The sequence below is a fragment of the Salvelinus fontinalis genome, chromosome 24 (assembly GCF_029448725.1).
Source record: "Salvelinus fontinalis isolate EN_2023a chromosome 24, ASM2944872v1, whole genome shotgun sequence".
NCBI classification, from domain to species: domain Eukaryota; kingdom Metazoa; phylum Chordata; class Actinopteri; order Salmoniformes; family Salmonidae; genus Salvelinus; species Salvelinus fontinalis.
The window spans coordinates 7,699,894-7,844,072 of record NC_074688.1 but is presented as its reverse complement, the minus strand read 5'-3'; the positions used below and the strand labels follow the sequence as shown (position 1 = coordinate 7,844,072).

General features: G+C 44.0%; 5 protein-coding genes and 2 pseudogenes across 7 annotated transcripts in view; 5 read left to right on the top strand and 2 right to left on the bottom strand.

Moving 5' to 3' along the window:
• Positions 1-4,466: 4,466 nt before the first annotated feature.
• Positions 4,467-5,402, top strand: LOC129822632 (olfactory receptor 52E4-like). Its single transcript, XM_055880995.1, has one exon. It carries the CDS (start codon positions 4,467-4,469, stop codon positions 5,400-5,402), a length of 936 nt encoding a protein of 311 aa, XP_055736970.1.
• Positions 5,403-40,189: 34,787 nt separating this feature from the next.
• LOC129821665 (neuronal acetylcholine receptor subunit alpha-9-like) lies at positions 40,190-44,091 on the bottom strand (annotated as a pseudogene).
• A 7,317-nt stretch (positions 44,092-51,408) lies between these two features.
• LOC129821664 (post-GPI attachment to proteins factor 2-like) lies at positions 51,409-58,957 on the top strand (annotated as a pseudogene).
• Positions 58,958-60,473: 1,516 nt separating this feature from the next.
• Positions 60,474-63,250, bottom strand: LOC129821869 (rho-related GTP-binding protein RhoG-like). Its single transcript, XM_055879579.1, has 2 exons — positions 62,813-63,250; positions 60,474-61,701 (listed from the first exon to the last, which is right to left on the bottom strand). The coding sequence occupies exon 2, from the start codon at positions 61,673-61,675 to the stop codon at positions 61,100-61,102; it is 576 nt and encodes a 191-aa protein (XP_055735554.1). The 5' UTR covers positions 61,676-61,701; positions 62,813-63,250; the 3' UTR covers positions 60,474-61,099.
• Positions 63,251-64,944: 1,694 nt separating this feature from the next.
• Positions 64,945-110,631, top strand: LOC129821868 (stromal interaction molecule 1-like). 3 transcript variants are annotated; one of them, XM_055879578.1, is made up of 13 exons: positions 64,945-65,497; positions 66,105-66,228; positions 74,384-74,514; positions 76,271-76,385; positions 78,306-78,414; positions 79,734-79,849; positions 89,690-89,867; positions 96,286-96,463; positions 98,314-98,481; positions 100,250-100,350; positions 100,470-100,702; positions 107,172-107,235; positions 108,193-110,631. In XM_055879578.1, exons 2-13 carry the CDS (start codon positions 66,117-66,119, stop codon positions 108,725-108,727), a joined length of 2,040 nt encoding a protein of 679 aa, XP_055735553.1. In that variant the 5' UTR covers positions 64,945-65,497; positions 66,105-66,116; the 3' UTR covers positions 108,728-110,631. The 3 variants fall into 3 exon arrangements, with proteins under 3 accessions (XP_055735553.1, XP_055735552.1, XP_055735551.1); XM_055879577.1 differs by having other exon boundaries at positions 107,172-107,295; XM_055879576.1 differs by having other exon boundaries at positions 107,172-107,559.
• A 647-nt stretch (positions 110,632-111,278) lies between these two features.
• On the top strand, positions 111,279-120,197 carry LOC129821867 (protein sel-1 homolog 3). The gene is made up of 23 exons (XM_055879575.1): positions 111,279-111,338; positions 111,465-111,939; positions 112,209-112,335; positions 112,445-112,566; positions 112,660-112,775; positions 112,877-112,938; positions 113,229-113,361; positions 113,444-113,579; positions 113,677-113,817; positions 113,953-114,164; positions 114,293-114,472; positions 114,583-114,702; positions 114,789-114,929; positions 115,039-115,101; positions 115,200-115,373; positions 115,487-115,614; positions 115,704-115,787; positions 115,878-115,968; positions 117,471-117,558; positions 117,655-117,764; positions 117,900-118,027; positions 119,619-119,724; positions 119,817-120,197. Exons 1-23 carry the CDS (start codon positions 111,285-111,287, stop codon positions 119,913-119,915), a joined length of 3,090 nt encoding a protein of 1,029 aa, XP_055735550.1. The 5' UTR covers positions 111,279-111,284; the 3' UTR covers positions 119,916-120,197.
• A 20,220-nt stretch (positions 120,198-140,417) lies between these two features.
• LOC129821866 (roundabout homolog 2-like) overlaps positions 140,418-144,179 on the top strand; it is a 365,995-nt gene continuing 362,233 nt past the window's right edge. The window contains exon 1 of the mRNA XM_055879573.1: positions 140,418-140,543. Coding sequence (XP_055735548.1) covers positions 140,429-140,543 — 115 coding nt within the window. The 5' untranslated portion in view covers positions 140,418-140,428. The remainder of the gene's footprint in view (positions 140,544-144,179) is intronic.

Genomic DNA, 144,179 nt, shown 5'->3' with positions numbered 1-144,179 from the left:
AACAAACACATTACCAAACATTTTGAATCTCACCGTACTTTCTCCGCTATGCAATCTGGTTTCAGAGCTGGTCATGGGTGCACGCTCAAGGTCCTAAACGATATCATAACCGCCATCGATAAGAGACATTACTGTGCAGCCGTATTCATCAACCTGGCTAAGGCTTTCGACTCTGTCAATCACAACATTCTTATTGGCAGACTCAACAGCTTTGGTCTCTCAAATGATTGCCTCGCTTAGTTCACCAACTACTTCTCCGATAGAGTTCAGTGGGTCAAATCAGAGGGCCTGTTGTCCGGACCTCTGGCAGTCGCTATGGGGGTGCCATAGGGTTCAATTCTCGGGCCGACTCTCTTCTCTGTATTTATTTCACCTTTATTTAACCAGGTAGGCAAATTGAGAACACGTTCTCATTTACAATTGCGACCTGGCCAAGATAAAGCAAAGCAGTTCGACACATACAACAACACATAGTTACACATGGAGTAAAACAAACATACAGTCAATAATACCGTGAAAAATAAGTCTATATACAATATGAGCAAGTGAGGTGAGATAAGGGAGGTGAAGGCAAACAAAATATATATATAAATAAATAAAAAATATAAAAAGGCCATGGTGGCGAAGTAAATACAATATAGCAAGTAAAAAAAACACTGGAATGGTTGGTTTGCAGTGGAAGAAGGTGCAAAGTAGAGATAGAAATAATGGGGTGCAAAGGAGCAAAATAAATAAATACAGTAGGTAAAGAGGTAGTTGTTTGGGCTAAATTATAGATGGGCTATGTACAGGTGCAGTAATCTATGAGCTGCTCTGAAAGCTGGTGCTTAAAGCTAGTGAGGGAGATAAGTGTTTCAAGTTTCAGAGATTTTTGTAGTTCGTTCCAGTCATTGGCAGCAGAGAACTGTAAGGAGAGGCGGCCAAAGGAAGAATTGGTTTTGGGGGTGACCAGAGAGATATACCTGCTGGAGCGCGTGCTAAGGGTGGGCGTTGCTATGGTGACCAGCGAGCTGAGATAAGGGGGGACTTTACCTAGCAGGGTCTTGTAGATGACCTGGAGCCAGTGGGTTTGGCGACGAGTGTGAAGCGAGGGCCAGCCAACAAGAGCGTACAGGTCGCAGTGGTGGGTAGTATATGGGGCTTTGATGACAAAACGGATGGCACTGTGATAGACTGCATCCAATTTATTGAGTACGGTTTTGGAGGCTATTTTGTAAATGACATCACCGAAGTCGAGGATTGGTAGGATGGTCAGTTTTACAAGGGTATGTTTGGCAGCATGAGTGAAGGATGCTTTGTTGCGGAATAGGAAGCCGATTCTAGATTTAACTTTGGATTGGAGATGCTTGATGTGAGTCTGGAAGGAGAGTTTACAGTCTAACCAGACACCTAGGTATTTGTAGTTGTCCACATATTCTAAGTCAGAGCCGTCCAGAATAGTGATGTTGGACAGGCGGGCAGGTGCAGGCAGCGATCGGTTGAAGAGCATGCATTTAGTTTTACTTGTATTTAAGAGCAATTGGAGGCCACGGAAGGAGAGTTGTATGGCATTGAAGCTCGCCTGGAGGGTTGTTAACACAGTGTCAAAAGAAGGGCCAGAAGTATACAGAATAGTGTCGTCTGCGTAGAGGTGGATCAGAGACTCACCAGCAGCAAGAGCGACATCATTGATGTATACAGAGAAGAGAGTCGGTCCAAGAATTGAACCCTGTGGCACCCCCATAGAGACTGCCAGAGGTCCGGACAACAGACCCTCCGATTTGACACACTGAACTCGATCAGAGAAGTAGTTGGTGAACCAGGCGAGGCAATCATTAGAGAAACCAAGGCTGTCGAGTCTGCCGATGAGGATGTGGTGATTGACAGAGTCAAAAGCCTTGGCCAGGTCAATGAATATGGCTGCACAGTATTGTTTCCTATCGATAGCGGTTAAGATATCGTTCATGACCTTGAGCGTGGCTGAGGTGCACCCATGACCAGCTCTGAAACCAGATTGCATAGCGGAGAAGGTATGGTGGGATTCGAGATGGTCGGTAATCTGTTTGTTGACTTGGCTTTCGAAGACCTTAGAAAGGCAGGGTAGGATAGATATAGGTCTGTAGCTGTTTGGGTCTAGTGTGTCTCCCCCTTTGAAGAGGGGGATAACCGCAGCTGCTTTCCAATCTTTGGGAATCTCAGACGACACGAAAGAGAGGTTGAAAAGGCTGGTAATAGGGGTGGCAACAATTTCAGCAGATAGTTTTAGAAAGAAAGGGTCCAGATTATCTAGCCCGGCTGATTTGTAAGGGTCCAGATTTTGCAGCTCTTTCAGAACATCAGCTGACTGTATTTGGGAGAAAGAGAAGTGGGGAAGGCTTGGGCGAGTAGCAGAGGGGAGGGCAGTGCTGTTGACCGGGGTAGGGGTAGCCAGGTGGAAAGCATGGCCAGCCGTAGAAAAATGCTTATTGAAATTCTCAATTATAGTGGATTTGTCGGTGGAGACAGTATTTCCTATTTTCAGTGCAGTTGGAAGCTGGGAGGAGGTGTTCTTATTCTCCATGGACTTTACAGTGTCCCAGAACTTTTTTGAGTTTGTGTTGCAGGAAGCAAATTTCTGCTTGAAAAAGCTAGCCTTGGCTTTTCTAACTGCCTGTGTATACTGGTTTCTAGCTTCCCTGAAAAGTTGCATATCACGGGGGCTGTTCGATGATGTCTCTCTTGCTGCTGGTGATTCTTTGATCCACCTCTATGCAGACGACAACATTCTACATACCTCTGGCCCTTCTTTGGACACTGTGTTATCTAACCTCCAGGCGAGCTTCAATTCCATACAACTCTCCTTACGTGCCCTCCAAATGCTCTTAAATGCAAGTAAAACTAAATGCTCTTCAACCGATCGCTGCCCGAACCTGCCCGCCCGTCCAGCATCACTACTCTGGACGGGTCTGACTTAGAATATGTGGACAACTACAAATACCTAGGTATCTGGTTAGACTGTAAACTCTCCTTCCAGACTCATTAAAGATTAAAGATCTCCAATCCAAAATTAAATCTAGAATTGGCGTCCTATTTCGCAACAAAGCATCATTCACTCATGCTGCCAAACATACCCACGTAAAACTGACCATCCTACCGATCCTCGACTTCAGCGATGTCATTTATAATACAGCCTCCAACACTCTACTCAACAAACTTGATGCAGTCTAACACAGTGCCATCCGTTTTGTCACCAATGCCACATATACTACCCACCACTGCGACCTGTATGATCTCGTTGGCTGGCCCTCGCTTCATACTCGTCGCCAAACCCACTGGCTCCAGGTCATCTACAAGTTTCTGCTAGAGAAAGCCCCGCCTTATCTCAGCTCACTGGTCACCATAGCAGCACCCACCCGTAGCACGCACTCCAGCAGGTATATCTCACTGGTCACCCCCAAAGCCAATTCTTCCTTTGGCCGCCTCTCCTTCCAGTTCTCTGCTGCCAATGACTGGAACGAACTGCAAAAATCTCTTTCTACTTCACAATAACATCACTTACAGTTGACCGGGGCAGCTCTAGCATGGCAGAATTTTAAGAACTGACTTGTTGGAAAGGTGGCATCCGATGACGGTGCCTCGTTGAAAGTCACTGAGCTTAGTAGTAAGACCATTCTACTGTCAATGTTTGTCTATGGAGATTGCATGGATGTGTGCTCTATTTTATACACCTGTCAGCTATGGGTGTGGCTGATATAGCCAAATCCACTAATTTGAAGGGGTGTCCACGTACGTTATATATAGTGTAGCACAAAAAGACCAGCTAGTCTAGTACCAAAACTGGTTGTACTGTCTATCCAAGTCCTATGTGGAGTAATTGTCACGGCAACCAGCCATGTTGGCCTGCTTGGTATGTAGACGGCACAAACAGATCCAGGACCAGGCTAACAAACACCTACAGAATATCATTCAAAACCTAGTTGCCAGATGGCTTCCATTAGTGGTCGCTCACACAATATTTTAAACATTTTAAATGTATAACAATTTCCTTCTCAAGAGTAGTTGTCATAACAATCTGCCTAGCTATAGCTCTTGAGACTATGACATGAAAATCCACATGTGACCATTTGACTTACCTCATCATTGTTGACATAAAATGAAGGATGATAAATAATGGGGGAGTGTTTTAGATAAAAAGGATCTGGCCGATACCTGTGGCAGGATTCATACCCTCTTCAGCAAGGTACAAGTGTGGCTTTTGAGGACTGCCTGTATACAGGTTTTCCTCTTGACTGACTACAGCTGTTAATGCTGCGGTATTCTTACTCACTCTGTCAAATGTGTTTATATGGGGTATTCAAAATTCCTAGCAGCAGATTTTAAAAAAGAGGATACAAACAGCATGTGTAGTTTAACTTCATTTAAAACTTGTATTTACAATTATAACAAATGATCATTTTTATTTATATTTCTGTCCTTTTTTTACAGGTTTGCACTGCATTGCTAACAGGATGGACGACAACATGTCATTACCAAGCCATATCCTTCACATTCAGGGTTTTCAATTGCCACAGACATTCATGTATCCAATTTTTTTCTCCTTGCTGTTTGTCTATCTCGCCCTCCTTGTGTCTAACATTGGAGTCCTGGTCGCCATCATCACAGAGAGAAGCTTGCACCAACCAATGTATATCCTCTTCTGTAACCTGTCTGTAAATGATCTGATTGGCAACACTGTCTTGTTGCCTCGCCTCATGGCTGATATTGTTTCAACTGAGAGGTTTATCACGTACAGCCAATGTGTTGCTCAGGCCTTTTTCAGTCACACGTTTGGATCAGCCTCACATATGATACTGATCATTATGGCTTTTGACAGGTATGTGGCCATATGTTACCCATTAAGGTACACGTCCATAATGACAACCAAAACTTTAGTTATGTTGTCTGTGTCTGCTTGGGGGGCTTCCCTTGTGTTAGTGTCTGTCCTCCTGGGTCTCACCATAAGGCTTTCCCGCTGCAGTTCAATCATTCAGAATGCTTATTGTGACAATGCATCATTGTTCAAGCTATCCTGTGAGAACGTTTCAATCAACAACATTTATGGACTCTTTTTCACTGTGCTGCTCTTTACTTCCTCAATGGGAAGCATCGCTGTCACTTATTTCAGGATTGCTGTGATTTGCTGGACCAAGAAAAGCAAGGAGCTGAACAACAGAGCGTTGCAGACCTGTGCAAGCCACCTGGTACTGTATCTCATTATGCTGTGGAGTGGGTTTCTAACCATCATACTGCATCGCTTTCCAGACTATCCATATCTGAGAAAACTGGCTTACGTTCTATTTCATGTCGTCCCTGCTAATTTGAATCCAATTATCTACGGCTTGCAAACAAAGTCATTGAAGCAGAAAATTATACAAATACTCAGCCGGAAAGTTACACACTCATAATACAGATATTTGTTTTGCACTTTGTAAGTAATATTGACAGGCTTGTTGATTCTTCTGGTATCCCCAAAACCCTAAAACAAAATGGATTAGAATTCACCACATACCATTCTTAAAAGTGATGTTTAAGGTACATTTCAAAAATGTTCTCCATATTCATAATCTCCAGCACCATCCCAACATCAACATATGTTAAAATGACACCTTTCTATGTTTTGTAGTCAAAAGGACAGAGGAAGATAAGTGTTTCCGATGACATCGAGTGTGTTTCGTGATTTTAACCAATTATGTGCAGGCAATGAACAGGCAATGTTTGTGAGTACATTGCAATATTTCCCTTTAAAGGTTATGTCTTTCCATTTACACATTTTGATGTTGGAGATTATGAATATGAAGTAGAAAAATTGTGAAATCACCCTTTAAAGGTGATGTTCTGTAAGATATTAGGAAGTATGAATGAGGGAACTGTAAAGGTGCCGAAGACCACACATTGGTTAACAGGCTTTCCTGTCTGTGCCTAGTCATTACCTGACTGCCAGTCAAAATTGTATCTCACTCTAGTGTCTGTTAGCTGAAAATTCAGAGGGACGTCTGAGATGCTCAATTCCAAGATTTAAGGTCTGCAATAGTGCTGGTTTTCAGGTGAATTGAGAGATTGTCCTTGATGGCCAGAGATTCCAGTCACCTGTAGCTGATTCACTCTATAGAGTCAACCTGTAACTAATTCACTCTATAGAGTCACCCTGTACCTGATTCACTCTATAGAGCCAACCTGTAACTAATTCACTCTATATAGCCGACCTGTAGCTGATTCACTCTATAGAGCCAACCTGTAGCTGATTCACTCTATAGAGCCGACCTGTACCTGATTCACTCTATAGAGTCAACCTGTAGCTGATTCACTCTATAGAGTCAACCTGTAGCTGATTCACTCTATAGAGTCAACCTGTACCTGATTCGCTTTATAGAGTCAACCTGTAGCTGACTCACTCTATAGAGCCAACCTGTACCTGATTCACTCTATAGAGCCGACCTGTAGCTGATTCGCTCTATAGAGCCGACCTGTAGCTGATTCACTCTATAGAGTCGACCTGTAGCTGATTCACTCTATAGAGCCAACCTGTACCTGATTCACTCTATAGAGCCAACCTGTACCTGATTCACTCTTTAGAGCCGACCTGTACCTGATTCACTCTATAGAGCCGACCTGTACCTGATTCACTCTATAGAACCGACCTGTACCTGATTCACTCTATATAGCCAACCCGTAGCTGATTCACTCTATAGAGCCGACCTGTACCTGATTCACTCTATAGAGCCAACCTGTAGCTGATTCACTCTATAGAGCCAACCTGTAGCTGATTCACTCTATAGAGCCAACCTGTACCTGATTCACTCTATAGAGCCAACCTGTACCTGATTCACTCTATAGAGCCAACCTGTAACTAATTCACTCTATATAGCCGACCTGTAGCTGATTCACTCTATATAGCCAACCTGTAGCTGATTCAATCTATAGAGCCGACCTGTACCTGATTCACTCTATAGAGCCAACCTGTAGCTGATTCACTCTATAGAGCCAACCTGTAGCTGATTTACTCTATATAGCCAACCTGTACCTGATTCACTCTATAGAGCCAACCTGTAACTAATTCACTCTATATAGCCGACCTGTAGCTGATTCACTCTATATAGCCAACCTGTAGCTGATTCAATCTATAGAGTCGACCTGTACCTGATTCACTCTATAGAGCCAACCTGTACCTGATTCAATCGATACAGCCAACCTGAAGCATATCAGATATTATTATGAGTAACCAGCTCAGCGCAGTACAGTTCAACTCGGCTCAGTTTGACTATCGTGTGAATAGGAAACTGGTGCCCCAGGTCTGAATCAGTTCCTAGTTAGAGGGTAGAATGAAAAACAGCCTGGAATTGAGACAGTAAAGAGATATACACTGAGTGTACCAACATTTGTACTGGCATAGACTGATCAGGTGAATCCAGGAGAAACTATGATCCCTTATTAATGTCAATTGTTAAATCCACTTCAATCAGTGTAGATGAAGGGGGGGAGACAGGTTAAAGAAGGATTTTTAAGCCTTTAGACAATTTAGACATGGATTATGTATGTGTGCCATTCAGAGGATGAATGGGAAAGACAAAAGATTTAAGTGCCTTTGACCAGTAGTAGGTGCCAGGTACACCGGTATAAGTGTTTCAAGAATTGCAACGCTGCTGAGGTTTTCACACTCAAAAGTTTCCTGTGTGTATCAAGAATGGTCAACCACCCAACGGACAGTCAGCCAACTTGACACAACTGTGGGAAGCATTGGAGTCACCATGGGCCAGCATCCCTGTGGAACTTCGACACCTTGTAGAGTACATGCCCCGATAGTGGGGTGGGGGGATCACTGTAAATAAAGACAAAAAAATGTTAAATAAACTGATATTAAAGAAGCAAGGTATTCACAGCTCGGGAGTCTGAATGTGAACTCAAATGTGCATAACCGGTCTAAGCATGGGCAACACTTTGGCAAAAGATGTGCATAACCGGTCTAAGCATGGGCAACACTCTGGCAAAAGATGTGCATAACCGGTCTAAGCATGGGCAACACTCTGGCAAAAGATGTGCATAACCGGTCTAAGCATGGGCAACACTCTGGCAAAAGATGTGCATAACCGGTCTAAGCATGGGCAACACTCTGGCAAAAGCATTATACTGTCATAGAAATATGTGCTATTTAGGACATTTTAACTGGCATCATGCAGAAATGTGCTCTTTTTTAAAACACAACATTTTATGAAAAAGTAGACATTTAAATGATTTGAATCATAATAAACAATAAGCATCAACTTGTTATGACATTATTGCTATTCTCTATATACTTGTCTAGAAAAGTATATATCATAGGCAAAATATAACGTTTTTTAAATTACATTCATTTTATTTAGTCAATGCAATAAGATAGGATACTGTAAATGTTACCAGAAAACATTTGTCCTCTTTGCTGGCAAAGGAGACAGATAATATTGAATAAAATATTTCACAATCTCTTATAGATATCATTGTGACCTTGGCTGTGGCTAATTGAAATGACCATTGAACAGCAGGAAATATCCCAGATTGCCTTCAACTGATCCAAGGCCTTTTCCCTCTGAAACAGTTCCTACAGTCCTTCTGGTGCGCCCTCTCACAGTAGCAGAGCCAGGCAATTGACATTCATGTCTGTCTGTTAACTGATAACATCACAAGAGGGACATACAGTGAGCTCCAAAAGTATTGGGACAGTGACAAATGTTTTGTTGTTTTGGCTCGGTACTCCAGCACTTTGAATATCAAATGATACAATGACTATGATGTTAAAGTGCTGACCGCCAGCTTTACTTTAAGTGTGTTTTCATCCACATTGGGTGAACCGTTTAGAAATGACAGTACTTTTTGTACATAGTTCCCACAATTTAAGGGACCAAAAGTCCTGGGAAAAATGTACTTATGTGTATCAAAGTAGTCAAACGTTTACAGTAGTATTTGTTCCAATATTCATAGTAGGCAATGACTACATCAAGCTTGTGACTCTACAAATTTGTTGGATGCATTTTCTGTTTATTTTGGTTGTTTCAGATAATATTTTTAATAAGAATATAATATTCTTCTAAACACTTCGACATTAATGTGGATGCTACTGTACCAGGATTATGGATCATCCTGAAAGAATCGTGAATAATGATGAGTGAGAAAGTTACAGATGCACAAATATCAAATATGCACAAGTATACAGAAGATAGCCCTATTTGGTAAAACACCAAGTCCATATTATGGCAAGAACAGCTCAAATAAGCAAAGAGAATGACAGTCCATCATTACTTTGAGCCATGAAGGTCAGTCAATACGATATATTTCTAGCACTTTGAAAGTTTCTTCAAGTGCAGCCACAAGAACCGTCAAGTACTATGATGAAACTGGCTCTCATGAGGACCGCCACAGGAATGGAAGACCCAGAGTTACCCAGCAGGAGAGGATAAATTCATTAGAGTTACCAGCCTCAGAAATTGCAGCCCAAATAAATGCTTCACAGAATTCAAGTAACAGTGTCACGGTTTTCTTCCATGAAGGAGAGGACCAAAATGCAGCGCGGCTAGTGTTCAACATGTTTAATTAGACGAATAAACGGTAACACTAATACAAGTAACAAAATAACAAATGTGAAAACCGAGACAGCCCTATCTGGTGCAGACAAAACACAGAGACAGGAAATAATCACCCACAAAATCCCAACACAAAACAAGCCTCCTATATATGATTCTCAATCAGGGACAACGATTGACAGCTGCCTCTGATTGAGAACCATATTAGGCTGGACACAGAAACAGACAAACTAGACACACAACATAGAATTCCCACCCAGCTCACGTCCTGACCAACACTAAACAAGCAAAACACATAAGAACTCTGGTCAGGACGTTGCAAACAGACACATCTCAACATCAACTGTTCAGAGGGGACTGTGTGAATCAGGCCTTCATGGTCAAATTGCTGCAAAGAAACCACTGCCAATAAGACGAGACACGTGCTTTGGCCAAGAAACACGAGCAATGGACATTAGACTGGTGGAAATTTGTCCTTTGGTCTGGAGTCCAAATTTGAGATTTTTGGTTCCAACCGCTGTTGTCTTTGTGAGATGCGGTGTGGGTGAACGGATTATCTCCGCTGTGTTTTACCCAATGTGAAGCATGGAGGAGGAGGTGTTATGGTGTGGGTGTGCTTTACTGGTGACACTGTCTGTGATTCATTTAGAATTCAAGGCACACTTAACCAGCATGGCTACCTCAGCATTATGCAGTGATACGCCATCCCATCTGGCTTGGGCTTAGTGGGACAATCATTTGTTTTTCAACAGGACAATGACCCAACACACCTCCAGGCTGTTTGAGGGCTATTTGAACAAGAAGGAGAGTGATGGAGTGCTGCATCAGATGACCTGGCCTCCACAATCCCAAGGAATCCAAGGAAAAGCAGCCAACAAGTGATCAGTATATGTGGGAACTCCTGGTTGAGAGAATGCCAAGAGTGTGCCATCTGTAATCAAGGCAAAGGGTGGCTATTAGAAGAATCTCAGATATATTTTTTGTTTAACACTTTTTTGATTACTACGTACATGATTCCATATGTGTTATTTAATAGTTTTGATGTCTTCACTATTATTTTACAATGTAGAAAATAGTAAAACTAAAGACAAACCCTTGAATGAGTAGTTGTTCTAAAACTTTTGACTAGTAGTGTACATTTTGCCCGACACCCAAAAGTACTCATTACATTTTGAATGCTTGGCAGGACAGAAAAATGGTCCAATTCACGCACTTATCAAGAGAACATCCCTGGTCATCCCTATTGCCTCAGATCTGTCAGATTCACTAAACACACATGTTTCATTTGTAAAGTACGTCTGTGTTTTTAGACTTTGCCCCTTGATATCCATAAAAAAAAACAAGGAAATGGTGCCGTCTGGTTTGCTTAATATAGGGAATTTGAAATGATTTATTCTTTTACTTTTGATACTTAAGAATATTTTTGCAATTACATTTCATTTTGATATTTAAGTATATTTAAAACCAAGTACTTTTAGACTTTTCTCAAGTAGTATTTTACTGGGTGACTTTATTTTTACTTGAGTCATTTTCTATTAACGTATGTTTACTTTTAATCAAGTATGTGTCACGTTCCTGACCTATTTCTGTTAGTTTGTTGTATGTGTTAGTTGGTCAGGACGTGAGTTTGGGTGGGCATTCTATGTTTTCTGTTTCTATGTTGGTTTAAGGGTTGCCTGGTATGGCTCTTAATTAGAGGCAGGTGTTTGGCGTTCCTCTAATTGAGAGTCATATTTAGGTAGGTTGTTTCACTGTGTTTGTTGTGGGTGGTTGTCTCCTGTGTCAGTGTTTGTCGCACCATACGGGACTGTTCGGTTTATTTTGTACATCGTCATTTTGTGTAGTCTATTTTCCCTGTTCGTGCGTTCTTCGTGTTTAATGTAAGTTTGTCGTCCAGGTCTGTCTACTACGTTTGTTGTTTTGTTAGTTTATAGTGAAGTTCGTGTTTTCGTCTTTTCTTTAAATAAATTATGTATTCACAACCCGCTGCGCCTTGGTTCAATCACTACTCCTCCTCTTCGGTTGTAGAGGAGGAGGAGAACCATTACAGAACCACCCACCAATTCAGAATCAAGCAGCGGTGTACTCGGAGGAAGGGACAGCGCAAGAAGGAGGAATGGACTTGGGAGGATGTTTTGGACGGGAAAGGTTGCTACACATGGGAGGAGATCCTGGCTGGAAGGGATCGCCTCCCATGGGAACAGCTGGAGGCACTGAGGAGAGCAAAGGCAATCGGAGAAGGGAACCGGCGTTATGAGCGGTCGTGTCTAGCACGGAAGCCCGAAAAGCCCGTGAGTACTAACCAAAAATGTATTGGCGGGAGTACTGGCAGACACCGTGTTACGCAGTAGAGCGCACGGTGTCTCCTGTACGTGTTCATAGCCCGGTGCGGGTTATTCCACCTCCCCGCACTGCTAGGGCTAGATTGAGTATTGTGCCGGCTCTACATATCTGGCCACCAGTACGTCTCCTCGGGCCGGCTTATATGGCATCAGCCTTACGCATGGTGTTCCCGGTTCGCCTTCATAGCCCGGTGCGGGTTATTCCACCTCCCCGCACTGGGCGGGCGACGGGGAGCATTCAACCAGGTAAGGTTGGGCAGGCTCGGTGCTCAAGGGAACCAGTACGCCTGCACGGTCCGGTATATCCGGCGCCACCTCCCCGCCCCAGCCCAGTACCACCAGTGCCTACACCACGCACCAGGCTTCCAGTGCGTTTTCAGAGCCCTGTTCCTCCTCCACGCACTCTCTCTATGGTGCGTGTCTCCAGCCCAGTGCCTCCAGTTCCGGCACCACGCACTGAGCCACCTGTGCGTCTCCAGAGCCCTGTACACACTGTTCCTTCTCCCCGTACTCGTGCTGATGTGCGTGCACTCAGCCCGGTGCCACCAGTGCCGGTACCACGCACCAGACAAATAGTACGCTTTGAGAGTCCAGTGTGCCCTGTCCCTGCTCCCCGCACTAGGCTTGAAGTGCGTGTCTCCAGTCCGGTGCCTCCAGTTCCGGCACCACGCACCAGGCCTACAGTGCGTATCAGCCGGCCAGAGTCTGCCGTCTGCCCAACGGCGTCTGAACTGTCCGTCTGCCAAGCGCCGCATGAACTGCCCGTCTGCCATGAGCCTACAGAGCCTTCTGCCAGACAGGAGCAGCCAAAGCCTTCCGCCAGACAGGATAAGTCTGAGCCATCCGTCTCCGCAGCGCCATCTGAGCCATCCGTCTCCGCAGCGCCATCTGAGCCATCCGTCTCCGCAGCGCCATCTGAGCCATCCGTCTCCCCAGCGCCATCTGAGCCATCCGTCTCCCCAGCGCCATCTGAGCCATCCGTCTCCCCAGCGCCATCTGAGCCATCCGTCTCCCCAGCGCCGTCTGAGCCGTCCGTCTGTCCCGAGCCATTAGAGCCGCCCGTCTGTCCCGAGCCGTCAGAGCCGTTAGTCAGTCAGGAGCCGCTAGAGCCATTCGTCAGTCAGGATCCGCCAGAGCCGCCAACCAGACAGGATCTGCCAGAGCCGCCAACCAGACAGGATCTGCCAGAGCCGCCAACCAGACAGGATCTGCCAGAGCCGCCAACCAGACAGGATCTGCCAGAGCCGTCAGTGAGCCATGAGCGTCCAGAGCCGTCAGCGAGCCATGAGCGTCCAGAGCCGTCAGCCAGCCATGAGCGTCCAGAGCCGTCAGCCAGCCATGAGCGTCCAGAGCCGTCAGCCAGCCATGAGCGTCCAGAGCCGTCAGCCAGCCATGAGCGTCCAGAGCCGTCAGCCAGCCATGAGCGTCCAGAGCCGTCAGCCAGCCATGAGCGTCCAGAGTCGTCAGCCAGTCCAGAGCTTTCCCTCAGCCCAGAGCGGCTATTTATCCAGAACTGCCCCTCAGTCCAGAGCTGTCTCTCTGTCCGGAGCTGCCTTTCAGTCCGGAGTTGCCCCTCTATCCTGAGCTACCTCTCTATCCTGAGCTACCTCTCTATCCTGAGCTACCTCTCTATCCTGAGCTATCCCTCTGTCCTGAGCTGTCCCTCTATCCGGGTGCTGCCCCTTGTGTCGATGTTACCCAAAAGTTTTAGTGGGTTTAATATGAGGGTGGTCATTTGTAGGGGGCGATGTAAGCTGGGATTGACTATGGTGGGGTGGGGACCTCGCCCTGAGCCTGATCAGATGCCCACCCAGACCCTCCCCTAGACTTTGTGCTGGTGCGCCCGGAGTTCGCACCTTATGGGGGGGGTTATGTCACGTTCCTGACCTATTTCTGTTAGTTTGTTGTATGTGTTAGTTGGTCAGGACGTGAGTTTGGGTGGGCATTCTATGTTTTCTGTTTCTATGTTGGTTTAAGGGTTGCCTGGTATGGCTCTTAATTAGAGGCAGGTGTTTGGCGTTCCTCTAATTGAGAGTCATATTTAGGTAGGTTGTTTCACTGTGTTTGTTGTGGGTGGTTGTCTCCTGTGTCAGTGTTTGTCGCACCATACAGGACTGTTCGGTTTGTTTTGTACATCGTCATTTTGTGTTGTCTATTTTCCCTGTTCATGCGTTCTTCGTGTTTAATGTAAGTTCGTCGTCCAGGTCTGTCTACTCCGTTTGTTGTTTTGTTAGTTTATAGTGAAGTTCGTGTTTTCGTGTTTTCTTTAAATAAATTATGTATTCACAACCCGCTGCGCCTTGGTTCAATCACTACTCCTCCTCTTCGGTTGTAGAGGAGGAGGAGAACCGTTACAGTATGACAATAGGGTACTTTTGTATATAGATTATGTTCTTCTACTTAGTATATTTAATCACTGCATGAATAATGTATAATTTAATATTAAATCACAGTGTGTTGGACCACAGTGTATTGAAGGGTCTCTGTGTTCTGATTAAACCAATTAGAGCTGGTGTTGTAGGTCCCAATTATGAGCTTGTGCCAGACAACATAATAAAAAGGTCCCAAAGTGACTCCTGTGTTTTCTGTCTAATTAAAAAGCTTCCTGAAAAGGATTACAGAGGAAGAGCGGGTGAAGAGTTGTTATATAAATTCCCACATTATGCAGCTCTTCCTCAATCCCAGAGATGCGGGTCTGGTGAGATGACCAACACAATGACAAGTAAGTGAGAACTTCAGTGCTTTCTATGACATGAAAATTGTTTGTGTTTTCTAATTTTCCAATTGGAAAAATCTAATGATACAAGAGCTGTTTAAGGAACAAGAAGAACGGCAGCCATATTTAACATCTTATATTTCTCTTTCAGGTGAACAAAATTCCGTTCCCAATATTTAAATAGGAATAACTCACCATCTGATTCATTTTAAAATATATTGTCAACAGTGGCTGGTGAATTGGAGGATGCTAACAATTTTCTGGTTCCTTTAGAACGTCCTGTTAAATGTTTTTAAAATGCAATGACAACAAAATGTATAGCTACAATTGATATCCTATTTGAGTCGATGTATTAACCCTAACATAATCCATTCAACCTTTGCAGCTATTCTTTCTCCCATGACCATTTGTTTTGTCTCTGTTTGTTAAATGTATATTTATTTATTTTATTCTCAGTTGTGTGAATCAATGTTTTTTTCTAAGTGGGATGCTTTGGATGAGCCAACTCTGCCCTCACCCCATTGAAATGTAAAATGGTTATGGTAAGGGTTAGGGTTGGGGTTAGGTAAGGGTTTGTGTAATGGTCAGGGTAAGGGGTCAGGATTTAGGGTAGGGTCGTCCCAAGGAACCCACTTAGCATCTAGCGAGGCTCTATGATTACCTGTGGCAACTTTAGACAACCATGCCCTTGTCTGGATCAACCTTACTCTAAACCTCCCTTTGAAATGTGCTCAATGCTCATCACACTGTTGTTTGATGTTTGGTTTGGTTTCTAATAGTGAATCTTGATTTAAATGAACATCAACAGTGTAGCCTAGTGGTTCAAATACCTGATACCAAATACCTTACTAGATATCCCCCCTCCATTGTCAGCTGATTCCATACAAATCTTTGCTTTTGAGTTTTCAGTGTTGTCTATTGGTGAAACGTCTTTACCTGAACAGTGAACAACTATCAAACTAACTCTTATTTCATCCTCAGCCTTAAAAGTATTTTGTTTCATTCTATTATGATGTAACTTCTGTATCACTTGGATTTCAAAAAGGTCCTGCTATATGTTTGTGTGAGTGCGTGTGTGTGTGTGAAAATACTGCATGCAGATGTTGTACCTATTCATAATAAGGTCATAACAACTATACTGCTTAACAATGTACTCCTTGTCGTTACACTGTGCCTGACTATATGCTTACTATGTAAATATAAACCAGCATGTGTTTTAGACAGTACTTCGTGGATACATGTTTTTACATGAAAATCTCATTCTTCTCATGATGTTTTTCAGATGTTTCTCAACCACTGGAGTTCAACGTGAGCCTGTTTTCAGATTTCCTGATACATGGAGGGGAGCTAGGTCTCAAGGAGATCTACACAGACTTGGCCATCTTTCTTCTTGTGGTATACATCATGGTCCTCATCGGCAACGCCCTGATCATCACTCTGGTGTTGCTCGACTCCAAACTTCACACACCAATGTATATTTTCCTCTGTAATCTGTCTCTCACAGATATAGTGATCACCACCAGCGTTCTACCTAAAATGATATCAGTGTGTTTGTGGAATGATGTGTCCATTTCATTTGCAGGTTGCTTCTTGCAGATGTATACCTATTTGACATTCCAAATTTCAGAAGGATTTCTCCTATGTGCAATGGCCTACGACCGCTATGTTGCTATCTGCAATCCTTTACGCTACAACAGCATCATGACAATCAAAGTGTGTGTGATCCTGGCCTCAACAGCATGGGCTTTGGGGATAATTCTTCCAGCATTGAATGTCATTCTTGCATCACAACTACCTTTCTGTAGTAATCAGATAATGTATTGGTTTTGTGATTATCCTCCGATTGTTACATTGTCTTGTTTGGACACAACACTGTTGATAGATCTAGCCCTCGCATGTGCTTTATTTGTGATGTATGTTCCATTCACTGTCATAATTTGGTCATATTGTAAAATCATCAAATCTGTTTGCAAAATTGCCACATCTGAAGGACGGAAAAAAGCTTTCTCTACCTGCTCCTCTCATCTCATTGTTGTCCTTACCTTCTACATTGCTCATTCATGTGTCTACATCAGTGCTAAATCATATCATATTCATCCCAATGTTCTCATCTTGATATCTATTGTCAACTGTATTTTAACTCCTCTTGTGAACCCACTTGTTTACAGTTTCAGAAACAAACAGATAAAGGATTCTGTCCTGAAACTCTTGTTCGCCAATAAAGTTATTCCATAACGCATCGGGTTTGGATTTTATTACTTAAAGGTCCAAAACAGCCGTTCTTTTTCATACTTTAAAAAATAAATCTCTAAATCAAATCATTTCTGGTACACAACAGCTGCACAACAGCTGCACAGCTGCATTATCACTAAGACAATGGGGTCTATCGGCTACAGCAGCATTATCACTAAGAGAATGTGGTCTATCGGCTACAGCTGCATTATCACTAAGGCAATGGGATCTATCAGCTACAGCTGCATTATCACTAAGAGAATGTGGTCTATCGGCTACAGCTGCATTATCAGTAAGGGAATGGGGTCTATCGGCTACAGCTGCATTATCACTAAGACAATGGGGTCTATCGGCTACAGCAGCATTATCACTAAGAGAATGTGGTCTATCGGCTACAGCAGCAGTATCACTAAGAGAATGTGGTCTATCGGCTACAGCTGCATTATCACTAAGAGAATGGAGTATCGGTTTTCAATAAAAATTGTAAAAAATCTTAGCAATAAGCAATTTCTCAAGCAATACTTTTGCTAGGACAGTCTGGGAGTGGTCTGAGTTGGGAGGGAAAAACTGAAAACTATCTGTTATTGGCAGAAAGGTTTGGAACTCTTTCTTATTGGTCTATTAACAAATTTACCAGGCAGGCCAAAACTCCATCTCACCAGAACAGACTGAAATTTCAGGCAGTCTTTTAAAAAATGTCTCATACTAAAAGGGCATTATCAATTTCACAGTATTATTCCAACCTCACAGTGTGGAAATATGTATATGTAACGAATATCCTCCTCCTCTTCAACCGAAAAGGAGGAGTATTGAGGGAACCAAGGCGCAGCGGATTGTGAAGACATAATTTATTTAAGACACGACAAAAATAACAAACACGACGTAGACAGAAAACGAACTATACTTGAATAAACTACAAAACAAATAAACGATGAAAACAGACCTAGAAACGAACTTACATATAACTTGAAGAACGCACGAACAGGTACACGACTACAAACAAACGCTACAGTCCCATGTGGCGTAACATCACACAGACACAGGAGACAACCACCCACAAACAAACAGTGTGAATGCCCTACCTAAATATGACTCTTGATTAGAGGAAAATGCAAACCACCTGCCTCTAATCAAGAGCCATACCAGGCAAACCAAAACCAACATAGAAACGAATAACATAGACTGCCCACCCAAAACACATGCCCTGACCAAAACACATAAAAACTAACATAAATAGGTCAGGACTGTTACAGTACCCCCCCCCCAAGGTGCGAACGCCGGGCGCACCAGCACAAAGTCCAGGGGAGGGTCCGGGTGGGCAGTTGACCACGGTGGTGGCTCCGGTTCAGGACGCTGTCCCCGCACCACCATAGTCACTCCCCTCTTCTTTCTACCCCTTCCACTGACCACCCAAACATTAGCTTCCCCTAAATAAACAGCTAGCACCGGGACAAAGGGCAGCACCGGGACAAGGGGTAGCACCGGGACAAGGGGCAGCACCAGAACAAGGGGCAGCACCAGGATAAGGACCATCACTGGAATAAGGGGCAGCACCGGGACAAGGGGCAGCACCGGGACAAGGGGCAGCACCGGGACAAGGGGCAGCACCGGGACAAGGGGCAGCACCGGGACAAGGGGCAGATCCCGGCTGAAGGACTCTGGCAGGTCCTGTTTGGACGGCTCTGGCAGGTCCATGCTGGCTGACGGCTCTCGACGCTCATGGCAGACTGACGGCTCTCGACGCTCATGGCAGGCTGACGGCTCTGGCTGCTCATGGCTCACTGACGGCTCTGGCTGCTCATGGCTCTCTGACGGCTCTGGCTGCTCATGGCTCGCTGGCGGCTCTGGCAGATCCTGTCTGGTTGGCGGCTCTGGCAGATCCTGTCTGGTTGGCGGCTCTGGCAGATCCCGTCTGGTTGGCGGCTCTGGCAGATCCTGTCTGGTTGGCGGCTCTGGCAGATCCTGTCTGGTTGGCGGCTCTGGCAGATCCTGTCTGTCTGACGGCTCTAGCGGCTCCTGTCTGGCTGATGGCTCTAGCGGCTCCTGTCTGGCTGACGGCTCTGTAGGCACATGGCAGACGGGCGGCTTTGCAGGCTCATGGCAGACGGGCGGCTTTGCAGGCTCCTGGCAGACGGATGGCTCAGATGGCGCTGGGGAGACGGATGGCTCAGATGGCGCTGGGGAGACGGATGGCTCAGATGGCGCTGGGGCGACGGATGGCTCAGATGGCGCTGGAGAGACGGATGGCTCAGATGGCGCTGGGGAGACGGATGGCTCAGATGGCGCTGGGGAGACGGATGGCTCTGGCCGGATATGGCGCACTGTAGACCTGGTGCGTGGTGCCGGAACTGGAGGCACCGTGCTAATGACAAGCACCTTCCTACTAGTGCGGGGAGCAGGGACAGGGCACACTGTATTCACAAAGCCTACTCTATCCCTGATGCGTGGTACCGGCACTGGTGACGCCGGGCTGAGGACAAGCACATCAGGATTAGTAGGGGGAGAATATACAGTGTGTACAGGGCTCTGGAGACGCACTGGTAGCTTAGTGCGTGGGGCCGGAACTGGAGGCACCGGGCTAAATACACGCACCACAGGGAGAGTGCGTGGAGGAGGAACAGGGCTCAGGATACGCACTGGTAGCCTAGTGCATAGTGTAGACACTGTAGGTACTAGGCTGGGGCGGGGAGGTGGTGCCGGAAATACCGGACCGTGGAGGCGTACTGGCACTCTTGAGCATTGAACCTGCCCAACCTTACCTGGTTGAATGCTCCCGGTTGCCCGACCAGTGCGGGGAGGTGGAATAACCCGCACCGGCCTATGTAGGCGAACCTGGGAAACCATGCGTAAGGCAGGTGCCATGTATGCCGGCCCGAGGAGACGCACTGGAGACCAGACGCGTTGAGCCGGCCTCATGACACCTGGCTCAATGCCCAATCTAGCCCTCCCAGTGCGGGGAGGTGGAATAACCCGCACTGGGCTATGCACTCGTACAGGAGACACCGTGCGCTCTACTGCGTAACACGGCGCCTGCCCGTACTCCCGCTCTCCACGGTAAGCCTGGGAAGTGGGCGCAGGTCTCCTACCTGCCCTTGGCCCACTACCCTTTAGCCCCCCCCCAAGAAATTTTTGGGAGTTACTCACGGGCTTTTTCGGCTTCCGTGCCAGACGCGTTCCCTCATAGCTCCGGTTCCTCTCTCCGGTAGCCTCCGCTCTCCTCAGTGCCTCCAGCTGTTCCCATGGGAGGCGATCTCTACCAGCTAGGATCTCCTCCCATGTGTAGACACCCTTTCCATCCAGAACATCGTCCCATGTCCATTGCTCCTTCTTTTCCTGTCCCTTTCTCCTTTGACTCCGCTGCTTGGCTCTGGAGAGGTGGGTGGTTCTGTAACGAATATCCTCCTCCTCTTCAACCGAAAAGGAGGAGTATTGAGGGAACCAAGGCGCAGCGGATTGTGAAGACATAATTTATTTAAGACACGACAAAAATAACAAACACGACGTAGACAGAAAACGAACTATACTTGAATAAACTACAAAACAAATAAACGATGAAAACAGACCTAGACACGAACTTACATATAACTTGAAGAACGCACGAACAGGTACACGACTACAAACAAACGCTACAGTCCCATGTGGCGTAACATCACACAGACACAGGAGACAACCACCCACAAACAAACAGTGTGAATGCCCTACCTAAATATGACTCTTGATTAGAGGAAAATGCAAACCACCTGCCTCTAATCAAGAGCCATACCAGGCAAACCAAAACCAACATAGAAACGAATAACATAGACTGCCCACCCAAAACACATGCCCTGACCAAAACACATAAAAACTAACATAAATAGGTCAGGACTGTTACAGTATACAACACAGGTAAATCACATTTCTGTCTGCACTGGGCCTTTAACAATCAATTAGCAAGTTTTTACATATATACACTTGTTCTTTCACCTTTATTTAAATAGGCAATTCAGTTACGAACAAATTCTTATTTACAATGATAGCCTACTGGGGAACAGTGTGTTAACTGCCTTGTTCAAGAGCAGAATAACACATTTTTACCATGTCAGCTTGGAGTTTCAATCCAGCAACCTTTCAGTTACTGGCCAAACACTATGACCACTATGCTACCTGCTGCCCCTTTATAACTATACTCAAATATGATTATGTTACTTTGAAATGGTAAAAGGTTACACAGCGAGGAAAAACCCATGTCTATACATTCCGGGTTGATATTGGCTGGAGCTTCCAGATTTTAAAACTATCACACACATTTAAGTTCCATTGAGGTGTACAACTCCTTGCTGGCAACACAAGGCTGTTTGCTGCATATCAGCATTTGCAGTGAACACCTAGCTAGCCGGTGGAGTTTGTGAAGAGTTTGTTGAGCATCTACCCATGCATATAAACATTTTAAAGGATCAAAATGATGTGTTGGATATAATTAATCAGAAACGATTTGCCCCAGTCATAAGCCTACATAATGATGCAACATGGGAAGGGAAGTACAGAATATAGTAGTAGTTATTATTATCCATTTTAGCTCTGCTCTCGTTTGCCATGAATTCCATGCACGTATTACCAATCAATGCATGCTTGGGAGTTATTAGGCCTACTGTTGTGTTTAACCCTGATTGGCTGGAATAATCCCAGGAAACCAACTATGTTCTGTACTAGGAGAGAGTCTGCAGTTAGAGGAGGTGTTTGGAAGCCCCTGGGAACTGCAGGAGCGCCACAACATAGACAGGACAACAGAAACACAACACTTGGTCTCTAAGTCCACATGATGACCTGTACATTGAGATAAACTAGTCACATTGTCAAGTCACTATCAGATTGATATGTTATTCTGTGAATGCAGTCTTGTTAATGTAATTCATTTTGCAAACTGTATTAAGCATCATTGTTTTGTGCACACTACACAGACGGTAAGTGTTACTGTATGGTGGGCAGGCATGTCCAATCATTGGTGTTATTGGGCTAATTCAATACCAGATTCATCAATTCATCATTTGCATCAATGGCTATTCAAAATTGTTGATATTAAATGTAGTGTTTACAATAGAGATTAATGATTCATGCTTGTTTTGCTTTTTTGTGTGTCTTTTCACAGAAACAGTCCAAATAATATCCAAATCTGGAGTGTCGAAAGCATAAATGCCCTGAACACATCTTTCACGATTTAGAAAGTAAGTGTCTCATAAAAAATAAGATTGTCTCATACCAAATGAGATAACTATTTATGTCTTTCTCGAGAAAATGCTGATATTGTGCACCTTTGTAAAATGATCTTCCTTGACCACCAGGTGACTCGCCTTCAAGCCAATGTGACTGTTGTGACTGACTTCCTCTTTGTTGTGGGTGAGAGGGCTGAACATCTTCTACCCAGAGCTGGCCATCTTCCTATTGGTGGTCTACCTGATGATCCTGATTGGAAAGCTCATCATACTTACCCTGGTGGCAACAGACCCCAAGCTGCAGTCTGCCATGTACATTTTCCTCAGCAACCTGGCCCTCACAGACACTATGATATCAACCAGTGTTTTCGCTAAGATCATGGCAGTGTGTTTGTGGAATGACATAACCATCTCTAAGCGTGTTTCATCCAGTTGTATGTGTCATTTGAAACCATTGAGAGGAAGCTGCTGTGTGTCATAGCCTATAACCACTACGTCGCCAGCTGCATTATCACTAAGAGAATGGGGTCTATCGGCTACAGCTGCATTATCACTAAGAGAATGGGGTTTATCAGCTACACCTGCATTATCACGAAGAGAATGGGGTCTATCGGCTACAGCTGCATTATCACTAAGACAATGGGGTCTATCGGCTACAGCAGCATTATCACTAAGAGAATGTGGTCTATCGGCTACAGCAGCATTATCTCTAAGAGAATGTGGTCTATCGGCTACAGCAGCATTATCTCTAAGAGAATGTGGTCTACCGACTACAGCTGCATTATCACTAAGAGAATGGGGTCTTTCGACTACATCAGCATTATCACTAAGATAATGTGGTCTATCAGCTATAGCAGCATTATCATTAAGAGAATTCTGTCAATTGGGTACAGCAGCATTATCACTAAGACAATTGGGTCTATCGGCTACAGCTGCATTATCACTAAGACAATGGGGTCTTTCGACTACAGCAGCATTATCACTAAGATGATGTGGTCTATCGGCTACAGCAGCATTATCATTAAGAGAATTTGGTCAATTGGATACAGCAGCATTATCACTAAGAGGATGGGATCTATCGGCTACAGCTGCATTATCACTAAGACAATGGGGTCTATCAGCTACAGCTACATTAACACTAAGATAATGTGGTCTATCGGCTACAGCTGCATTATCACTAAGAGAATGGGGTCTTTCGGCTACAGCAGCATTATCATTAAGAGAATGTGGTCAATTGGCTACAGCAGCATTATCACAAAGAGAATGGGGTCTATCGGCTACATCTGCATTATCACTAAGACAATGGGGTCTATCGGCTACAGCTGCATTATCACTAAGACAATGGGGTCTATCGGCTACAGCAGCATTATCACTAAGAGAATGTGGTCTATCGGCTACAGCTGCATTATCAGTAAGGGAATGGGGTCTATCGGCTACAGCTGCATTATCACTAAGACAATGGGGTCTATCGGCTACAGCAGCATTATCACTAAGAGAATGTGGTCTATCGGCTACAGCAGCAGTATCACTAAGAGAATGTGGTCTATCGGCTACAGCTGCATTATCACTAAGAGAATGGAGTCTTTCGGCTACAGCTTCATTATCACTAAGACAATGGGGTCTATCGGCTACAGCTGCATTATCACTAAGAGAATGTGGTCTATCGGCTACAGCAGCAATATCACAGAGAGAATGTGGTCTATCGGCTACAGCTGCATTATCACTAAGAGAATGGAGTCTTTCGGCTACAGCTTCATTATCACTAAGACAATGGGGTCTATCAGCTACAACAGCATTATCACTAAGAGAATGTGGTCTATCGGCTACAGCTGCATTATAACTAAGAGAATGGGGTCTATCGACTACAGCTGCATTATCACTAAGAGAATGGGGTCTTTCGACTACAGCAGCATTATCACTAAGATAATGTGGTCTATCTGCTATAGCAGCATTATCATTAAGAGGATTTGGTAAATTGGCTACAGCAGCATTATCACTAAGGGAATGGGGTCTATCGGCTACAGCTGCATTATCACTAAGACAATGGGGTCTTTCGACTACAGCATAATTAAATATTTCTCTGTGGAGAGAGGTGAGATCAGTAGGGAATACAAGTTGGCACAACAAAGCAACACACATGACATACAGTTCAGGATCAGAACATACAGTTCAGGATCAGACATACAGTTCAGGATCAGGACATACAGTTCAGGATCAGACATACAGTTCAGGATCAGAACATACAGTTCAGGATCAGACATACAGTTCAGGATCAGGACATACAGTTCAGGATCAGACATACAGTTCAGGATCAGACATACAGTTCAGGATCAGACATACAGTTCAGGATCAGTACATACAGTTCAGGATCAGGACATACAGTTCAGGATCAGACATACAGTTCAGGATCAGACACACAGTTCAGGATCAGACACACAGTTCAGGATCAGACATACAGTTCAGGATCAGACATACATTTCAGGATCAGACATACAGTTCAGGATCAGACATACAGTTCAGGATCAGGACATACAGTTCAGGATCAGACATACAGTTCAGGATCAGACATACAGTTCAGGATCAGTATATACAGTTCAGGATCAGGACATACAGTTCAGGACCAGACATACAGTTCAGGATCAGACACACAGTTCAGGATCAGACACACAGTTCAGGATCAGACATACAGTTCAGGATCAGACATACAGTTCAGGATCAGACATACAGTTCAGGATCAGACATACAGTTCAGGATCAGGACATACAGTTCAGGATCAGGACATACAGTTCAGGATCAGACATACAGTTCAGGATCAGACATACAGTTCAGGATCAGTACATACAGTTCAGGATCAGGACATACAGTTCAGGATCCGACATACAGTTCAGGATCAGACATACAGTTCAGGATCAGACATACAGTTCAGGATCAGTACATACAGTTCAGGATCAGGACATACAGTTCAGGATCAGACATACAGTTCAGGATCCGACATACAGTTCAGGATCAGACATACAGTTCAGGATCAGACATACAGTTCAGGATCAGAACATACAGTTCAGGATCAGGACACACAGTTCAGGATCGGGACACACAGTTCAGGATCAGACATACAGTTCAGGATCAGACATACAGTTCAGGATCAGACATACAGTTCAGGATCAGGACATACAGTTCAGGATCAGACATACAGTTAAGGATCAGGACATAGAGCTCAGGATCAGACATACAGTTCAGGATCAGGACATACAGTTCAGGATCAGGACATACAGTTCAGGATCAGACATACAGTTCAGGATCAGGACATACAGTTCAGGATCGGGACATACAGTACAGGGTCAGGACATACAGTTCAGGATCAGACATAAAGTTCAGGATCAGACATACAGTTCAGGATCAGGACATATAGTTCAGGATCAGACATACAGTTCAGGATCAGGACATACAGTTCAGGATCAGACATACAGTTCAGGATCAGACATACAGTTCAGGATCAGACATACAGTTCAGGATCAGGACATACAGTTCAGGATCGGGACATACAGTTCAGGATCAGACATACAGTTCAGGATCAGACATACAGTTCAGGATCAGACATACAGTTCAGGATCAGGACATACAGTTCAGGATCAGGACATACAGTTCAGGATCAGACATACAGTTCAGGATCAGACATACAGTTCAGGATCAGACATACAGTTCAGGATCAGGACATACAGTTCAGGATCGGGACATACAGTTCAGGATCAGACATACAGTTCAGGATCAGACATACAGTTCAGGATCAGACATACAGTTCAGGATCAGGACATACAGTTCAGGATCAGGACATACAGTTCAGGATCGGGACATACAGTTCAGGATCAGACATACAGTTCAGGATCAGGATATACAGTTCAGGATCAGACATACAGTTCAGGATCAGACATACAGTTCAGGATCAGGACATACAGTTCAGGATCAGACATACAGTTCAGGATCAGACATACAGTTCAGGATCAGGACATACAGTTCAGGATGCATTTTCTGTTTATTTTGGTTGTTTCAGATAATATTTTTAATAAGAATATAATATTCTTCTAAACACTTCGACATTAATGTGGATGCTACTGTACCAGGATTATGGATCATCCTGAATGAATCGTGAATAATGATGAGTGACAAAGTTACAGATGCACAAATATCAAATATGCACAAGTATACAGAAGATAGCCCTATTTGGTAAAACACCAAGTCCATATTATGGCAAGAACAGCTCAAATAAGCAAAGAGAATGACATTCCATCATTACTTTGAGCCATGAAGGTCAGTCAATACGATATATTTCTAGCACTTTGAAAGTTTCTTCATGTGCAGCCACAAGAACCGTCAAGTACTATGATGAAACTGGCTCTCATGAGGACCGCCACAGGAATGGAAGACCCAGAGTTACCCAGCAGGAGAGGATAAATTCATTAGAGTTACCAGCCTCAGAAATTGCAGCCCAAATAAATGCTTCACAGAATTCAAGTAACAGTGTCACGGTTTTCTTCCATAGGTGAAGGAGAGGACCAAAATGCAGCGAGGCTAGTGTTCAACATGTTTAATTAGACGAATAAACGGTAACACTAATACAAGTAACAAAATAACAAATGTGAAAACCGAGACAGCCCTATCTGGTGCAGACAAAACACAGAGACAGGAAATAATCACCCACAAAATCCCAACACAAAACAAGCCTCCTATATATGATTCTCAATCAGGGACAATGATTGACAGCTGCCTCTGATTGAGAACCATATTATGCTGGACACAGAAACAGACAAACTAGACACACAACATAGAATTCCCACCCAGCTCACGTCCTGACCAACACTAAACAAGCAAAACACATAAGAACTCTGGTCAGGACGTTACAGTACCCCCATCCTGAGGTGCGGACTCCGAACGCACCCCTAAAACTCAAGAGGAGGGTCTGGGTGGGCATCTGTCCACGGTGGCGGCTCCGGCGCAGGACGAGGACACCACTCTACCACTGTCTTTGTCCCTCTCCTTACCGTCCTTTGAGTGGCGACCCTCGCCCCCAACCTTGGTCTAGGAACCTTCACCAAGGCCCCCCCTAGATAGAGGAGATAGCTCAGGACAGAGAGGTAGCTCAAGACAGAGGTAGCTCAAGACAGAGAGGTAGCTCAAGACAGAGAGGTAGCTCAAGACAGAGAGGTAGCTCAAGACAGAGAGGTAGCTCAAGACAGAGAGGTAGCTCACGACAGAGGGGCAGCTCCGGACTGAAAAGCAGCTTCGGACAGAGAGGCAGCTCCGGACTGAATGGCAGGTCGGACTGAGTGGCAGCTCCGGACTGAGTGGCAGCTCCGGACTGAGTGGCAGCTCCGGACTGAGTGGCAGCTCCGGATTGAGTGGCAGCTCCGGACTGAGTGGCAGCTCCGGACTGAGTGGCAGCTCCGGACTGGAGGGCAGCTCATGACTGGAGGGCAGCTCCGGACTGAGTGGCAGCTCCGGACTGAGTGGCAGCTCATGACTGGAGGGCGGCTCATGACTGGAGGGCGGCTCATGACTGGAGGGCGGCTCATGACTGGAAAGCGGCTCATGACTGGAAGGCGGCTCATGACTGGAAGGCGGCTCATGACTGGAGGGCGGCTCATGACTGGAGGGCGGCTCATGACTGGAGGGCGGCTCATGACTGGCTGGCGGCTCTGGCAGCTCCTGACTGGCTGGCGGCTCTGGCAGCTCCTGACTGGCTGGCGGCTCTGGCAGCTCCTGACTGGCTGGCGGCTCTTGCAGCTCCTGACTGGCTGGCGGCTCTAGCAGCTCCTGACTGGCTGGCGGGTCTGGCAGCTCCTGACTGACGGACGGCTCCTGACAGACGGACGGCTCTAGCGCCTCCTGACTGACGGACGGCTCTAATGGCTCGGGACAGACGGGCGGCTCTAACAGCTCGGGACAGACGGATGGCTCAGACGGCGCTGGGCAGACGGATGGCTCAGACGGCACTGGGCAGACGGATGGCTCAGACGGCACTGGGCAGACGGATCGCTCAGACGGCACTGGGCAGACGGATCGCTCAGACGGCACTGGGCAGACGGATGGCTCAGACGGCACTGGGCAGACGGATGGCTCAGACGGCACTGGGCAGATGGATGGCTCAGACGGCGCTGGGCAGACGGATGGCTCAGACGGCGCTGGGCAGACGGATAGCTCAGACGGCGCTGGGCAGACGGATAGCTCAGACGGCGCTGGGCAGACGGATAGCTCAGACGGCGCTGGGCAGACGAGCAGTGCAGGCGGCGTTGGGCAGACGGCTGACTCTGACCTGCTGAGGCGCACAGTAAGCCTGGTGCGTGGTACCGGAACTGGAGGTATTGGGCTGGAGACACGCACCATAGGAAGAGTGCGTGGAGGAGGAACAGAGTTCTGGAGACGCACAGGAAGCCTGGTGCTTGGTGTAGGCACTGGTGGTACTGGGCTGGGGCAGGAAGGTGGCGCCGGATATATACCGGACCGTGAAGGAGTACACAAGCTCGTGAGCACCGAGCCTACCCAACCTTACCTGGTTGAATGGTCCCCGTAGCCCTGCCAGTGCGGCGAGGTGGAATAGCCCGCACTGGGCTATGCTGGCGAACCGGGGACACCATTTGTAAGGCTGGTGCCATGTACACCAGCCCGAGGAGACGTACTGGAGGCCAGATATGTTGAGCCGGCTTCATGGCACTTGGCTCAATGCTCACTCTAGCCCGGCTAGTGCGGGGAGGTGGAATAACCCGCACCGGGCTAAGCACACGTACAGGAAACTCCGTGCGCTCTTCCGCACAACACGGTGCCTGCCCGTATTCTCGCTCTCCACGGTAAGCCCGGGAAGTTGGCGCAGGTCTCCTACCTGACTTCGCCACACTCCCCTTTACCCCCCCCCCCCCCCCCCCCCCCTCCCCAAGAAATTTTGGGGTGAGCCTCTCGGGCTTCCAGCCGCTCTGCCTTGCTAGCGCCTCATAATGCCGCCTCTCCGCTTTTGCTGCCTCCAGCTCCGCTTTGGGGCGGCGACACTCCTCTGGCTCTGCCCAGGGTCCTTTTCCGTACAGAATTTCCTCCCATGTCCATTCCTCCAAGGAAACCGCTGCTGCTTTCGCTGCTGCCCGTTGCCACGCTGCTTGGTCCGGGTTTGGTGGGTGATTCTGTTACGGTTTTCTTCCATAGGTGAAAGAGAGGACCAAAATGCAGCGCGGCTAGTGTTCAACATGTTTAATTAGACGAATAAACGGTAACACTAATACAAGTAACAAAATAACAAATGTGAAAACCGAGACAGCCCTATCTGGTGCAGACAAAACACAGAGACAGGAAATAATCACCCACAAAATCCCAACACAAAACAAGCCTCCTATATATGATTCTCAATCAGGGACAACGATTGACAGCTGCCTCTGATTGAGAACCATATTAGGCTGGACACAGAAACAGACAAACTAGACACACAACATAGAATTCCCACCCAGCTCACGTCCTGACCAACACTAAACAAGCAAAACACATAAGAACTCTGGTCAGGACGTTGCAAGCAGACACATCTCAACATCAACTGTTCAGAGGGGACTGTGTGAATCAGGCCTTCATGGTCAAATTGCTGCAAAGAAACCACTGCCAATAAGACGAGACACGTGCTTTGGCCAAGAAACACGAGCAATGGACATTAGACTGGTGGAAATTTGTCCTTTGGTCTGGAGTCCAAATTTGAGATTTTTGGTTCCAACCGCTGTTGTCTTTGTGAGATGCGGTGTGGGTGAACGGATGATCTCCGCTGTGTTTTTCCCAATGTAAAGCATGTAGGAGGAGGTGTTATGGTGTGGGTGTGCTTTACTGGTGACACTGTCTGTGATTCATTTAGAATTCAAGGCACACTTAACCAGCATGGCTACCTCAGCATTATGCAGTGATACGCCATCCCATCTGGCTTGGGCTTAGTGGGACAATCATTTGTTTTTTAACAGGACAATGACCCAACACACCTCCAGGCTGTTTGAGGGCTATTTGAACAAGAAGGAGAGTGATGGAGTCCTGCATCAGATGACCTGGCCTCCACAATCCCCCGACCTCAACCAAATTGATATGGTTTGGGAGTCGGACCGCAGAGTGAAGGAAAAGCAGCCAACAAGTGATCAGTATATGTGGGAACTCCTGGTTGAGAGAATGCCAAGAGTGTGCCATCTGTAATCAAGGCAAAGGGTGGCTATTTGAAGAATCTCAGATATATTTTTTGTTTAACACTTTTTTGATTACTACGTACATGATTTCATGTGTTATTTCATAGTTTTGATGTCTTCACTATTATTTTACAATGTAGAAAATAGTAAAACTAAAGACAAACCCTTGAATGAGTAGTTGTTCTAAAACTTTTGACTAGTAGTGTACATTTTCCCCGACACCCAAAAGTACTCATTAAATTTTGAATGCTTGGCAGGACAGAAAAATGGTCCAATTCACGCACTTATCAAGAGAACATCCCTGGTCATCCCTATTGCCTCAGATCTGTCAGATTCACTAAACACACATGTTTCATTTGTAAAGTACGTCTGTGTTTTTAGACTTTGCCCCTTGATATCCATAAAAAAAAACAAGGAAATGGTGCGTCTGGTTTGCTTAATATAGGGAATTTGAAATGATTTATTCTTTTACGTTTGATACTTAAGAATATTTTTGCAATTACATTTCATTTAGATATTTAAGTATATTTAAAACCAAGTACTTTTAGACTTTTCTCAAGTAGTATTTTACTGGGTGACTTTATTTTTACTTGAGTCATTTTCTATTAACGTATGTTTACTTTTAATCAAGTATGACAATAGGGTATTTTTTCCACCACTGGTATATAGATTATGTTCTTCTACTTAGTATATTTAATCACTGCATGAATAATGTATAATTTAATATTAAATCACAGTGTGTTGGACCACAGTGTATTGAAGGGTCTCTGTGTTCTGATTAAACCAATTAGAGCTGGTGTTGTAGGTCCCAATTATGAGCTTGTGCCAGACAACATAATAAAAAGGTCCCAAAGTGACTCCTGTGTTTTCTGTCTAATTAAAAAGCTTCCTGAAAAGGATTACAGAGGAAGAGCGGGTGAAGAGTTGTTATATAAATTCCCACATTATTCAGCTCTTCCTCAATCCCAGAGATGCGGGTCTGGTGAGATGACCAACACAATGACAAGTAAGTGAGAACTTCAGTGCTTTCTATGACATGAACATTGTTTGTGTTTTCTAATTTTCCAATTGGAAAAATCTAATGATACAAGAGCTGTTTAAGGAACAAGAAGAACGGCAGCCATATTTAACATCTTATATTTCTCTTTCAGGTGAACAAAATTCCGTTCCCAAAATTTAAATAGGAATAACTCACCATCTGATTCATTTTAAAATATATTGTCAACAGTGGCTGGTGAATTGGAGGATGCTAACAATTTTCTGGTTCCTTTAGAACGTCCTGTTAAATGTTTTTAAAATGCAAAGACAACAAAATGTATAGCTACAATTGATATCCTATTTGAGTCGATGTATTAACCCTAACATAATCCATTCAACCTTTGCAGCTATTCTTTCTCCCATGACCATTTGTTTTGTCTCTGTTTGTTAAATGTATATTTATTTATTTTATTCTCAGTTGTGTGAATCAATGTTTTTTTCTAAGTGGGATGCTTTGGATGAGCCAACTCTGCCCTCACCCCATTGAAATGTAAAATGGTTATGGTAAGGGTTAGGGTTGGGGTTAGGTAAGGGTTTGTGTAATGGTCAGGGTAAGGGGTCAGGATTTAGGGTAGGGTCGTCCCAAGGAACCCACTTAGCATCTAGCGAGGCTCTATGATTACCTGTGGCAACTTTAGACAACCATGCCCTTGTCTGGATCAACCTTACTCTAAACCTCCCTTTGAAATGTGCTCAATGCTCATCACACTGTTGTTTGATGTTTGGTTTGGTTTCTAATAGTGAATCTTGATTTAAATGAACATCAACAGTGTAGCCTAGTGGTTCAAATACCTGAACCGGCAAAACAGTTCATCAGCAACTGCTCCCTGTGCGCCAATTATGTTGATTAAGGCAGCCTCTTTGTGCCAGCGTGGTTGGGTTAAATGCGTAAGACACACCTCTTTGATCCAGCGTGGTTGGGTTAAATGCGGAAGACACACCTCTTTGATCCAGCGTGGTTGGGTTAAATGCGGAAGACACATTTTGGTTGAACGCACTACGTTGTGCAACTGTGCAACTGTGCAATTGACTAGATATCCCCCCTCCATTGTCAGCTGATTCCATACAAATCTTTGCTTTTGAGTTTTCAGTGTTGTCTATTGGTGAAACGTCTTTACCTGAACAGTGAACAACTATCAAACTAACTCTTATTTCATCCTCAGCCTTAAAAGTATTTTGTTTCATTCTATTATGATGTAACTTCTGTATCACTTGGATTTCAAAAAGGTCCTGCTATATGTTTGTGTGAGTGCGTGTGTGTGTGTGAAAATACTGCATGCAGATGTTGTACCTATTCATAATAAGGTCATAACAACTATACTGCTTAACAATGTACTCCTTGTCGTTACACTGTGCCTGACTATATGCTTACTATGTAAATATAAACCAGTATGTGTTTTAGACAGTACTTCGTGGATACATGTTTTTACATAAATCTCATTCGTCTCATGATGTTTTTCAGATGTTTCTCAACCACTGGAGTTCAACGTGAGCCTGTTTTCAGATTTCCTGATACATGGAGGGGAGCTAGGTCTCAAGGAGATCTACACAGACTTGGCCATCTTTCTTCTTGTGGTATACATCATGGTCCTCATCGGCAACGCCCTGATCATCACTCTGGTGTTGCTCGACTCCAAACTTCACACACCAATGTATATTTTCCTCTGTAATCTGTCTCTCACAGATATAGTGATCACCACCAGCGTTCTACCTAAAATGATATCAGTGTGTTTGTGGAATGATGTGTCCATTTCATTTGCAGGTTGCTTCTTGCAGATGTATACCTATTTGACATTCCAAACTGCAGAGGGATTTCTCCTATGTGCAATGGCCTACGACCGCTATGTTGCTATCTGCAATCCTTTACGCTACAACAGCATCATGACAATCAAAGTGTGTGTGATCCTGGCCTCAACAGCATGGGCTTTGGGGATAATTCTTCCAGCATTGAATGTCATTCTTGCATCACAACTACCTTTCTGTAGTAATCAGATAATGTATTGGTTTTGTGATTATCCTCCGATTGTTACATTGTCTTGTTTAGACACAACACTGTTGATAGATCTAGCCCTCGCATGTGCTTTATTTGTGATGTATGTTCCATTCACTGTCATAATTTGGTCATATTGTAAAATCATCAAATCTGTTTGCAAAATTGCCACATCTGAAGGACGGAAAAAAGCTTTCTCTACCTGCTCCTCTCATCTCATTGTTGTCCTTACCTTCTACATTGCTCATTCATGTGTCTACATCAGTGCTAAATCATATCATATTCATCCCAATGTTCTCATCTTGATATCTATTGTCAACTGTATTTTAACTCCTCTTGTGAACCCACTTGTTTACAGTTTCAGAAACAAACAGATAAAGGATTCTGTCCTGAAACTCTTGTTCGCCAATAAAGTTATTCCATAACGCACCGGGTTTGGATTTTATTACTTAAAGGTCCAAAACAGCCGTTCTTTTTCATACTTTAAAAAAGAAATCTCTAAATCAAATCATTTCTGGGTAACAATTAAGTACCTTACTGTGATTGTTTTCAATAAAAATTGTAAAAAATCTTAGCAATAAGCAATTTCTCAAGCAATACTTTTGCTAGAACAGTCTGGGAGTGGTCTGAGTTGGGAGGGAAAAACTGAAAACTAGCTGTTATTGGCAGAAAGGTTTGGAACTCTCTTTCTTATTGGTCTATTAACAAATTTACCAGGCAGGCCAAAACTCCATCTCACCAGAACAGACTGAAATTTCAGGCAGTCTTTAAAAAAATGTCTCATATTAAAAGGGCATTATCAATTTCACAGTATTATTCCAACCTCACAGTGTGGAAATATGTATACAACACAGGTAAATCACATTTCTGTCTGCACTGGGCCTTTAACAATCAATTAGCAAGTTTTTACATATATACACTTGTTCTTTCACCTTTATTTAAATAGGCAATTCAGTTAAGAACAAATTCTTATTTACAATGATAGCCTACTGGGGAACAGTGTGTTAACTGCCTTGTTCAAGGGCAGAATAACACATTTTTACCATGTCAGCTTGGGGTTTCAATCCAGCAACCTTTCAGTTACTGGCCAAACACTATGACCACTATGCTACCTGCTGCCCCTTTATAACTATACTCAAATATGATTATGTTACTTTGAAATGGTAAAAGGTTACACAGCGAGGAAAAACCCATGTCTATACATTCCGGGTTGATATTGGCTGGAGCTTCCAGATTTTAAAACTATCACACACATTTAAGTTCCATTGAGGTGTACAACTCCTTGCTGGCAACACAAGGCTGTTTGCTGCATATCAGCATTTGCAGTGAACACCTAGCTAGCCGGTGGAGTTTGTGAAGAGTTTGTTGAGCATCTACCCATGCATATAAACATTTTAAAGGATCAAAATGATGTGTTGGATATAATTAATCAGAAACGATTTGCCCCAGTCATAAGCCTACATAATGATGCAACATGGGAAGGGAAGTACAGAATATAGTAGTAGTTATTATTATCCATTTTAGCTCTGCTCTCGTTTGCCATGAATTCCATGCACGTATTACCAATCAATGCATGCTTGGGAGTTATTAGGCCTACTGTTGTGTTTAACCCTGATTGGCTGGAATAATCCCAGGAAACCAACTATGTTCTGTACTAGGAGAGAGTCTGCAGTTAGAGGAGGTGTTTGGAAGCCCCTGGGAACTGCAGGAGCGCCACAACATAGACAGGACAACAGAAACACAACACTTGGTCTCTAAGTCCACATGATGACCTGTACATTGAGATAAACTAGTCACATTGTCAAGTCACTATCAGATTGATATGTTATTCTGTGAATGCAGTCTTGTTAATGTAATTCATTTTGCAAACTGTATTAAGCATCATTGCTTTGTGCACACTACACAGACGGTAAGTGTTACTGTATGGTGGGCAGGCATGTCCAATCATTGGTGTTATTGGGCTAATTCAATACCAGATTCATCAATTCATCATTTGCATCAATGGCTATTCAAAATTGTTGATATTAAATGTAGTGTTTACAATAGAGATTAATGATTCATGCTTGTTTTGCTTTTTTGTGTGTCTTTTCACAGAAACAGTCCAAATAATATCCAAATCTGGAGTGTCGAAAGCATAAATGCCCTGAACACATCTTTCACGATGTAGAAAGTAAGTGTCTCATAAAAAATAAGATTGTCTCATACCAAATGAGATAACTATTTATGTCTTTCTCGAGCAAATGCTGATATTGTGCACCTTTGTAAAATGATCTTCCTTGACCACCAGGTGACTCGCCTTCAAGCCAATGTGACTGTTGTGACTGACTTCCTCTTTGTTGTGGGTGAGAGGGCTGAACATCTTCTACCCAGAGCTGGCCATCTTCCTATTGGTGGTCTACCTGATGATCCTGATTGGAAAGCTCATCATACTTACCCTGGTGGCAACAGACCCCAAGCTGCAGTCTGCCATGTACATTTTCCTCAGCAACCTGGCCCTCACAGACACTATGATATCAACCAGTGTTTTCGCTAAGATCATGGCAGTGTGTTTGTGGAATGACATAACCATCTCTAAGCGTGTTTCATCCAGTTGTATGTGTCATTTGAAACCATTGAGAGGGAGCTGCTGTGTGTCATAGCCTATAACCACTACGTCGCCAGCTGCATTATCACTAAGAGAATGGGGTCTATCGGCTACAGCTGCATTATCACTAAGAGAATGGGGTTTATCAGCTACACCTGCATTATCACGAAGAGAATGGGGTCTATCGGCTACAGCTGCATTATCACTAAGACAATGGGGTCTATCGGCTACAGCAGCATTATCACTAAGAGAATGTGGTCTATCGGCTACAGCAGCATTATCTCTAAGAGAATGTGGTCTACCGACTACAGCTGCATTATCACTAAGAGAATGGGGTCTTTCGACTACATCAGCATTATCACTAAGATAATGTGGTCTATCAGCTATAGCAGCATTATCATTAAGAGAATTCTGTCAATTGGGTACAGCAGCATTATCACTAAGACAATTGGGTCTATCGGCTACAGCTGCATTATCACTAAGACAATGGGGTCTTTCGACTACAGCAGCATTATCACTAAGATGATGTGGTCTATCGGCTACAGCAGCATTATCATTAAGAGAATTTGGTCAATTGGCTACAGCAGCATTATCACTAAGAGAATGGGATCTATCGGCTACAGCTGCATTATCACTAAGACAATGGGGTCTATCAGCTACAGCTGCATTAACACTAAGATAATGTGGTCTATCGGCTACAGCTGCATTATCACTAAGAGAATGGGGTCTTTCGGCTACAGCAGCATTATCATTAAGAGAATGTGGTCAATTGGCTACAGCAGCATTATCACAAAGAGAATGGGGTCTATCGGCTACATCTGCATTATCACTAAGACAATGGGGTCTATCGGCTACAGCTGCATTATCACTAAGACAATGGGGTCTATCGGCTACAGCAGCATTATCACTAAGAGAATGTGGTCTATCGGCTACAGCTGCATTATCACTAAGAGAATGGGGTATATCGGCTACAGCTGCATTATCACTAAGGCAATGGGGTCTATCAGCTACAGCTGCATTATCACTAAGAGAATGTGGTCTATCGGCTACAGCTGCATTATCAGTAAGGGAATGGGGTCTATTGGCTACAGCTGCATTATCACTAAGACAATGGGGTCTATCGGCTACAGCAGCAGTATCACTAAGAGAATGTGGTCTATCGGCTACAGCTGCATTATCACTAAGAGAATGGAGTCTTTCGGCTACAGCTTCATTATCACTAAGACAATGGGGTCTATCGGCTACAGCTGCATTATCACTAAGAGAATGTGGTCTATCGGCTACAACAGCATTATCACTAAGAGAATGTGGTCTATCGGCTACAGCTGCATTATCACTAAGAGAATGGGGTCTATCGACTACAGCTGCATTATCACTAAGAGAATGGGGTCTTTCGACTACAGCAGCATTATCACTAAGATAATGTGGTCTATCTGCTATAGCAGCATTATCGTTAAGAGAATTTGGTAAATTGGCTACAGCAGCATTATCACTAAGGGAATGGGGTCTATCGGCTACAGCTGCATTATCACTAAGACAATGGGTTCTTTCGACTACAGCATAAGTAAATATTTCTCTGTGGAGAGAGGTGAGATCAGTAGGGAATACAAGTTGGCACAACAAAGCAACACACATGACATACAGTTCAGGATCAGACATACAGTTCAGGATCAGGACATACAGTTCAGGATCAGACATACAGTTCAGGATCAGACATACAGTTCAGGATCAGACATACAGTTCAGGATCAGACATACAGTTCAGGATCAGGACATACAGTTCAGGGTCAGATATACAGTTCAGGATCAGACATACAGTTAAGGATCAGGACATACAGTTAAGGATCAGACATACAGTTCAGGATCAGACATACAGTTCAGGATCAGACATACAGTTCAGGATCAGGACATACAGTTCAGGATCAGACATACAGTTCAGGATCAGACATACATTTCAGGATCAGACATACAGTTCAGGATCAGACATACAGTTCAGGATTAGGACATACAGTTCAGGATCAGGACATACAGTTCAGGATCAGACATTCAGTTCGGGATCAGACATACAGTTCAGGATCAGTACATACAGTTCAGGATCAGGACATACAGTTCAGGATCAGACATACAGTTCAGGATCCGACATACAGTTCAGGATCAGGACATACAGTTCAGGATCAGACATAAAGTTCAGGATCAGTACATACAGTTCAGGATCAGGACATACAGTTCAGGATCAGGACATACAGTTCAGGATCCGACATACAGTTCAGGATCAGACATGCAGTTCAGGATCAGACATACAGTTCAGGATCAGACATACAGTTCAGGATCAGACATACAGTTCAGGATCAGACATACAGTTCAGGATCAGGACATACAGATCAGGATCGGGACATACATTTCAGGATCAGACATACAGTTCAGGATCAGGACATACAGTTCAGGATCAGACATACAGTTCAGGATCAGGACATACAGTTCAGGATCAGGACATACAGTTCAGGATCAGGACATACAGTTCAGGATCAGGACATACAGTTCAGGATCAGACATACAGTTCAGGATCAGAACATACAGTTCAGGATCAGGACATACAGTTCAGGATCAGACATACAGTTCAGGATCAGACATACAGTTCAGGATCAGACATACAGTTCAGGATCAGACATACAGTTCAGGATCAGACATACAGTTCAGGATCAGAACATACAGTTCAGGATCAGGACATACAGTTCAGGATCAGACGTACAGTTCAGGATCAGACATACAGTTCAGGATCAGGACATACAGTTCAGGATCAGACATACAGTTCAGGATCAGAACATATAGTTCAGGATCAGAACATACAGTTCAGGATCAGGACATACAGTTCAGGATCAGGATATACAGTTCAGGATCAGACATACAGTTCAGGATCAGACATACAGTTCAGGATCAGAACGTACAGTTCAGGATCAGAACGTACAGTTCAGGATCAGGATATACAGTTCAGGATCAGGACATACAGTTCAGGATCAGAACGTACAGTTCAGGATCAGGATATACAGTTCAGGATCAGGACATACAGTTCAGGATCAGACATACAGTTCAGGATCAGAACGTACAGTTCAGGATCAGAACGTACAGTTCAGGATCAGGACATACAGTTCAGGATCAGACATACAGTTCAGGATCAGAACGTACAGTTCAGGATCAGAACGTACAGTTCAGGATCAGAACGTACAGTTCAGGATCAGGACATACAGTTCAGGATCAGGATATACAGTTCAGGATCAGAACATACAGTTCAGGATCAGAACATACAGTTCCGGATCAGACATACAGTTCAGGATCAGTTCATACAGTTCAGGATCAGGACATACAGTTCAGGATCAGAACATACAGTTCAGGATCAGTTCATACAGTTCAGGATCAGGACATACAGTTCAGGATCAGACATACAGTTCAGGATCAGGACATACAGTTCAGGATCAGGACATACAGTTCAGGATCAGAACATACAGTTCAGGATCAGGATATACAGTTCAGGATCAGGACATACAGTTCAGGATCAGAACATACAGTTCAGGATCAGAACATACAGTTCAGGATCAGGACATACAGTTCAGGATCAGGACATACAGTTCAGGATCAGAACATACAGTTCAGGATCAGGACATACAGTTCAGGATCAGACATACAGTTCAGGATCAGTACATACAGTTCAGGATCAGACATACAGTTCAGGATCAGGACATACAGTTCAGGATCAGAACATACAGTTCAGGATCAGTTCATACAGTTCAGGATCAGGACATACAGTTCAGGATCAGTTCATACAGTTCAGGATCAGGACATACAGTTCAATCCACCGTAAACAGGGAATAAAGCCTGGTTTACGAAACAACTAACACTTAAAGGGATAAACTTTGTTTCACTTAACAATATCAAATGCATGTTAAAGTTAAATTGTCCCTTTTAGTATGGCAGACAGACACTGGATCATGTACTGTGAGATATTGTGATGCTGTAAAATTGCTCAAATTAAGATCCGACATCTGTATGACAACTAAATTGTAAAAGTAAACAATAACGACATCTCTAGGTAACATACAAACATGAAAAAGGTTTGGAATATCAAAAAATGTAATAAAACTGGTGAAGTCTTTATGAAATCCTTGTGTTCAGATTAGGCCCTCATGTATAAAAATGTGGGATGTGGAAACTGATCATTACATACTTATTGCACATGTCGCTTTACCTGTTCTCTCATTTTGGTTATACGCAAAAGGTGTAAAACAGAAAACATTTCAGGTAATACCTCCTTAATTTCAACATATTTTCTCCTGTTCCTTACCTAATGAACACAGCCCAGGTCTGAAGTTAGATGGCTTTCACCATGATGAGCAGGCTCATGGAAAACACCATGAAGAAAAAGATCCACATGAAGAATCGGTCCAACATTTTCGCCACCTTCTTCCACTCCCCAGTCCTTTTCGCTGTGGCCCTCGTATCTCTGTAACAGTTGACAGTGTACTCAATATTTCGGAGGAACTGCTGCTGCTTCAGGTTCACTGGTTGTTACACACCTCCTCTCTGGCTCTACTCTGCTGCTTCAGGTTCACTGGGTCTTACACACCTCCTCTCTCCCTCTACTCTGCTGCTTCAGGTTCACTGGGTCTTACACACCTCCTCTCTCGCTCTACTCTGCTGCTTCAGGTTCACTGGCCGTTACTGTTATGAATTTTATGAATAATGACTAAATTATGTATACATTTAATGTAGAATTATAACTAACAGAATTCTACCCTGTCACTGTATGATTGTATGAAATTTATTAGAATCATACATCTAAATCTGATGTGTGTAGTTTTAGTCAGAACTAGTACAAGGACTTTTTGTTCCTTTTAGTATGTAAGCAGGGTGCAAGTGTGAGACAATGTATTAGATAAGAGGAGCTATCGACAGACAAGCTCTACTACTGTGTTCCTTTCAGGACATTCTGCCCCCACCCAGGGAGGGGAGAGAGGAGCTATCGACAGACAAGCTCTACTACTGTGTTCCTTACAGGACATTCTGTCCTCACCCAGGGAGGGGAGAGAGGAGCTATCGACAGACAAGCTGTACTACTGTGTTCCTTTCAGGACATTCTGTCCTCACCCAGGGAGGGGAGAGAGGAGCTATCGACAGACAAGCTCTACTACTGTGTTCCTTACAGGACATTCTGTCCCCACCCAGGGAGGGGAGAGAGGAGCTATCGACAGACAAGCTCTACTACTGTGTTCCTTACAGGACATTCTGTCCCCACCCAGGGAGGGGAGAGAGGAGCTATCGACAGACAAGCTGTACTACTGTGTTCCTTACAGGACATTCTGTCCCCACCCAGGGAGGGGACAGAGGAGCTTTCGACAGACAAGCTCTACTACTGTGTTCCTTACAGGACATTCTGTCCTCACCAAGGGAGGGGAGAGAGGAGCTATCGACAGACAAGCTGTACTACTGTGTTCCTTTCAGGACATTCTGTCCTCACCCAGGGAGGGGAGAGAGGAGCTATCGACAGACAAGCTCTACTACTGTGTTCCTTACAGGACATTCTGTCCCCACCCAGGGAGGGGAGAGAGGAGCTATCGACAGACAAGCTGTACTACTGTGTTCCTTACAGGACATTCTGTCCCCACCCAGGGAGGGGAGAGAGGAGCTATCGACAGACAAGCTGTACTACTGTGTTCCTTTCAGGACATTCTGTCCTCACCCAGGGAGGGGAGAGAGGAGCTATCGACAGACAAGCTCTACTACTGTGTTCCTTACAGGACATTCTGTCCCCACCCAGGGAGGGGAGAGAGGAGCTATCGACAGACAAGCTGTACTACTGTGTTCCTTACAGGACATTCTGTCCCCACCCAGGGAGGGGAGAGAGGAGCTATCGACAGACAAGCTCTACTACTGTGTTCCTTACAGGACATTCTTTCCCCACCCAGGGAGGGGAGAGAGGAGCTATCGACAGACAAGCTGTACTACTGTGTTCCTTACAGGACATTCTGTCCCCACCCAGGGAGGGGAGAGAGGAGCTATCGACAGACAAGCTCTACTACTGTGTTCCTTACAGGACATTCTGTCCCCACCCAGGGAGGGGAGAGAGGAGCTATCGACAGACAAGCTCTATTACTGTGTTCCTTACAGGACATTCTGTCCCCACCCAGGGAGGGGAGAGAGGAGCTATCGACAGACAAGCTGTACTACTGTGTTCCTTTCAGGACATTCTGTCCTCACCCAGGGAGGGGAGAGAGGAGCTATCGACAGACAAGCTGTACTACTGTGTTCCTTACAGGACATTCTGTCCCCACCCAGGGAGGGGAGAGAGGAGCTATCGACAGACAAGCTCTACCACTGTGTTCCTTTCAGGACATTCTGTCCCCACCCAGGGAGGGGAGAGAGGAGCTATCGACAGACAAGCTCTACTACTGTGTTCCTTACAGGACATTCTGTCCCCACCCAGGGAGGGGAGAGAGGAGCTATCGACAGACAAGCTGTACTACTGTGTTCCTTTCAGGACATTCTGTCCTCACCCAGGGAGGGGAGAGAGGAGCTATCGACAGACAAGCTGTACTACTGTGTTCCTCACAGGACATTCTGTCCCCACCCAGGGAGGGGAGAGACCTTGGGCTTGTAGTAGATTGTTTAACAGGTGGCAGGCAATGTATGAGAAGGAGAAGACTCGTGAACTATATTTTCATTGTTTCTGAGAGGAGGAGGGACATTTATGACAAAATGTGAGGTATATAGACCAATGTACAGGAAATGATAAGCAGAGCTCTCGTAAATAAACCTGCTGACTATGTAGACTGGCCTCTGTCTGTTTCATTTTAATAAGAACCTCACAAATTCTTAGTAACAGACAGAGTATTTTAATTGAATTGGTTAATGAACATGAGAACAAGATTCTCCTAACAGTTACACACCTCTTCTCTCCTCTACTCTGCTGCTTCAGGTTGACTGGGTCTTACACACCTCCTCTCTTCTCTACTCCATCCTAGTCCGTTGCTCACTACCCCCCTTCCGGCTCCTCCTGGCCGTGACCGGCCCTGGTGAGTCCCCACAGTCCATGCTCAGGAACATGACGTTTCTCCAGGCGCTGTAGTGGTGGGCGGGGTTCCTCCACATGGAGCCGGTGGGGCTCGTCAACTGATACTCTTGTCTCCTCAATTATTTTAATTGCCATATTGACCTCTTTCCACCTTCAGAATCAAGTCCTCTCGGACTACTTGTCCATTCATGGTGTAGTTGTTACTGCTCTGAGGTGTAGGTTGAGGTGACATGTCCTGTTTCTCAGGCTGGAAAGACATGCAGTTCTCCCCTACTTCATACACAAAGCACACCCTGGCCATGTACTGCAGGATGAAGATCTTGGCCCACCTGGGCAAAGGCTTGGTGTGTGGGCCACAGTGGTGGATGTTCGTGATAAAGATGGTCAGGGCCATGGAGGCTGTTATCATGGTCATGGTGGCTATGTAGTACTTTCCTGTGGTACGTTGACAGGGGAAGATACATGTATTACTAACACTATCCTGATGTCACTTTAAGGTCCTGTTTTCCCCTTGACATAGACAGTGAATGGAGTTCAATCAACAACAGAGTTACAGATATGTTCATCACAAGCTATATTATTGCCCTCAGGGGCATTTCGGGCAAATATAAGATGGGCTGGTTTTAGCCCAGTGGGCCTGTCTCACTTGGTGTTTTTTTGCTAATAATGGTGGACCCTCTGGAGGTCCATCTGGTTACCGTTGTAGGTCCAGGAGCCGTCGGTGAATCTGCACTACTGGGCATCGAACGGGAAGAAGGATACGTCTACCTTTCAGGAGCTCTTGGTGATGACAGAGGAGTCCCACATGATCTGCCCATCATGGCTGATGAACACCCAATTGAACACTAATGGGAGATTGTAGAGCTGCGCCTGAAAACATAGTTTTTACCACCATCAACTAAACACCACATTATGCAATTTCTCATGGAAGAATGGTGTCACACTTCTTCCATGAGAAATTGCATAATGTGGTGTTCAGTTGATGGTGGTAAAAACGATGTTTTCAGGCGCCGCTCTAGAATCTCCCATTAGTGTTCAATTGGGTCTGGTGACTGAGAGACTGAGAGACAACTGGGCAATTTTACACATGACCCTAACTAAGCATGATGGGGCGGTAATTACTTTGTGGAAGAACCTGCTTTCAATACACAGTATTTTGTATCCGTCATTGTTTCCTTTATTCTGGCAGATACCTGTACATGGGTAAAAGTCTTCATGTGTAAAAGGACACGTGAACACATGGCAGATGATTCAGAACACTGCAATGATTTGGGAGTAGACTACTGATGCTATAGCAAGAGATCAAGCAAAGCTGCAATTAGGAATCAGCAGATGCAACTGAGGTATCTGTTGACCCTAAGGAGAGATGTGTTGACACATATCCTAATAAACATGCAGATGGCTGTAGGGCCCTCTAATAGACATACTGTACACTGTTCTTGTAGGTCAAATGCATGCATAACAAAAGGGGGGGGGGGGGGGAAATGTCTTCATTGTCACACACACTAGATAGGTGCAGTGTAATGTGTTATTTTACAGAGTCAGGCATTATTTTGGTGCCCCGGGAGTAATGAGAGTAATGATCACTCCATGTAGGCTGGGTTACGTTCCTTGCTCAAGGCTACAATCAACCATTTTTTCACCTTGTCGTCTCAGGTAGCGACCTTACTGGGCCAACGCTCTAACCACTTGGCTACCTGCCACACTGAAGTCCTCTATCCTTATACTTTTCCCCCCATTTGTTTAGAAAGATCTTTTGCATGAGTTTTCCACAAGATACATCTGGACAAATCCTCTGCATACTATGAATTTACTCGACCATTTCACTTTCTCTCCAGTCTTTGAACCTGTTTAAAAAATATATATGTTAGAGGATATTCCCACACGTTAAAGAATATGTTTTTTCCTGGAAATAATTTCCAATTCTTAAACATAATTGAATTCGGAACACTGCCAGAAGCAACTATTTAAAGTGGTCTCAGTGGATTTGAGTGAGCCAGATGTTACTCTGCTTCGCTGTTTCAATAAAGCCTTTTGAGAGGGATGCAGAGAAGGGCCACAGGATTACATTATATAAGACGACCCCTAAACAACTGGATCCTGCCTCCTACTTGGGAAACAGCGGTGAAGGTTTTCTAATGAGAATCTAACTGGTATAGAGGAAATAATCAGTCACTGTCACAGTGATTCATCATTACCTCTTAGCCTACAAAATCCATCTCCTCACAAAATCATATGTTGCATCTGAATAGTTTGGCCTAAAAACTATTACTATAGCTGAGACTCCCATTTTACTCTAGGACGCCCAAACCTCAAAATCGTTGTCTGAAGGTCCCAGGTATCAGTTTAAAAACGTAAAGGAAGTATATATAGAGATAGTTGAGTGCCTAAAATAAGGGGATAAATACACGTAAAAAAAAGAATATATATATATATATATTTATATATATAAATATATATATACACACCATATAAACACACCATACATTGCTGACAGGTGCATAAAATCGAGCACTCAACCATGCAATCTCCATAGACAAACATTGGCAGTAGAATGGCTTTACTGGAGAGCTCAGTGACCATCATAGGATGCCACCTTTCTAACAAGTCAGTTTGTAAAATGTCTGCCCTGCTAGAGCTTTCCCGGTCACCTGTAAGTGCTATTATTGTGAAGTGGAAACATCTAGGAGCAAAAATGGCTCAGATTCGAAGTGGTAGGCCACACTAGCTCACAGAACGAGACCACCGAGTGCTGAAGCGCCTAGTGTGTAAAAATGGTCTGTACTCGGTTGCAATACTCACTACCGAGTTCCAAACTGCCTCTGAAAGCAACTTCAGCACAATAAATGTTCGTCGGGACCTTCCGTAAATGGGTTTCCATGGTCGAGCAGCTTCACACAAGCCTAAGATCACCATGTGCAATGCAGAGCGTCAGCTGTAGTGGTGTAAAGCTAGCCAACATTAGACTCTGGGTAGTGAAAATGCGTGCTCTGGAGTGATGAACCACGCTTCACCATCTGTCAGTCCGACGGACGAATCTGGGTTTGTCTGTAGGAGGATGCTACCTGCCCGAATGCATAGTGCCAACTGTAAAGTTAGGTGCAGGAGAAATAATGGTCTGGGGCTGTTTTTCATGATTCGGGCTATGCCCCTTAGTTCCTGTGAAGGGAAATATTAACACTACAGCATACAATGACATTCTAGACAATTCTGTGCTTTCAACTTTGTGGCAACAGTTTGGGGAAGGTCCTTTTCTGTTTCAGCATCACAATGCCCCTGTGCACAAACTAGGTCCATACAGAAATGGTTTGTCGAGATTAGTGTGGAAGATCTTGACTGGCCTGCACAGAGCCCTGACCTCAACCCCATCTAACACCTTTGGGATGAATTGGAACGCCAACTGCCAGCCAGGCCTAATCGCCCAACATCAGTGCCAGACCTCACTAATGCTCTTGTGGCTGAATGGAAGCAAGTCCCTGCAGCAATGTTCCAACATCTAGTGGTAAGCCTTCCCAGAAGAGTGGAGGCTGTTACAGCAGCAAAGGGGACTAACTCCATATTAATGCCCATGATTTGGGAATGACATGTTTGACGAGCAGGTGTCCACATACTTTTGGTCATGTAGTGTATATCTCTCAGATATAGGACAGACACTTCAGTACAAACATCCTTTAGATTTTCTTGCGGACTATCTGTTTTTCCATGTAGTGAATCTGTTATTTAATACGTTTCTTTTGGCTAATAGCGGTAATGCCAAATTTAATGTTTCCTCCAATAAATGCTTTATATATACACTGCTCAAAAAAATAAAGGAAACACTTAAACAACACAATGTAACTCCAAGTCAATCACACTTCTGTGAAATCAAACTGTCCACTTAGGAAGCAACACTGATTGACAATAAATTTCACATGCTGTTGTGCAAATGGAATAGGCAACAGGTTGAAATTATAGCCAATTAGCAAGACACCCCCAATAAAGGAGTGGTTCTGCAGGTGGTGACCACAGACCACTTCTCAGTTCCTATGCTTCCTGGCTGATGTTTTGGTCACTTTTGAATGCTGGCGGTGCTCTCACTCTAGTGGTAGCATGAGACGGAGTCTACAACCCACACAAGTGGCTCAGGTAGTGCAGCTCATCCAGGATGGCATATCAATGCGAGCTGTGGCAAGAAGGTTTGCTGTGTCTGTCAGCGTAGTGTCCAGAGCATGGAGGCGCTACCAGGAGACAGGCCAGTACATCAGGAGACGTGGAGGAGGCCGTAGGAGGGCAACAACCCAGCAGCAGGACCGCTACCCCCGCCTTTGTGCAAGGAGGAGCACTGCCAGAGCCCTGCAAAATGACCTCCAGCAGGCCACAAATGTGCATCTGTCTGCTCAAACGGTCAGAAACAGACTCCATGAGGGTGGTATGAGGGCCCGACGTCCACAGGTGGGGGTTGTGCTTACAGCCCAACACCGTGCAGGACGTTTGGCATTTGCCAGAGAACACCAAGATTGGCAAATTCGCCACTGGCGCCCTGTGCTCTTCACAGATGAAAGCAGGTTCACACTGAGCACGTGACAGACGTGACAGAGTCTGGAGACGCCGTGGAGAACGTTCTGCTGCCTGCAACATCCTCCAGCATGACCGGTTTGGCAGTGGGTTAGTCATGGTGTGGGGTGGCATTTCTTTGTGGGGCCGCACAGCCCTCCATGTGCTCGCCAGAGGTAGCCTGACTGCCATTAGGTACCGAGATGAGATCCTCAGACCCCTTGTGAGACCATATGCTGGTGCGGTTGGCCCTGGGTTCCTCCTAATGCAAGACAATGCTAGACCTCATGTGGCTGGAGTGTGACAACAGTTCCTGCAAGAGGAAGGCATTGATGCTATGGACTGGCCCGCCCGTTCCCCAGACCTGAATCCAATTGAGCACATCTGGGACATCATGTCTCGCTCCATCCACCAACACCACGTTGTACCACAGACTTTCCAGGAGTTGGCGGATGCTTTAGTCCAGGTCTGGGAGGAGATCCCTCAGGAGACCATCCGCCACCTCATCAGGAGCATGCCCAGGCGTTGTAGGGAGGTCATACAGGCACGTGGAGGCCACACACACTACTTAGCCTCATTCTGACTTGTTTTAAGGACATTACATCAAAGTTGGATCAGCCTGTAGTGTGGTTTTCCACTTTAATTTTGAGTGTGACTCCAAATCCAGACGTCCATGGTTTGATAAATTTGATTTCCATTGATAATTTTTGTGTGATTTTGTTGTCAGCACATTCAACTATGTAAAGAAACAAGTATTTAATAATAATATTTCATTCATTCAGTTCTAGGATGTGTTATTTTAGTGTTCCCTTTATTTTTTTGAGCAGTGTATATTTGATACCTAAAGGGGTCTTAAAATTCAAAATAAAAAAGATAAATTATCCTTGGTATGACATCTTAAAATAATTCCATATGTTAGCTAAGACCCCCCCCCCCCCCCCCCCCCCCATCACCTCCTCCTCCGGGAGACCAGTAATAATGGGGTTAACATCAGTTACATCAGTAACCCTTGTGTTGTTTCAGAATCCCCCCCAGAGGGCTCTGTGGGACTAGTGTGTAGCGTGTGTGTTATTTATGTCTGGCTGAAGCCACGCTGTCTGACTCTCACCCATCTTCACCCTTTATCCCCCTCAGGTGAGAGATGGATATCTCATCCAGTCATGGCTTCAGCCAGTCGGACAATAGCCATGTGTCTCACCCTGTGCACGCTCAAACCACACAGTCTCTCCAGGTCCTGAATGGCTAGCCAGCGTGACCCACACTCTCTAAGGGAGTCAATATTGCCGTACCTGAACGTGAACGTGAGCGTGAACACAGAGTGAGTTGTTATTGTTGTTTAGCTTGCCTTTGTATATCACTGCGTAGCTATTACAATGTTATATGCTGACGTTGTTATTAGTATAGGCTACTATTACCTTTTAGTGTAATGCTTGCTATTTATGTTGCCCATTTGTATAGACTCCCTGTATGGTATTTGGTAAGATGTTTACATTAACTCTGCTGTTGGTATTATTGTACTATTATGTCATTCCTGGTTATTAGATACGTTTCTTACCAATTGAGTTGTTGCAGGTCTGTTCCATTTTTATTCTCTGTTGTAGCTCCTTTGATATGCATACATTCATCCTGCTCTACTCATTGCATTCCATGTGTATATTCATTATCTCTCAATTTCTGTGTCTTTACAGAACCCCTAATAATGGTGGGAACGGAGCAAATAGAATGGCATCAAACACCTGGAAACCATGCCTGGATTCGAACCAGGGTGTCTGTAGTGACACCTCTAGCACTGATCTGCAATACCTTAGCCGCTGTGCCACTCGGGATCATTAACTAAAATCAACCGTGGGGCGATTTTGTCTTGAGCGGATGGTCAGGTGGCCAGAACATACTGTACTTACAAATAAATTGCAAACTGACAGCAAGAAGCCCAAACAGATATATTGTTTAACGAAAACATAATCATTTCAAACCTTGCTTACATTTGTATATGATCACGTGTCTCTTTATTATGCGTGGGAATACTTGGGACTAGATTTCTTTAAAAAAAATCCCCTGGAGCTGATTTCTTGGTGTTTTAACAGTCTTTTATGGCCAGCAACGAAAATAAAAACCCTTTTCTTTTTCTTTTCATTTTTTGCTTAGAAAACTCGGGAGGCCAAATAAAAGTTGGGGAACCTTGGTATTCTGTGAACCACACTTCTGTGAAATCAAACTGTCCACTTAGGAAGCAACACTGATTGACAATACATTTCACATGCTGTTGTGCAAATGGAATAGACAAAAGGTGGAAATTATAGGCAATTAGCAAGACACCCCCCAAAACAGGAGTGATTCTGCAGGTGGTGACCACAGACCACTTCTCAGTTCCTTTGCTTCCTGGCTGATGTTTTGGTCACTTTTGAATGCTGGCGGTGCTCTCACTCTACTGGTAGCATGAGACGGAGTCTACAACCCACACAAGTGGCTCAGGTAGTGCAGTTCATCCAGGATGGCACGTCAATGCGAACTGTGGCAAAAAGGTTTGCTGTGTCTGTCAGCGTAGTGTCAAGAGCTTTCTGGCGCTACCAGGAGACAGGCCAGTACATCAGGAGACGTGGAGCTGCTCAGCGTGCCTGCTCAGCGTGTCTGGTCTCCGGTACGTCGTTTCGGTCCAGGGAATCCTGTGCCGGCTCTGCGTGCTGTGTCTCCGGGGCGCTGGAAGGGTGCAGTGCGTCCTATGCCTGCGCTCCGCTCGTGCCGGGCGAATGTGGGAATTGAGCATAAGGGGGAGGTGCGCGTAGTATGCACCAGATCTCCAGTGCTCACCGACAGCCCGGTTCAACCTGTGCCTGCACTCTGGAGGGTCCAGGCTAGAGTAGTCATCCAGCCTGGGGGAGTGGTGTCAAGGCTGCGCACCAGAGCTTCAGTGCTCCCCCACAGCCCGGTCCTTCCGGTGCCTCCTCCAAGCACCAGGCCTCCTGTAGGTCTCCCCAGCCTGGTGGGTCCTGTGGCAGCCACACGCACCAGGCTGTCTCTCCGTCTCCTCCCTACAGGTGCTCCCGTCTGTCTTGAGCTGCCTGAGCCGCCCGTCTGTCCTGAGCCGCCTGAGCCGCCTGTCTGTCCTGAGCCGCCTAAGCCGCCCGTCTGTCCTGAGCCGCCTGAGCCGCCCTTCAGTCAGGAGCCGCCTGAGCCGCCCTTCAGTCAGGAGCCGCCTGAGCCGCCCCTTCAGTCAGGAACCGCCTGAGCCGCCCTTCAGTCAGAAGCCGCCTGAGCCGCCCTTCAGTCAGGAGCCGCCTGAGCTGCCCTTCAGTCCAGAGGCGCCTGAGCCGCCCTTCAGTCCAGAGGCGCGCGCCTGAGCCGCCCTTCAGCCCGGAGCTGCCCCTCAGTCCGGAGCCGCCCCTCAGTCCGGAGCCGCCCCTCAGTCCGGAGGCGCCCCTCAGTCCATAGGCACCCCTCAGTCCAGAGGCGCCCCTCAGTCCATTGGTGGCCTTTATTAGGGTCCCCAGTCCTAAGTCGGCGGTGAGGGTCGCCGCGCCAAAGACCACTTAAGCGGGCTAAGACTATGGTGGAGTGGGGTCCACGTCCCGCGCCAGAGCCGCCACCGCGGACAGATGCCCACCCAGACCCTCCTCTATAGTTTCAGGTTTTGCGGCCGGAGTCCGCACCTTTGGGGGGGCGGGGTACTGTCACGCCCTGACCATAGTTTGCTTTGTATGTTGTATGTCTAGGTTGTCTATTTCTGTGTTATGCCTAGTATGGTTCCCAATCAGAGGCAGGTGTTTGTCGTTGTCTCTGATTGGTAGCCATATTTAGGTAGCCTATTTTCTTTTGGGTTTTGTGGTTGGTTATTTTCTGTGTCTGTGTTTCACCATACGGAACTGTCTCGGTCGTTTGTCAGTTTATTGTTTTTGTTCATTGTTCAAGTATTCTTATTATAATGGATACTTACCACGCTGCGCATTGGTCCTCCTCTTCTCATCACTACGAGGATCGTTACACTAGGATGCTGCATGGTCCACATGTCTTGGGTTATGAAACGCCTCTGATCAGAATATCATTCACCTCCTGTGTTGTGGGCACCATCAGTCTGCCAATGCTTGGCGTAATTACCTGCATCTTCATCTCCTCCGTGTTCCATTTCCAAGACTCCACTTACACTCTTTTGCAAGATAATCAATCATGTTCCTTTATTAAAAACGTAGCATGCAAATACATGGTCTGACTCTCTTTTTGTTTTAGTTTCCCAATGATCTACGTTCCACTAGTGCCTCCATAAGCCTGAGACCAGAGTGCCATATCTGGCGTTTCTGCATTGGCCTGCACTCTGCTCCCAGGTTCCTGGTGGCAGTGGCATATTTTAATTTCTATATAAAGGGCCTCTTCTCCACAAGGTTTCTAGAGTGGCTACTCAGCTGCCTCAACTTTACCTGTGCCATCACTGAGAACTTTGGCCTCTTGCTGCTCACCTACGTGTCATCCAATGCCCTTTTATGCCCTTCTTTGTCCCATAGTTGTCCACAAGGAAGGTTTTGTCCTGTTCATTGCCAGTTATCCACATGGTGTTAACTTCTCGGCTGTGGCTGGTTATAAATAAGTGCTCACTGATTCCTGAGGTAAGGCTTCGTTCCTTCCCTTCAGCCCTGTACTTGACCAGGAAATGTAGAAAGTGCATGAAAGACAGAAATGTAAAGTGAAGTTATCTGTAAAATGTCCCACACAACTAGCGAAATCATTTTTGGATTCCATCCCTGTTTTTTTGGGATGGCCCCCTGGTTGGGAACCACTGCTTATTTTTCAACTGAATGACGAAGTGAACCAACTCTAAAATTTCAGGTTGTTCTCATTTGGTGGTATGAGGCAGTTTCCTGGTGAAGCAGACAGTATAGTATAGGTCCTCTGTTAGTAGAGGGGCTTTTGGTGACTTAATTGTCTCCAATGTCGACAAAGTTGACACTAGAGCCCTCTAGAGCAAAAATCAACTGCTGCAGCCTAATGAAACTGCATTGTCAAGTGCAGTTCAAAGCTGTGGTAGATTCTCAAATGTTTTTTTCTCGACTCCTCGCGTCTTCTCTTCCAAAACGTCAAAGGTAATCGAGGAGGGGAGGAAATATGGAAACAAATGCACTTGTATGAAATGAAACTCTCCTTCTCCACTAGCACATCATTTGCAAATGACATTTACAGGGGTGGAATCCAAAAATGATTTAGTTAGTTGTGTGGGACATTTTACAGATAAAACGGTAAGAAGTGTATCATTTTTAAATGTTTGTTTCTTGTTTGAGAAAACAACAGCTGATTCAAGGGGGGTGTGGCGGATTTCAAAACACTTTGCACTACACATGAGTATCCTCGACTGTAGGAGGCAATTGAGGAGAGGAGAGGAGCAAACTCTTCCCGTTCACCTATTAACGAATTGACACTCTCTTAAACATGGCAACTGCCTTTCAGTTTGCGGGTCATGGAGGAGAGGAGGACGGAGGAGTCGAAGAGAGACAACAGACTTTTACCTAATTGAGAAGCTCCCTGTTTCCTTTCACTCATATTTTCCATGACATGTGGATCCTAGAAAAAAATATAATTAGAATCAAAAACAAACATTTAGCTGTTAGCTTAAAATCAAAGCAAATAGGTTTTGTGTTTGGAATTGCAGTATGTATTTAGTTTGAAAATTCAGACGTGAGCTAGCAACTTTTGAGACTGGTTTCTTCTGGACAAACAAAAAACTACCAACATCTTCTTTGGAGAAAAAAACTTATGAGATCTAATATTTGCATTGGGGGATAGCTGTGAGGGTTATCAAACAGGATCACCTCATCTGTTCACCTCGAGCTCATTAATGATAGAATGTTCATATTTGAAGATGGCAGAAAAGACAATCTCTTTGGCAATAACAACGAGTGGCAAGGAGTGGAATGTTAGCTAAAGATACTGGTCCTCAGGCTCAGCAAGAATATTATATAATCCATAGATATGTGTCAGTGTAAGAGTGCAAGCCAAGTGCGAGCACGGTTAATGTCTTTGTGCTTGCTACAATGTGTGTGTGTGTGCACGTTTGGTGAACATGACAGCCTACACTCCCAGTGAATTGTGTGTGGTGTGGAGGGGTGTGCTGGACACAGCCCCAGACTGAGTCAGGAAACAGCTGTTCCTCCAGAACAGAGGCGCGGGTCCTGACAGGGTGAACACAGCCAGGGGCTTCTTCCAAGTCTGACTCAACAGGCCTTCAGTAACGCCCTGTACCACTGATCTGGTTGGGATAAAAATGCTGCTCTTTCTCCTAGAGCCCTAACACAGAATAACAGTGGTCCAAGTCCATCAACAATGTAGCAAGAAAAGGAAAATGAGAGATTTTATAAATAAGATTGTAATTTTTTTTAGCTAAAATGATTGACATGGCTAAATACAATAGATTGGCAGTAGCCTGCATCAGTGTGAATGTTATTTCCAACAAACAATAAGCAACTCTGCTGAAATCCAGCTTCATTGCGCACTCTTGGTCGTTACTAGTTACCACAGCCACAAAGTCATAATTCTACTATTCTCTTCTTAAAATATTATTTTAAACCTATCCCTGACATTAACCACACTGATAACCGTATGCCTAACCCTAACCTTAAAGTAAGACCAAAAGGATTTTTTTTTTTCATACATGTTTACGTTATAGCCAATTTTAACTTTGTGGCTGTGTTAACTAGGGGACTCTGGCAATTACATGTAGTGGCAAGGAGTGAAATGTTAGCTAAAAAGACCGGTACCCATAAGGGCTGCTGGATATCGTTTGGAGATGAAACGCCTCATACAGAACTATTAGGCTGCCACTATTGTATGTCATACATGTTTTATGGGCAATTGCCGTTGGATAATAGTTTGATACGGAGCTTGTAATCGTTTTTCTTGATAACCTACTGTGGGCATTTTAGGGTAGGACCAGTAAATCATGTTGCTTGAGACACATACTGCCAGTGATCTGCAGTATAAATAGTATTTGTGGAAGGATGTGGCTGAAATTGTTTTTACAGCAGCTGCAATGTGTTACTGATGTCTCATCTCGACAGTTTCTCAGAGGGCTTAATTAAGCAGGTTCATTGTGTTCCTCATCAAGTCATACTAGCTAAATTAAATGTTTTAATTGTTCAAGTTGTAAAGTAGGAAAATACAATCGCATAGTACAATTACACGGTAGTCAAATCGAGCGAAAACCAAGCCATGAGGTCGAAGGAATTGTCTGTAGAGCTCTGAGAAATGATTTTGTCGAGGCACAGATCTGGGGAAGTGTACCAAAAAATGTCAAATCAAATCAAATTGTATTGGTTACATAGCAGATGCTAATGTGAGTCTAGCAAAATGCTTGTGCTTCTAGTTCAGACAGTGCAATAATATCTAACATGTAATCTAATAATTCCACAACATCTACCTAATACAAACAAATCTGGAGGGGTGAATGTGAATATGTACATTAAAATATATGGATTAGCAGTGGCCGAGCAGCATAGGCAAGGTGCAATAGATGGTATAAAATACAGTATATGAGTAATGTAAGATATGTAAAAATTATTCAAGTGGCATTATTTAAAGTGGCATTGTTTATTAAAGTTACTAGTGATCCATTTATTAAAGTGGCCAGTGATTGGGTCTCAATGTAGGCAGCAGCATTCTGAGTTAGTGATTGCTGTTTAACAGTCTGATGGCCTTGAGATAGAAGCTTTTTTTCAGTCTCTCGGTCCCAGCTTTGATGCACCTGTACTGACCTGGCCTTCAGGATGGTAGCGGTGTGAACAAAGTGGAAAATGTCAAGGGGTCTGAATACTTTCCAAAGGCACTCATTAGCTCACCTTAACTGACAGCTCTTTGTATAATAATAATAAAATCCTTTCAAGCAAATTTGGTGATACACAAAGTAACTCAAACATCCTTTTTTTATTTGAGCCGACAGTTTGGCATGTATCTTGGATGCGGTTCACAGCAGCATTGACGGATGTGTTGACTTGACAACTGCGTCAGGGTTTTGAAAAACCCTTCCCCCCCTTTTGTTCCAGGCTGGCGGAAGACCTAGCTAGCCAGTAACTAGCTAACATCAGACACAGATGAAGACCTGACTAGCCACTATAGCTAACATCAAACACAGATGAAATGGGAAACATATAAGTTTCTTTGACATAGATGAATAGTGTAAACTTTTAATTATATTTGCTGACATTTTACAGTCACATTTTGGCACCAGTAGACTAGTTATCTGTCACGACTTCTGCCGAAGTCGGTTCCTCTCCTTTTTCGGCGGTGTTCGGCGGTCGATGTCAACGGTCTTCTAGCCATCATCGATCTATTTTTCATGTTCCATTTGTTTTGTCTGGTTGTCGCACTCACCTGGTTTCAATTCCTTAATTACATGTTGTAAATGTTCCCTCTGTTTCCCCCATGTCCTTGTCGGGAATTGTTTATTGTAAGTACGTGTGCTTTATGTGACTGGTGCGTTACAGGTTTTTGTGCCCATGTGTTTTGTTACTTTTGTATGCCGGTAGTTATGTACATTAAACGGCTCCGGCTATTTACCAAGTTCTGCTCTCCTGCGTTTGACTTCCATGCCACCAGTTACGCCCCCCTTGACATTATCTAGCTATATAAACTGCAAACACACCTTCTCCGATGCTGGTTACAAGGCGGTCATTTTTTAAATTAGGTAACAGAATATCATGTTACCATTGGTGTATTAAAATGAGCGGTAAGGTGATGTCACCTTGTTCCCTTAAAAATGAATCCAAGTGTTTGACATGGGGGAGGGGCCAGTAACTTTATGATCATACTTTGTTGATCATACTTTGAACTGGTTTCCTTCAAACATCATCCAATTTCTTGACAAAGATTATTTAATAAACATTAGATACAAAAGTCTATTTTCCTTTTACATTTTTTGTTAAAGTCTCCTGTCTTTCCTAACCTCTACAGGCTACACTTTTTTCACCCTCTTTGAGTATTGTGTGGTGTTCTCCAACATGGCCTTCCACACCTAACAGCCTTCTGGGACTTTAAGAGCAGAGAGACGGTGGTCATCTCCCAGAAGAGTGCAAATACTTTGGACTGGGCAACAGAGGGTCAGGTGAAAGGGGTTCAACCACTTAGGACACACCTAGCAGAGATGACACTGTTACTGAGGAGGAGGAGCAGGAAGAGAGCACCTTCTCCCATGTATTTACATGATGGTGGATGTCATAACTGTAAATAATAACTTTATTTATCTGGACTGCAACCTATAATTTAATCTCACTGCACCAACACTTTGATAATGTTGATATTTAACATACTGTATGATCAATGACATACTTAGAGTGCTCTATGATTTGGGACAGTGGGGCCACTTCGACTTGATCACCTTGACTTATGAGTATGTCCATATGTAGTCATGCTCACATGTCTTTTACTTGTGAAATTTCAGAGATTTTATTTTTATGCCTCTCCTGTGAAGTAGTGACATGCGATATACACCTAGCTTTTTGAAACGGGTCACAAATGCTGACTGTTGCCAATGATGTGATCTGAAGAGTGTCTTCAGATCTTTGTAGAAAGGAGTTTTACCTGCAACTGTGGACAAATGCAAATATGATATTGTATACTGAACAAAAATATAAACACGACATGCAACAATTTCAAAGAGTTTACTGAGTTACAGTTCATATAAGGAAATTAGTCAATTGAAATAAATTCATTAGGCCCTAATCAATGGATTTCACATGACTGGGCAGGGGCGCAGCCGTGGGTTGGCCTGGGAGGGCATAGGCCCACCCACGTTGGAGCCAGGCCCACCAACTGGAGAGCCAGGCCCAGCCAATGAGAATGAGTTTTTCTCCACAGAAGGGCTTTATTATAGACAGAGATACTCCTCAGTTTCATCAGCTGTCCGGGTGACTGGTCTCAGACGATTCCGCAGGTGAAGAAGCCGGATGTGGTGCTCCTGGGCTGGCGTGTTTACACGTCGTCTATGGTTGTGAGGCCAGTTGGAAGTACCACCAAATTCTCTAAAATGACATTGGAGGCGGCTTATGGTAGGGAATTTAAACATTAAATTCTCTGGCAACAGCTCTGGTGGATATTTCTGCTGTCAGCATGGCAATTGCACACTCCCTCACCTTGAGTCATCTGTGGCATTGTGTTGTGTGACAAAACTGCACATTTTGGAGTGGCCTTTTACTTTCCCCAGCACAAGATGCACCTGTGTAATGATCCTTCTGTTTATTCAGCTCTTTGATATGCCACACCTGTCAAGTGGATAGATTATCTTGGCAAAGGAGAAATTCTCACTAACAGGGATAGAAACAAATTTGTTCACAACATTTGAGAGAAATAAGCTTTTTGTGCATATGGAACCTTTCTGGGGTCTTTTATTTCAGCTCATGTTGCATTTATATTTTTGTTCAGTATAAATTCTCAGGCAGAGAGAGACATCTTAAAGGTAATAATAGCCTAATAGTGATTTTTTTGGCGTAAACATTTAGCTTTATTAAACAATTATTTCAGAAATGTTGAGTTCCACCATTACATGCTTAGTGAGTCAGTCAGTCAGTCAGTGAGGTCCACAACCTAAATTAAGGAAGTTACAAATACATGTTCTTCCTCATTTGTAGAGAGAGAGAGAGAGAGAGAGAGAGAGAGAGAGAGAGAGAGAGAGAGAGAGAGAGAGGGTGTGTGTATGTGTGAGAGAGAGAGAGAGAGAGAGAGAGAGAGAGAGAGAGAGAGAGAGAGAGAGAGAGAGAGAGAGGGTGTGTGTATGTGTGTGTGAGAGAGAGAGAGGGGGTGTGTGTATGTGTGAGAGAGAGAGAGAGAGAGACTAGTAGATTGGGGTGATGTATACAGTAACAATATATACTGTACTAAAACAGTAACGAGATCTATCTGTATGTCCCTCTACTGTTCCCACACAAAGAGGTGTCTGTTATCCAGCACACGGAGCAGAGGCCTTATTTCACTGTCAAATGAGTCCAGTGGCCTGAAGTATGGGAGAGGACAGTGATGTTTGGGCATCACATGAAAATAAATATTTCACAACTCTGTAACAGCCAGCTGGATAATTTCACTTCCAAATCATTTTCAGGCAAATCAGGGACTTCATCGTTGTTCAGCACGCTGGTTTTATCACATCCCATGCCTCCCTTGGAAAGGTATTGGTATTCTTGAAGTATCAATTTAATTGTATGCATTGATCAATGGGTTTGTTTGTTTCAATTTGAGACACATTTATTTGCTGTTGCTTATGATAAGAATAAAGATATGTCACATTAATCTACACTACAGTTTGTACACAATTTCCATCTCTCATTTATAACAGTAGATGTAATAATAATAATTTGGTGAGTGCTTACATTTGTTCTATTTCACACATGTAAAATGTTGTATTAATAAGCATGTGTGAAATGGAAATGTGTTTTTTGCATATCCCGACTCTTCCTGAGAAACTCTCGGAGAGTGGGGTCACAGCCGGGGTCACCAAATCCCGACTCTCCCTGAGAAACCCTCGGAGAGTGGGTTCACAGCCGGGGTCACCAAATCCCAACTCTCCCTGAGAAACCCTTGGAGAGTGGGGTCACAGCCGGGGTCACCAAATCCCGACTCTCCCTGAGAAACCCTCGGAGAGTGGGGTCACGGCCGGGGTCACCAAATCCCAACTCTCCCTGAGAAACCCTCGGAGAGTGGGGTCACAGCCGGGGTCACCATATCCCAACTCTCCCTGAGAAACCCTCGGAGAGTGGGGTCACGGCCAGGGTCACCATATCCCAACTCTCCCTGAGAAACCCTCGGAGAGTGGGGTCACGGCCAGGGTCACCATATCCCAACTCTCCCTGAGAAACCCTTGGAGAGTGGGGTCACGGGCAGGGTCACCATATCCCAACTCTCCCTGAGAAACCCTCGGAGAGTGGGGTTACGGCCAGGGTCACCATATCCCAACTCTCCCTGAGAAACCCTTGGAGAGTGGGGTTACGGCCAGGTTCACCATATCCCAACTCTCCCTGAGAAACCCTCGGAGAGTGGGGTCACGGGCAGGGTCACCATATCCCAACTCTCCCTGAGACACCCTCGGAGAGTGGGGTCACGGGCAGGGTCACCATATCCCAACTCTCCCTGAGACACCCTCGGAGAGTGGGGTTACGGCCAGGGTCACCATATCCCAACTCTCCCTGAGAAACCCTCGGAGAGTGGGGTCACAGCCAGGCCTTCTCAACATAATTACACAACCTTAAAACAACCAGAACCCCAACATAACAAAATAGATGGCAACCTATGGACTTTCAGAGGGAAGTTACAACCAGGTTCCCTTTTTTGATCTCTCTCTCTCTCTAACACACACTGACTAATGACCGCAATAGGAAAATCAGCCTATGCATTTCTTATCAAAGACCTCTCTGCATTTCCTCTTTTGTTTCCAGTATTCAACACAATCAGACAGAGTAGACTAGCACTAACTTGGTGGCTTGATTGTCACACACAGCACACAAAAACACTGATGGTGTAGAAAAACCTTCTTCTATGTTAGCTTACAAAAAAATGATGTTTTAAACCCACTATACAGTACATTGTAAAACAATTATAATTGGAGAATTGGTATGTAGCCCTTTCCTGCAGTCAAATGACATAGTGGCTTCATGGGTGGACTGATATTAATATTTTTCATAATTAATACACTTTTTTTTTTCCCAAGTTGCCATTATTTTAAAAAAGCAGCCGAAAATCCAGTGTTTCTATGTTAAATGGTTTTGTTATATTTCAGTCTTCTGTGATGTATATAACGATTAATATAGGATGCTTTATATCTTTATATATCTTTACAACTTTATATCGGACATGGTAAAGGTGTCTTCTTTTTTTAAGCCCATAGGTCTATACTTTTGTTTCAAAGTAGATTTGTTTAAGACGACCAAGAAACACTGTGTGATCCTGTTTTCGCACACTGCAGTAAATTCAATTCCTGATATTATCTTTTTACACGTGCATTATTTAATTACTTTTGTAAAGGCCATACATGTCCAAATTTGACAATTATTCGAACACAGATAAATGATTGAATGTATCTCCCATCAAGTCTCAGGTTTTGTTTGTCAATTGCTTTATAGGAAGAGGGAAAAATAATGGATATACAAAAGCAAGGATTCTGACAGACAAAGTTTGAGCAAGGCCCTTCTCGCCTACCTAACATTGGGTCAGTTTTGAAGCATGCATCTTGAGCCAATGCCTCTGAGATCCCCTTTTTTCTTAATGAAGTCTTGATATCGCAGTGTTTGTTATTGGCAGTACAACAAAAACATATTTCACAATAAAATCAACTCCAATGGTTTACACACATTAAATTAATTAATATTGTTCTATTGGATATGCATCTGTGATAGTATCTCTACTGCCTTTATAATAGCACACAGGGTTTCCTACTGCCTTTACAATAGCACACAGGGTTTCCTACTGCCTTTACAATAGCACACAGGGTTTCCTACTGCCTTTACAATAGCACACAGGATTTCCTACTGCCTTTACAATAGCACACAGGGTTTCCTACTGCCTTTACAATAGCACACAGGGTTTCCTAATGCCTTTACAATAGCACACAGCGTTTCCTACTGCCTTTATAATAGCACACAGGGTTTCCTACTGCCTTTACAATAGCACACAGGGTTTCCTACTGCCTTTATAATAGCACACAGCGTTTCCTACTGCCTTTACAATAGCACACAGGGCTTCTTGGTGGCGACAGGTTGTGGGTTGAGAAAGGCTCGCACACCCTCAGCAAACACTTCTTTGATTCCATCTTGGTTGAGGGCAGAGCATTCGAGGTACTTGATGGCTTGGATCTGCCTGGCCAGGGCGGTGCCCTGCTGTTGGGTGATGGTCGTCTGGTTCTGATCCTTAAGCTTCTTCAACACCTCTGGGTCATTACGCAGGTCCTTCTTGGTGCCCACCAGCAGAATGGGCGTATTGGGACAGTGGTGGGTGACCTCTGGGTGCCACTTGTGCTTGATGTTCTCAAAGGAGGGGGGGCTGGCAACAGAGAAGCAGATGACAAACACGTTGGTCTGGGGGTAGGAGAGGGTGCGCAGGCGGTCGTACTCCTCCTGGCCTGCTGTGTCCCACAGGTTGAGGCTAATAGTCCTGCTGTCCACAGTCACCTGGGCACTGTAGTTGTCAAACACAGTGGGGATGTACTCCTTGGGGAAGGCGTTGGTGGTGTAGGAGATAAGGAGGCAGGTCTTCCCCACTGCGCCGTCTCCTACCACCACACACTTGATGCTCTGCATTCTGGCCCCTTCACTGTCTCAGACACCTGGACATGAGAAACACAGGGATAAATGCACTTTATGCTACAATTTTCAGATGCACTTTACACCAAAAGAGACACTGGCTAGGGCCCAACAAATGTAAACTGTTGAAAAGTAAGGTTTGTGGTTTAAATTGCTCTGACACTTTATCAGATATGAACATCACTTTCACACCCTAGATATCACAATACAGTTTGACACTTTCAATTCATATCCGTCTTTGTTGATCTATCATCTTTCATTTCGACTTGAAAATAATGTTTATCTGTGGGCCTACTTAATTTATAGTTACAGTACAGAAGGCGTATGTTCCCCATGAATTCAAGTGAGAAAACCGAAACTACAAAATATGGGTGGAGACTGGATAGTATGAAATAGAGGCAGTAATTGTAATTCATTGTGAGAGAGGAGAGCTGGACTCTTCCCACTACTCTCTGAGAATGTTGGAGAAAATGTGAATATAGCTCAACCCAGCCTACAGGGACCTGAGACTGGGAGCACTGAAATGTACTGCTCTGCACACTGACTGGGGAAACTATATCAAATCCAATAAACCTTTGTATTCATCACCACTGCCACATACCATTGGCCTATCCACTGAATATCTATGATAGGTGCATTTCACAGTGTAGGCCATCAACAAGGCCATAGCGTTCTGATCACATATTTTTCTAATATAATTCACCTAGATTATTAGGCTACAATTAAGAAAAGCGCTATGCGTAAATAGGGCATAATAGTACCCCTGAAATTAGAAAATATTTCAACATGAATTACAGTGAATGTTCTTCACCACCACCATCATCATCATTTCATAGAAAAAGAGCCAAATATAATCACTAGAGACAATTATAACTTTGAGCGGGCTAAATGAAACACAAAATAACTGTCCCAAATAAGTATTACAATAGTGGATTTTAACATTGCTTGCCTATGGTAGGCCTATAGTGTTTTGATATAGAATAGCGCCTTCCGAAATTATAACAGCAGTAGGCTACCTCTCTTTATGTTGCGTCACTCAAGTGCTTCCGTAAGATTGTGTTCTCAGCCTACATATCTATTATACAGTAGTAGTACATAAAACACATGCAAAGGTTAAAAACAAGTCAGACTCACCAAACATACTATCTTCAGTGGCAGGGTTTGTATGAACATATAGCCTACAATCTGTCCGAGAGCGTCAAAGCAGTCAAGCAAAGTGTTGCTGTAGTGGAGGAAGTGTGAGTGTTCACTGAAGAGGAAGCCACTCGAGCAATAATAGCACTGTGAGGAAGTTTGTCTTCTCACTATGACAGCCTGAGCTATTGTTTTAAATAAACGTTGCTGGTAGAATATTAAACAGGATTTTTACATATAAATGTTACCCAATGAATTACCTTATTTGACATTCAAATGTACAGAATAGGAATAACCACATAGTCGTTAGAGGCCCATTGCAGTCAAAATGTGTTTTTCCTGTGTTTTTTATCATCTTGTACAACGGCTGATGAAACTAACACTGCAAACGTGTGATTTTTAAAAAATTAGTGTTATTCCTGATATAGTTCCTAGTTGAAAATACAATCTACACAGGACCTTCTAATCAGCATGTTTGCATGGGTGGGGATTTCTAATTCCCTGGTGACATCACCAGTCTGTGAATTGGTTAATAGACAAATAACAGAGAGTTCCGAACCTCTCTGCCAATAACAGCTAATTTTCAGTTTTCAGACCACTCCCAGACTGTCCTAGCAAAATTCTTGCTTGATTATAAAAGGTTGGGATTTAGCATGATAAGGCCTACTGGCTGTCCCAGTTAGGCTCAGATTTGTTCTGATGGGGGTATTAAGACCATCAGAAGATGTACCCCCCCTTCTGATGGTATGCCTCCCCATAAAATCATGTCTCCCCTCCTGTTTTACTGTTTTCCTGTTAGCGTTGTGTAGCCCACAGCCTCAAGGTGGCATGCTTGAGCTTAGTTGTGTGGAACTGATGAGTCGATGAGCTCCACCGTTCATATGTTGCAATAGCCTACATCCACACACCTTTAGGTGGAGGTATAATGTCAGAATCAGATTGAAGAAGTGGACAGCATAGGCTGCAGTCTTCCAGCTATCGTTAAAACTACCTTCCGGTAGTCGTGACGTTGGATCCAATGCGCTGCTCATCATGATTGCTTTAACCATAGACTTATATTGACATCGCATCATTGTATCTGTTCTTTTATGGCGTATTTTGGAGCACAGGCACCGCCATTGAGACCATATCCATTTTGAAGTAGTAAATGTTATTATTTTACAACTTCTATGAGTTGGCAAACAAACTGAAAGGGTGCACACTGCCATCTATAGTGTTTTGTTTGAACAAGTATAAGGCCAAGGTTGGCGATATACTGCCACCTGCAGAAAAGGGTTTCCTCACAAGTATAATTAATTGGTTGATCCCTCCTGGTGACCTGGATGGAAAAATGGGATCCTTCCTGAAATCATACGAAAGTCCCACCCAGTTGACTACTTCAAAATATTGAAAGTCCTGGTGCTGCACATGCTAAAACTAAGTTTTGGGCACTAGAGTTCTCTATCTATCTCTATGCCTCAAACACATCTGAACTAATATGTGTTTGAAGCCAGCATGAGCAACAGCTAGCAACATAAGGCCTAGGCGATTTCCTGAAAAATAAAAAAAGTTACGTGTTGATATTGGTACAAATGTAGGATACTATGGTCGAAATACATTTCTTATATGTTTATAAATATATATATATAAATGTATATAATATATATAAATATATATAAATGTGTATATATATACACACACAGTACTTAAGTAAAAATACTTTAAAGTAATACTTAAACGTTTTCTCTGCTACCGCACGGCAAGTGGGGCTGGAGTGCCAAGTCTAGGACCAAAAGGCTCCTTAACAGCTTCTACCCCCAAGCCATTAGACTGCTGAACAATTAATAAAAATCGCCACCGGACAATTTACATTGACACCACTTTTACCTTGAGTAATTTTCTATAAAGTAAAAAAACTTTTACTCAATTATAACAATTAGGTACTTTTCCACAACAATACATATATATATGCATGTGTGCTATGATGTGCTATGATGTATATATATATAAATATATTCAAATATATAAATATATATATATATATTTATATATATTTTTAAATTGTATCTTCATAATTCGTTTACACCATTTACAGAGTGGTACTCTTATTTTGAAGGATTACTAAAAGCACGTGATAGGAAGTGATTCACTAAAATTGCTTGATTCACAGGTGAAGCAACCCAGTCCAGAGAATTGAACGAGTCAGCTCCAAAGCCAGCTTTTTTGAGTGTGGGGGGGAAACCAGCTGTAGCAGACATGTAGTTAGTGGATGACAATCGCTCTGTGTTTGAATCAATCATAAGTACTTTTTTTCCTTACTCGAGTGTATTTTATCCAGTAAATTGACGTAAGAGGACGGGTTGGCTCGTGTGCTATGATTAGCTGCTGACAATGATCTGAAGCCTGCGTTGGTGCGTTGGTTAGCTAGCTGAAGACGCGGCCCGAACCATTACGTTACTAAGTTATCTTTATCTTAGTGTCTGTGTTAGTCGACCACCTCGGCCCTTGCCTTGGATTGCCATTAGCGGGCTAAACAGAGCGGGAAATCATTTGTCATATGCTGCTAGCCAGCTAATTTAGCTCTTTATCCATGGAGTACAGAGGGGTTTCTCTTTGCAGTTTGGACCTACGATTGATGACGTGCCTTTGATTCTTCTGTAACCACGAGAGTTGTAAAAAGAGCATCAAATGCACAAGTCTTGAAAGGTAAATAACTACAATTTAATGCCTACCTATAAAATCATGGAACAACTGACCCGATTATGATCGCTATTCAGTTCTGGCTGTCAAACTCACTTATGTTTTGATAAGGTTGGTTAGCCAGCCATTTTTTATTGTCAATTAGCTGTTAACGCGTTAGCTATGATTGCTTGTGATCCATATCCAGCTAATATTGTCTTGTAATGATTTTATTGAAATAGCTAAATATGTTAATTGTTTGCTAGTAGTATTATGGTCATGATAATGTTTAGCATGAGTCAACCACTGATTTTGTTAGGGGCTGTAGGCAGGTAGAGCCTGTACTATGTGACTTCTAAACTGAGTAACTAGCCAAGTTAGATGTCCCAGATATGGGCTACCAACCCTCCTTGTCTGATGATAGTTTGCTTTTAAAGTTTCCGATGTGATCTCATTTGACACTTTAGCTAGTTCTTTTAGATTGTAATAATAATTTAAGTCATTGGTTTGTAATTGGTGTGATTGGTTTGAAATCTTGAGTTGTCATAGTTAAATCACTAGGCTAGTACAGTATCTAACGTTATACATTCATGTGAGATGTCACTAAAACATTTATTCTCCACCCTCTTCCTAGCAAACCTCCATTATGGATTTCAGCAAATCGTTGACCTTGTGGATTGTATGTTTATACCTCCTGAGCGAAAGTTGGACGGTCCAAGCCATCTCAGACCACCATCATATTGATAGTGGTGTGTCAGGTATGTAAATATCATTGAGAAAAGTCCAAACATTATGGCACGCCTGCAAGTGTGTATTCATACAATACTCCATACACAAAGTGTTCAAAATTGGTCACTTGTAAACTTTTGTTGCATTATCAGTGCACTAGAATCTCCAGTACCAGTTTTGTATTTAGAAATTGTGCCAGCTCTAAATGCAGCCATGCTGAGAATAGTTAGGGTATGCATTCTCCATTAAGCTCTGTCCTCGGGTGATCATGGCACACAGTCAAGTCAGGGAGTCGTGCATCTTCGTAGTGTTTTTTTCTTTTCTTGCCGATTTGACAAGTCAGTCAAAATGTATTTTACTCATTGTCACTAGTTTTGCCACAGCATTCAATATAATTCCAAAACGGAATGTGTCAAACTATTGTCATAAGTTATTTAAACTAAACAATGTGACACTGAAGATGTTTGGGACTTAGCAAAATGTAAGGAACATCATATAGGTGTCTAAGCCTCATGTCGGCTACAGTAGTACGCTAGACCTAGCCTATTCATTGTTCGTTTTAGACCAAACCAGTCTCCTCTTGTTCCATTTTGGGTGGGTATGTATACTAAAGTCATATCATATTTATACAGCTGTGGGTGAATTGGGTGCCTGCCCATAATTTTATCAACACTGTTTACACAGGGCTCCTATGATTGCACATGAACAGTGTTGATGTTGAACTTGTGGCATTTGTAATGTATCATGTAGTGCCATGCTTCCTGTCCAAGGGGCCCTTAACTATTGTAAGCCTATTCCTAAAAAATAGAGACATTTAGAAATGAATAACAATAGCTTTGAAGACTACTCTCGGCCATGACTTTTGAAAGTTAGCCTATTCTATACCACTTACAGTAATTGTGCCTCTACTTGAGAGGTTTTTTGATTTTACGTCATGCAATGAGGCCAGACTGTGTAAAGGCTTCAGCTGAATTGGACAGGCCCAGTCATGGAGTGATACATGTTGGCTGTCAGTCACCCATCTCCAATAAAGATTGCATTTGTGGTAAAACATTGAAGACTGTTGTAGTGGTCTGTTGGACCTGTTGGTGGTGAGACATTCAGTGAATGTGGCCTAGCTACCCACATACATAATGTATAGGTTGTCTGTGCACAGAAACAGTTTAACTAGCTTGTGGCATTTGTGTGATGAAGAGACTCGGGCCTGGAGAGGGTTGACTACTACAGACTACTGCCAGCTACAGTAAGCCTGGTTGGGCATCCTGGAGTCAGGATGGAAACAGTCATTACACCGGTGAAGTGGAGTGGTGCAGAGGGCAAGTGTGTGTTCAGTCTTCTACAAGCGAATACACAGAGGGTTAGATAACTTAAACCTCTTTGAAAAGGTAGTCTCGTATGTAAATATTTAATATCCATCTTGTTTGCAAACCAAATGAGGAAGAGGGTGTGTGAGAGCTGCAGGTGATAAACGTCATTATTTTTTCAATATGGCCGTGTTTGCTGAAGTACTGGGCTGCAGTTCTGGAATGTAGACACTCTGGTATTTTCAAATGCACAGAAAACAGCCCAAAAAGTTACTTTTTCAACCAGCACCACCACACCCTTGGGTTTGGTTTACTTAACCTTTTATCTAGTAGGCTAGCTGTGTTCAGCACACTGACTTGCGTGGGTTGATTTGGAGCCCCCAGCAGGATTTATGCTGTTAGATTGTTGAATTAAAGAACAAGTTGACCTGAAAAGGGTTTGTTATTTGGTTATCTGGAGCCATATTAGCCAGGAGGCTTTCATTTAGAGCTGCATTGTTATTGTCTAAGTAGTAGGCCTATTAGCTTCGGTTACTCTGTTTGCTAAAGGCTGTACGCTGGCACAAGATTGCTCAGATAGGCTACTCATTGCACCTGCAATGGGGACCAATAGGGGTGTGACTTTAGAGTCAAGCTGCCACTATAGATGTTTGAGATTCACTGCCTTCCATTGCAGCTGTAGAGTCTAGTTATGGCAGAGGAAATACTGTTTTTGATCAGAAATGCTCCACCCCACTTTCTGCTGCAGTGCAGTGGCACATTTATGTGGCATATGCTGCTGCCTGTATGTGTTGAATAGAAGGCTTTACAGTCAAAGGATGTTAACATGTCTTAACAAGCAGCTATGGGCAACCTGACAGCATGTCAGTTGATGGATTAGCAGCTTGTTGTAGCATACTTACACTTTTATTCATTTCTTATTTTCTTGTTGGAGTTCCCAGTAGAGTGGGAGGGTGTGTAACCAAGTTGGCCATTCCCTCCTGCACATAAAGGCTTCTTGAAGTCAGGAACAGTTTTACTCAAATTTAGCATTTATTTGAAAAATAGATTGTATACATCTATGGTTAAAATCAGGATTTGAGCTTAAACAAGGATGAAAAGGTAAGAGCAAAACATGTTCTCTATTCTTGCTTTCAACTACTCTCACTGCCTCTCATAACCACATATGCCTGTATTCAATTATCTTATTAGCCAATCCTGACTCAACACATTCCTCACATAATTACACACAACTGTAGCAGGATATATACGTCTGACTGGCAGGATATGAAAAATGACTGCAAAACTGGGCGCTTTAACAAATTAACATTAACAGTCACACACACAATGGGGAATGTATGAGTCTTTAGGTGAGGATGTGTCAGCTGTGCTGGTGTTTGTTGATATGCCTGGCTATTATAGAATTGATTCCACAATGGCCACCTGTCGTAGCCTCTGTGGCTGGCTTGCTCTAGATCTTGACCGTTCGAGTATAGTGACTTTTGTGGATCCAAACAAGTTTAACAATTGACACCTTTTCTGTAGTTGCCTACAGCTAGGCTGCTTGATAGAGTGCAATTCCACAGCTTTACTTTTCTGGCTTTGTTGCCATTTTCTTTTCAGCCCTTGCTGCCTTAATTAAGTCTTTGTCATAAATAAATCTGCAGCAGTATTCCATGCCAGAGAAGCTCCTGCCTGCCTTGTGCTGTGCTATGCTGATTCATGCCTATAAGTTGCACTCTGCATGGGGTAGGTCTTGCCTAGTATTGTAATACTACGAGTTGCCTTGTGCAGCAAATGGGAGAGCAAGCTGGAAATAAACACACACATGCACACTTGTTGTGCTTCCTCATGATAGATTGCACCACTCAGGAATAAACCTGATATCACGTTTCTTAGTGTGAGAACTGAAGACATTGTACTAATCCAGGCCATGACCTATTTCATTTCTGTTTTGGGCTAGTTTCTGGGCAGGATAACCTACAGTCATGCAAGCAGCAATGTTTTGCAGACTCTTAGCTTTGATCTAAGCTTTTTCCCCATTTAGGGACTATGCTATGACTTCTTTCAGCCATTTTGCCTGCTTTTAAATAGTTTTTATCCTGCTGTTTCATCATGTAGACTACATTGCAAAGACATAAGGTACATTCTTTTGACCTGAGATTGTGAACTTGAAATTTAGAACTTTGAAGCTTTCTGAAATGACGCTTGGCTACACTGAAAATCTCTGTGGCTTAGAGGCAGCCTTGGTCATGCTCCTGCACACATCCCAGAATGTCTGCAGACAGCAGCTCAGGCCAAACAAGGCTTTCCTGTGACTTGAAGCAAGGCCTTATCTGTGATCTGCTGAGGGTTTTTAATCTCCCAGGAGAAGGGGGAAGACTGCAGGCCAGGCAGGCTTAGATACAACACAACAATTTCATAACCATGAATACACCCAGAGATACTCTCAGCATGTAACACCATTTTATACAACTTTTAAACAACTGAGTTGTTTTTGGTAACAGGGTTTACGTGTTATGCTCTACAAGTTGTTTTTGGTAACAGGGTTTACGTGTTATGCTCTACAAGTTGTTTTTGGTAACAGGGTTTACGTGTTATGCTCTACAACACATATGTCAGAGTCAAGGCCCGCGGGCCACATCCGGCCCGCGAGAAGGTTTTTTACGGCCCCTGGGATGATCTTGATTTATTATTAGAACCGGCCCGCAGACCGCAGCAAGCCGGCAGCCCGCAGATCTTTTACACGCACCAATACTACATTTCCCACAATGCAACGGTGACGCACCGAGCAGTAGGCTGCTTCATTTCAATATTTATTGGCACAGCAGTCGTCAGCATCACAGTAAAATTAACTTTCAGATACCCATCAAAAATGGCAAAACGGAAGGTGGACACTGAGAACCGGGGGTTTCAAACAAGGTGGGAGTCGGAGTATATGTTCACGGAGGTAGCTGGAAAACCTGTGTGTCTTCTGTGTGGAGAAAGTGTGGCGGTATTGAAAGAGTATAATCTGAGACGACATTATGAAACGAAACACGCGGACAAAAACAAGAATATGGACATGGAACAAAGGCTACAAAAGGCAGAGGAATTAAAACGAGGCCTCAAATCTCGACAGGCTCTGTTCAAAAAAGCCAAATCACAAGGCCAGGCTGCTGTCAAGGCCAGTTTTATTTTGGCAGAAGAGATCGCTAAATCAGCCCGGCCATTTACGGAGGGGGATTTCATCAAAAACTGCATGATTAAAGTTTGTGACGAAGTTTGCCCAGAAAAAAGGCAACTCTTTTTAAATGTGAGTCTGAGCAGAAACACCATTGCCGAGAGAGTAGACCAGTTGTCCATCAATCTAAAAGAGCAGCTTGTGAAAAAGGGAAAAGATTTCATTGCATATTCCTTGGCTGTGGATGAGAGCACCGACATTTCTGACATTGCCCAGTTGTCAATTTTCATCCGCGGAGTGGACTCCAGCCTAAGCGTGACAGAGGAGTTTTTGGCTTTACGTCCTATGCATGGCACAACTACGGGGCATGATTTGTATGAAGAGGTGTCAAGATGTGTAAATGAGATGGAGCTGCCTTGGGAAAAACTCGTGGGTTTGACAACCGACGGAGCACCTGCGATGTGTGGACACAGGAGCGGACTGGTGGCGAAGATACGGGAAAAGATGCAAGAGGAAAACGCGACAGGTGAGCTGACAGCTTATCATTGTATCATACACCAGGAAGCGTTGTGCGGTAAAGCCTTGAAAATGGAGCATGTAATGAGCATCATCACGCGCACAGTTAACTTTATCAGAGCCAAAGGTTTGAATCACCGCCAGTTCAAGGCATTTCTGACGGAGTTAGAAACGGAGCATGGTGATTTGCCTTATCACACAGAGGTGCGATGGCTAAGCCAGGGAAAGGTGCTTCAAAGATGTTTCGAGCTTCGTGAGGAGATTTGTCTGTTCTTGGACAGCAAAGGGAAAGACACAACACAACTCCGAGACGAAATGTTTCTGTGTGAAATGGCTTTTCTGTGTGACATTACGAGTCATCTGAATGCAATGAACTTGCAGCTGCAGGGTCGGGATCATGTCATCTCTGATATGTACAGTACAGTGAAGGCATTTAAAACCAAACTGACTCTGTGGGAGACGCAGATGCGGAAAGAAAATTTGAGCCACTTTCCCAGCTGCCAGACCATGAAAGAGAAGCTCTCTACCAGTGCGTTCCCGAGCGCACAGTTGGCTGATAAAATAGGTATGCTTGCCGCTGACTTTCGACGCCGATTTGCTGACTTTGAAGCACAAAAAAGCAGGTTGGAACTGCTCGGTAACCCATTTGCTGTTGACGTGGAAAGCTCACCACCAAACCTCCAAATGGAGTTGATTGACCTCCAATGCAATGATGCACTGAGGGCAAAATATGCGGCAGTGGGTGCTGCGGAGTTCGCCCGTTTCCTCCCCGACACAATGCCCCAGCTGCGCATCCAGGCTGCTCAAACGTTGTCTATGTTTGGCAGCACATACCTGTGTGAACAACTGTTTTCTTTGATGAACCTGAACAAAACATCACACAGAAGTCGACTTACTGCTGAACACCTCCACTCAATTCTGAGGATTTCCTCAGCTCAGAGCCTTACCCCGAACATTGATGAACTTGTGGAAAAGATGGGACACCACCAAGTATCACCCTCAACCTCAAACAAGTGAACATTACTGTGCAATCACATATTTAGAGTTTTTACTCAGTTCAAGTTTAAAAGTTAAAGTTTAATATTTGTTTTCACTGCATGTTACTTCTCCTTAAACAAAGTGTTGTTTTTGATTAATAGATTTTTGCACTTTATTTTATTGTATTTCAATCCAATTATATTTTAAAAATATTTCAGTTGAGTGGATGATAGAAAATTGCTATTGTTTTTTTCTTTGAAGTAAATTTAGCCCACTTTTGCTAAAATAGAAAATATAGGCTACTGATGGTGCCTTGAATACCGGTTTCTTTCATTTAATGTTCATGTTATGGGGATTTTTATATAAAGGAAATTTGTCTTTTGTGTCTGTTGAAAATTAAAGATTACTGACAGAGCCATAAGAAAATATTGCTTTATTTATCTGATCATATTGGAATATATTTGTTAGGTTTTCAGTAGGTTCAATTAGGTTCACTAGACTATATGCGTCATTTAAAATTTTTTCAATGAACATTCGAACAGTCCGGCCCTCGGCTTGTAGCTAAATTTTTTATTTGGCCCTCCGTCCATTTGACTTTGACACCCCTGCTCTACAAGTTGTTTTCCACCATAAAATGGAGAAAGAGTAGAAACAACATGTTTCAATGTTTCTTTATAAAAAGTATTTAAAAAGGAATAGGCCTTGTATTTAAAAAGGAATAGGCCTTGTATTTAAAAAGGAATAGGCCTTGTATTTAAAAAGGAATAGGCCTTGTATTTAAAAAGGAATAGGCCTTGTATTTAAAAAGGAATAGGCCTTGTATTTAAAAAGGAATAGGCCTTGTATTTAAAAAGGAATAGGCCTTGTATTTAAAAAGGAATAGGCCTTGTATTTAAAAAGGAATAGGCCTTGTATTTAAAAAGGAATAGGACTTTACCATATTAAAACAAGAGTTCAGTTCAAGTAACAGGGTTGACCTTTAATGAGGGACGGACTTAATCACTATTCACATGACATAAAGTTATTTCTGAAGATTATTCATTTTCAAAGCAAAAACATAACTTGGGCTTTAAAATGAGGGTTAAAACTTGTGTTGGGGTTAAATGTTGGGGTTAAGTTCGTAAAAATCTTTCTAGTATTCGGAAAAACATGACGAGGGACATTTTACACTTTCACAAGTCATGTATAGAATCAATTTTTTATTGAATTTTTCCATGTGCTCTATATTAAAGGACACTTAGTTTAATGGGCCTACTAGTAGGCTATGCAAAGGAAAATGACGTCAGCCTAGTAATGAATCATGATTTGTATGTTTTGCCCTCATAGTTCCCCCTTGTCATTGACTTTTCCCTCACTAGAACTCTACTTCCCTACACACGTGTTGCACTGGGATTGATGACATATCAGTACCCATGTCACATTGAGTGTAGGCAACACTCTGCTTACACTGTTGAAAAGAAAGCAAACTCCTACCCTCCCCACCATTCTCCAATGTAACCATACAGCTGGACACAGCCTGGTTATAAATAGCCTCTTGCTAGGTTTAGTTAACGCTCAGCTAAATTTAGCATCCCTATGCTTTTCTGGTGTGAGCAGCAAAGCTCCCAGGTTACTATGGGGATTTGAACAAATGGCTCGGGATGGTTTCAAGGTGGACAGAGTTTTGGCTGTTGGCCTACCCAAAAGCTGCGGTGTGTTACAGGTCGATAGCCTCTAGTCCTACTGTATGATGTAGGGATGGGCTCTATCCTGATGTTCACATCTTGAAACCGTTCCTGTCCCATACCGGGGAAATGGTATTACCGGCTGCACACATGGGGCACTGCTTATTTCCCCCAAAAAATAACTATGTATTTTTGTTTTGACACACAAAACTAATTTAGGCAGCAGGGATCTTGATCCAGGATGGGTTGATTGTCTCTGCTGTAACCAAGTAGCTTGATTTGGACGCTAGGGCTTAGCTAGCAAGTTAGCAAAACAAATGCATAGCTGGAGCCCTGAGTTGGAGATGATTTATTTGGCACATTTTGGATAGTTAACTTAGTTATAAGCAGTGGTGTAGCTTTAGGGCACCCCAAACTGTCATACCATCGGTATTTCAAAATACCCTGTTATACAGTTTACCTCCCAAGCCTAGTATGATGGAGAACATATCAGGTGTTGTTGGGAGCCCTGTACAACTGCTATCACTTCAAACTTCAGTACGAGCTATGACTCAGGTTGAACTTGTCTTTTCTCCCTCAGAACTCTGTCGCATCGACGAGCCTCGGTGCCACGATGAGAATACCATCCTCAGTTTCGAGGCGATCCGCAGTATCCACAAGCAGATGGATGATGATGCTAATGGAAATGTGGACGTGTCAGAGACGGACGGGGTGAGTAACTCTAATCCCCTGTCATCTACCAGCAGGGACTCCTTCCCAAAATGGCCAGAGATAATGAGCTTAGTTAATGGCTGCCTGGTAATGGCCTTTATTTTGCTATTGAAGTAAGTGGTGGATTTGTGCACTTCCTGGCCAGGCATTGGGCTCCCAAGAGGCGCAGCGGTCTAAGGCACTGCATCTCAGCGCTAGAGGTGTCACTACAGACACCCTGGTTCGAATCCAGGCTGTGTCACAACTGGCCGTGATTGGGAGTCACATAGGGTGGCCCACAATTGGCCCAGCGCTGTCCAGGTTTGGCTGTTTTAGGCCGTCATTGTAAAGAAGAATATGTTCTTAACTGACTTGCCTAGTTAAATAAATGTTGAACAAAAAACATTGAAAAAAAATTCTGCAGTCAGAGGTCAGGGCCGCTAAAATGACACTGATGTGGCCTGCCCTCTACCGTCCCTGTAGCAGGCTTCTCTCTTGCACTGCATCCAGTAGTAGGGCAGGCTGGGAGAGGAGAGGCCTGTACGGCAGCCAGAGGTTTCTTCCTCTGCAGCTTCTTCTGCAAGGGCTGAGTAGTTTTAGAGAAGGAGACACTGGCTCTGGTTGATGATCCTTGAAGCAGCCAGCCTATGAATTAAGCACATATCTCTGGTACCAGTCCTGGCTCCGAGCCAACACTGAGGAAGGCTGAACAAAACATGTGGAGCGTTCGGACCAAAGCAGCTCTGATGCCTGGGCACTTCTTAAAGAAATAATAGTTTTTTTTTATCATGTTTTGGAATTTTATTAGGATCTCTATTAGCTGTTGCGAAAGCAGCAGTTGCTCTTCTTTGGGTCCACACAACATGACATAATACAGAACATTAATAGCCAAGAACAGCTCAAGGACAGAACTACATTTAAAACAAGATAAGATAATTGTAACATGACACAACTAAAAAACACATGTTGAACACACCATACTAGGATTTTTAAAACATCATCTCTTTGGCTATTTTGTCAAAGAAATGGTATGATAACAGCATGGGGGCTGGCTAGAGATGGATGAAACATAATGTCAGCTAAGCCCTGTCGCTGCACTGCTATGCTGTTGCTCAAGAGAACTGGAGACACTCAATGTGTCCGGTATTACTTACAGTAGGCTCATTCGATTGGAATATTGGTCGAGTGTTTAGAGTAGGAAGAGGAACACCTGATTTCCTGTTTTGTGTTCCTCATCATCAAATTATGTGTCCACATCTGTTAGCAATGGAGTTATAGGTTTGTACTTTTGTACTTTTTTTTTCATCACAGGTTTTCAGGTCAGTAAAGCTTCAGTGGAAAATGACACATGTGCATGCTCAAACCTATAGATCTTTATTGACATTCACCTATTAAGACAATGTCTCGATCTTAATTGACATTCAGTCATAAAAGACCAAGTGTTTTCTAGCCCCTTCTCACAGTGTGAGTAAAGCATGGGCTTCCTGGCTGTTCCACACAGCCTCCTCTACTGCTTGTCATGAACACTGTGATAATGTTACAAGGCCGGATGCACACTGCAGGCATAGGGACGCACAAGGCTTGCTTCTCTGTTGCTTATTCTCTGAGCAAGCTAACACTTTGCAGTCTCCTAAGTCTACCTCATCCTGGATGAAACGGTTTGATCCCTCTGCTCTGACATCATCCTAGAAGTGACAGGCCACATAATCCTTCTGGCTGATTTGATTGACATCTCTCTTCCCTTCTCTCCCTCCTATGTGACCTCGGTGACCTCCAGTTCCTAAGGGAGGACCTGAACTACCACGATCCCAAAGCCAAGCACAACAGTTTCCACGGAGACGACCAGTTCATCAGTGTGGAAGACCTGTGGAATACCTGGAAGGGTTCTGAAGGTGCTGGAACTAACACCGTAGTGTTGCTGCAGCTCCCCACTCTCTCTGCTCTTTTCAGGCTAGCAGCACAAACAAGCCTTCCCTCCAGGCACGCTGCCCCATTCAGTGCATCTGTTTGCATATAAGAGAGTCTCAGACGATGAATCTCATTCGGTACACTGTGTTCTCTTCCCAGAGCTCTGCCGGTCCAGCCCACCTTGTTTGATGTCTCACTGCTGACTGACACCGTGTTAGCTAAACTCCCTGTGCTTTGTCTGTTTTAGAGTACTGCATTGTATTTACGGTTTTATCTTCAGTAATTAGATTGAATGCTTGATGTTTTGTGTGGTGACTGTAGGTAAGAGAGAGTTCTTGCTGCCCAACCATCCCAGCTACAGCAGTCAAACTTATTAGCTGGTATGTCAGCATTGTCAAGTAAAGTGCAGACCACTTAGCAGCTCAAGCATCCTGGCAGAGGGTGATCAGTGGCCTGTCATCATAACATATACACACACAGATAGCAACCATCCACACTGACGTACCACCTAGGCCTCCTTGTTCTGCTGGCAGTACTCTGTCCCGTTTATCATATACCGTTCATGGCTTTTCACATCTACCTCTCTCTTCTCTTTGTCCCTCACCTCTTCTTCCTCTCGCTCTCTTCATCTCCTTCTCTCTTTCAACCCTTCCCTCTCCCTACCTTGCTGCTCTTTCCCCTGTTTCTCCAAATCTCTTTCACCCCCCCCAACCCCCTTTCTGGTTGTCTCAGTCTCTCTGCATTGCAGCTTCCTGTCAGGGGGCTCAGAGCGGAGGTTGGGAGCCAGGAAATTGTCTGTGCTCAGGCCAGCAGCATGCAGCAGCACATTAACCCACCCAGCTAGCTAGCCAGGCAGCAGCACATTAACCCACCCAGTTAGCTAGCCAGGCAGCAGCACATTAACCCACCCAGCTAGCTAGCCAGGCAGCAGCACATTAACCCACCCAGCTAGCTAGCCAGGCAGCAGCACATTAACCCACCCAGCTAGCTAGCCAGGCAGCAGCACATTAACCCACCCAGTTAGCTAGCCAGGCAGCAGCACATTAACCCACCCAGCTAGCTAGCCAGGCAGCAGCACATTAACCCACCCAGCTAGCTAGCCAGGCAGCAGCACATTAACCCACCCAGCTAGCTAGCCAGGCAGCAGCACATTAACCCACCCAGCTAGCTAGCCAGGCAGCAGCACATTAACCCACCCAGCTAGCTAGCCAGGCAGCAGCACATTAACCCACCCAGCTAGCTAGCCAGGCAGCAGCACATTAACCCACCCAGCTAGCTAGCCAGGCAGCAGCACATTAACCCACCCAGCTAGCTAGCCAGGCAGCAGCACATTAATCCACCCAGCTAGCTAGCCAGGCAGCAGCACATTAACCCACCCAGCTAGCTAGCCAGGCAGCAACACATTAACCCAACCAGCTAGCTAGGCAGCAACACATTAACCCACCCAACCAGCTAGCTAGGCAGCAACACATTAACCCAGCTAGCTAGCTAGGCAGCAACACATTAACCCAGCTAGCTAGCTAGGCAGCAACACATTAACCCAGCTAGCTAGCTAGGCAGCAGCACATTAACCCACCCAGCAGCACATTAACCCACCCAGCTGACTAGGCAGCATGTGCCCACACCACACTGCTGCTGACTCCCTGCCAGTCCTGTTTCCCTTACTCTGTCTTTTATTAAGAGATGTCTAACGTGTGTAGCTACATTTAACAGTGTGTTATGATAGAGGATACCTCTAAGGGATTTTGGATACACTCCTAAGATATAAAGCAGAATCACAGATGTTTTCTGTGTGTGGGTCGGCGTTGGCTCAAAGTTGGCGTACAACCAGTGATGGGGATTGCTAAGGCTCATCTGAAACGGTCAGAGAGAGAGAGAGGTAATATCATGTTTTTGTATTGCAGTGTGCAACTGGACAGTGGACGATGTGGAGAATTGGCTCATCTACGTGGAGCTGCCGCAGTATGTGGACGCCTTCCGCAAGATGCACTTCAACGGCACTGTCATGCCCAGGTAAATGAACCAATAGCATCCTTCATACTAACCCTCCTGGTCTTGTCATGCCCAGGTAAATTAACCTATAGCATCCTTCATACTAACCCTCCTGGTCTTGTCATGCCCAGGTAAATTAACCTATAGCATCCTTCATACTAACCCTCCTGGTCTTGTCATGCCCAGGTAAATGAACCAATAGCATCCTTCATACTAACCCTCCTGGTCTTGTCATGCCCAGGTAAATTAACCTATAGCATCCTTCATACTAACCCTCCTGGTCTTGTCATGCCCAGGTAAATGAACCTATAGCATCCTTCATACTAACCCTCCTGGTCTTGTCATGCCCAGGTAAATGAACCTATAGCATCCTTCATACTAACCCTGCTGGTCTTGTCATGCCCAGGTAAATGAACCTATAGCATCCTTCATACTAACCCTCCTGGTCTTGTCATGCCCAGGTAAATGAACCTATAGCATCCTTCATACTAACCCTCCTGGTCTTGTCATGCCCAGGTAAATGAACCTATAGCATCCTTCATACTAACCCTCCTGGTCTTGTCATGCCCAGGTAAATGAACCAATAGCATCCTTCATACTAACCCTCCTGGTCTTGTCATGCCCAGGTAAATGAACCAATAGCATCCTTCATACTAACCCTCCTGGTCTTGTCATGCCCAGGTAAATGAACCAATAGCATCCTTCATACTAACCCTCCTGGTCTTGTCATGCCCAGGTAAATGAACCTATAGCATCCTTCATACTATCCCTCCTGGTCTTGTCATGCCCAGGTAAATGAACCTATAGCATCCTTCATACTAACCCTCCTGGTCTTGTCATGCCCAGGTAAATGAACCTATAGCATCCTTCATACTAACCCTCCTGGTCTTGTCATGCCCAGGTAAATGAACCTATAGCATCCTTCATACTAACCCTCCTGGTCTTGTCATGCCCAGGTAAATGAACCTATAGCATCCTTCATACTAACCCTCCTGGTCTTGTCATGCCCAGGTAAATGAACCTATAGCATCCTTCATACTAACCCTCCTGGTCTTGTCATGCCCAGGTAAATGAACCTATAGCATCCTTCATACTAACCCTCCTGGTCTTGTCATGCCCAGGTAAATGAACCTATAGCATCCTTCATACTAACCCTCCTGGTCTTGTCATGCCCAGGTAAATGAACCTATAGCATCCTTCATACTAACCCTCCTGGTCTTGTCATGCCCAGGTAAATGAACCTATAACATCCTTCATACTAACCCTCCTGGTCTTGCTCTCTTCCTCAATGTTCCTGTGACTGCACTGGAAAATCTCAATCTGTCTGTCTGTTCCCTCAGGCTGGCTGTGAAGAACGCCACTCTGACTGTGTCCATTCTAAAAATGCTGGATCGAAGCCATGTTCAGAAGCTGCAGCTCAAGGCCTTGGACACTGTGCTGTTCGGCGCCCCACTCAGTAAGTGGATTATTATTTTTTACAATTACATGACCTGTTAGTGTGTTTATTTTTCACCCAGGCCGATAAAAGAGAAATTCTGTTGCATTCTGAAGCGACTGTTTGTGACTGTAATTATAAGAGGAAGAACAGTGTCTGCTCTGTTTGTCTCTCCAGCTGGAGACAGTTGGTTTAAAATCCACAACTCCAAACTGTGTTCATTAGTCTCAAGCAGCAGTTTGGCAGTGCTAGAAAATACTAGTTCTTATCAAGTTTCAAGTTTTAATGTCACATGCACCACAAATACAGTGAAATGCCTTTCTTGCTGATCTAAACCCAACAATGCGGTAATCAATAACAATGTAATACTCAAAATAACAAGGTAGAACAAAAAAACACAAACAAAAATAAAAAAAGCTTGTCCCCCTATACGTTTAGCTAGTAATTGTCTAGGACTACCTGCAGGCAGCCTTGTTGCTGCAGCACAGAAAACAGTGAATCAGTATGACTCATTTCAATTCTGCTACAATGTCCTTTGATAAATAACTGAGTATCACCGGGGTTACTGTAAGGCCAGAAACCACCATGTTTTCCTGTAAAGGAAGTGAAGCCCTCTTTAGAAAGGCTATAATTTGTGGTGCTCTGTGTGCCGTACCAAAAGCCAGCCTGTTCCAGCCTCAGCAGAGAGAGAGCAGTACTATAGAGGAGGTGAGTTGATGCTCAGGCTGAGCTACTCTGTATTCTAGGCACACCTCTCTGGCGCAATGAGACACACACCACACCTCTAGGGCCCTATAAAATCACACCTCTCTGGCGCACTGAGACACACACCACACCTCTAGGGCCCTATAAAATCACACCTCTCTGGCGCACTGAGACAAACACACCAAAACTCTATAAAATTTGTGTTGCGAATGGAATCATGGAATACAGAGATTAAAATGGAATTCAACAATTATTAAATGTACTGAACGTAGTAGGAAATCAACTAAATGTATTGAACTTATTAGAAAATTCCGACAAGTTACTCCTCAGATATTAACAAAATGAATCAGTGATTTGTATTTTCCTGCAGCGTTTTGAAACAGCACAGGTATGCCCGTTTGTCCGTGACGTGCACGTGTATGCCTACACATGTAGGAGTTAGCGATGATGCTAATGATAACATTCTAGTAGAGATGGAAAGGCTTTCCCAGAATCCTTCCCAATTAAATTTTAACTACAAAGTAGCCAATGCCTACCTGGCAGAATGATATCATGATTATTTTCATCAATCCAGTGGCCATTTGTTTTGAAAATTCTGCATTCACATGAGCGCTATAGGAACATGGCTAACCAAACAACGACCAAACAACGGTCTCTTGCTGGTGCACACTTGCATTAACAAGGTGCATGTCCCAACCTGGCCCTAAGTCCTACCAGTTATGGAGTTAAAACCTGTCTAGCCCCGGGGTTCCCACATTCCACTGAAAAGGCAGGGCACGAAATTCAAAAAATATTTTTTAGAAATATTTAACTTTCACACATTAACAAGTCCAATACAGCAAATGAAAGATAAACATCTTGTGAATCCAGTCAACATGTCCGATTTTTTTAAATGTTTTACAGCGAAAACACCATGTATATTTATGTTAGCTCACCACCAAATACAAAAAAGCACAGACATTTCTTTCACAGCACAGGTAGCTTGCAGAAAACCAACCAAACTAACCAAGAACCAACCAAACTAACCAAGAACCAACCAACCAAACTAACCAAGAACCAACCAAACTAACCAAGAACCAACCAAACTAACCAAGAAACAACTTCATCAGATGACAGTCCTATAACATGTTACACAATAAATCTGTTTTGTTAGAAAAATGTGCATATTTGAGCTATAAATCAGTTTTACATTGCAGCTACCATCACAGCTACCGTCAGAAATAGCACCGAAGCAGCCAGAGTAATTATAGAGACCAACGTGGAATACCTAAATACTCATCATAAAACATTTCTGAAAAATGCATGGTGTACAGCAAATGAAAGACAAGCATCTTGTGAATCCAGCCAATATTTCCGATTTATTAAGTGTTTTACAGCGAAAACACAATATAGCATTATATTAGCTTACCACAATAGCCAGAAACACAAGCCATTTACCAGCAGCAAAAGTTAGCGATCGTAACAAACCAGCAAAAGATATATAATTTTTGACTAACCTTGATAAGCTTCATCAGATGACAGTCCTATAACATCAGGTTATACATACACTTATGTTTTGTTCGAAAATGTGCATATTTAGAGCTGAAATCAGTGGTTATACATTGTGCTAACGTAGCATCTTTTTCCCAGAATGTGCGGATATTTTTCTAAAACTCACCTATTCTGACCAAATAGCTATTCATAAACATGACAAAAAAATACATGTTGTATAGGAAATGATAGATACACTAGTTCTTAATGCAATCGCCGTGTTAGAATTCTAAAAATAACTTCATTACGACATCCAGCTTACGTTATAGCGAGAGCGTGCCCAAAATCTGGGCGCTAACTAATAGTACACATGTTCGACAGATATATGAAATAGCATCATAAAATGGGTCCTACTTTTGATGATCTTCCATCAGAATGTTGTACAAGGGGTCCTTTGTCGGGAACAATCGTTGTTTGGTTTTAGAATGGCCTTTTTCCCTCGCGAATTAGCAAGCAAAACTAGCCAAGTGGCGCTAAGCTGTCCATCTTCACCAAACGCAAAGAACGCAACACGTCTAAACTCACGAAAAAAATTACAATAATCTAATAAAACTATATTGAAAAAACATACTTTACGATGATATCTTCACATTTATCAAATAAAATCAAAGCCGGAGATATAAGACGTCTATAACGATTGCTTTTCAGAAGCCAATACTGGTGACCTTTATGCGCTTCCTGAACAAACAAATTCTGGGGTCATGTCATTCCAAGCTGTCTCTTTTGACCATAGAAAGAGATTGAGACCCCATTTCACCTCTCACAGCCTATTGACATCTAGTGGAAGGCATATGAAGTGCATGTATAGTCACAAATCTCAAGCAAAATGATAGCGAGGCCTTGGAACAGAGCCTCGATTTGAGATTTTTCACTTTCTGACAGGAAGTTTGCTGCAAAATGAGTTCTGTTTTACTCACAGATATAATTCAAACGGTTTTAGAAACTTGAGTGTTTTCTATCCAATAGTAATAATAATATGCATATTGTACGAGCAAGAATAGAGTACAAGGCCGTTTAAATTGGGCACGATTTTCCCCCAAAGTGTAAATAGCGCCCTCTATCCTCAACAGGTTTAAAGGACCTGATAGGAAACAGAACATGTCAGTTGTATTTATGTGGAGCATGATCAGTCATTCCCACTGCAACCCTGGGCCTGGTTAAACAGGAAGAACACAGGATTAGGTTCCTGACAGCTATCTCACAGTTACATATTTCAGCCTGTTGCAGCATGAATCTTTAGTCCCCGGAGGCTGTATCAGTGGTCATGTAGATACACCCCTTTCCCCCATTGTTTTCCTACTGTTTTCCTACTGTAAATGTATGTCATTCTGTTGGTCATACCCTGTCAGTGGGGGCTGGGGCTTGAGAGAAACTACTGATATAATGTCACCATCAGACAAGGGGGTTCATGGGAATTGTACCAGGGAGGGAGAACCTGATGGCTCACATTCTGGGGCTGCACCACAGACAGATTGTGTAGAGTGGAGTGTGGTGGCTTTATAAAATCTTAGAATATTCAAATTCCGTTTGTGGTTTTCACTCTCAAAATCACACTTTTCTAAATAGAACATCACATTGTGATCTTTAAGTGCACAACAATGTTTAAACCACATCAGAAGACCACTTTTCAGGTCTGTGAAAAATCTAAGAAATGTTCATTTTTGGCTGTAGAACAAAAATCCGTGATCAGGTTATGTAAGGAAACCAGAATATTAATGTCGCCTTGGGCTTCCTCTGGCCTTGAAGTTCTGTCTGCACTGCTCTCCATACTAGAGAACGGGGGGAGAAATAAAGGAGAATTTGGGTTGTTTTATAAGAAGGTTGCAGCAGCATCAGGATAAGGGAGAGTTAGGGTCTGTGTCTGGAATGTGTCATTGTGTTTGTTTAGGGAAGAGTCTCAGCTGGAGGAAGAGAGGGGGTCGTCTGGAAATGACAGCCCCGGGCAGAAAGCCACAGGTCCTGCTGTTGGTGGCACAGACTGTCTGTGCACAGCAGCAGCATTTTAAGACACCTTTCACAATGGGCCCGTCAGAAATGGACACTACTCCTTGTCTTGTCTTAATGGCTGACACATTTACCAAAGGGAACCCATTCCACAGCCCTGTTTACGACTTATTACATGCAGCTGGACTGTTCACCTGAAGAAACCGGTTTGAGCAAAGTCATTCCCAGTCTAATGGTCAGTTAAACATGACACTTTGGACTTTCTAGGCAACATTCCTGCTAATCAGCGACGTGTTTTCAGAGAAAGAAAAAGCTAATGGAGGAAAAGACCTACATGTACAGTGTCTTTGGAAAGTCTTCAGACCCCTTGACTTTTTCCACATATTGTTATGGTACAGCCTTATTCTAAAATGTATTAAATAAATACAATCCTCAGCAATCTACATACAATACCCTATAATAACAAAGTGAAAAAGGGGTTTTATACGTTTTAGCAAATTTATTAAAATGTAAAATCAAATAACAATAAGTATTCAAACCCTTTGCTATGGTACTTGAAATTGAGCTCAGGTGCATCCTGTTTCCATTGATCATCCTTGAAATGCTTCTACAACTTGATTAGAGTCCACCTGTGGTAAATTCAATTGATTGGACATGATTTGGAAAGGCACACACCTTTCCTATATTAGGTCCCACAGTTGACAGTGCACGACAGAGCAAAAACAAAGCGATGGGGTTGAAGGAATTGTCCGTAGAGCTCCGAGACAGGATTGTGTTGAAGCACAGATCTGGGGAAGGGTACCAAAAAATGTCTGCAGCATTGAAGGTCCTTAACACAGTGGTCTCCATCATTCTAAAATGGAAGAAGTTTGGAACCTCCAAGACTCTTCCTAGAGTTGGCTGCCTGGCCAAACTGAGCAATCAGGGGAGAAGGGTGTTGGTCAGGGAGTTGACCAAGAACCCGATGGTCACTCTGACAGAGCTCCGGAGTTCCTCTGTGGAGATGGGAGAACCTTCCAGAAGGACTACCATCTCTGCAGCACTCCACCAATCAGGCCTTTGTGGTAGAGTGGCCAGAAGGAAGCCACTCCTCAGTAAAAAGCTCATGACAGCCCGCTTGGAGTTTGTCGTAAAGCACCTAAAGTCTCTCAGACCACGAGAAACAAGATTCTCTGGTCTGATGAAACCAGGGTTGAACTCTTTGACCTTAATTCCAAGCGTCAAGTCTAGAGGAAACCTGGCACTACCCCTATGGCGAAGCATGGGGATGGTAGCATCGTGCTGTGGGGATGTTTTTCAGTGGCAGGGACTGGGAGACTAGCCAGGATTGAGGGAAAGATGAACAGAGCAAAGTACAAAGGGATCCTTGATGATCCTGCTCCAGAGCCCTCAGGACCTCAGACGGGGGCAAAGGTTCATCTTCCAACAGGACAACAACTCTAAGCACACAGCCAAGACAACAAACGAGTGGCTTCGAGACAAGTCTGAATGTCCTTGAGTGGCCCAGCCAGAGCTCGGACTTGAACCCAATCAAACATCTCTGGAGAGACCTGAAAATAGCTGTGCAGCAAAGGTCCCCATCCAACCTGACAGCTTGAGAAGAAACTCAAAATACAGGTGTGCCAAGCTTGTAGTGTCATACCCAAGAAGACTCGAGGTGAATTTCTGCCAAAGGTGCTTCAACAAAGTAAAGGGTCTGAATGCTATTGTAATTGTCATATTTCATAAAAATAATAACATTTGCAAACATTCCAGAAATCCAGTTTTTGCTTTGTTATTATGGGGTATTGTATGTAGATTGTTGAAGGAAAACATTATATTTAATCAATTTTTAGATACACATAAGAATGTGGACAAGTCAATGGGTCTGAATACTTTCCGAAGGCACTGTAACTACCAAAATAAAGGAAACACCAACATAGTGTCTTAATAGGGCATTGGGCCACCAGAACAGCTTCATTGTGCCTTGGTATTGATTCTACAATTGTCTGGAACTCTATTGGAGGGATGCGACAACATTCAAGATATTCCATCATTTGGTGTTGATGGGGTTGGAAAACGCAGTCTCAGGTACCACTCCAGAATCTCCCACTTTAATAATGTTTAAATATCTTGCATTACATTTATTTTATTTAACCTTTATTTAACTAGGCAAGTCAGTTCTGAACAAATTCTTATTTACAATGACCCACTAGGAACAGTGGGTTAACTCCCTTGTTCAGGGGTAGAACGACAGATTTTTACCTTGTCAGCTCGGGGATTCGATCCACCAACCTTTCGGTTACTGGCCCAACGCTCTAACCACTAGGCTACCTGCCGGCCCATATCACATGTATATACCGTATTTTATACCATCTATTGCACCTTGCCTATGCCGCTCGGCCATCACTCATCCATATACTTATATGTACATATTCTCATTCACCCATTTAGATTTGTGTGTATTAGGTAGTTGTTGGGTAATTTGTTAGATTACTTGTTAGATATTACCTCACTGTCGGAACTAGAAGCACAAGCATTTCACTACACTCGCATTAACATCTACCATGTGTATGTGACCAATAAAATTTGATTTGATTAAGTGTTTAATAGGGTTAAGATCTGCTGACTGAGACACATGCACACACACCTGTTAAACCCCCTATGCTCCTTTGAGACTTGTCTTTCAAAGTCACTGAGATCTATTCTAGTCACGGTCTAGGCATTTTTACACATGACCCTAAGCATGATGGGATGTTAAGTAATGAACCACACCTGTGTGGAAGCATCTGCTTTCAATATACTTGTGTCCCTCATTTACTCAAGTGTTTCCTTTATTCTGGCAGTTACCTGTTATGCTGGCAGTTACCTGAACATGTTTGTGTGTTAAAATGGTTGTATTCAACCACCAGTAATTGGACTATAGCAACAGGAGATTTAAATGATTTAGTTGAGTATGACCTTAGGGGATCATATATTCCTCTGCAGTGTCTGGTCTTCCACGGATGAAGAGTTGGATTCTAATGCTGCAGACCCACTGCAAATTGAGCGTGAAGACACTGAACTGAAATGTCATGACAACAACGCGAGAGGGAGTTCTTTTCCTGTGGGAGGGAACGGATGATTGGCTTGATATCTATAAAATCGAGCACACAGCCATGTAATCTCCAAAGAAAAACATTTCTGGAGTGGTGTAAAGCTCGCCACCAATTGACTCTGGAGCAGTGGAAACACGTTCTCTGGAATGATGAATCACGCTTCACCATCTGGCAGTCCGACGGACAAATCTGGGTTTGGCAGATGCCAGGAGAACGCTACCTGCCTGAATGCATAGTGTCAACAGTCAAGTTTGGTGGAGGAGGAATAAGGGTCAGGGGCTGTTTTTCACGGTTAGTGCTTGGACCCTGATTTCCAGTGAAGTGAAATCTTAACGCTACAGCATACACATACGTTCTAGACAATTCTGTGCCTCCAACTTTGTCAACAGTTTGGGGAAGGCTCTTTCCTGTTTCAGCATAAAAATGCCCCTGTGCACAAAATGAGGTCCATACAGAAATGGTTTGTCGAGATCGGTGTGGAAGAACTTGACTGGCCTGCACAGAGCCCTGACCCCAACCCCATCTTTGGGATGAACTGGAACCCCCGACTGCGAGCCAGGCCTAATCGCCCAACATCAGTGCCGGACCTAACTAACGCTCTTGTGGCTGAATGGATGTTTCAACCTCTAGTGGAAAGCCTTCACAGAAGAGTGGAAGCTGTTCTAGCAGCGAAGCGGCGACCAACTCCATATTAATGCCCATGATTTTGGAATGAGATGTTTGACTAACTTTTGGTCATGTAGTGTATATTAGATGATTCATAATATTATGAACCCTGTTATCTCTCTTCTGTCAGGCCACAGACACACACAGCTCTGCTGTACTGTTACTGTAGGAAGCCCTAGTGCATTGTTCCCATAAAGGCAGACCGCGGGCCAAATTTTTCCCACAAGTGATTTTTATTTTGTCCACAATTTCTCTCAGTAAATCAAAAAACAAACAAACGTTTGTTGGACATAACTTTAAAATCAAAAGGAAATCGTCTCAAAGTGATTTCTGTTCCCAAGTATTCCCACGCCTAAATAGAGGCTTATGTGATTGTATCCCAATGTAGTCAAGGTTAGAATTATTTTGTTTTTGTCAAATACCATATCTGTTTGGGTTTCTTGCGGTCAATTTGCAGTGTACAAATTATTTATAACTATGTTCCAGGCCCCCGACCATCCGCTCAAGGAAAAATATGTCCACAGCTGACTGTAATTGGGGACGCCTGCCCTAGAACTTTATAGCCAAGCTAGTTCCCCCTCGTATGGTTTTCCTGGTTGCTGTATCTTTGGCCCAACACCAGTCTAGTCATTCACCACTATCCGGCCAAGTTCCACTGTCAATGGCCAACTGTTTGTACTGAATTGTGTAGGCAAGGCTACAAGAGCCCACGCAGAACTTATGACCGAGGGCAAGCAAATATTGCTTGCCTAATGATGAGCACATTACCCTATGTCGGTGACATTAAAGGGAGCCTTGTGTCAGGGGGATGTTGTGTTTCTGTGAGACGGAGGGAGGTCTTTGTTCCATGTCAGTAACAGCCAGCAGAGAGAGCTTAGTGTGTAAGGCTTGTTTGTAAGTTGGCACGCCCTCTGAGCCGGTATAGAGAGGGATGCCAGGCCCAGGCTTTAGCTGACACTCCACTTCCTCTTTTGTTTCACTCCAGGAAATAAGTGCTGTGTTTGCTAATAGGTTATGCTATGTGTTTGCGTAGATCTTATCCCTTTCCAGGCCCTACGGCGGCTCACAGCTTGAAGAGAATGGGCTTTGTAATCCTTTGTCTCTCTGTGCTTTAAGGGTGATGGATCGTGTCTAAGGCGTTGTGGCTAATTTTAAATGAGGGTTAGTTGCTGCCTGCCTGGCTGGCGTGCTGTCGGTGACTGAGGAATGGGACTGTTCTGGATCCCTTAGGACGTCAACATTATGACTGAGGACATTCACACCTCTCTACCCGGGCCGAGTCAATCCTTCAGAGGACAGGAAGGGTGAGACGGTGGCTGTCAGGGCCGGGGGTTTGATTCGTTGCCTCATGTAAACGTAAACTCCCATGTCCTCGTGTTCTCAACGTGTTCCTCAGCGTCTTTTAGCAGACTGAAATAGCGTGTTAATCTGCCTTTTATCTTGGTCTTTTGGCCTGGTGTCTCCTCAACCCCCCCCCCCCCACACACACACACATTACTATCACACATCTCTATTGGACAGACCTCGCCACAGTACAGTATCATGACTTGAATTCATTCAGTTTCACATTTTCATATCATTAGTTCACCACCAATGAGTTTTCTGGATGAAGGGACAACCCGAAAACGTTACCGCCATACAATGTGTGGTATTCTTTAAAGGGATACATTTAGGCAATGAAGCCCTTTATCTACTTAACCAGAGTCAGATGAACCCATGTAGACCATTTTATGTGTCTGTATCCAGTATGAAGGAAGTTGGAGGTAGTTTTGCGAGTCAATGCTAACTAGGGTCAGTGCAACAACTGGAAGGCAATGGTATCCACTAGCATGCTAACAGACTTCCAGTCATTGCGCTAATGCTAGGGGAAGTAAATAAAGGGCTTCTTTGCCAAATTCCTGAGGTATCCATTTAACCTAACACTTTTCTCTCTCCCCAGTGAACAGACATAACCACCTGAAGGACTTCATGCTGGTGGTGTCCATAGTGATCGGCATTGGAGGCTGCTGGTTCGCCTACATCCAGAACCGTTACTCCAAGGACCACATGAAGAAGATGATGACGGACCTGGATGGACTACAGAGGGCTGAGCAGAGCCTGCATGATCTACAGAAGAAGTGAGTTTGTCTTTCACTTCAGCCACTGTAGCAGAAGGAAGCAGGCCAATGTAAGCCCATAGAAGTAGTGACTGAATTATGTCCTTCTAGAATTCTAATGGAGCCTCATTTATCTGCTGGTGTTTCATAGTATCAGCCAGTTCCATGCTATGTTGTTTTTGGTACTAATCTAGGCTCTTTCTATTAGGCCTGCTTCATTAGCAGATTAATCATATTGGTTTGCTGTTCTCATAATAAAACGTCTCCTACTTGATGTCGTGGTGGCTTGACGTTGTGGTGGGAATTTGGGGACAGTCAGTGTCCATTTAGTCAAGAATTAGCGGCTTTTTCAAGTTTGTCATGTTGAAAGGCCAATCCATAATCTAACGGAAACAGAAGGTGGAGGTTTAACTGTTCTGAGGCCATCAGTTGAGTTCCTCATTCTATAGATGTAGTATTTATTAGGATCCCCAATTTTAGCGGCTAGTCTTACTTGGGTCCAAACTTTTAGTGGTCAAAAAAAAATCCTGTCCGCAAAGAGTGGAAGTGATCTCTATGGAACAGCAATGAACATCCTTTGAACTAAGCCTCACAGCTGATCACAAGAGGAACTCGTTGTCACCTGTCCATGGAAATTATTTTTCTTAATGATCATTCCGCAACCACCTTTTGAAATCTGAGCTAGCATATGCTTGTGGTTTGACTCGGAGAGAGAAACTGAAGTCTTTGGTTTCTCCCATTGGGATCTAGTGGAAGTATACCTCAACTCCTCTTCTGTGGCCCTCTCTCTCTGGCTTCTGTCCTGGTCACTAGTATTATAGTACCCCGCACAGCTGCTTTGGTGGGGTGTGCGTGGGTGGGTGTTTCTGTATCGTGACAGGGGAGCGGATAGTATGTCTTACGGCATGGTGTAGTGTGGCTGTTGAATACAGACCAACAGGCTCATTCGCCATTCCAGGGCATGGGGACAAGCCAGGAAGATCAAACTTTTTCCCCTGCCAGGAGGCTCAAGCGCTTTCCCTTTTGCCAGGAGACTCAAGCACTTTCCCCTGGCAGGCAGACTGCCTGGCTGTTCTCCCCTTGGGCGATAAACCGTATACCAGGATATTTTAGAAATACAGATGGCATGATTTTCAGTACCTTTTAAAAAAAGTGCTACGCCACTGGTTATAACAAGAAGTTAAGTATAACTATAAGAAATCTAAGACATGTCAAATAAATGATATACAGCTTCAGCTATGCATTTGGTTTGCTAACTTTCTAGCTAAGTGGCTAGATGTCAAGATTAAGCTTCTTGTTTACAGCAGAGAGATTCAACCCCCTCCAGGATCAAGATCTCTATTGCCTAAGTAGTTTTGTGTGTCACTGTTTCTTATTTGTAATATAAATTTGAAATAGTGCCTCTTGTATGCACTTCTGGTAACGCCGTATCCCCGGTATGGTACAGAAACAGTATGAACATTTTTAGAACACTGTAGTTTCTTGCCTTGTAATTTCTGCCATTAGCACGGACTATATTCATGCTTTCTGATGACAGGATGGAGATGGGTTATTTTCACATCCTCCTGTTCATCTATGGCTCAATCATGCTGACTTGTACAGTGGCTTACTTGACGTAGAGCACAGGAGGTTGCTGACTGGAGAACAGCTCATAATAATCTCCAGAACGGAGCTAATGGAATGGCATCAAACACCTGGAAACCATGTGTTTGATACCATTCTACTTATTCCACCCCAGCCATTGCCACAAGCTTGTCCACCAGCCAACCTCCTGTGACGTAGGCCTACTGATCCACCAACCTAGCCTAACCATAAAGAGGTCCCCATCTGATGTCCTTGCTACCAGGTCATTGATTCTGCATGGGCGTGCTGTGTGTGTTCCATAGCCTTGCTAGCTGAGAGTTTTACCGGGGCTGTGTGCTGAGAGGAGAGCAGCCCTGGAACAGTCATGTTATTTGACGTCCCTCTCTCCCCAGACAGAAACGTTGTATATCACATCCTGTCAGTTGGGAACAGGGGTTAGTAATGCCCTCCCCGTGCATTCACTGTGATAGTAAAACATCTCTGGCATTCCTCACGCCACCATGTTGTCTGTGTTGTCTGTTTTTTAAACAATCTCACCCCCCTGCTGTGGGACATTCAGATGAGGCTGCAACTCTCTGAAACACCTAGTGACTGTCTTTATAAAGCATAATCATTTGACGTGCCAATTAGATGTATGTATTCTTGTTTTTTTTCAGAGGCAGTGCAATATCTCATGCCTACTAGGTAATGTGCATGCAGTTTTTGTATTGTTGCTTTTTTGTAGTTTGTTACTATGGGGTTATAGACTTTCATCTACAGTTATACAACAGCAAACCAAAGCATTGAGATGCCTGGTACCCTCCTGTTAAACACTTGTTACTGTAACAGTGAATGGGAGCATACAGACTGACTGTGTGGGAGTGTGTGAGCCCTGTAATGGAAGCAGGGGAACAGAACATGCAAGACAGGGTGACTCAGTGTGACTGGGTGGACAGGCTGGCAATGTCTCCTGTGCTCCTCCGGGGAGCTGGGGAGAGGGGTCATCTCCTCTGTCTTTAGCCGTTCCTGCTTCCTGCTGCCAGCTGCTGTCTGGCCAGACCTTCAAGGGAGATCCCGTGGCCGGATCAAGTCGCCTGGCCACGAGCCTCAGCCTTCTGTTTTAACTGCTGTGGGACGGATGTAAGGGAGGGAGGGGGCGCTCCGTGGAGCGGTAGGCCTATTTCACCTCGTTTTTACTCTGGGTGCCTTTTAACAACACCAGCGGGTGCCAGGCATTACCTCTTCACACATTTTCCATGTCACCTCCACCACTTACTCACTCCTATGTGGATGTCTGCTGTAGTGTGTGTCTGCTGTAGTGTGTGTTCCTATGTGGACTGATGTCTGCTGTAGTGTGTGTCTGCTGTAGTGTGTCTGCTGTAGTGTGTCTGCTGAATGCAGGACAAGGACAGGTCTCTACAGGATCATTAGATGACGTGGGTGATGGATATTGTGTTTATACACCTCCTATATATGGCTCTTGATAGGTATATTTAAGTGATAATGCCAGAGAAGCCTGTGTTTGGAGCATATATTGGCACGGATGTTAGGCCCGAGACGAAGTTGAAATGCGCCAATATATCCTCCAAACACTGGCTTCGGGGGCATTATCACTTTTCTACAATGGGTTACAAACATATTCAAATAATGATTGACATATTTTAATAAAAAAAATGTTTGAATTTATTCATACTATTTCATCCTTCCACAAGATATAGTCCGACACAAAGGCGGAGGTAGCGGTCCTGCTGCTGGGTTGTTGCCCTCCTACGGCCTCCTCCACGTCTCCTGATGTACTGGCCTGTCTCCTGGTAGCGCCTGCATGCTCTGGACACTACGCTGACAGACACAGCAAACCTTTTTGCCACAGTTCGCATTGATGTGCCATCCTGGATGAACTGCACTACCTGAGCCACTTGTGTGGGTTGTAGACTTCGTCTCATGCTACCACTAGAGTGAGAGCACCGCCAGCATTCAAAAGTGACCAAAACATCAGCCAGGAAGAATAGGAACTGAGAAGTGGTCTGTGGTCACCACCTGCAGAATCACTCCTGTTTTGGGGGGTGTCTTGCAAATTGCCTATAATTTCCACCTTTTGTCTATTTGATTTGCACAACAGCATGTGAAATTTATTGTCAATCACTGTTGCTTCCTAAGTGGACAGTTTGATTTCACAGAAGTGTGATTGACTTGGAGTTACATTGTGTTGTTTAAGTGTTCCCTTTATTTTTTTGAGCAGTGTATATATATGTGTGTGTGTGTGTGTGTGTGTGTGTGTGTGTGTGTGTGTGTGTGTGTGTGTGTATATATATATATACGGTTGGTCCTGGTCAGGCCCTGGATGGGAGACCAGATGCTGCTGGAAGTGGTGTTGGAGGGCCAGTAGGAGGCACTCTTTCCTCTGGTCTAAAAAATATCCCAATGCCCCAGGGCAGTGATTGGGGACACTGCCCTGTGTAGGGTGCCGTCTTTCGGATGGGACGTTAAACGGGTTTCCTGACTCTCTGAGGTCATTAAAGATCCCATGGCACTTATCGTAAGAGTAGGGGTGTTAACCCCGGTGTCCTGGCTAAATTCCCAATCTGGCCCTCAAAACCATCATGGTCACCTAATAATCCCCAGTTTACAATATGTATATATATATATGTATATATATATATATGTGTTTATACATCTCCACATTCTGCTGCTGCTCATTTTCCAGTTGCTCATAAATGACATTGATTTAAAACTAGTCTCACTCGTAGGAATGCTATTCATGCAAATCTATATCAGCCCAGTTACAGCCTGGAGGTACTGAGCCGGTCCTGCAAATAGGCTTTGATGATGTTCGCTTGTACAGTACATAAGTCCTTTGTTGGACCCTGCAGTGCAGTGGGGCTGAGTGTCTACATTGGTCTTCTCTCAGTGGAGTGCCTGCCTGCCGTTGTTGCTGCTGGAGCTGTGGCTAGTGAATGGTTGAGGTCAGGGTCGAGAGCATTAGTGGGAGGGCCCACTGCCCACATTTTCCAACTTCAGACCCCAGGATCACCTTTCACTGTTGCCTAGCTACCCATCCACATCATTCCGACCAACAGATGTTTCTTCTCCATGATCAGTCTGGATTTGCCTCCCTCCCTGACAATTTCTAGAATGTGCAACACATTCTGACCATTCTGATTAGCCCCAGAAACTAATGGGTTGGGCCAGAGCCAACCTACATGATCATGTTGTCAACTTTGATACTCTGGTTAGATTTTTTAGGCTATCGAATCGCTGATGAATTTTTGCATAACACTCCCCTCATTTTGAAATGTCACACAAACAACATGTAGGATGGCAGATTCAGACAATGTATGTAATAGAGCAGCATAATTAAATTTAGGGTGATTCGTCAGGCTACTCTGGACTGCAGCTCTGCCACCTCTACCTCTGGTGGGAGGAGGCTGCTCTCTGGTGGTGTAAAACAGCATTCTCTCAACCCACACCCAGTAAATCACTCTTACTGATTTGTTTTTGTAACTTGTGCGGATACTCCATGGATTCAGGTTAGTTTATATGAATTGAAATTCTGTTAATAATTTCAATGCACCAATTCTAATCAGATATTGATCATCTCAAATATATGTGATCTCTTTAAAACATAGCAGCCTAGGTTGTATACAAGCTAAAGCAGTCTCCCTGTGTATCACGTGAATATCTACAGTTCTATCTCTCCATGTGGGCCCTCTGTGTGTTTGAACTGTGGTCTTGTGACAGACCTCACAGGATAGTGTGACGTGACACTGTACTAGCCCAGCATGACAAAGCCAGCCATCCCAGAAATGGACTCCATGTTGGTCTTCATATAGTAATGTTTGAGGCGCTGGGGACCACATGTTTATGATGGTAATACAGTACATTATCATTCTACTGTGGCAGAGGAAGAGCACCATAATCCCAACACAGAAAGGCCATAGAGTACTGAGCTCTGTCACAGCTGGGGCTCCCATTCCTGGCCTGTCCAAGCCTTGATGTCATTCAGCCCTCTGACAGCTGCCCTCTGCACGTTAGCTATTGTTTTTTAAGCCACATACTGTAAGATGCAAGCCCCTCATTTTATCGTTACACACAGTCACTTACATACTTAGCCGCTGGGCTGGTGCAGCCGCATACTTAACAGCTGGGCTGGTGTTAAGCCTCATGGCATTGTCTACAGAGTGAGTAGACTCTCTCTTGACTGCGTCTCCGTTGCTTTTGTTCCACTGAATAATGCATTTAAGTTATTTTGTAGTTTTCATGAATGATGGTTCAGTTGTGTGTGAAATGTCAAGGAAGCGTGGAAATTCCTGTGATAGGCTTACAATCCGGAACTACAAACTAGTGCTCAACTGTTTGATGTAGTTACAAGGCAACAGGCTGCTGGAGGCAGTGTACTTCCACTACTGTAGCTAGCTCTTGAAACTGGGCCCTGCCTGGAAAACAAACCATGTCTTTGTCTGCCCGGGGAATCTCAACTACATGTAGCATATAAATCAGAGGACGACAGAGACTCCTAGCTCTCCAGTGATGGATCCCTTGCTTCCTTGGGCTCTATAGTGGTCATTCTTTATAGCCAGGAGCATTGAGGTCCGAGGACAGCTGGTTGGAGGATGCTATGTGGACATGCCAGTCTCCCTGGCATCTAGTATTAAAAAGATACAGGCACTTCTATTGTTTGCCCCTGTCATTGCTGAGTCACTGATTACTAGCACCTGTAACAAGACCCTAGAATTCTTCCTGGTCAGGCCATGTGATCAGGAAAAGAACAGATTACATCTCATGCTTTTCCTTGTCTGATTATTTCTCTCTCGCACGCTCTCTCGCGCTCTCGCTCACTCACACTCACTCTCTCTCTCTCTCTCTCCCCCTCCCCCAGGCTGCAGATAGCCCAGGAGGAGCACCGTACGGTTGAGGTGGAGAAGGTGAACCTGGAACAGAAGCTGAGGGATGAAATTAACTGTGCCAAGCAGGAGGCCCAGCGGCTCAAGGAGCTCCGCGAGGGCACCGAGAACGAGCTGAGTCGGCAGAAATATGCCGAGGAGGAGCTGGACCAGGTACTGGACTGTACCACTTTGGAGAGGGACGGGTGGAGAATCAATGCAGGTGGATGAGGGGGAATTAGTCTAGTCGGATACTTTTTGAGAGACGAGGTGTGGTTGAGGCCAGTAACAGAAACCTGTAGGGTAAAGCCCAAGAGGAGAGACACCCCAACTGACAACCCTGTTAACCAGTATATATTCTAGGGAACCAGCTATATATTTAGATGGATTAGATGCCGAATGCGATCAGTAGGCATAACTCCCACTCAGCTCAGGAAAGGAAGCAGCGGTCGGCCCGCACAAGACAGGTGAGCAGAGGGCTCATGTTGTGTACTCTCATTAGTCTGCTACTTTCACTATGGTCTCCTGAGATCAAATCAAATGTATTTATATAGCCCTTCGTACATCAGCTGATATCTCAAAGTGCTGTACAGAAACCCAGCCTAAAACCTCAAACAGCAAACAATGCAGGTGTAGAAGCACGGTGGCTAGGAAAAACTCCCTAGAAAGGCAGGAACCTAGGAAGAAGCCTAGAGAGGAACCAGGCTAGGAGGGGTGGCCAGTCCTCTTCTGGCTGTGCCTGGTGGAGATTATAACAGAACATGGCCAAGATGTTCAAATATACATAAATGACCAGCATGGTCAAATAATAATAATCACAGTAGTTGTTGAGGATGCAGCAAGTCTGCACCTCAGGAGTAAATGTTAGTTGGCTTTTCATAGCCGATCATTAAGATTATCTCTACCGCTCCTGCGGTCTCTAGAGAGTTGAAAACAGCAGGTCTGGGACAGGTAGCACATCCGGTGAACAGGTCAGGGTTCCATAGCCGCAGGCAGAACAGTTGAAACTGGAGCAGCAGCACGGCCAGGTGGACTGGGGACAGCAAGGAGTCATCATGCCAGGTCGTCCTGAGAGGCATGGTCCTAAGGCTCAGGTCCTCCTCCTCCGAGAGAGAGAATTAGAGAGAGCATACTTAAATTCACACAGGACACATTGCAGTCTGCTGGAGGAAGCAATAAATAGTCACTCCTTTATCTGAGTTCAGTTCTCAATATTTGACTAGAGAAAGGGCCTGAGAGCTCCCTGTTTTTAGCATGCCTAGGAAAGGATGTATTTTATTTAGCCTACTTTCTGCAGAGGAACCACTGTGCTAAATTTCAGGAAAATCAAAAAATGCGTTAATATTCTTATTCCGTTTTCACACATAATCAGCCAGAGAATATTTTGAATCCACCTCTGAATGCTTTCATATGACATAAAAATTAGATTCGCAGCTCCTGACTGCAGGGCCCATTGCACCATACCCTAAACCATGGCCTAGTTCTTCAGAGGATTTGGAATGCTCATTTCATCTGGAGGGTTTCTCTGGAGGTTTGTTCTCTTGTTGTCGTGTCCCAGTGGAGGTCAAACCAGGTCAGCCCTCGTGCCTGCCTGATCAGACAGGAGAACCACTCTGATGTCACATGGCCCCCATATACAGCCCTAACTGTCCCTGTGCACATGGCTTGCAGGCCCTCTGCTCCCCTGGCTGGCCCAGTGCTGATCCATTAAGGCTTGGCAGTGATTGAGTCTAAGGGCGTCTGGATGCCTCTGTGGCTCTGGGCTCATTTGCACAGCTCTTAATGAGGCTGTCAGGAGACAAAGAGCTCTAGCTTTCACGAGCCAATGAGATCACGTTTCCTCCCACCTCCACATCCACACCAGAGAGACTTGTCACAGTGTGGGAATGGCACATTTGTCCTGAATACTCAACTTGTGTGTTGGACTTTGACCTTAAAGTGTGGACTTTGGTGTGTTCCTTTTGCTGCTGTATTGAGTCAATAAGACGTTATGTGCTGTATGTTGACTTTGTGTGGGTGTGCAGGTGCGCATGGCCCTCAAGAAGGCAGAGAAGGAGCTGGAGTCTCGCTGCAGCTGGTCCCCACCAGAGTCCCTCCAGAAGTGGCTGCAGCTCACCCATGAGGTGGAGGTGCAGTACTACAACATCAAGAAGCAGAACGCTGAGAAGCAGCTACTGGTGGCTAAAGAAGGGGTGAGATGCCACAGGACTGGATATACCGCATGAGGACTAGAGATAGTGATACTGCATGAGGGCTAGATGCAGTGCATTCGAAAAGTATTCAAACCCCTTGACTTTTTCCACATTTTGTTACGTTACAGCCTTATTCTAAAATAGATTAAATTGTTTTCCCTCCCTCATCAATCTAAACACAATACCCCATAATGATAAAGCAGGAACAGGTTTTTATAAATTTTTGCAAATGTAATAAAATAAATGAAATATCACATTTACATAAATATTCAGACCCTTTACTCAGTACTTTGAAGCACCTTTGGTAGCGATTTACAGCCTTGAGTCTTCTTGGGTATGACGCTACAAGCTTGGCACACCTGTATTTGGGGATTTTCTCCCATTCTTCTCTGCAGATCCTCTCTAGCTCTGTCAGGTTGGATGGGGAGCGTCGCTGCACAGCTATTTTCAGGTATCTCCAGAGATGTTCAAGTTTGGGCTCTAGCTGGGCCACAAGGACAATTCAGAATCTTGTCCCGAAGCCACTCCTGTGTTGACTTGGCTGTGTGCTTAGGGTCGCTGTCCTATTGGAAGGTCAACCTTATCCCCAGTCTAAGGTCCTGAGTGCTCTGGAGCAGGTTTTCATCAAGGCTCTCTCTCTACTTTGCTCTGTTCATCTTTCCCTTGATCCTAACGAGTCTCCCAGTCCCTGCCGCTGAAAAACATCTCCACAGCATGATGCTGCCACAAAGCTTCACCATAGGGATGGCGCCTGGTTTCCTCCAGATGTGACGCTTGGCATTCAGGCCAAAGAGTTCAACCCTGGGTTCATCAGAAAAAGAGAATCTTGTTTCTCATGGTCTTTGAGTCCTTTAGGTGCTTTTTGGCAAATGGGCTGTCGTGTGCCTTTTTTACTGAGGAGTGGCTTCTGTCTGGCCACTCTACCATAAAGGCCTGATTGGTGGAGTGTGCTGCAGAGATGGTTGTCCTTCTGGAAGTTTCTCCCATCTCCACAGAGGAACTGTAGAGCTCTGTCAGAGTGACCATCAGGTTCTTGGTCACCTCCCTGACCATAGCCCTTCACCCCCGATTGCTCAGTTTGTCCGGGTGGTCAGCTCTAGGGACAGTCTTGGTGGTTCCAAACTTCTTCCATTTAAGAATGATCGAGGCCACTGTGATCTTGGGGACCTTCAATGCTGCAGAAATGTTTTGGTACCCTTCCCCAGATCTGTGCTTCGACACAATCTTGTCTCGGAGCTCTGCGGACATTTCGTTCAAACTCCAGACCTGGTTTTTGCTCTGACATGCGGGACCTTTTTATAGACGGGTGTGTGTGCTTTTCCAAATCATGTCCAATCAATTGACTTTACCACAGGTGGACTCTAATCAAGTTGTAGAAGCATTTCAAGAATGATCAATGGAAACAGGATGCACCTGAGCTCAATTTCAAGTCTCATAGCAAAGGGTCTAAATACTTATGTAAATAAGGTATTTTTAATAATTTTTCAACATTTTCTAAAAACCTGTTCTCTGTCATTATGGGGTATTGTGTGTAGATTGAAGGAAAAAAATATTTTATCCATTTTAGAATACTGCTGTAACAATGTGGATAAAGGGAAGGGGCTTGAATAGTTTCCGAATGCAATGTATACAGTATGGGGACTAGATATACCGTATGAGTAGGGCCAGGAGATTTCTCTGACAATGTGAGCAGAAGAAACTCTGGACCCTTAGTGTGACAGAGTTGAAAGAACATGGGATTAATGTTTTATCGTGTTTGTGACTGCAGGCAGAGAAGATCAAGAAGAAGAGAAACACCATCTTTGGGACCTTCCATGTGGCACACAGCTCCTGTCTGGACAATGTGGATCACCAAATTCTGACAGCCAAGTGAGTTTAATTACAGATAGAGTATTTTGGGATTTGTCTAAAGCCAATATCTCCTATATCTATGTTCACATTGTGATTTCTGCTTGTATTCCTCTGCCCCCTCCTCTCCTCCGGTCCAGACAAGCCCTGGGTGAGGTGACTGCTGCTCTGAGGGAGAGGCTGCACCGCTGGCAGCAGATTGAGATTCTGACGGGGTTCACCATCGTCAATAACCCTGGGCTCTCCTCCCTGGCCTCCACCCTGAACCTTGACCCCAGCCTCATGGGTGGCCGGGCCACACCCCAGCACTTCATTATGTCTGATGACATGGACGACATGGACGAGGACATCATATCGCCCGGAACTCTGCAATGTAAGGGCTGGTCCGACTCCCTCGGCCCCACTGTGGGACTCTGTAGCAAAAGACCTCCTAAATACACCAAGGGCCTCCTGGGGAAATCCAAAAGTCAACCCTCAAATGAAAATTAGCATACAGACACAAAATATTAACATTATAAACGATTATCTCAATTTATTAAAATGAGCAGCCTGGTTTGTGAAGGGGGTGTTTTGTCTGTGATTGAGAGTGTCCCACAGTGAGAGTCCCACAGTGGACCCCAGGAAGCGTAGTTGCTGCTTTCGCAACAACTAATGGGGATCCTAATAAAATACCCCAAAATGTGTTCTGTGTTTGCAAATCTGTAATGTATGAATTGTAATCTCACTTTTTTTTTGTCTTTTTTTTAATACATATTTTCAGTTGGTTGGTGTTTTTATGTTCTCTCATTTGGAAATGAGTGCCTCATATATATATATATATGGGAATTTCACTTCTGGGATGGAGTGTAAGACGAGAACAAGGTGCACAATGTTGATATCCATTGCTGTGGAAATTGAACCTCTGAAGAAATACATCATGACACCAAATCTTTGTGCTGATCTATTTTTAGCAGTTATCTCCTAGTCTGACCAATGGAATGTGCTGTTTGGACACGGCTGAAATGAAGGACTGAACATGAAGTATTAGTAAGCAATATGAAAGGCCATTGTCCTCCTATAAGGTTTAGCTTTGATCTAGACCTATTTGGGAAAGAGGAAGGCACAATGGTGCATGCACTCAATTAAGTCTCTCTTGTAGTGCTGCCCGGAAGACCATTTTAGTTTTCTCTCCTTACATAGCAAGGCTCTTTCTATTGTTGTCAAGTCATTCACCTGGGGGTACACATTTATCACCTTGTTTCAGCCACTAAGGAATTAAATACTGAGGGTTTCTTCTTTTGAAATGGAGAATTACAGCTTTTATTAACCAGTTACGATCTCAAAGGGAGTTATGATGCGAACAACGTACTTTACTTCTTATTTCTAGTCCTTGTCTTGGTAACCTAAATGTATTATATTTATTGGAACATGTTTATTGACTTAATAGGTCAACATTGTGTTCTATGGTATTCTGGTAGCCAGCTCTACTGGGCAGTAACTGGGTTTTGATTATAGCAGACCTAGAGAGGCTGATACTGTGAGTTATGATAATAGCAGACCTAGAGAGGGCTGATACTGTCTGAGTTATGATTATAGCAGACCTAGAGAGGGCTGGTACTGTCTGAGTTATGATTATAGCAGACCTAGAGAGGCTGATACTGTGAGTTATGATTATAACAGACCTAGAGAGGGCTGATACTGTCTGAGTTATGATTATAGCAGACCTAGAGAGGGCTGGTACTGTCTTGAGTTATGATAATAGCAGACCTAGAGAGGGCTGGTACTGTCTTGAGTTATGATAATAGCAGACCTAGAGAGGGCTGGTACTGTCTTGAGTTATGATAATAGCAGACCTAGAGAGGGCTGATACTGTCTGAGTTATGATTATAGCAGACCTAGAGAGGGCTGATACTGTGAGTTATGATTATAGCAGACCTAGAGAGGGCTGATACTGTCTTGAGTTATGATTATAGCAGACCTAGAGAGGCTGATACTGTGAGTTATGATTATAGCAGACCTAGAGAGGGCTGATACTGTGAGTTATGATTATAGCAGACCTAGAGCGGCTGATACTGTCTTATGATTATAGCAGACCTAGAGAGGGCTGATACTGTCTTATGATTATAGCAGACCTAGAGAGGGCTGATACTGTGAGTTATGATAATAGCAGACCTAGAGGCTGATACTGTCTGAGTTATGATAATAGCAGACCTAGAGGCTGGTACTGTCTTGAGTTATGATAATAGCAGACCTAGAGAGGGCTGATACTGTCTGAGTTATGATTATAGCAGACCTAGAGAGGCTGATACTGTCTGAGTTATGATTATAGCAGACCTAGAGAGGCTGATACTGTCTGAGTTATGATTATAGCAGACCTAGAGAGGGCTGGTACTGTCTTGAGTTATGATAATAGCAGACCTAGAGAGGGCTGGTACTGTCTTGAGTTATGATAATAGCAGACCTAGAGAGGGCTGGTACTGTCTTGAGTTATGATTATAGCAGACCTAGAGAGGCTGATACTGTGAGTTATGATTATAGCAGACCTAGAGAGGGCTGATACTGTGAGTTATGATTATAGCAGACCTAGAGCGGCTGATACTGTCTTATGATTATAGCAGACCTAGAGAGGGCTGATACTGTCTTATGATTATAGCAGACCTAGAGAGGGCTGATACTGTGAGTTATGATAATAGCAGACCTAGAGGCTGATACTGTCTGAGTTATGATAATAGCAGACCTAGAGGCTGGTACTGTCTTGAGTTATGATAATAGCAGACCTAGAGAGGGCTGATACTGTCTGTTATGATTATAGCAGACCTAGAGAGGGCTGATACTGTCTGAGTTATGATTATAGCAGACCTAGAGCGGCTGATACTGTCTTATGATTATAGCAGACCTAGCGAGGGCTGATACTGTCTTATGATTATAGCAGACCTAGAGAGGGCTGATACTGTCTGAGTTATGATAATAGCAGACCTAGAGAGGGCTGATACTGTCTGTTATGATTATAGCAGACCTAGAGCGGCTGATATTGTCTTATGATTATAGCAGACCTAGAGAGGGCTGATACTGTCTTATGATTATAGCAGACCTAGAGAGGGCTGATACTGTCTGAGTTATGATTATAGCAGACCTAGAGAGGGCTGATACTGTGAGTTATGATTATAGCAGACCTAGAGAGGGCTGATACTGTCTGAGTTATGATTATAGCTGACCTAGAGAGGCTGATACTGTCTGAGTTATGATTATAGCAGACCTAGAGAGGGCTGATACTGTCTCTTATGATTATAGCAGACCTAGAGAGGGCTGATACTGTCTTATGATTATAGCAGACCTAGAGAGGCTGATACTGTCTGAGTTATGATTATAGCAGACCTAGAGAGGGCTGGTACTGTCTGAGTTATGATTGTAGCAGACCTAGAGAGGGCTGATACTGTCTGAGTTATGATTATAGCAGACCTAGAGAGGCTGATACTGTCTTATGATTATAGCAGACCTAGAGAGGGCTGATACTGTCTTATGATTATAGCAGACCTAGAGAGGGCTGATACTGTCTGAGTTATGATTATAGCAGACCTAGAGAGGGCTGATACTGTCTGAGTTATGATTATAGCAGACCTAGAGAGGGCTGGTACTGTCTGAGTTATGATTGTAGCAGACCTAGAGAGGGCTGATACTGTCTTATGATTATAGCAGACCTAGAGAGGCTGATACTGTCTTATGATTATAGCAGACCTAGAGAGGGCTGATACTGTCTTATTATTATAGCAGACCTAGAGAGGGCTGATACTGTCTGAGTTATGATTATAGCAGACCTAGAGGGCTGATACTGTCTGAGTTATGATAATAGCAGACCTAAAGAGGCCTGATACTGTGAGTTATGATTATAGCAGACCTAGAGCGGCTGATACTGTCTTATGATTATAGCAGACCTAGAGAGGGCTGATACTGTCTGAGTTATGATTATAGCAGACCTAGAGAGGGCTGGTACTGTCTGAGTTATGATTATAGCAGACCTAGAGCGGCTGATACTGTCTTATGATTATAGCAGACCTAGAGAGGGCTGATACTGTCTTATGATTATAGCAGACCTAGAGAGGGCTGATACTGTCTTATGATTATAGCAGACCTAGAGAGGGCTGGTACTGTCTGAGTTATGATTATAGCAGACCTAGAGAGGGCTGATACTGTGAGTTATGATTATAACAGACCTAGAGAGGGCTGATACTGTCTGAGTTATGATTATAGCAGACCTAGAGAGGCTGATACTGTCTGAGTTATGATTATAGCAGACCTAGAGAGGGCTGATACTGTCTGAGTTATGATTATAGCAGACCTAGAGAGGCTGATACTGTCTGAGTTATGATTATAGCAGACCTAGAGAGGCTGATACTGTGAGTTATGATTATAGCAGACCTAGAGAGGGCTGATACTGTGAGTTATGATTATAGCAGACCTAGAGAGGGCTGATACTGTCTGAGTTATGATTATAGCAGACCTAGAGAGGCTGATACTGTCTTATGATTATAGCAGACCTAGTGAGGGCTGATACTGTCTGAGTTATGATTATAACAGACCTAGAGAGGGCTGGTACTGTCTGAGTTATGATTATAGCAGACCTAGAGAGGCTGATACTGTCTGAGTTATGATAATAGCAGACCTAGAGAGGGCTGGTACTGTCTGAGTTATGATTATAGCAGACCTAGAGAGGGCTGATACTGTCTGAGTTATGATTATAGCAGACCTAGAGAGGGCTGATACTGTGAGTTATGATTATAACAGACCTAGAGAGGGCTGATACTGTCTGAGTTATGATTATAGCAGACCTAGAGAGGCTGATACTGTCTGAGTTATGATTATAGCAGACCTAGAGAGGGCTGATACTGTCTGAGTTATGATTATAGCAGACCTAGAGAGGCTGATACTGTCTGAGTTATGATAATAGCAGACCTAGAGAGGCTGATACTGTCTGAGTTATGATAATAGCAGACCTAGAGAGGCTGATACTGTCTGAGTTATGATAATAGCAGACCTAGAGAGGCTGATACTGTCTGAGTTATGATTATAGCAGACCTAGAGAGGGCTGATACTGTCTGAGTTATGATTATAGCAGACCTAGAGAGGGCTGATACTGTCTGAGTTATGATTATAGCAGACCTAGAGAGGGCTGATACTGTCTTATGATTATAGCAGACCTAGAGAGGGCTGATACTGTGAGTTATGATTATAGCAGACCTAGAGAGGGCTGATACTGTGAGTTATGATTATAGCAGACCTAGAGAGGGCTGATACTGTGAGTTATGATTATAGCAGACCTAGAGAGGGCTGATACTGTGAGTTATGATAATAGCAGACCTAGAGAGGGCTGATACTGTCTGAGTTATGATAATAGCAGACCTAGAGAGGGCTGATACTGTCTGAGTTATGATTATAACAGACCTAGAGAGGGCTGATACTGTCTTATGATTATAGCAGACCTAGAGCGGCTGATACTGTCTGAGTTATGATTATAGCAGACCTAGAGAGGGCTGATACTGTGAGTTATGATAATAGCAGACCTAGAGAGGGCTGATACTGTCTGAGTTATGATTATAGCAGACCTAGAGAGGGCTGATACTGTCTTATGATTATAGCAGACCTAGAGAGGGCTGGTACTGTCTGAGTTATGATTATAGCAGACCTAGAGACCTAGCTGTAACACTCTGGCCTGGGACAGGGCCTGTAGATGGATATAGCTGTAACACTAATGGCAGGGCCTGTAGAGGGATATAACTGTAACACTATGGACAGGACCTGTAGATGGATATAACTGTAACACTATGGACAGGGCCTGTAGATGGATATAACTGTAACACTATGGACAGGGCCTGTAGATGGATATAACTGTAACACTATGGACAGGGCCTGTAGATGGATATAACTGTAACACTATGGACAGGGCCTGTAGATGGATATAGCTGTAACACTATGGCCTGGGACAGGGACTGTAGATGGATATAGCTGTAACACTATGGACAGGGCCTGTAGATGGATATAGCTGTAACACTATGGACAGGGCCTGTAGATGGATATAACTGTAACACTATGGACAGGGCCTGTAGATGGATATAACTGTAACACTATGGACAGGGCCTGTAGATGGATATAGCTGTAACACTATGTACAGGGCCTGTAGATGGATATAGCTGTAACACTATGGACAGGGCCTGTAGATGGATATAACTGTAACACTATGGACAGGGCCTGTAGATGGATATAGCTGTAACACTGGCCTGGGACAGGGCCTGTAGATGGATATAGCTGTAACACTGGCCTGGGACAGGGCCTGTAGATGGATATAGCTGTAACACTCTGGCCTGGGACAGGGCCTGGAGATGGATATAGCTGTAACACTCTGGCCTGGGACAGGGCCTGGAGATGGATATAGCTGTAACACTATGGACAGACATCTCACCAGACAGACATCTCACCAGACAGACATCTCACCAGACAGACATCTCACCAGACAGACATCTCACCAGACAGACATCTCACCAGACAGACATCTCACCAGACAGACATCTCACCAGACAGTACCATCCCTCCTGTTCTCTTGTCAATAGTCAATGGCATAGCTAAGGCCCAGGTGTTTGAACATCTGATATTTTGCATCCATCACTTGCATTTCTCTCAACCGAACATTACTGAATTGCTCAACACAAATGTCAACAACACTAATTCAATACTGAAATGTCTCAAACACCCATGTCTTCTGCTAGTACCGTCCCAGTCGAATTCCAGCCTACTCTTGTCCCTCACCCTGTGTTGTATGTGTATAATCAGAGAGTGGTTGTTAATGGTGGTGTTCTGTGTTGTCTCTATAGCTCCCAGTATGATGTCCCTGCGTCAGCGCCACATGGACACCCAGCTGGCCATGGGCTCCCAGAGGTTGGTAGAGACCTGCCTGTTGGCGGGGCAGCAGGGAGACGGTACCTCCTACTCATCCAGGTCTAGGGCCACCCTCCAACAGTCACACAGCCAGTCCTTCCAACAGTTTGAGGCTCTCCCCCTGCCTCACCTGTCCTCGGCTGTCTCTCACCCCGCAATCATCTGCTCCTCCCCACCTCTTTCCTACTGTCAGCCCCACTCCTCCCACTTCCACTCTTCCTCGTCCTTACACTCCACCACTCCTCATTCCTCCCATGTCTATCACTCGTCTTATTTTCAGCCCATGGACACCATCCCAGACTTCCAGCGCAGCAGCAGCTTCGGGTACCCCTCTGCTCTCTTCCCTCCACACGCACTGCATGCGCGTGGGATTTTCTCTCTGCCTACATTTTCACCCCACTGAACTATAACTCACCCATTTTGCAACCTGTGACTTTTTGCGTACATTCTTATGCATTATTACTTTTTCTTTAAATACATTTTTCTTCATTCATTATTTCCTATTTTAGTTTTTGCCATCCACTCCCAACTCTTGTCTTGCTCGATAGCTCAAACAACCCGTCCCTCTGCCTGCACTACTAACAGGAGGTGGAGTTGCTGTTGGCGAGTAGTGCCCACTGTGTCCTTGTCTTTACAGGCATGGGATAGATTACCTCAAGCATGCAGTGGTTTAGCTTGGATCCACTTTTCAGTCAGGCTCAGTCCAGAACAGCCTCTACCCCATAGGCCTTTACCCCATAGTTCTGAAACGATTAGAAATATGTAGGCATTCCATCTGATGGTAAAAAATCCACCTAGCCTATCAGAGGGGAAAATGGAGATACTACCATTGCTTATATCTGTCCAGTTCTTTCGGGTCTACTTGAAGTGCCTAGGGGGTAGAGGCTATATAATGTCTCTGGACCGGGCCTCACTGTACCTCTCTTCCTCCACCGACTCTCTTCTGTTCTTCCACAGGGATCTGAACCGCTCAGACTCAGACTCCTCCCTGTCCCTCTCCCAAATCGGTGATCGTCTGTCCGCCTACAGCTCCAAGGGCCAGCTGGTGAAACCCACCTCCTTCCTGTATGGCCAACCCGTCCGCTCCGCCTCCGACGAGCCCTCCCTGCATGCCCACACCCCTAACGGAGGGAACCGTGTCCATGAAGGGGGAGCCCTGGTCGAGCCAGTCCCAGAGAGCCCTATCCTGATGAAGAAGGTGTACAGCATCGAGAAGTCAGCCAGCCTGGGAGAGATGAATGTTGGTCCCGTTGGTATATCTATGTCAGAGTCCTCCCGCTCCCTCAGCCCCAACTCCACTGACGCCGACACCCCCTCCCCCACGGGGGGCCAGCCTGGGGCCGCAGGGACCAAGGGCAGCAGCCGCATCCCACAGCTCTCTTCCAAGAAGAGCCCTCTGGAGGAAGACAGCGGCTCCACGGGAGAAGACACAGACTCCGTCGCCAGTCGTAGGAAACACACCTTCAAGATCTTCAAAAAACAGAAGAAATAATAACGAGGGCTACTGAAGACTATTAAAGAGCTGTCCAATGTGTTTCACTTATTATTGTTTCTGTTTTGGAGAAGTTGTTTTGGGTTGTTCACTGGTCACACTCGATGGAGCAACTCTTTGCCTTTATGGATTTGTAGGTACTTTCCCTGAGGAACTGTGGGAGCAACCAGCTATCTGATTATATGATTTTTGTCCTGATTTATGTTGGGAATGGGTGGTATTGTATAGTGGAATGTAAAGCACTATTTATTTAGTAGGAAAGGGTGCCAGTCTCTGAAAGGGAAACAAGTCTCCTGGGTGGATGTCTTTTGGTTTACTTCAACCTGTATCAGTTTGCATGTCTTCACCTTTGTTTGACTGATAGTCTCTGAATGTTCCTAGGTGTTTGCTTGGTTCTTGTCCCTATTCTGCTTAGACAACACTTAACTCCGTTTCATTTGGTTAATCCCCAACTACTTTTGTGTTTTGACAAAAAACAGTGTCAGATGGACCTTTTTAAGTACTTAATGGTAGTCATTTTGGTCAATTGTTAGAGGGGGGGCTGAACAATACTTGCAAAAACCGCCCGAGTCAATTGTGCTAACATGAAATCTAGCAATCAATGTTAGCAGAACTCTTCCAGTACAGCTGCAGACACAGCAACACACTAGGCAAACATTTCCCTCAGATTGTGCACCTTTTGGAAGTGATGTAGAAGTGCTTGATTTAAACCCCTTGAAGACCCCCAGCACATACAAAGCTAGGTAGCCTGTGTCACAGGGCAAGAAGTAATTGTCCACAATCTAAGTTCCCTAATAGAGGGGAAAGTTATTAAAATGACTACTTGAACTATATGAATGTAATATCAATGTCAAATGTTTATTGAAGTAAACGTCTACATTTTCAAATTGCCAATCGCATCAATCTACTTTGCAGTTGTTGTAAGAGATATGTGAATCATTAGGAGTGCTGTAGGTGGATGTTGGAGATGCCAAAACAAAGACTCTGGTCCAGTGGCCTTTATTCTCATCAGCTATATATGTACTGTACGTTAGAGGCCGCTTTAGAATGACTAGCACTGCCTTCCATTTTTGTATCTGAGGACTCCAAACCAAAATAAGGTGATCAATTTGACATTGTCACCCACATACTTTCAAGCAGAAAGTTTCAGGCAGTGTTTGTATTTTAAAGACTCCCAAGTTGTTCAGAGCATTCTGGAGAGGTGTGTGCTACTTTAGCTTATACTGTAGACTACCCTGATAACCCATATTCACATTATACAGATCCAAAGTCAAGCACACAATAACAGTAATGGTATCTACTTGTCACAATTATGAACTCACTTGCCATTAATGGTTTTGAGGGCACACATGGTTTAGAAAAGGATGTCACGATACATTCTGGTAGTAGGGACTCCTATAACTTCCTAAACAATTGACTTGCTCGACTGCTCCTGGATCTGTGTAATAACCACAGCAGTTCTCCAAACGATACCTTCGCCCCCCATTGGAGGGCTCACACAGTGCGATGGATGAAAATGTAATTATTTTCTTTCATTGATCAGTTGAAAACATGAACTTCCAATTGGTACTTTTTAAAGTGTAATTTGTACCTCTTCTGCACGATGAAGCTGTAATATGGATTATGCCGTCTATCTATGAGTGTTTGTCTGTTGCCAGGATACTGCACTGAGTTGTATTGATGCATGTCAGCTACTGTATTAACGTCTATAATGGGCTTGAGGCAGAGGTCAGCTCGAGCATCATGACTCTCCACTCCTACTTTAACTCCCGACTTCTCCTTTTGAGCTTCTATTTATGAATACAGATATTTGTACAGAGAAAAAAAAATGTTGCATCTTCTGTGACGTTCTCTAGACTTTTATGGCACTCCTGCATGATAGCAATAAACGATTTTGAATGAAAGACATGGCCTTTGTTTATCAGATACGAAGAGCTCTGTTTGGTGTGCTATAAGTGTGGATACTAACACATAAAACAGTAGCAAGGCGTAAATTGTTATCATATCACAGGTTTTCTAGAGTAATTCGCACGAACAGACTTGGGTATTGTTATTTATTTTTTTAAACATTATTATTCCTCTAGTTCACAGTAAAAGACAAGCGCAATATGTATTAAATGTGTAAACATTTTCGAATGCCGTAACACATTCAGAGGGAATTTAGGCGAGTTGGACTGCTCCGTATATCTAATAACCCGTCAATCTATTGGTTACGTGACGCGTCTGATTACGCAGCTAACAGGTGGAGCTGTGTGTGCATTTATTCCAATATTTACATAAGCACTTGTTTCACTTGTGGACAAAGCAGGATATTAGTCCGGGTTCTCGTCATTGAAACTTTCTCAGGTCTCTTCCAGTCAAAAGGACAGCAAACGCACCTTTTTTTTTAACTATATTTGACAATATGGCCCTTTATTGGCGTTTTTACTGCTAACCTTTTAATTTGACATATTTTAGTGTTTGTATTTCGTGTGCTTCTCAGCATGAAAACATTTAAAACGACTTTTTATTGAGCAGCCATCATCTTAAAGGAATTAAACAACCCCACACTCGGACCATGAATCAGCATTACTTGGATAAGTTTTTATTACTGTTTCTCCTCAGTTTACAGGTAGGCTATGTTGTACTATATCTATTTTCTATATCTGTTTCAATTTAGGTGCTTAATTTTAAAGAAATGTATCATTTTTCGATGTACATACTATTTTGGTGGCTTTCCTCCTCTCCCTCCACACAGATGGTTTGGGGTTCAGATCATGTGATGTTTCTGAACCCACCAGCTGAGCCAGTGCCTGGCTACTCTCTGAAAGTGTTGTACTCCTGTTCTAAACCAGCTGTGGTGCTGGTGGAGTGTCTGGTGTCTTATGACACTGGAGTAAGCTCCACAGTATTCCAGAGACACTGGAGCTGTGAGCCGGGTCCGGACCGGATTAGGACTCTGCTACTGAGCCTCCCTGACTGGCTGGTGTACCAGCCTGACTGGGTTGTGCCTGACACTCAGTGGGTGCTCAGTGGCATGCTGCGTGCCTCAGTCAGTGAGCAGGAATCTGAGGACAGTTACAGGTCAGGCCAGGCCACTGCGGTGGTCAGCTTGCAGCCCACGTCCCCTCTCAGTCGCCCCATGAAGCAGCATCAACTCTGCCCTGGCTGGGCTACACAGATGCTGTGGTTAACCCGCAGGACCACCACCTCACAATGCCCTGTGGAACAAGGTAATTACTGTAGTGTAGAGTTAGTTAGAAAAATGTCAGTCCACAATGATACAATAGTTGACAATACAAAGTAAAGATTTTAAAAACGACATTGTGGACCACTCAAATAGAGCATTGAGACACTAAAAGCAGTCATAGTCAAACAAGGTATAGTAGTGTAAGACATCTATTAATTTTCAACATATTTAGTCTATAAACTATAACAAACTTCATACAAACCTTTATATCCTAGCATTTCTCATTTTATCACCAAATAATCTCCCATTCAGAGACAGTCCATTTGTTGTCGTCCATGTATGCCTCAACTGGAGAGAACTTTGGCATCACCAAGACTTTAAATGCCTATAGCAACGAGGTCCTGGAGTACTTGCGACTCCAAGATATTTCTTTTCCATGGTAAGACCACTAGCTACATAGTCTATGTGCCTGCTAAAAGACGTGGGCTTCATGTTGGGGATATTAACATAGGATAATATTTGATACTTTTATTCTCTCCTGTTGCCAGGTGTGTGTTCTCCATCTGGGTGTTCCTGACCCAATCCTGCCAGGAAAACTTGTGTTCCGTTTTTCACCACATAGACAATCAAAATAACTATGCCACTCCCAATTTGTTCCTTAAAAGATCAGGTAACATTGCTCTTCTATCCTCACTTCTCAAATGGCCAGATGCATTATTATACCAGTATAATGCCTATTCCTTAGTTATAACGTGTTCTGCAGGCCAGCTGCATGTCCAGATGCATGGGGAGACTGGGAGATCCTCAGCGTTCCTTTGCCCGTTCCAGGTGCCCCTGGCCCAGTGGTGCCACATCAACGTGGAGCTGCGTGGCAGAATGGTCAGTATTAACCCCATACCCACAGCAGACAGGAGATCAGTGTTTCGGGAGTCTAACCAGTAATGTCTCTTCTTCTCACTCTTCTTCTGGATTCTTTTTAGGTGGATGTCACCATGGTGTGCATTGATGGGCAGCAACGTTTGGTTCATACTGCAGAACACATGTAAGGATGAACACAGAACAAAAGAAAGAAACCTATAGCACAGGGGTGTGCAATTCTAGTCCTCGAGGGCCTGATTGGTGTCACAGTTTTGCCCCAGCCCCAGCTAACACACCTGACTCCAATAATCACCTAATCATGATCTTCAGTTTAGAATGCATTTTGATTAATCAGCTGTGTTTGCTAGGGTTGGAGAAAAAGTGTGACACCAATCAGGCCCTCGAGGACTGGAGTTGCCCACCCCTGCTATAGCATGTCAGCATCATTTTGAATATGGAACTGGTTTCCTACAGGTTCAGAGATCCTATACACCTGGATGACACGGAGGGCTACTTTGTGGTCAGTGGAGGTCAATTTATGAGAGGAATTGAAGGTTATTATGGACCGTTGGTGTACTATCGAAACAGAATACCTGAGGTCAGGCCGGTAAGAATCACAGTCAGACGCATCCAAATCCATCTGTAATTCAACAAAACATGTTACACCTGTATTAATTGGTCTCCCGCAGTCGGAAGTCATTGTTCCAGACCCTATTAGGATTCTGAATTTGACTGGATGGCTACAGTCCTGTCAGGAATTTCAGTTGGAGCTTCATGTCAAAATGACTGGATATTTACTGAGAGCCAGAGAGAAACAAGAGTCTGGTAATGACTTGTAATATCCACTAGATGGCATGATGGTGTATAAAATATTCAGTGGCTCACAAACTCCATCCAAACTGAAACTACCTCTGTTTTCCAGAGAACTGTATGGATGCTTATCATAAGTGGACATTAAAATGTCATTTAGCTGTGACACCACACTGTGAACCCTGGGAGGCACCCAATGCCCCTCAAAGACGCTATGCAGTTCATCTGGCAAAGATACTGGCCGCCAAGCATGGTAAGAGCTGGTCATAATAATACTCTTCTACAATTATTTTAACCTACGAAGGTGTTCCACCAGTTAACACCATCAACACCATTTAATGAGGATGTTGCAATCTCTCTAATGTTATTGTTTATACTGTATACCCAGGTGGCAGAAAGGTTGATCTGGCATCAGTGGGAAGGGCTCTCTACTCCTTGTCTCTGCGTAAGCTGCGTCAAGAGAGCACTGGATTCACTGCAGTAGTTAACAAGATAATGACCCTTCTGCTGCAAGCTGGCTGTCTGGGGAACAACAGAGCTCTACACCTGTCATCAGTGCTCTACAGCAGTGGTGTAGGAGTGGAGAGGCAGCCCAATAAGGTGGGTGGATGAGTGTGTGTATTCAGGTGTATGTTGTCATGTCTATGGCCAGGAGTTTTTCATGGTCAGGAGAAACTCCAGACCTCCTATTTGTACTTTGCATGTCTCTTATTCCCCTCATCCTCCAGGCATGGCTACTGTCCCTGCTGTCAGCCCAGAAGGACTGGAGACTGGCCTTGCTGCGTCTGGGGCACCTGCACCAGCTAGGTGAGCATGGCATCCCCCCAGACTCTGACCTGGCCTATGCCTACTACTCTAACATCGCCAAGCAGACATCCTCCGACCATCACAACCCCTCACCTCAGCAGGTAGGCCCTTGTGCCTGAAGCAAGATCATCTCAGTCTGTGCAAGTATTGTACAATCCTAAAACATGTTATTTAATGGAACTGCTCCTCATCTAGTATGTCTGTTTTGTAGATGTTTGTAGAATCTATTTACCTGAACAATGAGGAAGTGCTTCGGTTCCAAACCAATGAAAACCATGATATCTTTCACTGGTTAAAACTCCAGGCTCGCAATGGAGCCGCAGATGCAGAGGTACTATACATCTGTCTGATTGTTTTCAGTATTAAACATAATCTCAATAAATCTTTTGTGATAATGGTTAAACTGCTCTTCTATAGCAAGCTGTGGCCCGTATGCTGTTCTGGGGCCAGCAGGGCGTGTCTCCAGACATCCAGACTGCTGTGAGACACTATGAGAGAGGAGCTGTCCGTCTGGGGGACCCAGTGTCCATGTATGACTATGCCATAGTCCTCATGCAGGTCGGAGGTCAATTACTCAGTTTGATGACACAGTCAGTCTCTATAGTCATTCTAAGTTCAATTTTAGTAATGTCTAGCCTATTTTGACAATACCATCATTACGTTTAAGGGCCAAGGAGTCAAGAAAGACATTCCAAGGGCAGTCACTTTCCTGAAGAAAGCAGTAGAGCAGGTTGGTCAAAATTATGTTCAGGACTTTATAATTTTGCATGGGCTGTAGGACTACAATGACGCCTTCAAAATTGCTCATCATACCATTCGATCCCACAGGGTTTCACGCCAGCGATCAACGCCCTTGGCTGGTACTATGAGCAGTTTGAGAAAGATTACCAGCGGGCAGTGCAGCTGTGGGAACAGGCTGATAAACAAGGAAGCGCAGATGCTGCTATGAATCTGGGTGTCATGTACTCCCAAGGCCTGTATCCTGGGAAAGCTGCAGACAAGGTCAGGTCGACTGTCAGTATACCCTGTGGTCTCCTACGTAGCTTACACACTGACCTATTGGACTGTATCTATTGGACTGAGATAATGAACCAACAGTGTTTTGTCTCTCCCAGTTCATGGCCTATACCTACTACCTGAAGTCTGCCCAAAGAGGAAACATAGATGGCTCCATTCAGCTGGCTGATGTGTGGACCACAGGGATCCCTGGCCGAGTCAAGAGGCGTCCAGCAGATGCTCTATTGTTAGTCTCTAAATTCATTAGTTCTTTTTAATGAATCTGATTAAAACATTACTTTGCATTGCTTGCCAATCACTCTGTTTTTACCACAGATGGGTTAAGTGGGCAGCTGAGCACAACGGACACCTTGGAATGGTCCTCAGGAAGGCCTTGGATTCCTATTTTAAAGGGGATAGGTGACCATCTCTCTTGTTAGAACATTACATGATAACACTAATTTGTAATGTTTATTATTGTATGAACCTAATGTCTCTACTGTTTTACAGCTTAATGGCCTTGTTGTATTACATGATGGCAGCTGAGTCAGGATTTGCAGCCGCCCAGTTCAATGTGGCTTACCTATGTGAACAAAACCCTGTGAGTTTGATTGGTGGAACTTGTTTCCACTGTGATGATACAGTATATCAATGCATAACTTTAACTATACTGAACAAAAATATAAAACGCACCATGCGAAAAGATTTAATATAAGGAAATCAGTCAATTGAAATACATTTATTAGGCCCTAGTCTATGGATTTCACATGACTGGGAATACAGATATGCATTGGGTTTACAGATACCTTAAAAAAAAGGTGACATGTCATACAGCGTGACACATCTCCTTTGCATCGAGTTGATCAGGCTGTAGATTGTGGTCTGTGGAATGTTGTCCCACTCCTTTTCAATGGCTGTGCGAAGTTTCTGGATATTGCCGGGAACTGGAACACGCTGTTTTACACGTCGAACCAGAGCATCCCAAACATGCTCAATGGGTGACATGTCTAGTGAGTATGCAAGCCATGGAAGAACTGGGACATTTTCAGCTTCCAGGAATTGTGTACAGATCCTTACGACATGGGGCCGTGCATTATCATGCTGAAACATAAGGTGATGGCGGCGGATGAATGGCACGACAATGGGCCTCAGGATCTCGTCACAATATCTCTGTGCTTTCAAATTGCCATCATAAAAATGCAATTGTATTTGTTGTCTGTAGCTTATACCTGCCCATAACATAACCCCACCGCTACCATGTGGCACTCTGTTCACAACGTTGTCATCAGCAAACCACTCGCCCACAGGATGCCATACACCCTTGTCTGCCATCTGCATGGCACAGTTGAAACCAGCATTCATCTTCCCAAGCGTGCCAGTGGCCCTCGAAGGTGAGCATTTGCCCACTGAAGTTGGTTTACGACATTGAACTGCAGTCAGGTCAAGACCCTGGCGAGGACAACGAGCACGCGGATGAGCTTCTCTGAGACAGTTTCGGACAGTTTGTGCAGAAATTCTTCAGTTGTGCAAACCCACACTTTCATCAGCTGTCCGGGTGGCTGGTCTCAGGTGAAGAAGCTGGATGTGAAGTTCCTGGGCTGCGGTTGTGAGGCTGGTTGGACGTACTGCTGAATTCTCTGCAACATGGACTTGGCTTATGGCAGAGAAATTCACATTAAATTATATGTCAACAACTCTGGTGGGAATTGCTGCAGTCAGCATGCTAATTTCACGCTCCTTCAAAACTTGAGACATCTGTGGCATTGTGTTGTGTGACAACTGCACATTTTAGAGTGGCCTTTTGTTGACCCCAGCACAAAGTGCACCTGGGTAAAGGTCATGCTGTTTAATCAGCTTCTTGATATGCCACACCTGTCAGGTGGATGGATTATCTTGGCATAGGAGAAATGCTCACTAACAGGGATGTACACAATTTGTGCACAACATTTGAGAGAATTTGGAACATGTGCATATGGAACATTTCTGGGATCTTTTATTTTAGCTCATGAAACATCGGACCAACACTTTTCATTTTGCATTTTTATTTTTATTCAGTATATATAAATACGTGACACATGTAGTTATAACTGACCTTTCCAATAGGGAGGTTTCCTGGATCCCACTTTTGCAGTGCAGTGTATGAGGAGACACTACAACCTGACCAGCCAGGCACAAGATCCTGATCCCTATGGTGAATTGTCTTTGACATATACAGTCTGCATTGGCTCCGTCGTTGCACTTTTCTCAGAGAGATTGTTTTAATATTACCTCCATCCATCCTCTTCAGCCCTTATCAGGATGGGTGACCTGCTGTATGAAGGACATGGGCGGAGACCAAGAGATGTGGCAGCAGCAGCAGAGATGTACAAACAGGCAGCACTAAGGAGTGACCCTCAGGTATGCCAGCCATGTTACATACGTGTGATGTCATTGCCATCTCATTAAAGAAATGCCTTCCCACTCGAATGCAACCTTTGTGTGCGCATGTGTGTGTGTGTGTGTGTGTGTGTCTCCGCATGCTTTTTCTCACAGGGCTGGTACAGTCTTGGTGTGCTTGTTCAAGAGGAACAGGGGTTACCGTTGTCCGTCCTGTCTGAACTGGGTCTGACACAGCATTACATGGCAGATAACACTGAGCTGGCGACTACACTTTACCGCAGGTATGTACTGTGGTACTGTACACCATTTACAACAGGAGAATGCCATGCACACTACCTGAGGATATGATGGTATATCAGTGGCGGTCGGTGCCGTTAAGATTTGGGAGGACGATCATTTTTTTTAGGATCATGGCCTTATTTCTGTTACAGCATATTGGATGACTGTCATTCATATTTTATTCACCCAGTTCAATTTAACATCGATAGGTTTAGACTACTACATAATATTCTAATTTTCCCTATACCCATCATGAGGTTGCTACAACCTAGCCTATGAATGAAAGTTTACAACGTAGGTGCGCACAAGTCAAGATACATTTTAGTAATCAAGGTGACAGACATTGAAACATTCAATACTGCCTTACACAATCTTGCCTGCATCTAGCTGATATAAGGTGTAATCATTAGTCCAAGAGTTGCAAACGAGAGTTTGTATTGGAAGAATTCAGGTATGTTTATCCCCGCTTCGTTCCGTTTGCTTCCGTTTAAGAAACCTTTTTCAACCGAATCGGCGGAATGAATACACCCCTGATCACATGCAAACACAGTTCACTTTCATAGCAGCCATATCATTGTATAATACCTTCTCGCATCTACAAGCTCTCTCACCTTTTCCCTTCGCTTGTGGACATCAGTGCACAACACATCAGCTATCTGTGTGTTGTGCACAGAAAATCTTTAACCTTTATATCAAAACTGCTAACCGCTACACACAGCCTTCATCATTGTCACCATATTAGCTAACATCAAGTCAACAACATAGCTACCAGAACTAACACGTTAGTAAATCCACTACTATCATGCAGTACAGTGTATAGTTAGCAAGCAGTTTAGCAGTTACACTGCTGGCAATAAATTAATAAAACCAAAAGCTTACCTTGACTTGGAGGAGTTAGCCATAGCCAGCTAGGTAACATAGCATCTCTCTCTGTTTGAGCTGGGTGTTTGCATAGGCTAAACTAACTAGCTAGCTGCATTTGCTAGCTAAGTAAGTGTAAAAAAAAATATCTCTCTCTCGCGCTTCTCCTTCATTTTTGAATAAATGAATTTGTTCAAAACTGTTTAACTATTGTCTTGCTCTCTCTGAGTCAACTACTCACCACATTTTAAGTAGTACTAGCTAGCTGTAGCTTATGCCTTCAATACTTGATTCATTCTCTAATGCTTTGATTGGGTGGACAACATGTCAGTTCCTGCTGCAAGAGCTCTGATAGGCTGGAGGACATCCTCCGGAAGTTGTCATAATTGCTGTGTAAATCTATGAGAACCATGAGCAACCTTGGTTTTGTATTGAAGTCAATGTACCCAGAGGAGGATGGAAACCAGCTGTCCTCCAGCTACACCATGGTGCTACCCTACTGTTGAGGCTACTGTAGACATTCATTTCAAAACAGTGTGTTTTAATCAATTATTTAGTGACAATAATATATTTAGTATAGTTTTATCTAAAAAGGATAACTTTTATAATGTTTCACTATTTTAATTTTTATGAAATTCACTGAGGAGGATGGTCCTCCCCTTATCCAGTCTGGTATATTATTATCAACTGGTTAGGCTGTTCTCACTGTACAATTCCTATACTTTTCCATAGGTGCAGAGACTCCAACAGCACAGCAGAGTCCTACTTACCCTGCAGCATTGCCCTATTCCATGCCTATCTGCAGTCTTTCCAAAAGGACTACAGTGCTACTATCAAGGTATGTATGATGTTTGAACATTGAACTTGTAGTATTCCACATAGGTACAGTATGCCATGAACGTTGATATTGGGCTGTCTTCTCTCTCTCAGGTCTCTGGTACTGTGGTCATGGCAGTTGCAGTTCCACCAATCCTCTTCATCATCCTCCGTGTTCTGAGGGGGCGTGGCATCATGTCTTATTATCACTAGGACCAGGAGACCCATCAGCCTATCAGCACTATGAGGAAGAAGACTTGATTGTATCGGGAGCAAAAACTTTTTCACCGATTTTTTTTTATTTATTTGACTGATTTTGTTTTTATAGCTAAAGGTAAATTGTTTTTTGTGTTTTTATCTTTGTTTTATCTGGAATGAAGATAGCACAATTTCTTAAACTGAATGTATAAAGGTATTTCAATGTTCTGTATGATCATGGTTTACAAAACTGTCTATTGATTGAGCAGTATTAATAAAGCAAACTGATTTGAAAAATCATTATCTTCTACTGACTGGGGCTCCAGTGTAGAACAGATCATCCAGGGGGTGGGGATTGACTAGCACCGTGGTGTCCCTGAACAGAGTCATTTTCCAGGCCCATGGAGAACCGTGCTGTGGGCCTCTTGGCTCCTGGTAATGAATGGCTGGTAATGCCCCAGGGGTTCACCAGGCCTGGCACAAACAGCAGGTGAACAGCAAGTTGTCACCTGTACACAGACAAACTGGAGACTGGAAAGCACACAGGTAGTTACCCCTCTAAATGAAACAACATGAAATGACTGAATCATGAGCTGGGCCAGTTGTCTGTTATTAGAGTGTGGTCTGTGGTAACGTCACAGTCAAACCTGTCAATACATTCATAAGCAGGGTGTACATTACTCTGTGTACCACATGTTTTCTCATACCAGAGTTCTCTGTATAGAGATGTTAAGGTACAGTAAATGTAAATACTACATGATACTGATGATCAGGTTATTCATGTAATTATTTGATTGTTTTTTCTACTCATAAACATGCTTTTGCTAATTGCTACATTTTTATGACATGCATAATCAGTCCCCCCCCCAAAAAAAGTTATCCCAGGTGTGTTAGATTTTACTCTGAATTTGGCAACTTACATAAGCAAGCATAACTGTTTTAAATATTTACAGCAGGCTATACACTGAGTGGACAAAACATTAGGAACCCATTCCTAATATTGAGTTGCACTCCCTTTTGCCCTCAGAACAGCCTCAATTTGTCGGACTCTACAAGGTGTTGAAAGGATTCCACAGGGAAGCTGGCCCATGGTACCGCCAATGCTTCCCACGTTGGCTGGATGTCCTTTGGGTGGTGGACTGTTGAACGTGAAAAACCCAGCAGCGTTGCAGCTCTTGACACATTCAAACCCGTGCGCCTGGCACCTACTACCATACCCCGTTCAAAGTTACTTAAATATTTTGTCTTGTACATTCACCCTCTGAATGGCACACATGCACAATCCATGTCTCAATTGTCTCAAGGCTTAAAAATCATTCTTTAACCTGTCTCCTCCCCTTCATATACACTGATTGAAGTGGATTTAACAACGGCATCAATAAGGGATCATAGCTTTCACCTGGATTCACCTGGATTCATCTGGTCTCCCCTTCATCTACACTGATTGAAGTGGATTTAACAAGTGACATCAATAAGGGATCACAGCTTTCCCCTGGATTACCTGGTCAGTCTGTGTCATGGAAAGAGCCGTCTGTGTTATGGAATGTTTTGTATACACAGGCAAAGGCCTGTGACTAAGATTCCCTAGTGAGATAAGCTGATATGACGGCTTGGTGGGCAAAGGTCCACCAAGCCATCATATCAGCTTATCTCACTAGGGAATCTTCCCTATCATTGTTAGTAACCAATATCTACTGTTTGTTATGCATTTCTGTGATTATTTAGTTGGTTAATAAATAAATTATTAAGCCAATTGGTGTATGGATGATTCATGGTTTAGGCTGGGTTCGTGCAGATAACCAACAATTTACGACGTTTGGAATGAGACTGACGGTAAAGAATAATTAAGGTAAAGAATAATTAATTAATAGAAGACTAATTGATCAGATATTAAATTATCGGAAGATTTATATTCAGAAAATTATGTTTGCAATCTAAAACTTTTCCATGGTTTCCCGACTTCCTAGTTAATTTAATTTACATGATTAGTTTAATCACGTAATAATAATTACAGAGCATTGATTTGATAAAATAACAGTCTTTAATGATGCCAAAGACACGCCAAAACCAACAAGTGGGGTGACTGCCTTTTGACTGAGAACAAATTATATAGCCTATTATTGTGCCTTTAATTTACTATCCATAACACAATCCAATAAGCAGGACATGTTTGTGCTGAGAGAAATACATCCCAGTGCCCAAAATGAGCCAGAGATCTGCTAATATGATTCCATTGGAGGAATGTTGCGGGCCTCATTGATATTTGAAGAAACAGCACCTTGTATTTTACTGCTCTGTCACAAAAGCAATTTCCACATGTATTAGTTTGAATTTAAAGTGCATACTCAAATGAAACCCCCATGGATTTGGAGATAAAGTTTCCATGGGAGGCTGGGCCCAGTGAGCCACCATTTAGGACACAATGAAAAGTAGGCAGCCTGGCTGTTAAAACATGAGGCACAACTGTCTTCCCTTCAGCTGCCATATTAATCAATTGACCATGACCTTCTGACACATTTTTGCAGCCTAATTTTGAGAAGTACACCGCGTGTCTTCCGGAGCGTGGCATGTTAATTACGCTGATGGACTCCAGTGGACTTTCCAGAGTGCCCGGAGGAAGCTGGAGCGCCGGCCGGGCTGAGAGGCACTACCTTCACAATTCAAATGAGAGACGCTGTGTCAGCCTTTGACAGGTATACATTTCATTCACTGTATAAATCTGCTCATAATATACAATAATACAAAAAACATGCTTTTGTCCTGTGCTTATATTTTACTGCTCAAGCAAGATACATTTGCCATGTCATGGAAGTAGATTTACTGCACAGATAACGGCAACAGGTTCAGCAATAATACAGCAATACTACTACACTACGTACAGTATTCAGTTCTTTTTGGCAGTCAGTTAACCTTTGTCCTGGGAACATCCACAGTCTGTGTGTTATCATAACTGCCACAAATGACCAGCAGACAAACAGACAGAGGTAGCATTGATGGTCAAGACACACTTCATTCACACTAGACATACTGAAGTTCAATATGTGCTGTACACGGTAGCTGCACCAGACCACATGCTATATTTCGACAGTATTTTACCTGAAGATATTGGAGAGAAATAGTTGGACTTTAACTCCCATTAACTTCACAGCAGGACAGGTTAATTTGTGGTCAGAAGCTGGGGAGCCAAAATGTGAATAAATGAATGGCAAAGAAGCCATGCAGTTTAATGGAGGGAGACCAGAATCAAATCAGTTTAATTAAGTCTGGTGAGATGACAGAGGCTTTTACTCCACTTGGATTGGATTACCAGAAATGCAACCCTCCTATGGCAATGTGCATTATCAAGGCAATTTCTCTCCCACTCACTCTCTTTCTTCCCTCTCTCCCCTCTCCTTCCCCCTCTGCCTACCTCCCTCCCTCTCTCTTTGCTGTACTTGGGCAACGGGAGAGCGCTTTACCGGTTGTGTGTGTGCAGGAGAGGCAGAGAGAATGAACTCCAAGCTCTGTCAGGCAGAACGAGAGTCCTGATTCTCTCTCAGGCTTGTGGGATATACAGCAGTGACACAGTCCTGTGGTGCCACAGAACCCACAGATCCAGGTAAGACAAATGTGTGTGTGTGTGTGTTTGTAAGGATGTACTGTATATAACTTGTTTACCACCGTAGGGTAGGCTCATGGTTACCCTCTCTGGATAGGTCTGTATTAGTAGGAACGTTGGAAGCATTGGAGAGAACGAGAATCATTTTCAGTCCTCAAATGCCACTGCTTTTCTCTTAAATTAGATATTGATTTATTGAAGAACTGTTCAGTTGGAGACAAGTACTTTGTTTGTGATATTTTGCTAGATGTATAAATTTGGGTTGATTAATACCTGTTTAGGGCATCAAAATCAGTCAACAGTGTTTTGAGTCAGGACTGTCATTGTTACTGCCATATGTTTGTGTTTGTACAATTTAAACATAATCTCTGCTTTATTTCAGTCAAGTTTATTTTGACTGTCCTTTATTGTCCAACCTGATACAGTGACTTTGGAAAGTCTTCAGACCCCTTGACTTTTTCCACATTTTGTTGTGTCACAGCCTTATTCTAAAATGGAATAAATAAATAAAAATCCTCAGCAATCTACATACAATACCCCATAATGACAAAGTGAAAACAGGGTTTTAGAAATGTTTAGAAATGTATTAAATATAAAAACCATAAATACCTTATTTACCTAAGTATTCAGACACTTTGCTATGAGACTCGAAATTGACCTCAGGTGCATCTTGTTTCCATTAATCATCCTTGAGATGTTTCTACAACTTGATTGGAGTCCACCTGTGGTAAATTCAATTGATTGGACATGATTTGGAAAGGCACACACCTGTCTATATAAGGTCCCACAGTTGACAATGCAGGTCAGAGCAAAACCAAGCCATGTGGTTGAAGGAATTGTCCATAGAGCGCCGAGACTGCAGCATTGAAGGTCCCCAAGAACACAGTGGCCAACGTCATTCTTAAATGGAAGAAGTTTGGAACCACCAAGACTCTTCCTAGAGCTGGCCGCCCAGCCAAACTGAGCAGTCTGGGGAGAAGGGCCTTGGTCAGGGATGTGACCAAGAACCCAATGGTCACTGTGACAGAGCCCTACAGTTAGGAGAAGGACAACCATCTCTGCAGCACTCCACCAATCAGGCCGTTATGTTAGAGTGGCCAGCTGGAAGCCACTCCTCAGTAAAAGGCACATAACAGCCTGCTTGGAGTTTGCAAAAAGGCACCTAAAGACTCTCAGACCATGAGAAACAAGATTCTCTGGTCTGATGAAACTAAGATTGAACTCTTTGGCCTGAATGCCAAGTGTCAAGTCTGGAGAAAACCTGGCACCATCCATACGGTGAAGCATGGTGGTGGCAGCATCTGTGCTGTGGGAGCACCTGTGCTGTGGGGATGTTTTTCAGCGGCAGGAACTGGGAGACTAGTCAGGATCGAGGCAAAGATGAACGGAGCAAAGTACAGAGATCCTTCATGAAAACCTGCTCCAGATCGCTCAGAACCTCAGACTGGGGCGAAGGTTTACTTTCCAACAGGACAACAACCCTAAGCACACAGCCAAGACAACACAGGAGTGGCTTCGGGACAGGTCTCTGAATGTCCATGAGTGGCCCAGCCAGAGCTCGGACTTGAACCCGATTGAACATTTCTGAAGACCTGAAAATAGCTGTGTAGCAACGCTCCCCATCCAACCTGATAGAGGTTGAGAGGATCTGCAGAGGAGAATGGAAGAAACTTCCCAAATACAGGTGTGCCAAGCTTGTAGCGTCATGTCCAAGAAGAATCGAGGCTGTAATCGCTGCCAAAGGTGCTCCAACAAAGTACTGAGTAAAGGGTCTGAATACTTTTGTAAATGTGTTTATTTTTTGTATTTTTTATAACTTATCAAAAATTATTGATGAGGAAAAAATACAGTTAAATACATTTTAGAATAAGGCTGTAATGTAACAAAATGTCAAACAAGTCAAGGGGTCTGAATATTTTCTGAATGCACTTTACCAATAGAGCTATACCCACACCACCACCATGTTAATCTCTACAGTAAGCAGTGATTTATTTGGCTTTACCTTACCTTTTATTAGGTCAATTACATAATCAATGCCAATGTATGGTTTTTGTAAAAGCTAACTTGAATTTGGTGCTGAAGCAATGCCTCCCACTATGTTTAATGGCATGCCGATACCGAGAGGCCACTGAGGGAATGGGAGGTAGAATATTTCTAGTCGCGGCATGGAACACTTTTTAATCACCTCACCTCCACTGAGAAAGCCATAATTGGTTTGTGACAATGTTACCCTGTAAAAGCTTTTTTTTTTATCTCCGGCCCCCTGCTTTTTAGTTTGATCATGGCATTCTGTGCTTCAGCACAAGATAGCGATGTTGGATGTGTGAGACAGCTTGCTGAATATTTTGCATAGAGTGAACGCAGTATGCTTTTCACAGACTTATTTTGTCCTCAGTGGCACAGGAGGGCTCCTGCATAATTGCATTTTGACAGTGTGTCTGACAGCACCGCTGTCTGTACCTTACCCATGGCCAGAGTAGATTCTACACCTTACCCATGGCCAGAGTAGATTCTACACCTTACCCATGGCCAGAGTAGAATCTACACCTTACCCATGGCCAGAGTAGATTCTACACCTTACCCATGGCCAGAGTAGATTCACCACCTTACCCGTGGCCAGAGTAGAATCTACACCTTACCCATGGCCAGAGTAGATTCACCACCTTACCCATGGCCAGAGTAGATTCTACACCTTACCCATGGCCAGAGTAGATTCACCACCTTACCCATGGCCAGAGTAGATTCTACACCTTACCCATGGCCAGAGTAGATTCACCACCTTACCCATGGCCAGAGTAGATTCACCACCTTACCCGTGGCCAGAGTAGATTCACCACCTTACCCGTGGCCAGAGTAGATTCACCACCTTACCCATGGCCAGAGTAGATTCTACACCTTACCCATGGCCAGAGTAGATTCACCACCTTACCCGTGGCCAGAGTAGATTCACCACCTTACCCGTGGCCAGAGTAGATTCACCACCTTACCCATGGCCAGAGTAGATTCTACACCTTACCCATGGCCAGAGTAGATTCACCACCTTACCCGTGGCCAGAGTAGATTCACCACCTTACCCGTGGCCAGAGTAGATTCACCACCTTACCCGTGGCCAGAGTAGATTCACCACCTTACCCGTGGCCAGAGTAGATTCACCACCTTACCCATGGCCAGAGTAGATTCACCACCTTACCCATGGCCAGAGTAGATTCACCACCTTACCCGTGGCCAGAGTAGATTCACCACCTTACCCATGGCCAGAGTAGATTCACCACCTTACCCATGGCCAGAGTAGATTCACCACCTTACCCGTGGCCAGAGTAGATTCACCACCTTACCCATGGCCAGAGTAGATTCACCACCTTACCCGTGGCCAGAGTAGATTCACCACCTTACCCATGGCCAGAGTAGATTCACCACCTTACCCATGGCCAGAGTAGATTCACCACCTTACCCATGGCCAGAGTAGATTAACCACCTTACCCATGGCCAGAGTAGAATCTACACCTTACCCATGGCCAGAGTAGATTCACCACCTTACCCGTGGCCAGAGTAGATTCACCACCTTGCCCATGGCCAGAGTAGATGATTCACCACCTTGCCCATGGCCAGAGTAGTGGTGTGTCTTACCCATGGCCAGAGTAGTGGTGTGTCTTATCCATGGCAGGAGTAGTGGTGTGTCTTACCCATGGCCAGAGTAGTGGTGTGTCTTACCCATGGCCAGAGTAGTGGTGTGTCTTACCCACAACAAAAGTAAGAGCCTCATATTGGAAATGTGGATTCAGGACCTTGGACAGTTCCTCTTTAGCAGTTCTCCATTTCTATTAGAACAGATGATGGAGAACCCCTTCGTGTGTTTTTTCAGCACTGCTGTTCCATGAGAGTGGGTTGGGGGAGAGTAATATATAACAGATTGCTGCATTACCACGTTGTGGTATGTTGCTCTTCCAGGAGGCAGGCAGGCAGGCAGAGGAATAACACAATCCTAATACTTGCGTTCTAAATAATAGGCTTTATGGGATTGCAAAATATAACTTTTTTTAGTATGTGACACTTTGAAAGTTGAGAATGTTATAAATGCTAGGATGCTATACTCATTTAGTTTTTTCCTCTAGTAGAATTTATTGCATGCTTTTTAGGAAGAGAAGTGTTTTTTCATCTTGTCGAATTCGCTGCACGCTATTGAGGAAGATAATTGTTTTTTAATCTATTAGAATTCGCTGCACGCTATTGAGAAAGAGAATTGTATTTTCATCTCATAGAATTTACTGCGTGCTATTGAGGAAGTAGTTTTTTCACAAGTAGAATTTGATGCATGCTATTGAGGAAGATATTTGCTTTTTTCATCTAGTAGAATTCGCTGCAAGCTATTGAGGGAGGTCATGTTTTTTTCATTGAGTCGAATTCGCTGCAGGCTATTGAGGAAGATAATTGTCTTTTCATCTAGGAGAATTAGCTGCATGCTACTGAGTAAGATAGTTGTTTTTTAATCTAGTAGAATTTGTTGCCTGCTACTGAGGAAGATAATTGTTTTTTCATCTAGTAGAATTTGAATCACTCTATTGGGGAAGATAATTGTTTTTTCATCTAGTAGAATTCGAATCACTCTATTGAGGAAGTGTCACGTTCCTGACCTATTTATGTTAGTTTGTTATGTGTGTTAGTTGGTCAGGACGTGAGTTTGGGTGGGCATTCTATGTTTTCTGTTTCTGTGTTGGTTTTGGGTTGCCTGGTATGGCTTTTAATTAGAGGCAGGTGTTTGGCGTTCCTCTAATTAAGAGTCATATTTAGGTAGGCGTTGTCACAGTGTTCGTTGTGGGTGATTGTCTTCCGTGTCTGTGTAATTGTTTGCACCATACGGGACTGTTACGGTTTGTTCGGTTTGTGTAGTCTAATTGTCCTATTCGTGCGTTCTTCTTGTTTTATGTAAGTTCGTCGTATAGGTCTGTCTACACCGTTTGTTGTTTTTTGTTAGTTTATACAAGTTCGTGTCTATGTTAAACGTTTGTAGCCTGTGTGTGCACATCGTTTATTTAGCTTCACGATCGTTTTCTTGTTTTGTTAAATAAATATGTGTTCAAACTTCGCTGCGCCTTGGTTCCCTCAATACTCCTCCTCTTCCGAAGATGAAGAGGAGGAGGACCGCCGTTACAGAATCACCCACCAAATCTCCAGAACCAAGCAGCGGAGTAAATGGAGTAAGGGACAGGAAAAGGAGGAATGGACTTGGGACGATATATTGGACGGGAAAGGTTGCTACACATGGGAGGAGATCCTGGCTGGTAGGGATCGCCTCCCATGGGAACAGCTGGAGGCACTGAGGAGAGCAGAGGCTACCGGAGAGAGGAACCGGAGTTATGAGGGAACACGTCTGGCACGGAATCCAAAAAGCCCGTGAGTAATACCCAAAAATCTCTTGAGGGAGGGGGCTAAGAGGTAGTGGGCCAAGGGCAGGTAGGAGACCTGCGCCTACTTCCCAGGCTTACCGTGGTGAGCGGGAGTATGGGCAGGCGCCGTGTTACGCAGTAGAGCGCACGATGTCTCCTGTACGAGTGCATAGCCCAGTGCGGGTTATTCCACCTCCCCGCACTGGTAGGGCTAGATTGGGTATTGAGCCAGGTGTCATGAGGCCGGCTCAACGCGTCTGGTCTCCAGTGCGTCTCCTCGGGCCGGCATACATGGCACCTGCCTTACGCATGGTTTCCCCGGTTCGCCTACATAGGCCGGTGCGGGTTATTCCACCTCCCTGCACTGGTCGGGCGACCGGGAGCATTCAACCAGGTAAGGTTGGGCAGGCTCAATGCTCAAGAGTGCCAGTATGCCTCCACGGTCCGGTATTTCCAGCGCTACCTCCCCGCCCCAGCCTAGTACCTACAGTGCCTACACTACGCACTAGGCTACCAGTGCGTCTCCTGAGCCCTGTTCCTCCTCCACGCACTCTCCCTGTAGTGCGTGTATCCAGTTCGGTGCCTCCAGTTCCGGCACCACGCACTAAGCCTCCTGTGCGTCTCCAGAGCCCTGTACACACTGTTTCTTCTCCCCCTACTAATCCTGATGTGCTTGTCCTCAGCCCGGTGTCACCAGTGCCGGTACCACGCACCAGGTATAGAGTGGGCTTTGAGAGTACAGTGTGCCCTGTCCCTGCTCCCCGCACTAGTATGAAGGTGCGTGTCCTTAGCCCGGTGCCTCCAGTTCCGGCACCACGCACCAGGTCTACAGTGTGCCTTATCCGGCCAGAGCCATCCGTCTCCCCAGCGCCATCTGAGCCATCCGTCTCCCCAGCGCCATCTGAGCCATCCGTCTCCCCAGCGCCATCTGAGCCATCCGTCTCCCCAGCGCCATCTGAGCCATCCGTCTCCCCAGCGCCGTCTGAGCCATCCGTCTGCAATGAGCCTGCAAAGCCGCCCGTCTGCCATGAGCCTACAGAGCCGTCCGCCAGACAGGAGCCGCTAGAGCCGCCCGTCAGACAGGATCCGCCAGAGCCGCCCGTCAGACAGGATCCGCCAGAGCCGCCAACCAGACAGGATCCGCCAGAGCCGCCAACCAGACAGGATCCGCCAGAGCCGCCAACCAGACAGGATCCGCCAGAGCCGCCAGCCAGCCATGAGCGTCGAGGGCCGCCAGCCTGCCATGAGCGTCGAGGGCCGCCAGCCTGCCATGAGCGTCGAGAGCCGCCAGCCTGCCATGAGCGTCGAGAGCCGTCAGCCAGCCATGAGCGTCGAGAGCCGTCAGCCTGCCATGAACGTCCAGATTCGTCAGTCAGCCAGGAGCTGCCCTTCAGCCAGAAATGGCTATATACCCAGAACTGCCCCTCAGTCCAGAGCTGTCTCTCTGTCCGGAGCTGCCTTTCAGTCCGGAGTTGCCCCTCTATTATGATCTCCCTCTCTTTCTTGATCTACCTCTTTATTCTTATCTATCCCTCTGTCTTGATTTATTCCTCTGTCCCGGTGCTGTCCCTGTCATGGATGTTACAAAGAGGATTTTGTGGGATATGGGTGGACATTTTTAGGGGTAGATGGAGGTTGGGATTGACTATGGTGGGGTGGGGACCTCGCCCGGAGCCTGAGCCACCACCGTGGTTAGATGCCCACCCAGACCCTCCCCTAGACTTTGTGCTGGTGCGCCCGGAGTTCGCACCTTATGGGGGGGGGTTATGTCACGTTCCTGACCTATTTATGTTAGTTTGTTATATGTGTTAGTTGGTCAGGACGTGAGTTTGGGTGGGCATTCTATGTTTTCTGTTTCTGTGTTGGTTTTGGGTTGCCTGGTATGGCTCTTAATTAGAGGCAGGTGTTTGGCGTTCCTCTAATTAAGAGTCATATTTAGGTAGGCGTTGTCACAGTGTTCGTTGTGGGTGATTGTCTTCCGTGTCTGTGTAATTGTTTGCACCATACGGGACTGTTACGGTTTGTGTAGTCTAATTGTCCTATTCGTGCGTTCTTCTTGTTTTATGTAAGTTCGTCGTATAGGTCTGTCTACACCGTTTGTTGTTAGTTTATACAAGTTCGTGTCTATGTTAAACGTTTGTAGCCTGTGTGTGCACATCGTTTATTTAGCTTCACGATCGTTTTCTTGTTTTGTTAAATAAATATGTGTTCAAACTTCGCTGCGCCTTGGTTCCCTCAATACTCCTCCTCTTCCGAAGATGAAGAGGAGGAGGACCGCCGTTACAGGAAGAAAATTGTTTTTTCATCTAGAATTCGAATATCTCTATTGAGGAAGATAATTGTTTTTTCATCTAGTAGAATTTGAATCACTCTATTGAGGAAGATAATTGTTTTTTCATCTAGTAGAATTTGAATCACTCTATTGAGGAAGATAATTGTTTTTTCATCTAGTAGAATTTGAATCACTCTATTGAGGAAGATAATTGTTTTTTCATCTAGTAGAATTTGAATCACTCTATTGAGGAAGATAATTGTTTTTTCATCTAGTAGAATTCGAATCACTCTATTGAGGAAGATAATTGTTTTTTCATCTAGTATTCGAATCACTCTATTGAGGGAGATAATTGTTTTTTCATCTATGAGAATTCGCTGCACGTTATTGAGGAAAGCAATTGTTTTTTCATGCTGTAGAATTTGCTACAAGCTATTGAGGAAGAGACTTAATTACATTTTCATCTGGTAGAATTTACTGCGTGCTATTGAGGAAGAGAATTGTTTTTTCATCAAGTAGAATCCGCTGCATGCAACTGAGGAAGAGAATTACATTTTCATCTTGTAGAATTTACTGTGTGCTGTTGAGGAAGAGAATTGTTTTTTCATCAAGTAGAATCCGCTGCATGCTATTGAGGAAGATATTTGTTTATTCAGCTCGTAGAATTCGCTGCACAATATTGAGGAAGATATTCGTTTTTTCATAGTAGAATTCGCTGCAAGCTATTGAGGAAGAGAATTGTATTTTCATCAAGTAGAATTTGCTGCAAGCTATTGAGGAAGATAATTGTATTTTCATCAAGTAGAATTTGCTGTAAGCTATTGAGGAAGATAATTGTTTTTTCATCTAGTAGAATTTGCTGCAAGCTATTGAGGGAGATATTTGTTTTTCATCTAGTCGAAATCGCTACACGCTATTGAGGAAGATAATTATCTTGTAATCTCGGAGAATTTGCAGTGCGCTTTTGAGGAAGAGAATTGTTTTTTCATTTTGGAGAATTCGCTGCATGCTGCTGAGGAAGATAAGTTTTTTCATCTAGTAGAATTGAGGAAGAGAATTGTCTTTTCATGTTGTAGAATTCGATGCATGCTATTGATGACAATATCTTTTTTTCTATCTAATAGATTTCGCAGCATGCTATTGAGGAAGAGAATTGTCTTTTCATGTAATTGTAACGGCTTTCCTCCTCCTCTTCATCAGAAGAGGAGGAGCAGGGATTGAACCAATATGCAGCGGATTTTGTCGACATGATTTATTAAAGAAAAAACACGAACTCGACTATACACTAACAAAACAAATAAACGGTGTAGACAGATCTGAACGACGGACTCACATAACACACGAGAACGCACGAACAGGGAAAAAAGCCTACACATAAATGACACTGAACAAACAAACCGAAACCAGTCCCGTGTGGCGCAACGACATACACAAACACAGGAGACAATCACCCACAACGAACACTGTGAAAACACCTACCTAAATATGACTCTTAATTAGAGGAACGCCAAACACCTGCCTCTAATTAAGAGCCATACCAGGCAACCCATAAACCAACATAGAAACAGAAAACATAGAATGCCCACCCAAACTCACGTCCTGACCAACTAACACATATAACAAACTAACAGAAATAGGTCAGGAACGTGACAGTAATAGAATTTACTGCATTCTATTGAGGAAGATAGTCGTTTTTTTATCTCGTAGAATTTGCTGCATGCCATTGAGGTAGAGAATTGTTTTTTAATCTAGCAGAATTCTCTGCATGCTACTGAGGAAGAGAATTGTGTTTTCATTTTAGTAGAATTCGTTACACACTATTAAGGAAGATAATAGTTTTTTCATCTTGTGGAATTCGCTGCACGCTATTGAGGAAGAGAATTGTCTTTTCATGTTGTAGAATTGCTGAATGCTATTGAGGAAGATAATTGTTTTTTCATCTAGTAGAATTCGATGCACTCTATTGAGGGAGATAATAGTTGTTTCATCAATGAGAATTCGCCACACGCTATTGAGGAAGATAATTGTTTTTTCATGCTGTAGAATGTGCTGCATGCTATTGAGGAAGATAATTAATTACATTTTTATCTGGTAGAATTTACTGCGTGCTATTGAGGAAGATATTTTTTTTTAATCAAGTAGATTCCGCTGCAATCTATTGAGGAAGATAATTGGTTTTTCATCTTGTAGATTCCGCTGCACGGTATTGAGGAAGATATTTGTCTTTTCATCCTGTAGAATTCGCTGAACTCTATTGAGGAAAATAATTGTTTTTTCATCCTGTAGAATTTGCTGCATGCTATTGAGGAAGAGAATTGTCTTTTCATGTCGTAGAATTCGCTACACTCTATTGAGGAAGAGAATTGTCTTTTCATCTAGATGGGCTCCCGAGTGGCACAGCGATCTAAAGCACACAATCTCAGTGCAAGAGTGGTCATTACAGTCACTGGTTCGAATACAGGCTGTCTCACATTCAACTGTCCCATAGGGCAGCGCACAATTGGCCCAGCGTCGTCCACGTTTGGCTAGGGTAGGCCGTCATTGTAAATAAGAATTTGTTCTTAATTGACTTGCCTAGTTAAATAAAGGAAAAAATATATATATTTATAAAAATTTGCTGAGTGCTATTAAGGAAGATAATTGTGTTTTCAACTAGACTAATTCACTGCACGCTATTGAGGAAGAGAATTGTGTTTTCAACTAGACTAATTCACTGCACGCTATTGAGGAAGAGAATTGTGTTTTCAACTAGACTAATTCACTGCACGCTATCGAGGAAGAGAATTGTGTTTTCAACTAGTCTAATTCACTGCACGCTATTGAGGAAGAGAATTGTGTTTTCAACTAGACTAATTCACTGCACGCTATTGAGGAAGAGAATTGTGTTTTCAACTAGACTAATTCACTGCACGCTATTGAGGAAGAGAATTGTGTTTTCAGACCCACTTGTGTCTGACAACAGCTGATAATCAGCTGATAATGACACCAAGTATGAAAATGAACGAAAGCGGGGAACAACACAGTTGGGCCTCAGATGACACATTCTCAGAACGGGTGAGCAGTATGTTAATGTTTGGTGTTTACTGCATACATTTGAACTAAACAGGACGTTCTAAATGGTATATTATATGATTAGTACACAGTATTAAGTTTTAGTAAGTAGTAGGCCGAGACATATTTCGGACACGGCCACTGACTAATGGAGCCACATGGCTGGTGCTACGCTCCTTTTCAATCTGTTTCCCCCTGGGACTGTGTCCAGCTTAGTGCCTTTCTGTCCAGCCCTGGTCCTCTGACCACCCACTCCCCTCTCTATCCAACCCTGGCCTGCTAACCACCCACTCCCCTCTCTATCCAACCCTGGCCTTCTAACCACCCACTCCCCTCTCTATCCAACCCTGGCCTTCTAACCACCCACTCCCCTCTCTATCCAACCCTGGCCTTCTAACCACCCACTCCCCTCTCTGTCCAACCCTGGCCTTCTAACCACCCACTCCCCTCTCTGTCCAACCCTGGCCTTCTAACTACCCACTCCCCTCTCTGTCCAACCCTGGCCTTCTAACCACCCACTCCCCTCTCTGTCCAACCCTGGCCTTCTAACCACCCACTCCCCTCTCTGTCCAACCCTGGCCTTCTAACCACCCACTCCCCTCTCTGTCCAACCCTGGCCTTCTAACCACCCACTCCCCTCTCTGTCCAACCCTGGCCTTCTAACCACCCACTCCCCTCTCTATCCAGTTCACACCCTGATCTGTTTCACCTGTTCCTCTAATTGTCTCCACCCCCTCCAGGTGTCACTCATTTCCCCCAGTGTATTTATCCCTGTGATTCCTGTCTCTCTATGCCAGTTCGTCTTGTATGTTTAGTCAAGTCAACCAGCGTGTTTTTCCCGTACCCCTTTTGCTATTCTCCTTTTTCTTTCTGGTCTCTGTACCCGCCTGCCTGACCATTCTGCCTGCCTTGACCACGAGCCTGTCTGCCACTCTGTACCTTCTGGACTCTGATCTGGTTTTGACCTTATTAAACATTGTAAGACTCCAACCTCCTGTGTCTGCATCTGGGTCTCGCCTTGTGCCTTGATAGTCCAACCCTGGTCCTCTGACCACCCACTCCCCTCTCTTTCCAGCACTGGACCTCTGACCACCCACTCCCCTCTCTTTCCAGCACTGGACCTCTGACCACCCACTCCCCTCTCTTTCCAGCCCTGGCCCTCTGACCACCCACTCCCCTCTCTGTCCTTCCTGCCCCTCTGACCACCCACTCCCCTCTCTTTCCAGCCCTGGCCCTCTGACCACCCACTCCCCTCTCTTTCCAGCCCTGGCCCTCTGACCACCCACTCCCCTCTCTTTCCAGCCCTGGCCCTCTGACCACCCACTCCCCTCTCTTTCCAGCCCTGGCCCTCTGACCACCCACTCCACTCTCTGAATTAGACATGACTCCAACTTCTCATGGAAGATTTAATAACAGTGGGTTTTACCACGGTAAATGCACTGTACAATGAAGTGGGAATGCTAAATAGGGATCTCAGTGATTATTGTTTGTTCAATTCCATTAGGAGGATCATGATTCTACAACTTGGCTACTTTTCAGAATTCCTTTACTAGATATTGAGTAGGTCTAAGTGAGTTACTAAACTGTTATTTTCCTAGTGGTCCACTATTTAATGTAATAATATTTCACTTGCCTCCTCTTGCATAGTACTGGAGCTGGTGTCATGCTGATGACCTTGGAGAAGACTCTCAATGTCTTTCGACTTTCAGAAGTGAAATTGAACCAATTCTGTCCTATCATGAGAGACAAATTATTATATTTAATAACACACAGCAATTATACCGTCACTCACAGGAAATGACTAGTTTGTAAATGATCACTTTTGACAACTTCAATTTGAGGTGAAGTGTATCTGTTCTACTTAGACAGACTTTACCATGTCCTACTTCCTGTCTTTGGAACAGCTTTACCTTCTCCTACTTCCTGTCCTTGGAACAGCTTTACCTTCTCCTACTTCCTGTCCTTGGAAAAGTTTTACCATGTCCTACTTCCTGTCTTTGGAACAGCTTTACCTTCTCCTACTTCCTGTCCTTGGAAAAGCTTTACCATCTCCTACTTCCTGTCTTTGGAACAGCTTTACCTTCTCCTACTTCCTGTCCTTGGAAAAGCTTAACCATGTCCTACTTCCTGTCTTTGGAACAGCTTTACCTTCTCCTACTTCCTGTCCTTGGAAAAGCTTTACCATCTCCTACTTCATGTCCTTGAAACAGCTTTACCATCTCCTACTTCCTGTCCTTGGAACAGCTTTACCATCACCTACTTCCTGTCCTTGGAACAGCTTTACCATCACCTACTTCCTGTTCTTGGAACAGCTTTACCATCACCAACTTCCTGTCCCGGGAACAGCTTTACCATCACCTACTTCCTGTCCTTGGAACAGCTTTACCATCACCTACTTCCTGTCCTTGGAACAGCTTTACCTTCACCTACTTCCTGTCCTTGGAACAGCTATACCATCTCCTACTTCCTGTCCTTGGAACAGCTTTACCATCTCCTACTTCCTGTCCTTGGAACAGCTTTACCATCACCTACTTCCTGTCCTTGAAACAGCTTTACCTTCACCTACTTCCTGTCCTTGGAACAGCTTTACCATCACCTACTTCCTGTCCTTGGAACAGCTTTACCATCACCAACTTCCTGTCCCGGGAACAGCTTTACCATCACCTACTTCCTGTCCTTGGAACAGCTTTACCATCACCTACTTCCTGTCCTTGGAACAGCTTTACCATCACCTACTTCCTGCCCTTGAAACAGCTTTACCTTCACCTACTTCCTGTCCTTGGAACAGCTTTACCATCACCTACTTCCTGTCCTTGGAACAGCTTTACCTTCACCTACTTCCTGTCCTTGGAACAGCTTTACCATCACCTACTTCCTGTCCTTGGAACAGCTTTACCTTCACCTACTTCCTGTCCTTGGAACAGCTTTACCATCACCTACTTCCTGTCCTTGGAACAGCTTTACCATCTCCTACTTCCTGTCCTTGGAACAGCTTTACCATCTCCTACTTCCTGTCCTTGGAACAGCTTTGTGGTTGTTTGGCATCATGAAGGTGTATGTAAATGATTACACCTCACCAATAAGGAATCTCTCTCAGGGGTGTCTGGATGGGAAGATAAATGGCTGAGATGTAAGTGTACGCTTATTGATTTTCCTCCCTCTGGAAGCTTGTTGTGAAATGTCAGAGTGACTGATAGCACTTCATGAACTGTGTCATGTGATGTAGTCCAACGTTGGTTATGGGCAGGACTGGACACGGCTGGACTCTCTACTTTGGGAATGCGTCCTACTTCACTGTTTGCTAAGGCTAAATGGTGATATCTTCATTCTCCACCCAGATGGAGACCTGCCCCAGCTCTGCCTCTCAGCACAAACAGATGAGGTAGTCGGGCTACGGTAACGTCTCTTTCACACTGCAGTGCACAAAGTCATCCATATGGACCAGAGGAGGCTGGTGTTTGGAGCTATAGGAGGATGGGCTCACCGACCTCCTCTGATATGGATACAATGGAGATAAAGAATAGTATCTATATCAGCTGGAAGCCTATAGTCTTTCAATAGATCTATGGAGACTTTTAGAACACACAGTACCTGTACATCATGATGTCACAGTCACAGACCCACTCATTTTATTCCCACATAGTCACTTTAAAAAGCTCAGCAACTTCCGGGACAAGAATGGCACCGTCCTTTTTTATAAATGTCGGGTGGATAAATTTCTCTGCTTCAACTTCCAAAAACGCCATGGTTAGAAATTAGAATGGATTTTGTGTCTTTCGGGGCGGTCCTCTGACAGTTTTTCTTCAGATGGTAGATGACTATCTTATTTCTCATTAACTGGGGACTGTATCCAGAACTGGTACATTGTAGGTGTTATACAGGCCTGGGGAAGCTCATCTGCTTAATGAGCTCAGCCTCATCTATCATCTGACTTTTATCTCTTGTATACTGTAAATATTCTGGCCAGACCATTCTGCCAAGCTTTTAACTTGTTCCACCGTCTATCTGCTGGCATATTTTATTCACTCAGATCATGAAGAAATAATACTTAATTAAGTATAATGGTAACACCATAAATTTTGCCCCACATATGCATGGCTACAAATGTATCCTTAAGATTTGATGAATTGTTGGTTCATAAAAGCTTTGTGTTTAATGACTAGTTCATTCAGACCAAAGACTTATATTTAGCAGTATTACACTCAGTGAATTAAAACAGGCTTGGCTGGGTATCTTTTTTTGTTATTTTATTAGTATCCTTATTAGCTGTTGCGAAAGCAGCAGCTACTCTTCCTGGGGTCCACACACAACATGACATAATACAGAACATATATATACAAGAACAGCTCAAGGACAGAACTACATCAATTTAAAAATGGCACACGCAGCCTACATATCAATACGCACAAACAAACTAACTAGGGCAAATGGGGGAGAGGCGTTGTGCCGTGAGGTATTGCTTTGTCTGTTTTTTTAAACCAGGTTTGATGTTCATTTGAGCAATATAAGATGTGTATAATACTGTACACTTTCTTGAATTTGTTGTGGATTTGAGGACTGTGAAAAGACCCCTGGTGGCACGTCTGGTGGGGTAAGTGTGTGTCAGAGCTGTGTATAAGTTAACTATGCAAACAATTTGGAATATTCAACACATGAATGTTTCTTATAACGTATCCTTTCACATGACAGAGTGTCTGCTCAGGAACTACTTAGCAGTATTAACAGACCGCTAGCAGGATGTTACTCAAATCTGTAATATATATTCTATACAGTGCCTTGTGAAAGTATTCACGCCCTTGGCGTTTCTCCTATTTTGTTGCATTACAACCTGTAATTTAAATGGATTTTAATTTGGATTTCATGTAATGAACATACACAAAATAGTCCAAATTGGTGAAGTGAAATTTAAAAAATAAAAAACAGAAAAGTGGTGCGTGCATATGTATTCACCCCCTTTGCTATGAAGCCCCTAAACAAGATCTGGTGCAACCAATTACCTTCAGAACTCACATAATTACTTAAATAAAGTTCACCTGTGTGCAATCTAAGTGTCACATGATCTGTCACATGATCTCAGTAATTTACACCTGTTCTGAAAGGCCCCAGAGACTGCAACACCACTAAGCAAGCGGCACCATGAAGACCAAGGAGCTCTCCAAACAGGTCAGGGACAAAATTGTGGAGAAGTTAAGATCAGGGTTGGGTTATAAAAAAATATCAGAAACTTTGAACATCCCACAGAGCACCATTCCATTATTTAAAAAATTGAAATATGGCACCACAACAAACCTGCCAAGAGAGGGCCACCAACCAAAACTCACAGACCACGCAAGGAGGGCATTAATCAGAGAGGCAACAAAGAGACCAAAGATAACCCTGAAGGAGCTGCAAAGCTCCACAGCGGAGATTGGAGTATCTGTTTATAGGACCACTTTAAGCCGTACACTCCACAGAGCTTGGCTTTACGGAAGAGTGGCCAGAAAATGACCCTAAGCATAGTGTTAAAGCAACACTCGAGTGGTTTAAGGGGAAACATTTAAATGTCTTGGATTGGCCTAGTCAAAGCCCAGACCTCAATCCAAATGAGAATTTGTGGTATGACTTTAAAGATTGCTGTTCACCAGCAGAACCCATCCAACTTGAAAGAGCTGGAGCAGTTTTGCCTTGAAGAATGGGCAAAAATCCCAGTGGCTAGATGTGCCAAGCTTAGTGCCAAGGTGGCTCTACAAAGTATTGACTTTGGGAGGGTGAATAGTTATGCACGCTCAAGTTTTCCATTTTTTTTGTCTCATTTGTTGTTTGTTTCACAGTAAAAAATATTTTGCATCTTCAAAGTGGTAGTCATGTTGTGTAAATCATATGATATAAACCCCCCCAAAATACATTTTATTTCCAGGTTGTAAGGCAACAAAATAGGAAAAATGCCAAGGGAGCTGAATACTTTCGCAAGCCACTGTATTACATTGTTATGTTGTCATAGTTCAGGACCAATTGGCTGTGTCAACTCTTTAGTCATCATAACGTCTGTTGAGGGATTTATTGCTTCTTGTAGCCAGGTGACCTTATGGTTTGCCCTTCCCACAAGGATGATATTTATTTTAAACAGCTAAAGAAAGTGCAAGACATCAACTATTATGTTCTGATGATGTAATATGATGTTATGATGTGTTCTTCTGTGGTTTAATTCAGTTGGTCCGTTGTGTTCCCAGAATCCAATGGTTTGATGGCCCCAAGACAGGGCAGTGTGGGACTTATAGGTCCTCCAGCAGGCGTGCCTCTCCCCTTCTTCCTACTCCTTCTCCTTCTCTGTGGCCAGACACTGCATGCCCAGGGTCAAGGTAAGACTTTGATTACTCTCAGTGGTACTTCCACATGGCTCTGTAGGGTTTGGATGTTCAATAGGACAACACCTTTGGGAGCAACATTGCTTGTCTAGGGTAATTTCCAGCTATGTATCCAATGTGCATTTTGTTCCATCCAGTTGGACAGTTTGTATTCCCAGGGGACTGTGCAGCCAATTTCAGTGGTATTGCTTTCCTATGCACATCTTGTTTAATCTGGGAAACCAGTTTGTGCTTTTCAGTCTTGAACTGTTGTTCATTCATCACATAGACCTCTTCCAGGGGTAAGACTGACATTTTGCATACGGTAATTGGGTGCTTGGCTTATTACCTGGGTGCCATGTGGGCTGGGCTTTGGGTCCAGATTGAATGTGCATCTCCCAGGGAGACAAGGTCACTGTGCCCTCTGCTGTCAGATCCCTCCACTGGCTGCCCACAGGGAGAGGTGGGCATCTTATTTATAGCATGGTGGGAACTGCCACACTAACTGGTGAGGGCACAACACACACACACCATGCTCTCTCTCACTCCAAACAATTTGCCAAGTTTTGGGGTGGGGGTGTGCAGACGGAAGCAGCTACAAGGTTAATGTGTAGGAGTGGAGAGGAGTGAGAATTTTAACATTCAGCCCCCATACAATGAGACCTGATTAATGGGACTCAATTGTGGCACATGCCAGGGTAAAATATACCAGCCATAGAGGAGGACGGGCAAAAACCAGGGAGGAACTAGGGTGAGAAACACAGACCTTTACATAAATTCAAACCTAAGTCGCATTGAAAAGGATATTAAAAGGAAACACAGGTTATTATGTCAAAAAGCCTAATGCAGTCTAATCTTATTTCTGTTTCTGAGTCATTTCTCATGTAGAAAGCTTATGTACATTGAAGGAACATTTCAGGATAGGGCTAGTTTTAAGGGAGTGGGGTAAGTTGAGCATTCAGCATCATTACATCAAGGGAAATATATTATTTATATACATATATTTCAGGATGTTGTGTATGACTAGAAATAATCAGAACTTACGTAAACATAACAGTTTTGAAAACAGCTTGTCCAAAAACGTGATCTTTTGGCACAACCCTGTCCCTTTGCTCAGTAAATTGAGCAAAGGGACAGGGTAAATTGAGCTGCCTTGAGGTAAGTGGGTGATGGTGTCCTGTGACAATTGGTGATTGTGCTGGTAGCTCAAAGTTGAATTCATGGAATGAGGGTGTGGTATATTGTATATATTAAATGTATGCCTACATTCAGATATACTGTAGATCTCTCTGTTCAATATCACTTACCCAGTTTCCTGGGACAGAGATGTTGTTTCAATGTGTCAATTCGTAGGCAAGTTCTCTGCATTTGAGGCTACTGCGCCCACGAAACTGGTCTGTGAGATTCTTGATATGTTTAGCGAGCTCAGACTCCATGTCATCAGATAAGACCTTGTGTGTCTCTGCGACTCTGTCACAGCCTCTCTTTAGCACAGGCTCATGTTCATTGTCTTTTTTGTCAGTGTACCTCTTCATTGTCATTCAGTCTCTTTTTTCATCCCTAGCTGATGATGGAATGGATTTCTTCCCTTCTCTCACTTCCTATGCTGCTCTCTCAAGAACCTCAAGGGGGGCTAGACCCCTGCTTGTTTTATATTTGTATAAACGGGGTATGATAAAGTCTGCTCTGTAACAATAAAAATGCACAATCTTGAGTTCATATGTATCACACATTGCAAAGATAATATACATACAACTAACTAAAGGTAATAATAATTTCTATGAAGAATAGTGGCCATTGGCTCAACTTACCCCAAGGCAAACATTTTGACTATTAGCCCATACAGCTACAAGGATGCACACTCATGCTAGGTTTAGGACCTCATATTGTAGCTTATAGAGACCCCAACTGATGCATAGAACAATCAGAAAACAATCTACTTTGGTTTATATACAAGCATCAAGAACCGTATATTACCATGCACTCATTTGACTTTGTGAAATCTTTTTTTTTTGCACCCAATTTACCACTTTTTCCATGTGGTTTCTTCCTTCACAGACTCCATTAAATGATGACCTCTTCCTAAATCTTTGGTCACATGATTAATTTTGTGTATGGTTACCAAGAAACAAGGGGAGGCCCAGCTAACCCTTTGACTTAACTTACCCCACTCTCCCCTACTGGATGAGATTAAGATCCCACAATAACCTTCAAACATGAAACTTTGTCAGAGAGGTGAATGCTGTCTTTCTTTTGGCTCTTGTTGCGTCAAAAGGCTATGATTGATTGCTGTGAAGGCTCGAGTCTGGGCGGCAGAGAACATTAGACAAGTGCCTGTAGTTTGTCTTCTACAAGAGCAGTAAATTGTATTGAAAAAGGCAACAGGAGGGAGGGACAAAGCCACAGAATGTGAAAGGCCTGTATTATCCTGACCTGTAATATATGATAATCCATGAGCCAAAATGTCCTCATTCAACCTCTGACCTTAGTGGATGTCATATATGAATAATCAGAAATAGTATGGTTTGTCATATCTGTAGACACAGTAGGGCATAAACCTGATGATGTTTGAGGAAGTCTGGGTGTGCCCACGAGACCATTGCGTCATGGATCTCACCATCTGCAGTGGCTGGAGCAGCTGCCTTGTGGACTAACCACATTACTGAAGATCCATCTTCCTTACCTCATCTGGTTTGGTTCCTGTGACTTTGTTTAAAACTTCTTATGGCTGCAATCCCGGTAACGGGATCGATATGACAAAAACCAAGAAAAGTGCAGGGCGCCAAATTCAAAAAACAGTAATCTCATAATTGATATTCCTCAGACATTCATGTATCTTATATCATTTTAAAGGTAATCTTGTTGTTAATCCCACCAAAGTGTACGATTTCAAATAGGCTTTTCAGAGAAAGCACTACAAACGATTATGTTAGGTCACCACCAAACCACAATAAGCACAGCCATTTTTTCAGCGAAAGATAGCTTTCACAAAAAACAGAAATAGAGAAAAAATGAATCATTAACCTTTGATTATCTTCATCAGATGCCACTCATAGGATTTCATGTTACACAATACATGCATGTTTTGTTTGATAAAGTTCATATTTATATAAAAAAATCTGAGTTTACATTGCTGCGTTAGATTCACTAGTTGCAAAAACATCAAGTGATTTTGCATAGCCACATCGTTTCAACAGAAATACTCATCATAAATATAGATGATAATACAAGTTATACACACGGAATTATAGATATACCTCTCCTTAATGCAACCACTGTGTCAGATTTCAAAAAAGCTTAACGGAAAAATAAACCATGCAATAATCTGAGACGGAGCCCAGAACAATAGCCAAATTAGCCGCCATGTTGGACTCAACAGAAACCAGAAAATACATGATAACTGTTTCCTTACCTTTGATTAACTTCATCAGAATGCAGTCCTAGGAATCCCAGGTCCACAATAAATGCTTGATTTGTTCGATAATGTCCGTTATTTATGTGCAATTGGCTACTTTCAAATTGTTTACCAAACGCCCTAACCAAAGTCTCAAAGCGCGTCCACTATAACGTGACAAAATGTCCAAAAGTTCCGTTACAGTCAGTAGAAACATGTCGAACGATGTACTGAATCAATATTTAGAATGTTGTTAA

What these genes read in the sequence shown, in the direction of transcription:
- LOC129821868 (XM_055879576.1), top strand. Translation starts at nt 66,117, where the DNA reads ATGGATTTCAGCAAATCGTTGACCTTGTGGATTGTATGTTTATACCTC. An exon ending in CTGCATGATCTACAGAAGAA is followed by an intron (nt 89,868 to 96,285) that starts GTGAGTTTGTCT and finishes CCCCTCCCCCAG; the next exon opens with GCTGCAGATAGCCCAGGAGG. An exon ending in CAGCGCAGCAGCAGCTTCGG is followed by an intron (nt 107,560 to 108,192) that starts GTACCCCTCTGC and finishes GTTCTTCCACAG; the next exon opens with GGATCTGAACCGCTCAGACT.
- LOC129821869 (XM_055879579.1), bottom strand. Translation starts at nt 61,675, where the DNA reads ATGCAGAGCATCAAGTGTGTGGTGGTAGGAGACGGCGCAGTGGGGAAG.
- LOC129821867 (XM_055879575.1), top strand. Translation starts at nt 111,285, where the DNA reads ATGAATCAGCATTACTTGGATAAGTTTTTATTACTGTTTCTCCTCAGT. An exon ending in TGGAGCTGCGTGGCAGAATG is followed by an intron (nt 112,776 to 112,876) that starts GTCAGTATTAAC and finishes GATTCTTTTTAG; the next exon opens with GTGGATGTCACCATGGTGTG. An exon ending in TGAAGAAAGCAGTAGAGCAG is followed by an intron (nt 115,102 to 115,199) that starts GTTGGTCAAAAT and finishes TCGATCCCACAG; the next exon opens with GGTTTCACGCCAGCGATCAA.
- LOC129822632 (XM_055880995.1), top strand. Translation starts at nt 4,467, where the DNA reads ATGGACGACAACATGTCATTACCAAGCCATATCCTTCACATTCAGGGT.